Consider the following 144,179-nt stretch of genomic DNA (forward strand, 5'->3'; position numbering starts at 1 on the left):
ACCATAGGTTTCACACATGTTATAGTTAGCGGAAATTTTACTGATAAAAAACCAATGAAATTCCCCCGTTATAGTTAGTGCAGGCAACTATAACTCACGCGACCGCAATCTTCTGCTGATGACATATGTGTCTTTATGAAAAAAAAATATTTGTAATATATGTATAGCTAAAAATGTATGGAAGAAGACATGGGCAAATAAGTGTCTAAATACAGTATTAGCATCAGCAGAGGATTGCGGTCGCGTGAGTTATAGTTGCCTGCACTAACTATAACGGGGGAATTTCATTGGTTTTTTATCAGTAAAATTTCCGCTAACTATAACATGTGTGAAACCTATGGTTTTTTCAGTGAATATATATATATATATATATATATATATATATATATATATATAAAATAAAGAACAAACGTACCGATTCGGACATTAAAGCGGCACTCCACAAAGCTGGTGATTTTCAAATTTGTGATTTATTTCATTTTCTCAATTCACCATCCACGCATTTTGACTTTAAAATCAGCCTTGTTCACGATGACGCCATATCCCCTTTATATATCTTATAAGGGGGTTTGCAAAACAAAACAGTGGCAACAGACTACACAATTTCATTGACAGTGAAAAAGGACATTTTGACACAGAGCATCAGCTCCATCTTTGAATGTGCAAATTGGGCATACTTTAAACAACTGCCTTTTTATTTGTTTAAAGACAGCAACATCCAATATAAAAATCTTTGGATTAAAAATGTATTAACGCAAACACAAATGGATAAAATTAAAGGAAGAACATGATATTGATTCTTAATCATGGTTTCACTTATATTCAGGGTGCTTTCACATTAGAATATACAGCTCTCTAGTTCTAGGACACCCCCGCGCCGCACGGCCACCAGCTGCTGCGTGTGCCTCCCCGCCTTGTGCCTCGCTGCCCCGGCTCCGCCGCGTGACCACGCCCCCTGCCACCGAGCGGCGTGGTCTGTGCTAGCTTCCTGGCCTGTGTACCTGTCTCTGTTGTTGTCACTCGATTTGTATTGATTTGTATTGACTTGTAAGCTGTTCTGTTGAATTGTTTTATTCCCCCATTTGTGCCTGTTTTGCCTCCGTTTTTGCCGTCCCCGTCTCATCCCTCCCCGCTCCCCGCTTCCCGCCATCACCGCTAGCCCCGCCCCTTTCTTTGTGTACCCTCCCCGCTCCCGCCTCCCAGCTGCTCCGCCCCCCCGCGCACTTGGCCATATATGGCGACCGTGCGACGCAGGTGAGTGTGACCTAGTTCTAGGACACCCCCGCGCCGCACGGCCACCAGCTGCTGCGTGTGCCTCCCCGCCTTGTGCCTCGCTGCCCCGGCTCTGCCGCGTGACCACGCCCCCTGCCACCGAGCGGCGTGGTCTGTGCTAGCTTCCTGGCCTGTGTACCTGTCTCTGTTGTTGTCACTCGATTTGTATTGATTTGTATTGACTTGTAAGCTGTTCTGTTGAATTGTTTTATTCCCCCATTTGTGCCTGTTTTGCCTCCGTTTTTGCCGTCCCCGTCTCATCCCTCCCCGCTCCCCGCTTCCCGCCATCACCGCTAGCCCCGCCCCTTTCTTTGTGTACCCTCCCCGCTCCCGCCTCCCAGCTGCTCCGCCCCCCCCGCGCACTTGGCCATATATGGCGACCGTGCGACGCAGGTGAGTGTGACCTAGTTCTAGGACACCCCTGCGCCGCACGGCCACCAGCTGCTGCGTGTGCCTCCCCGCCTTGTGCCTCGCTGCCCCGGCTCCGCCGCGTGACCACGCCCCCTGCCACCGAGCGGCGTGGTCTGTGCTAGCTTCCTGGCCTGTGTACCTGTCTCTGTTGTTGTCACTCGATTTGTATTGATTTGTATTGACTTGTAAGCTGTTCTGTTGAATTGTTTTATTCCCCCATTTGTGCCTGTTTTGCCTCCGTTTTTGCCGTCCCCGTCTCATCCCTCCCCGCTCCCCGCTTCCCGCCATCACCGCTAGCCCCGCCCCTTTCTTTGTGTACCCTCCCCGCTCCCGCCTCCCAGCTGCTCCGCCCCCCCGCGCACTTCGCCATATATGGCGACCGTGCGAACGCGCAGCGGGTGCGCCGATTGTGCGCCGAAGGCGCGCCAAAGGTAAGCCCGTCTACGAGCGTCCGCGCCTGGATCGCGCCCAGTGCCAGGACCCCTGGCCCGCGGGGACCCCGACCGACCCGCCAGACGTACGACGCCGCCACCCTCAACGCTCTCAACACCGGCCGAACTCCGGGATGCCACCAAGCCACCCCGAGACGCACCCACGGACCCTTCAGCTGCCTCGCCTGCAAGTTCACCTGCATCCGGACCTGCCCCGCACCAGCACCCGCCAAGCCGAACACCAGCAGCAACCACCTCAAGTGCATCCTGCTCAACACCCGCTCCGTCCACAGACACGCCATCGAACTCTGGAACCTCCTAGACACCACAGCCCCTGACGTCGCCTTCCTCACGGAGACCTGGATGAACGCCTCCTCAGCGCCCGACATCGCCATCGCCATCCCAGAGGGCTACAAGATCACCCGGAGGGACCGCACCGCCAACCAGGTGGGAGGAGGCATCGCCATCATCCACAGGAACACCATCCGTGTCACGACCAGCACAGACAACACCCTAACCACCGCCGAACACCTGCATTTCCAGATCCACACCGACCCGATTACCACCCTCAGAGGCACCCTGATCTACCGACCCCCGGGGCCACGCACTCAATTCAGCGAGGACATCGCCGAATTCATCAGCCCGCATGCCCTCCCCTCCGCTGACTACATCCTCCTGGGGGACCTCAACTTCCACCTGGAGAACAACAACGACCGCAACACCAGCACCCTGCTCGACAACCTCGCCAACCTTTGACTCCAGCAACTGGTGAGCACCCCCACCCACCTCGCCGGACACACACTCGACGCCATCTTCTCATCCAGCAAAGACATCGCTTTCAACCACGCCACAGAACTCCACTGGACGGACCACAGCTGTGTCCACTTCACCTTCGAAAGGACGACGATCCACCACCACCAGCAACAGGTCGCCCGTAGAAGCTGGAACAAGATCACCGCCGACCAGCTCGCCGCCTCCCTGAGCCAGCACCCTCCGGCCAGCTCAGTGAACCCCAGCCAGGCCGCCGACAACCTCACGAAGTGGATCAGCAACTGCGCAGACGTACTCGCCCCTATGAGGACCCCGCCCAGCAGACCCGGCAGCAAGAAAGCCTCATGGTTTACCGACGAACTCAAGAGCTCCAAGAAGAACTGCCGAGCCCTCGAGAAAGTCTGGAGAAAGGAACCCACACCGGACAACATGACCACCCTCAAGCTCGCCACCCGGAAGCACCACCAACTGATCCACGCCACCAAGAAAACGGCCTTCAAGAACCGACTGGACAACAACGCACACAACTGCAAAGAACTCTTCAACATCGTGAAAGAGCTCTCCAACCCCAACGCCGGAAACAACGACATCACCCTATCGCAAGACCTCTGCAACTCCCTCGCCTCCTACTTCCACAACAAGATCACGCACATACACAACAGCTTCAGCACTCAACCGACCCACGCCACGACCACAGCAACGCCGCCCACCACCACCCTCCAAGCCTGGACTCCGATCAGCACCGAAGACACCATCCGCATGATGAACTCCGTCCACTCTGGATCTCCAACCGACCCCTGCCCTCACCACGTCTTCAACAAAGCCGACGCTGTCATCGCACCCCACCTGCGGGACATCATCAACACCTCCTTCGACACCGCCACCTTCCCCGAGAGCTGGAAGCACGCCGAACTCAGCGCTCTACTCAAGAAACCCACAGCAGACTCCACCGAACTCAAGAATTACCGCCCCATCTCGCTACTCCCGTTTCCAGCCAAAGTCATCGAGAAGACCGTCAACAAACAGCTGGCCGCCTTCCTCGAGACGAACGGATCCCTCGACCCCTCACAGTCCGGCTTCCGAGCCAACCACAGCACCGAGACCGCCCTCATCGCCGCCACCGACGACATCCGAGCCCTGATGGACAACGGAGAGACAGCGGCCCTCATCCTCCTAGACCTCTCCGCAGCTTTCGACACGGTCTGCCACCGCACCCTAGTGCAGCGCCTTGGCAACGTCAGAATCCAGGAGAAGGCACTGGAATGGATCGTCTCCTTCCTCGACGGAAGAACGCAGAGAGTCCGCCTACCACCGTACAAGTCAGAGGCAACCGAAGTCATCTGCGGCGTCCCTCAAGGATCCTCGCTGAGCCCTACCCTCTTCAACGTCTACATGTGCCCCCTCGCGGCCATCGCACGTCAACACAACCTCAACATAATCTCCTACGCCAACGACACCCAGCTGATCCTCTCCCTGACCAACGACCCCGCCGCCGCCAGAGCCAACCTGCACGAAGGGATGAAAGAGGTAGCCGAGTGGATGACAACCAGCCGCCTGAAACTGAACTCAGACAAGACGGAGGTCCTCATCCTGGGCTCCTCGCCCTCCGCCTGGGACGACTCCTGGTGGCCCCCCGCCCTGGGCACCGCACCCAAACCGATGAACCACGCACGCAACCTGGGCTTCATCCTGGACTCCTCCCTCTCCATGACCAGGCAAGTCAACGCCGTCTCCTCGTCATGCTTCAACATCCTGCGCATGCTTCGGAAGATCTTCTGGTGGATCCCCACGGAGACCAGGAAGACCGTCACCCAGGCCCTCGTCACCAGCCGACTGGACTACGGCAACGCCCTCTACACCGGAACCACCGCCAAGCTCCAGAAGAGACTCCAGCGGATCCAGAACACCTCAGCCAGACTCATCCTCGACGTCCCACGAAACAGCCACATCTCCGGACACCTGAGAGACCTGCACTGGCTCCCCGTCAACAAAAGAATCACCTTCCGGCTCCTCACCCACGCACACAAAGCCCTACACGATCAAGGCCCGAGCTACCTCAACAACCGCATCAACTTCTACGCTCCCAAACGCCACCTCCGATCAGCCAGCCACGCCGTCGCCGCCGTCCCACGCATCCGGAGAGCGACAACAGGAGGAAGGTCCTTCTCCTACCTGGCCGCCAAGACCTGGAACTCCCTCCCGGCCGACCTGCGCCTTACCCAAGACCACCTCTCTTTCAGGAAGAAGCTCAAGACCTGGCTGTTCGAGCAGTAACGGCACCCCCCCCCCCCCTAGCGCCTTGAGACCCTATGGGTAGGTAGTGCGCTCTATAAATGTCTTTGATTGATTGATTGATTGCTCTCTCTTATTCCTAAAGAAGTCCAAACCATTAAAAATCCATTTAAAAAGCAATATATTTTCCCATTAAGAATCCATCAGAGCTTCATAGCAAGCGGCAAGTGCCTGGATATATATTGGATTTCATTAAAAGTTTAAAGTGCTTAAGTGTCAGTTCCTATGGCCAGTGCCTCATTAGTAAAGTGCAAAACACTAGATTATTAAGTTCACTATCATCTACTGTCCTCTACCTAACCTGGAGGGACCTAGGTACTATCAAAACAAATGGTTTAGTGGAATTTGTCTTAAAGTGTCCCAGTGCTTCTATAAACAATAAATAAAATGCTAACTCATCTACAAACAAAGTGTTTAATCATAATTCATTCTTACAGGAACATTCTAACCTAAAAAAGTGTAAATTTATTTGTCAATATTAAACCCATTGGGTTTTTTACTATCCAATTCAAGTATAAAATGGGATTCTAGTCTCCTTAAATCCTTCTCCCTATCCCCCCCTCTTTTTTTCTTGGGGATTTGTGCTATACAGCTATATTTCAAAAACACAGGATTGCTTTTGTGACATATATATATTAACTACTGGTGTTCGCAAGTAGGTAGTTATAGTTAGGATATAGTTTCCATAGGAAAGTGCATTTTTTGATTTGGCAATACCTTTGGTGTTGTTCGACGAATCCTCGCAACATTTTCAAAACTAGTTTGATGCTCACTTCAGCTGCTGTATTGTAATTTTCGGGGTGATCCACCAAGTGGGGGCCAACAAAAATAAACATTTTCCCAAGATAATTTCCTTATGAAACTTTAGACAAGGCTACAGCACGAACTGCTGAACGGAATTATACCAAAGTTGGCAGAAAGGTAGCTGTTGGACGAGAATTCCAATTCTTTTGTGAATATGTGTAAATCTGTTCAGTAGTTGCAGAGTTATTTAAAGGTTTTTCAGATATACACCTGAGTATGCAGAGGAACTGCATCCCCATCCGAGATTTTGTCCTAAGATCTGATTGGATTCCAACATTTCAAACCAGGATGTGGTGGCAGCCATCTTGTGATTCGGTTGAACCGAGTCACAGAAAAAAGATTTAAAAAAAGAAAAGAGGGCAGGGCAGAAATACCCTAAACCCCTAGGACTCTTGGGGTTCTCACAAGGACCCCGCAGGGGCAAGAAAGCATGTTATGTTACATTTTCAGCTGTAGTCACGCTAAATATGCGAACCCTGCTGAAATGATTTTTTTTTTTTAAACCAATCTCGCTGTCCCGTGCGCCATTTCTAATTGGCACCTGGGTGAGCACCTCCTCCCAGGATACTTAAAGCCCCAGAGACTGCAAACTCCTCAGGGTATTTCTTATAATTTATGCGGGGGTTGCCCTCAAAGCAACTCCATGCCCTGGTGCCCACCACCTCCTTAGGAAAAATGTTTTAATAAAGAGGGGCCTGTGCAGACCATCACAGACCCAGGGACCGCCACCTCCCCAGGGCAAAACAGGAGATAAATGCGGGGCCCACGTGCCCCCCTGCAACCTTGGGGATCGCCACCTCCCTGGGGCTCAATATAATATTAATGTAGGGGGGCTCAACCCCCCGCAGCCCCAGGGACGGCCACCTGCCTGGGGCAAATGGGTAAAATTACAATTAGGCCATGGGCCCCCCGTAGCCCCGGGGACCACCACCTCCCTGGGGCTGTACGCTGTAATGTAGGGGTGCTGCAAGCCAACATGGCTCTGGGGACCGCCACCCCACAGGGCTGTCTCCAGCAATGCCCTGGGGTGCCCAGCCCTGGAACATTGCAGTTCTCAATGGCTTGGCGGGAGCAGTGCCATGGCAAACATTGCTTTGCTCTCAGACAGCAAGAGCATTAAAAATGCTCCCGCTTGCTGAAAGCAGAGCAGAATTCGTTTTGAACAGAGGGTGCTGCATGTTAGCAACTCCCTCTGTCTGAAAGAGATGCCAGCTCTCGCAGGACGCGGGCAAGGACCACGGGGGCTGTCTGGCTCCCCCGGAGTCCCCAACATGAAAAAACTGGGTGCCCTGGGTGGGACCAGAGCACCCATGGAAGGGAGGCCACGCCCCCCCCTTCCTTTATAACATTTTTTTTTAAAGAAAGGCCGGGCCCTGGGGGATTGGGTCCCAAGGGCCCAAATCGGCTTGAGGAGGGGAGCCATACTTCCCCCTCCCCATTCTAATAAATGCCTGGCCCCGGGTGATGGGGGCCAGAGGCCAAAATTAGCCCAGGAAAGGGAGGCTACTTACCCCTCCTGTTACCTCCAGTAAGTCCTACACAGCGGTATTGCTGTGAGGTCTTCAGAGGCCTTGCCCCCTTTCTCCAACACTCTGTAAATGCACCTCCTGGCACACTACTGGTTGGGGGAGGAAGTCCACTTTACACCAGAGTGACCTTGGGGGCCAAGAAGCCCTCGTGGTACCTCTTGTAAATCCTACAGAACTGGATGCCTGAGAGCTGGTTGGAGGCTCAGCCCCCTTTCTCCAGCACTCTGCAAACACGACTAGTACTTAGAAAAACATAGAAATTAACTGACAAAAACATAGGTTACACAGACATTATAGTTATGCTCAGATTTCACTCATTCGAAACCAGTGAAATTCAGTAGTTATAGTTAGCTGAGCTGATTATAACTCATGACCCCCACAATGCACTGCTTATGACCTCACATATTATATCACTCATGACATTGTCAGTAACATCACTGGTGACATCTAAAATGACATCACTGATGACATCATCCAAAGAATCACTGTTGAATACACTCACACCCCCATAGAACCTTTCATGCACCTACTCCCACTTCCCCACAACCATTCCCAAACCGATTCACGGACCCATACCAGTATCTACACATCCACTCTCTGATTCATAGATCTACACAAACATCCACTCATACACCCATACAGTCACTCACACACTGAGTCAGTCACCCATAGAGCTACTCACACACCTAGTCGCTCACCAATACAACCAATCACACAGCCACTTACTCACCCATACAGATACAAACACACCCACTACCTTACTCATACAGATACTAACATTTACTCACTCACCTATACAGTCACTGACACAAGCATACACACACCCATACAGCTACGCACACATTCACTGTCTCACCCATACAGTCACTCATATACCCCATCATTCACCTATACTGCCTTTCACATACCCAGTTACTCATCCATAAAACATTGACACACCCACTTACTCACCCACACATCCATACACACATTCACCCATACCGCCCCTCACACACATACTTACTAACCCATACACCCACTGACTCACCCACTCACTCATCCAAACAGGCAGTCACACACCCTCTCACCCACCCACACAAACACTCAGACAACCATACAGGTACTCAGACAACCACTCACCAATACAGCCACTCAGATACCCCCTACACACCCAGTCACTTAGACATCAACTGACATACTGATACAGACATTCACACAACCAGTCGCTCACTCATACATTCACTGAGACACCTAATCACTCACTTAAACAGTTAGTCACACACCCACTGAATCATCCATACATGTACTCATACAGCCTCTGATACACCAATACAACTTGGCATATATTTTAACACAAACTTTTTAAAAAACACTCACAGTCACTGAATGATGTCATCAGTGATGTCACTAACCATGTCATAAGTGATGTAAATTGTTAGGTCATAAGCAGTGCATTGCAGGGGTCGCAAGTTATCATTACCTCAGCTAACTATAACTGCTGAACTTCACTGGTTTTGTTTGAGTGAAATCTGAACCTATCAATAACTTCCTGTATCCTTTGCCTTTTTCAGTGAATTTCTAAGGTTTTTTAAATGCTAATTCATAAGTATAACATCTCTGCAGCCATTGTTTTTTTCTGTGAATATATATACACACAACATACATATATACATATTACCTAATGGTGGTCACAAGTAGGTAGCTATAGTTAGGATGCAGTTTCCATAGGAAGAACGTTTTTTGATTTGCCAATAACTTTGGCCTTGTTTGACAAATCTTCATGAAATGTTCAAAACTTTCAGGGCAGTCACTTCAGTTGCTCTCTTGAAGAATGATTTGTCAAGCAGGGGCCAAAAAAAGGGGGGTGGGTCCCGAAACTCTTTTTCTCCATGTTAATATCCATAGGAAAGTTTAGACACGGCTACAGTCCGAACTGCTGAATGGAATTACACCAGGTACTCTTGGTATAGAAACTACTCTTTTTGGTGTAAATCCGTTCAGTAGTTGCTGAGAAATGTAAAGATTTCTCAGATATACAACTGAGGCCACAGAGGATCCTCGACCTCTCTCGATCTCATGCCGGAGATCTGATGGGCTGCCAACACTTCAAACCAGGAAGTGCTGGCAGCCATCTTGTGACTCAGTTGTACTGAGTCACAAGCAAAATCGTAAAAAAAAGAAAAGGGGGCAGGGTAGAAACACTCTGACCCCCTAGGACTCTTAGGGGGCCCCATGGCGACCACTCAGGGCACCCAAAAAGTATTTTTTAAATGTTCTGCTGGAGTCATGTTGGATTTGCGACTCCAACCGAAAATGAAAGAAAAACAAAGCGCTGGCTCCCGTGCTTCATTTAATTTAGGCCCCCGGGTGGGCCAGGTTCTGGTGGTCAAATAAAACTAATGATCATGGCCCCCCAGCCCCAGGGACCACCACCTCCCCGGGGCTAAACACAAGGAACCCCTCTCTGGGGTTATATTTTAAAATAATAACTTATAGTGCGTAGGGGGCTCTAGCCCCCGCAGCCCGGGGACCACCACCTCTCTGGGGTTATATTTAAAAATAATACTTGGGGGGCTCGAGCCCCCCATGTAGCCCCGGGACCCGCCACCTCCCAGGGGCTATTGCTCTGAAATACGGGGCAAATGCTCACCCCCCCAGCCCCATGGACCATCACTTCCCTGGGGTTATATTTAAAAATAAGCCCCAGAGGTATCACGGAGTTAGCCAGGATAAGATCCATAGTGTATCCTGATTTGTGATTGGAGACCTTAATTAGATGTTCTAGTTTAGAAACCTTTCAAGGAACACAGAAACTGCTGTGTGGGCTTCTTGCTAAGGCAGTCCACATGGAGGTTACCAAATATTTGGCATGAAAAGGGGATAGTTAACCCAAGGTGTCAATCAGAAGCTGAACAAAGGCAGCTGAGGCATGGAGGTGCGATATATACACAACACACACACACACGCATGTCCCCCCTCACTCAGGGGATTATTACAATAGCATGGAGTCATATTTAAGAGTAGGCCTGGGGGAGAAATGCATGAAATTTCATGGTATGTGTTGGACTTGGCCTTTTTGCGGGGTCATCCCTAAACTTTTTGCCTTTGGTTTAAGGCCTCTGGGCACTTTAGCACTGCTGTCCAGTGTAAAATGTGTGTGCTCTCTGTGTTACATATGGTAAGAGTGCCCTGCCCTCCCATAGGAATCCACTGGGGATTCCCTGATAAGTGTTTCCAGTGATAATTCCTGATATGAGAGGAGCAGCGTGGTCAAGTTTAGTATATTTGGAATTGTAATATTAAATGCTGCACAATGGTGTGCACAGATTTATTATAACTATTTTAGAAATGCCACTTTTAGAAGTTGGCATTTGTGTGTGCTATGTGTCTGCCTGCCTGATGTGAATTGCATGTCTGGCTTTTAAGTGACAGGGGCTGGGAGGTGTGTGGCTCCAGGAGGGACAGGGTGAGTCAGCCCTAGGCTAAATAGGACATCTACATTTGGAGTGGTGGGAGGAGTAGTTCCCTGTCCCTGAATAGGATTGTGCCTGCCCTGTACAATGCTGGCTCCGCCCCCTGTGGTGTGTCTGATCACCGAGTCCCCACCTGAGAAAGGGGAAGAGGAGCCTGGTAAACAGAGTGCTCCAATTCTCAACGGAACCAGTTTTTGCTGGTTCCCCCAAGCCCTGTGCCAGGGCAGACAAAGGAATGCCTAATATAAATATAGGGGCTGTGACCCCATGGGTTTTGTGCTGTTTTTGGACTTGCTGGGGGCTTGCTGCTGCTTGGGGCCCAGGAGGAGCTGCCACATGGACTTGCCTCCCTGCTGGACGGCCCTGTGTGCTGGCCTCCCTGGGCCCAGCTATGCCCCATGGACCTAAGGACTTTTTGGACCTCTAGCGCCTCGTGAGCGGTGTAATTTACTTGCCCCAAGAAAGAAGAGAGTGTGGGCTGCACAGCGCTGAGCTGCCTGTCGTTTTAGAGGGAGTCCCCGTCATAGGGATTCCCCCGTGATGCCTCATGGAGCGGGTGCCCACCCCGCATTCTTTGCATACCGAGCGGGAGCCCACCCCGCTTTATGTTTATTTTAGCCACGGGTGCCCACCCCTAATTATGGTGCCTTGAAGATGGGTGCCTACCCCGCATTCATCCTTATTTGGAAACGGGAGCCTACCCCGTATTGCCGCAGCAGAAAAAAAAGGTGCTGCCGGCCGCCGCAGCGCAACCAGGAAGCCAGGTGAGCTGCCTGACTCTGGGTGGAGCTGCGGCCAGAAGAAGGAAGTCCCGCCCACTGCCGAAAGACACCCGGAGCCTTGCGGGCTTGTCAGACTGCCAGGAGCCCGCCTTGCAGAGTGAGGAGAGAGCCCCCAAGGAGTGGGGGCTCTCCTGATGCATGCCACATACACCCGCCTTGCGGAAGTGAGTAGAGAAGAGACTTCCCCCCAAGCAGAGAGCCCGGTGAGTGGGGATGGCTGGGGGAGCGAGATCGAGGCACAGTGCTAGTGCCTATTCTCCGAGTGGACACGCAAGTGAGTGGGCCAATCCAACATGGGCCACATTGCTTTCAGGGCTCCGTGGGGGTCCAGAGGGCGCAGGGGGTCCCGTGCCTCTTCTATTTTTGCTATTTTTACAGCTGTCCCGCCTGATAGAGGGCAGCTGCAAGGATTGGGCAGTTTTGTTTAGAGGGCCCCAGAGCAGGGCATCTTTGTTACTCACAACTTCACCGCCGTAGCAGGCAGCTGCGATGTTGGGCCACATATTTGTTGGAAGAGCCCTAGTGGGGGCCCAGAGAGCATTCTGAGGAATGCCAGTGCTGATTCATTTTCCTCAGTTGCGCCGCCGTAGCAGGCAACTGCAATGATTGGGCACATGTTGTTTTAGAAAGTCCCAGTGGGGACCCAGGGCACAGTGAGTGCCAGTGCCAACCTTTCTCTTTACAGCTGCACAGCAATTAGTGGCAGCTGCACCGTTTAGGCCAGGGCAATTGCGCTCTTTTGGATTCTGCTGCATTGGCAGCACTCCCTGACATTATGGACATTGGGCATTTGAGCCCTCTGAGAAGGCCAGTTTGCCAGGGCCACAGTGTGAGGTTGGTAGGGCGCCAGATCCTAATGTGATTGATGTGCTAACATGCTAGATGTGTTTTATGCACCATGATTTGTGCCTCTGATGTTTATGTTTGGGAGGTTATTCCCTAATCTGAGGTTTATTCGTGTGAGGTTATTCTCTACTGTGATTTATGCCTCTAATCTGTAATTTATGCTTATGAGGTTATTACATACTGTGGTTATGCTTGTGAGGTTATTGCATAACGTGTTTATGCTGGTGAGGATATTATTGTTTAATGTGTTTAGGCTTATGAGGTTGGCGCATAATGTATTTTATGTCTGATGTGATACTGATTGCATAATATGATTTATGTTGCAGGATATAATTCTGAGTACAGAGTTTTGCCAGTCATTACTGGCTGTGTTATACATTCATTATTGGTGCCTGTGATGGTTCTGACAGTGGCCCATGTGTATAAAATCCCCTGTAATGATGACCTAGTGCCAGTTGGCACAGTGCATATTGTGTGATTACTATTCTAATGTGTTTGTGATAATACAAAGGCTATTTTTATATATAACCTTGTGTGGAGTTCCTTATGTGCTGTGCTGTGCTGTGCCTGGTGTGTTGCTGCTGTGTGTGTGTTGCGCAAACGCTTTACACATTGCCTCTGGGATAAGCCTGACTGCTCGTGCCAAGCTACCAAGGGGGTGAGCAGGGGTTATCTTCAGCATGTAACTCCCTTGCCCTGACTAGAGTGGTGGTTTCTGCCTGGCTTAGGCTCAAGCCCTAGCCAACCAGAAATCCAATTTTCTAACAGTATGCTAGTTACGTTAAATTCTCAAAATTAAACAGTTATGCCATGTGACATGCTTATGCATCGTTATCCCTGGTGGAGCTTTGTGGAACGGCCCATTGGTGTATTGTAATGAAGCTTTACAGCTTACCTGCTTTCTATCACATCAACATATGTACCTTGACTTTAGACATTCAATATATTGGCTAGCAAAACCTGGTAATACTAACTGCCCTCATTAAGAGGAGGATGACAATCCTAGCCAATAAGTGTTAAAGTCCTGTTGTCCTCTCAGCCTTCCACCATCTTACGAGGTTGGTAGAATGCTATTGTATCACGTCCACCATGCATCGATGTAGGCACAGACAAAAAGAATGATGTAGCTGATGAGCAGCTGTTTCAGAAGTAGCAATACCAAGAAAGATCACCACGCAATGTATGTTACAGTTTGTCTTAAAAGGGGATTTCAAGTTACCGAATGATCAGGGAGAAAACTCCCAGCATGTCAGAGACACATGATATAGAGGCACTTGCTATCTAATTGAGGCAACTGTTCTGGGCCAGCATGGCATGGTGGGACTCGAGCCACACTTGATGATCTACCAAAAAAATGCAAATAAAATGCAGTGTGTGTGTGATATTTAGTATGTGACCTGTCTAGTGAATAATATATGCCAGCGGCTGCAGGTGGTCGGGACTGGCACTGTTTTTTGAGGATTAGGACATATTTTCATCATCAAATTTTGACCCACAGCAAGAGGCAGAAAGGAAACAGGATTGATTGATTGATTGAGGACGAGCATAATAGAAAACCAGTGATAACGGAAGAAAACAAATATTGACAATGTGCCTGTGGAAATGAGGCAAAGCGACAGCAAGTGTAAGGTGGTGGACGAAAGAGACATTGGGTGGAATCAAGAGTAGGCGCCTGGATATTCCAGAATCCCACCAGCAGCGCCAACCATAGGCTCTATGAAAATAGCTGGGCCACAGGCACAGATGTTTTTTTGCAAACAAGCGCAGAGCCTATTCGAGCACGTTCCCGACATCCTTTCCTGCAGCTGTAGAGTTTGAACATGTTGGACTAAAACTGAATATCAGTTTTTTAATTTCATGACAAATTGCAGATACAGGGATCACTGTGTGCATCTGTGACAGTCAGTTGGTTAACATATTCAATACAAATGTATTCCTCTGGAGAGAAAGATTAGAGTTATGCATAAATTAGTGCATTGAAGATCTCTCTGCAGCTTCATATCCCGAGAATTATATCTCACAGCTCATTATATCTTGTTATCCTTTGTTGTAGTGGGTCAAGTATAAGCAAGGCTCAAAGTCATCTTCAAAGGGATTCTAATGAATTACAAATGTGACTGTTCGCGAATAATTTAGTGCAGGCCGATACTACATATAGATTAATTTCGGATAATGTTTTTCGTTTCTAAGCCAGGGATTTTATTTCACGAAATATGAATTAGAAATCTTAACGAAATAAGCTTGAAATTGTCCACGATAATTTATTTGGGGCATTGTATGACTCATTTAACATTTACTGGTCACATAACCAACATTAATAAGGCACTTAATATCAAATTAGGTGTACTGTGCATAATTAAAAACTGCCTTTCAGAGGGACCGGAACCAGCAGGCCAAGGATTAATTGTTGTGCAGAAACGTGGTAATATTGAAGATAATGGCTTGAGTCACTCAGAGTGAAGAACGTAAATTAGTACCTTTAATTGTATTTAAAATGTTTTCGTTTGCCAGGAAGTGTATAGCTATTATAATGAACAGTGTCAATGTTCTACGTGTTCACACTATTTTTATGAAATGTAATAATTATTAACGCGTATCTCAAAAGACTCAGGGCCAATGTAAGTGGCAGGTGTATCGCAGCCGATAACATCCGACATAGAGGTATTCGGAATTATCGGATGGGTTAATTACCGCCTACTCTGATTTTTTGGGAAATACCATGTTGATATTGGTGTTTGTCCTTGTTAAAATGCTAGCAGGTTTGACCTGCCGAATTTTATCAAAGCAAAAAACACACAAATAACAAAAAATCTAACAAAGGGCATTTACAAGGTGTGATCAACATTGCACTGCATGTAACTGTGATCACTGAGCAAACAGGTGTTTGTGCAGAAATAGTAATTTCAGCGGCCACTTGTAATCAGGCGCTTTGAAAGAGTCACTGACATGCAGAATTTAGACGCACACAGACAATGCCTGTAGCTGTAATAATAGAAAAGTGCAGTACAAAATATTTTAAAATTGATGATAACACTGCTCCACATTTATGGGCATTGCTGTCTCACTGCCTAGCTCTAAATGTATCTGTCTACATCGGGGTTCTCCAAAGTTGGTCCTGGATGGCCGGGTCCATGCTAGATTTTCCCTTCAGTGCCCATGACGAGATAGTCTCGTCATGGAGCGCGGTTGCGCTGTGCCCATGACGAGACTATCTCGTCATGAACCCCGCCCGCTAATGTAACGGCCGGCACAGGGCGGGGAAAGGCCGGGGCACTGAAGGGGTTAAGATAACTACCTTTATATAAATGGAGATATGCTAAACATCTGCCTGGATCGGGCCCTCCAGGACTGATTTTGGAGAACCGTGGTCTACATTAACTGCTCACTCTCTGCAGCTCTGCCTTTCGGTTAAGCTCTCTCTATCTGATTCAGTGTGTTTCATGACTGTCTCTCGCATCATGTCTCACTTGCTGGCTCAGTTAGTGTCTCCCTCTCTGTAAAACGCTTCTTCCCCAGTATTTGCATTAATATTTTTATTTTTGAAAACACATAAATGATCCAGTGAGTACTCCTAACCCACTTCAATAAGGAGCATAGGCACATTCACTTTTCATATCTACACTAAATGACTTTTTTTGGTCATGATTTATGTGGGGACAAGAATGTCACCTGTATGCTATCACAGGTCTGTACCCCCTACCCTTAGAGATCCAAATCATGCATGCATGCTGATGTGTAGGACTTTCATGATGCTTCACACACTCAGAGTCCATTTCTGTGATTTAGAGTGGTGCACCAAGAGTGCTTTATAGTCGACATGGAATTACCATGTCCTCGGTCTTACCATGCGCTGACATTCAATTGTGTGCGTTGTATGTGTGTTGAATGCCTGCTAACAGGAACCCATATTGTTTGTGAGTGTGTGGCTGTGGAGATCAGTGGGATCCATTTTAGATACCCCTAGAAAAATTGAAGGATTGCTGAGATCCAGGCACCAAATCTTTGATAGCCATTCTCCCAAAGGTGAAATGGCATCACCTAAAGTCTGTGCATCTTGATGGATAGCTGTGAGTTTGTCTGTGGCCTGGCCTGATACGAAAGAAGGAGCAACTTTCCCTACTGGAAGAGGCTGCCCAAAGAGGGGTAGCCTAGCTGCTGTACCTAGAGTCCAGAATTATCGGGCTGAACCTGAATCGCTAATCAGTACCAACTGGTGCCTGGAAAGAGTTTTCTATCCTACCTATGAGTTTCCACAACAAGCTTAGTGAGCCACATTGTCCAACTACCCCAGTACATATGTGCCAGCGTGACTTTCATTTGCGAGAGGCCAGAAAACTGATGCTGACTCTGTCAGACCTGCACTGCTTTCACCCAGAACCACCATACTAAAGCAAAAAGGCCCAGAGTTGGAATAGGTGGGCTGCCAGGAACCATTATCTTCCATACTCTGATTACCAGTAACTGCATGCTTGTGAGTTCCATAAAATCGATCCAACAATCTTGTGGTTTAATTAAAGCTTTATTAAATTAAGGTAAATGGGGGGGAGGAGCCTAGCGCTTGACCAAGATGGCCGCGTGAGCTTAGAGCTCCCGAGACCCTTGCGCCCTCCGTCGACTATCCTGTCCCTAATCCTGATGGTATGCATGGCACCGTGTTGCTGAGTTGTCAGGGAGGCGATTGATGCTACCCACGGTTGGATCGCCCATCGGGAACCGGACCTATGACTGGCGAAAGATTGCGGCCTAATTCCCGGAGATGCCAGGGGCTAGAGTTGGCAGGATGCCCGACTCCTAGTTGATCAACAACGGCCTGGTGAGGTGTGAACTGTCGGACGGAGGCCCTCGCTCTTTCACTTTCGGTTTCGTCCCCTTTGTCTGCCCGGACACTGTAGTGCTCTGGGTGGCTTTATAACCCCGGGGACGCTCGGTGGGCTACTTTGGCAGCACAAGGCGGACCTGCTCACTCTTTATACCTCTCTCTGAGAGGGGACGGTCTTCACTGCATTGGACTGCCTGGAGTCCATTATGTCGGGCAAGGCAGAAGGAGATCGGCTGAAGACTAAGTCCACCAGGCGGGGAACGTATTCCCAAGTCAACAGTATGGACCGCTACGCCCTCCTGAAGACATCGCCGAGTGGATCGAGCCAGGCGCCGGATGCCCAGAAGGAGGACTCGCCTGGGACACCGGAGCTCTCCCTGCAGGATGTCATGGGCGCGCTTGATGGGATGCAGACCTCGATGGGGAGGCAATTCGAGGCCCTGGCGCATAAGGTGGACGCCATCCTGGTGGATGTCAACTTGATCCGCTCGGACCTGGGCAAGACAAACGAACGCGTTAAGGACCTGGACCACAGGACCACGGGCCTCACTGATGAGGTCGCGGATCTGCAGAACGAGGTCCGGAAGCTGAGGGCCAAGAGTGACCTCGCCGCCCGCCGGCTGGAGGACTTCGAGAGCCGGTCCAGGCGCAACAACGTGCGCGTCATCGGGGTCCCGGAGTCCTCGGATGAGGCTTCGGTGGACCTGCTTGTGGAAGATTTGGTCCTCAATCATCTGAAGCCTAAGGGCCTTGGAAAGTTTTTTGCGGTGGAAAGGGCCCATAGGGTGCCGGGCGGACGGCCCAAGGCGGGTGCCCCGCCGCGGCCGATTGTCGCCCGGCTCTTTCATTTTCGAGATCGGGACGCTATCCTGCAAGCTTCGAGGGTGACGGGCCCAGTTCCCTTCCAGAATGCGTCGGTGAATTTTTATCCGGACTTCACCCAGCAGGTGCAGAGACAGAGACAGAGCTTCCTGGGGGTGAAGCGAAGACTTCGGGAGCGGGACCTAAAGTATGCCATGCTTTTCCCCGCCAGACTACGGGTGGTGCATGAAGATCGGACATTCTTTTTTGACTCTCCTGTTATGGCCGACGAATGGCTGGACGCTTTGCCCCGGCGACGGACCGGGGACGACACAGCTGAGCATGGAGACAGTGGCCGGGATGGACAGGGCTGATATCTCAAAGCCGGCCTGACTTGATTTGACCATATTTGAAGATTTGAACAGAGTGCAGTAACTGTGGAGGGTTGCGGGAGGACGAGGGGTGCTCTTTTCCTCCCTTAGGGTACTTTTTGTAGATTTTTGTTTTTGTAGGGCGACAGGCACACTGCAAGTTGGGGGGGCTTTTTAAGCTGCAGCAGGGGTGCAGGGTGGGGGGAGTTATGGGGAGTTTGAGTTTGTTGTTGGGGGGTTTATTTCTGCAAGGCATGATGATTATCCTCAGGGCTGTTCCATGGTGGCGCCTCGGGTGTGGGGTGGGCCTCTTTCCGTTTGAGGATGGGGGGTAGAGGCCTAAGTGTTATAAGCTGGAATGTTAATGGTTTGGGGGATCGCATTAAGAGGGGGATTGTTTTGCAATTTCTGAAACGCTCAATGCCAGACGTTGTACTGCTGCAGGAGACGCATCTCATAGGCAATACGTGCTATGCCCTGAATAGGAAGGGGTATAAATTCATTGCACACTCGGGATTCTCTTCTGGGTCCAGGGGTGTGGGCATCCTCGTTAGAGCATCGCTGCCTTTTGAGGTGGACTCCACCATTGTTGACGATAGGGGGAGGTTTGTGGCGGTGGCGGGGCGGTGGGAAGGAAGGACTTTGGTTTTGGTTTCGGTTTATGTCCCGCCGGCCCTGCAGGCCGCCACATTTGCTGAATTGGGCAGGGCTTTGCTGACTCTCCCGGGGGGCATGCTGGTAGTGGGAGGGGATTTCAATGCTGTGGGTTCCGGACTGCTGGATAGATACCCGCCCAGGGACACAGGGGGGGCTCAGAAATGGCTTCCAGACCTCCTAGACACGTTTGGCCTGATAGACTGCTGGAGGCTCCGGCACCCCACACAGAGTCAATACACGTTTCACTCCGGTGCGCATGGTAGCCTCTCCAGGATTGACTACCTGCTCACTCTGGCCGCACATGCCTCGTTGATATCCGAGGCGAGGCACATGGCACGTGGTATCTCTGATCACTCGCCAGTGTGGATCCGGCTGGATCTCGGTCGGGAGGGAGGAGGGAGGGTGGCCCCCATTAACCCATGGTATTTCCGAGACCCCAAGATGCGCAGCGCCCTGGTAAAGAAGGTAGATAATTACTTTAAGGACAATCTGGGAACCGTGGACTCGGCGATCTCGCTGTGGGAAGCTTTTAAGACCGTGCTTCGGGGGGAGGCCCTCTCCCTGGTGGTGACTGCCAAGAATCGGAGGGATTGCGAAGTGCGGCAAGTGGAGGAGGAGATTGCGGCCCTTGAGGGGGATATGGAGGAGGAGGTCACAGAGTCCTCATTGCATGAGCTTTGCTTGAAGCAGGCGGAGTATAGGGACCTGGTGACGGACGCCGCCAAGACCCTCAGCAGGGAACAACAGGGCCGTCTGTATGATGTTGGAGATAAGGCAGGGAAACTCCTGGCGTGGCTGGACAGGAAGGAACGGGTCAATAGAGTGGTGCCAGAGTTGATTGGAGAGGGGGGAGAGGCGATTGTGGAACCTGAAGGGATTGTGGAGTGTTTCGCGGAGTATTTTCATAGGGTTTATTCCTCTGTGTCGGACAGGCCGCCCGAAGACTCGTCTGATCTCCTCCGTGATATCGAGTTGCCCTGCCTCTCTGACATAGATAGGGACGATTTGGATGGCGACATCACGGTTGACGAGGTGGCGGGGGCGATTCGCGCGTTGAATTCGGGTAAGGCCTCTGGACCGAACGGACTGCCGATCGATCTGTACAAACTGTTCCCGGATAGGGTCGCCCCTCACCTGCGCGCCATGTTTTTGGAGGCGCGGGGAGATGGGATCCTTCCGTTGGATCAGCGCCTGGCGTCGATCGTGGTCATACACAAAGAGGGTAAACCCCGAGATAGATGCGCCTCCTATCGGCCCATTTCACTCCTCAACGCCGAGCCGAAAATTCTGGCCAAACTCCTGCCTACCCGTCTGATTAGGGTACTTGGCGATCTGGTCCACCCGGATCAATCTGGCTTTATCCCGCACCGAAACACAGCATTGAACCTTAGGCGTCTTCATGGCGTCATCGCCAGGGCGGGCACACTGCGTGAACCGGCTGTCGTGGCATCTCTTGATGCCACGATGGCCTTTGACACGGTGGAGTGGGCATATTTATGGGCCGTGCTGGCCAAGTTTGGTTTCGGTCGCGGGTTTGTGAGTTGGGTCCGGTTGCTGTACGAGGGGCCACTAGCGAATGTTGTGGTGAATGGTCGGGCATCTACTCCGTTTCAGCTTGGTAGGGGTACTCGGCAGGGCTGCCCCCTGTCGCCTCTGTTGTTCGCCCTCGCCCTTGAACCGTTGGCTGCGTGGATACGTTGGCACCCGGATATACGGGGCCTTCGGTGGTCGCCTGATCACGAGGACCGTATTTCGCTTTATGCCGATGATATCCTGCTGTATCTTGCCTCACCAAAGAAGTCACTTATAGTGGTCTGTGACGTACTCGCATCGTTCGGTAGGAACTCGGGGCTGGTGATTAATTGGGGCAAATCGTACTTGTACGTTCTTAGTGGCGAGGTCCCACCGATCCCTAGAACATGTTCGATACAGGTTGCCCAACAAGGTTTTGTGTATTTGGGGATTTTTATATCCATGGATCCTGTTGTGCGCTACGAGAGGAACCTGCTCCCCCTCTGCTCCTGCACGTTTGAGGCGAGATGTTGAAGGTTGGCGGAGGCTGCCGCTCTCCCTTGTTGGGCGTGCGGCCCTGTTCAAAATGATGTCTCTTCCCCGCTTCCTCTACGCCCTCCAGAACACCTTGGACTGGGTACCGGCCAAATACTTTCGGGAGGTCGAAGGCCTCCAAAGGACGTTGCTGTGGGACGGGCGGCCGCGAATAGCTATTTCAAAGTTGACGCTCCCATGGTACGATGGGGGCATTGCGCTCCCAGACATCCGACGGTACTATTGGGCCACGCAGCTGAGCGCGATCAACCATGGGTTTTACGGCCCTGCCCTCAGCCCTGGGTATGCCATGGATAGGTGGCTGCTGCGCGGCGGCAACTACTACAGGGCATTGTATTCGCGGTCCCTAGACTCGTCCCTCACGGGGCCCACAGGTGTGGCGGTGCGCGTATGGAAGATGGCGACCGACTCGCTGGGCTGGAAGGATAGGCTAACCCTCGCTACCCCACTGTTTGAATCGGAAAGGTTGGGAAGACTCTGGCATACGAAGGGCTTTGATAAGTGGGATCTGATAGGTATATCCAAGGTGGGGGATGTGCTGCATAAGGGGAGGGTGAAGTCTTTCGAGGAGTTGCAGACTGAGTTTGAGCTAGGGCCTTCAGAGTATTTTAGGTATATCCAGCTGCGTCACGCCCTCCGATCAGTCCTCGTGGAGGGTGAGAAGGTGCCGGAGTCCTCTCCCCTTGAGGACCGAGTCCTTGATGGTCATATGCCCGAGAGCACGATTTCGCTCATATATAAGAAGTTGATAAACGTCCGGGCAGACTTGCTATTGGGGCTGAGAGAACAGTGGACCAGGGATGGCCTCGAGTTGGATAATGAGGACTGGCAGTCAGCGGTTTCTTCGCCTAAGGAGGTTGCGATCCCGTCGCGTCTGAGGCTGGTGCAGCTTAAAATACTGCACCGGGTGTATGTTACCGGGCCAAGGCTGGTCCACATGGGATACTCGGAGGATGGCCTGTGCAGAAGGGGATGTGGTATGGTGGGTACTTTCCTGCACATTATTTGGGAATGTAGTGTCATTGTGGAGTTCTGGAGGAGAGTCCATGCAGTTATGGGGGAGGTGACGGGCATTGTGGTACAGCCGGAGGCGCGGTGTTGCCTCCTGAACGTCTGGGGGCCCACTGATCTCGATGAGGCGCAGACCCAATGGGTGACTCTGGGTAACATGGTAGCTAAAAGGGATATCGCGCGATTGTGGGGCTCCTCGGGACCCCCTACACTGACCGCGTGGAAGGAGAACATGGATTGGAGCATGTTTAGGGAGAAGACGGTCTACTGCTCTAGAGGTCGCCCCCGGAAGTGGCATGCCATCTGGGGGCGGTGGAACCAATACAGGGGGGGAATATGTCTTGCCCCGGACCTGGAACCTCCCGAGGCACAGCTTTCCCCCTGACCTACCTTCCAGCACAATTTGGTTTTGGTAACCGTTCTGGGCCTCTGCTGTTCCCCTTCTTCCTCCGCACACAGTCTTATACTTAGTAGATGAGTGGGGTCCTGCCTCCCCTGGGGGCTTTCGCCATGGGATTTCAATGTTCTGCCTTGCTGGGGTTTGTTGGGTGTTTTTTCTGTGTTTATTTAAAATTGAACCTTTGCATTACTCATCGTACTGTATCGGGGACACATTACTGTATTTAACTTGCAATGCTGCCGAACCTTCGGGCTGTCGGCTGAATAGCTGTGTCCTGAATTTCGAAATAAAGGTTTTCAAAAAAAAAAAAAAAAAAAAAATTAAGGTAAATGTGTACAGAGTTTTCTTATAAAACATAAATTCCAAAACGACATAAATGTATAATGCCTTAAGAACACTACAAGTGAGAAGAAAAAAGAAAAATAATTCAAGTAAGAAGTAACAAATAACAAATGAAGTGGATCAAGTACAATAAGATATTAATTATGTACCTATTTCAAAGAATCTCATTTTATATTTTATAAGGTGTAAAGTGAAAAGAAAAAGAAAGGAAATAGAGAGGAGAAGAAAAGAAAAGGAAAAGGAAAAGAGAAGGAAAGAAGAGGCAGGAAATATACTCTATAGATTCTAGACCTAGATCATATAAGAAACATATCATATATTAACCATACAATATAAGAACATTGGTTGAGTCATAGTTACTATATAACGCAATAAACAGAGCAAATATAAACAATAAGAATGAACTCTATATTAGAAAATGATCATGGAGGCTGAAAAAAACATTGTGGAGTCCTTGGAGGCTTTATAATTTTTGTTTAAATAGTCAGTGAGAGGTGACCAAAACAAATCCTTCTTAATCATCAATAATGTGGAGTTAGCCAATGCAGTATCAAGTCTTTGATGAGAACAAAGAAGATTCCACCAACTAGTACTCCTAACATTACTAGAATTCTTCCAGTTAGATGTAATGACTCGAAATGCAAGGGCGATTAACAGATCCGCAAATGTACCTAGTTTAGGATTTACTAACCAAATGCGTGAGGAACTTCCCAAACAAATTTGTTCAATATCAAAAGGAGAGTCAATACAACAAATTGTGGATATAGTCCTACATACCTGATACCAAAAGTCTTTAATGGCTGAGCAGTGAAAAAACAAATATAAATATGTCCTGGGAAGGGAAATACAAGACCAACATGTGTTAGGAAGAGATGAGTTGTATTTATGTAAGGAAAATGGAGTACTATACAACATATTATAAAAATAATAAAGAGTTTGGGTAGTACTGGCATTACAAGAGGTGTGATGAGTCTTACTCCAAATAGATCCCCAGGTCTTTAAAGAAAAAGAGTGCTGAAGATCCATCTCCAACAAAAATTCAGTTTTTGGTTTTGTCCGTGAAGGAGTTATGTAATGCAGATATTTGTAAATATAGGATGCTTTGGGTGGAGAAGAAAGATTAATTGGTTCTGGAGGCAGGACGAGAGGGGAAGATTGTGTTTGCCGAAGCATGGAAAGAGATTGCTAAAGGGCAACCCGGAGAGATTCATACCGGGAAGTGTAAACAGAAGAAAGACCAAATTTAGTTTGAATCTCAGAGGAAGACAGTGGAGTCATCCCACACATTAACTGTTTGATCTGAATTATGCCCTTGTGTACCCATTGTTTCCAAAATATAGTACGATTAGATACTTTGAGAAGGTTATTATGCCAAATAGAAGATTCCAAACATTTCTGCAGTGGAGACATGGGTTGTATAAAAATACATGAAGAAACTATGATAGAGTAATTAATAGGAGGGGAGGAGAAGGCATGAGGGGTTTTCGAAAAATGTACAAGAGTGGAAAAGAAATTGTGATATAAGGGAGCCCTCCAATTTATGCCTTACACTTGTAGACAAGGAGTCATTGCTGCTCATAAAGACTTGCTTGGAACAAATGATGCATGGTATTGCTGAAAATTCAGAAAAATCATACTGCTCAATTCTTTGGGTTTACATAAAGAGGCTATGCAAATGCAAGCTTTTTCCCGCTCTGTAAGAAAACACCAAGCAATTTATTAAGTGCCTTAAACATTTTTAAAGGAAGTTTAATGGACAGATAAAAATTCATAACAGGTAGCATCATCATCTTTATGGTTGGCCAATCTACCCCAGCAGGACAGATATAAGGGAGACCATCTTTCCCTCATTTGAAGAATCTTATGTTGAAGATCTTCTAAATTAATCTGAACGGTTTTTGCCACAGAGGTGGAGTATTTAATTCACAAACATGTTATAAAGTGAGAGGTCCATTTAAACCCCGTATCAACAAACATATCTTTAAGACAATATTTATTGAGAGGGAGAACCTCAGACTTTGAAAAAGTTTAGTTTATATCCGGATAAAGCAGAATAGAATGATAAAAGATTTGAAAAAATAGGTATTGACGTTTGAGGATCTGATACAAAAAGGACCACATCATCCGCATAAGCTGTGAATTTGATTTCAGCATCTTTTGCATCTTTATTTAAAAAGAAGGGGACACAAAAAACATCCTTGCCTGGTTCCCCGTAAAACAGAAAAATAATGAGACTGAATACCATTGAGAAAGACGGATATCTTTCGTGAGGAATATAGTATAGCTATATATTTGAGAAAAGTGGAAATAAAGCCGTGCCACTCAAGAGCACGCTTTATAATTTGCCTGTGTATGCATTCAAAAGCCTTTTGGCATCTGATGTTATGGCAGCCATAGGTGTGGTTCTAACCGAAGAAACATGTAGAATATCCCCAAATAAACTAGAATTATGAGTCATGTGTCATCTATCTACCTTTTATGAATCCGTTTATTTCTAAACAGACCTTTTCAGAAATAAAAGGAGGAAGCCTAATGGCTAAGAGTTTAGCGAAAAGCTTACAATCTAAATTAATAAAAGAGATGGGTCTATAGTTTGCACAAGACGAAGGATCTTTATCTTTTTTTGAGAATCAAGCAAATCAGCTTCCAAAAAAGTGCCACAGGCTTGATTATGAGTTAAAAAGTATTGATATAAGGTAAGCAGATGTGGGAGCAATAAATGGGAGCAACAAGAATAAAAATCTACAGAGAAACCATCCGGTCCAGGAGCTTTCTCTTTGGGTAAATGAACAAGTGCGGATTGTGTTTCAGAAAGCGAAATGTACTCATCTAAACAGGAAAGATCCTGTGCCGGCTGCAATCGCGGTGGAAGGGAGTTAAAATAGTAGTCCAGTGCCGTCTCTGAAGGAAAAGGATCAGGTGGATATAGGGTTTTATAATAGTCTGTAAAGCATTTCAAAATTTCAGTATCTTTAAAATGAGGAATATTACTTTCGTCTATCATCTTAACTATTTTAGACTTCTGAGATTTAACTTTCAAATAGTTAGAAAGCAACTTACTATCTTTATTATACCCACCATAGAATTTATAGTTCATCTGTAACCAAATTCTGGAAGCTTCTTCCTTTGATTTTCTATTAAATTCAAATTTGCCTTGCATAAAACGCTGTAATGTAGCATCATTGTTGGTGTTGAAATATTCATGCTCCTATTGCTTAATGGAATTAAGAATCCGTAGAAGCCCTTTTCTTTTTCCCCAGATGAGACATAATAAATATGTCCTCTTGAGGATGCTTTGGAAGCATCCCAAATGGCATGGAATGGGAGATCAGAACTGTTATTATAATTAAAAAACTCCTTAAGAAAACACTCAAAACTCTGTACAAAAACCTTACCCTGCAGTAGACTATTATTAAAGAGCCATCTATTAGACCTAGAAGGATTAAACAATCTCCAAGCATCCACCAAGCCTCTGGAGTGAATAGAGGGTATAACAGTTTTCTAGCTCTTATTAGAGACATATTTAACATGAGACTTACTATCCAAAAAGGGATCCATAATTTAGTTAAAATCCCTGACAGCTATGAGATTTGTATCTGGACAAGAATGTATCACAAGCGACATTTGTTCCCAAAATTGTACATCAATACCAGTAGGACCATAAATGTTCAGATTTAAAACAGGTGCATGGTGAATAGTAGCATGCATGAGAACCCACCGACCTTCTGCATCTCTCTCTTCTTTCTATATTTTCAAAGGAAGAGATTTGTGTGCAAGTAGAACTCCATTTTTATAAGCAATAGCCCGAGAACAAAAACCTGACCCACCCACATTTTGCGCAGTGAATTAACATCTTTGTCAAGCAAATGAGTTTCTTGTAACAAAGCAATATTACATTTGAGATAGGATACATGAGTAATACCCCTCTTGATAGGGATACGTAGACCCTTAACATTCCAAAATATAATGCTAAGAATGTTTGCGATCCAAAATATAATCATTATATTCAATGAATTGATCTAAAAACATTGACCAGATATAACAACACAACCATGTCCAAAAAAGAATTGTAGTACAGAAACAACCATTTATATCTAATAAAAAATCATTGAATATAAAACAATAGATGATAAAAAAAGCTAAATGCAAAAAACAAAAAGAAGTCGAAATAGGAATAGGAATCCAGTAGAGGAAAAACCCCAAAGATAATATAGTAAGGGAAGAAAGAAAGAAAGAAAACAAAGTAAGTCCAATAGAGAGCGAAGAGTTGACAAAAAGCCAAGAGGCTTCAGTCAAAATAAACAAAGAACACATTTAGTGTAAAAAGAATAACATGGAGGGGCAGGGAAGCGCGAAAGGGAAGACAGACAGCAGGCTAAAGTCAGCCAAAAGCAAATGACAGAGACCACAAAGGAAATTATGAATAATACAGAGGAAATGGAACAGCAGTTAAAAACATGGAGTTAAGCCAGAAATAGACAAGAAGTACAAAAATAATAAATGTGCATGCCTATCAAATGAAATAACACTTATCAACAAATGAAGATGGACTATAAACAATAGGACTAGGAAGGGAAGCTCAGGGGAGATAACACATCGAGAAGGGGAATCTGGACCAGACAAGAGACATCTGTAAAAGGGAAAAACCACAAAGTTCGGTGGGCCAAGCAACCTAAAAGAAGTAATTAGGCAAAAACCACCAAGAATAACTAAGAATAAAGACGATAACATTAGTTCCCTAATTATTAAGAAATATTATATGCAGAAGAACTGAAAAGCAATAGAGAAATACAGGTTAAGGTTTTCCCGAAGTCCATCTCTTCACCCTTGTGGTGAAAAATACAGTACATCAAATCATCTGGACAGTCAAATGAGAAAGTCCTTTCTTACTTTGAAAAAACGTGGCTCCACAAGACCATATCTTGAATTCATGGAACGAAGAGCGGGACGAAAGGAAAGAAACTCCTTACGACGAGCGGCAGTTGTATGAACCTCATACTGAGAGAAAAAGGCCTACTGACCAGACCAAATTTGTTTTCTCTGCTTAGCCACAGACAAAACCATTAGCAGTTCAGTATATTTCAGAAAGAGAACAATTATTCCTCTAGTGCGACTAGCTGATGAAGGCCCCCCAGATTTAAGACTATGCGATGCGCACGTTGTAAATTAAGATTTCTACCCTCCTTAAGACCAACTATTATAGTAATATGCATCTTAAGAAAGTAAAGCATGTCAGAACCGTCTGACCCCTCAGGAATGCCATACATTCTGAGGTTATTATTTCTGTTACGATTTTCCAAGTCCTCCGTTTGGTGTTTAAGAAGAGATATCTCTTTAGACATAGCATCAATCTTGGTGGCCACATCCTGGACATCATTAATCCGTTGCTCTATTGCCGACACTCTGTACTCTAGACTTGGCCATTTCTCATCTAGGCGTTCAAGAGTAGCATTAGTGTCGATAACAAAGGGTTTCTAAAGCTTTATTTCCTCCATAAGGTCATCTAGAGTTAAAGGTAATGGAGGCTTTGTAGGAGAACTAGGATTGTTCTTTTGCCATTTTGTGGCAGTAGTGGAGTCTTTGCAGACAGAAGACATGTTCGTGGATGAAGTAGCAATCTTTTGACAAGATGAGGAGTAAGACTCCATAAGAAGAAAAAAAGTAAATACGTAAATAAAAAATCAGCCACCAAAGGCACAGGAGCTGCAAATGTCACAATTAGATTATAGCAGAAGAGAGTCTGTAGCCGAAGAGCACAAAAGGGAATCCAATAGCATGGTGTCAGTAGTGAAAGAAATGCAGAGATGAACTCTAATGCATCAGCAGCTGAGAACCACCAGGACAATCCTTGCTATAAAGCAACAAGAGGTCTGCTAAAAAATATACATGACTTATGAGAAGAATTTCACAGAAATGAAGCGACTGAAAAATGCCACTGAAAAATGCAGCATGGGCCAAGCTGCTGATAAATCCAGTGAGTCAGGCTGACTGCAAATGCTTGGAGGTAAAACTGGTAGTAAAAGCTGGTAAAAAAGCATGCACTGCCATAAAGTAAGGGTTAAACTGCCCTAAAATGCACTCCATGCATGCTTGCTAAATTATTTTAAAATCAAGCAGCAGCCTAGGAAAGAGCTGCTCGCTGCCGCGCACCACAATGGAGAAAATGGCGGCAGCGATTCCAGAGTCTGAGAGGACACGACGCGGGGGGAAATTACATTGAAAAAGGCTTAACAAGAAACAAAAAAAGGAAATACCTGTATCCCTCGTGTTCGCGCATTAAAGTCTCCACTTCATGTTAGGAGACAAAGCAGACTTCCACCCGAATATGTTTGGGTCTCTGTCAGAGCCCGGAGCATCACAATGCTGCAGCCATCTTGCAGGTAGATATGCCACGCCCCTTTCAACAGGTATCTTGAGCTGCCTGAATGTGAATACTGACTGTGTCACACTTTGTTAAAATTCCAGCAGGTTATTTAACCCATAGGAACTAAATCACCCTAAAGAACCTATATAATGAGACATATCTGAACTGCCCAAAAGGTCACAGAATGAGGAAAGCTGTTTGCTCCATTTTAGAGTAAGCTCACAACTGGACCAGATTTATGCCCAAATATTTCTGTGTGGTCAGAATCCTGTGGTGACCATCTTGGCAGCAAGTAACTGGTGAACATTTCACGTGTGTACTATTACATATTGGTGTGTGATTAAAGTATTTCTTGTTTTACAAGAAAAGTGTTCTGATGAGTAGTATTGTGCCTGTTGTTTGAATGTATGACACTTGTTAGACTTGGCATCTTTTGGTGTATTTCCCCCTGTCTTTTTGCTTTCTGGCCTCCTGTTTTCAATGGTATGTTGAACTTCGTTTTGCTGGTTTAGTGCCTCTGCACACCTTTTCACTGCTGTTCCATGTTAAAGTGCCAGTGATCTTACTGTAAATTGTGTTTATGGATATGTCTAGCATGTTTGGCTTATTTGAATTACTACTAAGGCCCTAGTATAGTGGGTCTGCAGCACTGATTGTGCCAACCACATAAGCAGCATTTCAAAGGTGTCTCAGACCTGTCACTGCAGTGTCTGCATGCAGTTTTTACTGCCATGTCGACCTGGCAAGTGCCTCCACTTGCCAGGCCCTAACCTTCCCTTTTCTTACATGAAAGGCACCCCTCCGGTAGGCCCAAGATACCCCCCCATGGGCAGGGTGCAGTGTACGTGGAAGATAGAAAATGTCCTGGTGTGTGTGATATGTCCTGAAGGTGAAATACTGCCAAATATGTTTTTCACTCTTGACACGCTATCTGTCCCATAGGCTAACATGGGAGTTGCTTTATAACATCTTACAAGCCTAACTTTCCATTGGGATAAGATAGGGAAATAGAGTTTGGTATGCCTGAACTGAGGATTTAAAAATACTTCTTTTAGTAAAGATGATTTTTATATTATGTGTTTGAAAATACTACTTTTAGAAAGTGGGTATTTTCTTGCCTACCCATTCTGTGTCCCTCTGATGGTTTGTGTATTGACTGTCTAGTTTTCGAGTGACAGGGGCTGGGGATGTGCATTCACTGTAGACAGCGACAAGAGGGGTTGAGTTGGGTCCTGCCTTTCCTGGGTGACTCATAGTTGGGCTGAATAGCACTGGTCTGTATTTAGAGTGGTGGGAGGAGTTTTCGCTAGTACCTGAATAGGCAGTGTCTCCTCTGCGGAATGCTGTCTCCACCGCCTGTATTGAAGCTCAGCTGGAGAGGGCAGAACTGGTTTGGACTGGGCTCAGAGACCCTTACCACAAAGAGAACAAAGAGTAAATGTGGTATGAATATTGGCACCCTGACCCTGGGACTTTAGAACTCTTTTGGATCAAGGAACCTACCATGAAGAAGAGCTGGAGAAGCTGTGAGGAGGAACTACCACTTTGCTGTGATTTGCTGTTTTGGCCTACAGTGGCTGCTTCTGTCCTGGGCAGAGAAAGGACGGGACTGAACTTTCTGCAGATTCTTTGTTTGAGTTTCTGCAAGGGCTTGAGGTAGAGCTTGCCCCAGTTCAAGAAGTCTCAAGAACAGCAAAGATTTCAAATTCATCTGCTGCCAGCACTGGGAACTGTGTGTTTTTTGCTGCAACATAAGAAAAAGCAACCCAATGCTGTCAACAACGCCCCTGCCAGCTCCATGTCCTGAAGGAACTGCAGAGGGCACAGCCACACTTCACACTGCAGCCCTGGTCTCACCGACGACAATGTCCGATGCCACCACCAAGCTGCTGCTTGCACCATGACCTGTGGGCACCACACTGTGCACCACCTCACTTCACACTGTCGCCCTGGTATCCCCGATGACAACGCTGCACCCCGATATCGGTGCTGCTGCTTGCACTATGGTTTGAGGGTACTGCTTGTAAGTTACACAACACATCGCCCCGTCCCACACTGCAGCCTTGGCCTACCAATGTCAGCACTATAGACTCCAGTTAGTCAGCCGACTATAGCGCTTTAGCAATGATGACGCCACTGCCTGCACTGTGACCTGAAGCCACCACATGCTGCACGGCTGCACTTAGCCCCGCAACCCCGATACCCACCGATGCAAGCGCTCCTGACTTCAACCTGCACCGACCTCCTGAACCGACGCCTGCCAACACCGGCTCTTTGGAGCTCACTGCAAGGTCCCCGAGGCCCTGCATTTCTAAAGGTACTGTTTTGCAGCTCTTCCCGACATTGTGGCTGACCCACAACACCGCGGTCAGCCAGAACTGTTTGGATCTGTTGATCATGACGCTGTGATAGTCGCGGATAGAGCTATTGAATTCAGGGAACTGTATTTTAAGTCTGGTTTGCTTATTGATATTTCTAAGAACTGTATGGTGGTTTTTTATCATTTTTAGTCTTGTTCGCAGAAATAAAAGTTTGGATATTTTTCTAAAACTGGTGTGGCTTCCTTTTGTAGTATTTTCACTGTATTATCATTGGTTATGTGCAAATGCTTTACACACTACCTCTGAGATAAGCCTGACTGCTCGTGCCATGCTACCAAGGGGGTGAGCAGAGGATATTTCAGTAGTGTATCCTCCTTACCCAAACTAGGAAGAAGGGTCCCTACTTGGACAGGGTAACAGCCTGCCAACTAGAGACCCTCATTTCTAACAAGACCTCCATTTTTGACCCCACAATACCTCTATGAGAGTTATTCATATGTTTGCCCTTGCTACCTTGTGAGTCAAGTGCAGAAAAGATGTACTTGTTGCAGTTTGCAGTGTAACAGTATGTCATGCTGATGCTTCTGTCTTGGGCAGAGAAAGGACTGGACTGAACTTTCTGCAACTTCTTTGTTCATGTTTCTCTAAGGGCTCAAGGTAGAGCTTGCCCCCTGCTGATGAAGTCTCAGGAACAGCAAAGACCTCAAGTGCATCTGCTGCCAGCACTGGAACTGTGTGTTTTGTGCTGCAACAGAAGAAAAAGTAATCCAATGTTGTGATCGATTCTGCAGCCGGCTCAGTGTCCTGAAGGCTTCGCAGAGGGCACCGCCGCACTTCGCACCGCAACCCTGGTCTCACCGACGATGCTGCCCGACACCACCACTGAGCCGCTGCTAGCACTGTGACCTGTAGGCACCACACTTTGCACCACCTCACTTCACACTGCCACCCTGGTATCCCCAACGGCAATGGTCCACGTCGACATAGATGCCCCTGCTTCCACCATGGTTTGAGGGCACGGCTTGTAAGTTACATGACGTACTGCCCCATCCCACACCACAGCCTTGGCCTACTGACACCAGCGCCATCGATTCCAGTTCGGCAGCCGACAACAATGACACCACCGCTGCCTGCGCCATGACCTTCTAGCACCGTAACGAGCACCGCCCCACTGCGCACCTCAGCCCTGCTCTCACCGATGCCACTAGATGACCGTCACCAAACTGTTGCCTGCACCGTGACCTGAGGGCACCATAAGCCACACCGCTGCACTTTGCATTGCTGAACTTCGCACCGCTGAACTTCGCACCACAGCACCGTAGCCTGCAGACGCCAGAACTTTGGACTTCAACTGCACAAAATTTGTTCTGCAAGGCTTGTGACTTCAAGGGCCCAATTACTCCTGCACTAATCTCCGGAACCGACGACTGCCGACACCGGCTCGTCACAGCTCACCGTGAGTTCCATTTCTTAAGGTACTGTTTTGTGGTGCCCTTCTGTAGTGTTTTAACTGTATTATTGTTAGTTATGAGCAAATGCTTTACACACTGCCTATGAGATAAGCCTGATTGCTCATGCCAAGCTACCAAGGTGGTGAGCAGGGGTTATTTCAGTAGTGTATCCCCCTTACCCAGACTAGGAAGAAGGGTCCCCACTTGGACAGGGTAACAACCTGCCAACTAGACACCCTCATTTCTAACAAGACCTAAATCTCTACCCCCACAATACCTCCATGAGAAGCTCTGGACTGTTTATTCTTGCTACCTTGAGAGTCAAATGCAGAAAGGATGTACTTATTGCCATTTGCAGTGTCATAGTATGTAATGCTGAGGATTTTGGTGGTAAAAGATCCAAACCACAGGGTTGTCCCACTAACCCTCCTTACCCAGTGGATTCATGAATTGCTTCTCATAGTTCATATAAATTCTATGTCACTCATTTGTAGGTCCCTGCTCCCTTTCTATGTGTATATTGGGTTGTGCTAATGACTCCCAATGAGACAAATTTTATCCCACAGTATAAGCAGGATGGCTATTTTGTGCAGTTCAGAATTGATGTGTCACAGTGGCACTCTTGAGATGTTCAGTCTTCCATTTTTTATTTAATCTCTTTATTTGCATTTTCAATTAAAAAGTATTTACACATAGTAAAGGATTCATTAATATTCATATTCATATTATGGTACAACAAACACATCTTTAGAAGTTGACATGTAGTAGATTGTGTTCACAAATTGCACAATGTGTTGTGGGCCATAGACCAGCATCTAATAAGAGGGAGTAAGAACAGGATAGGAGCCCAAACAGTATATATCACAGAGAAGTACCCAATTTTCCAGCACAATATAAGACAATAAAAGAAAAAAGAGAGAAACACCAACTCCTAAAGCTGTTTGGCTGGCTCTGCCCAGTGCAGCTTACAGGAACAAATGATGTGAGCTTATTGTTATAAAAGAATGACATGGTGCAGAAGTTGTAATTTGTACATGAGAGATGTAGTTATATGAGTGCCTTAGGGGGAACAAAGGACCAAGAGGAAGTTTATATACTTCTGCCCAGGGAAATGACAGGCCCACCCTTGAGCTTGTGAAACATGTGACTGTGAACAGTCAGGCCATCTTACGTATCAACTTAGTCAGTCATCTGGTTTTCCGAATTGGGTTCTACATCCGGGAGGGAGGTGGATTTAAGCAATCATAGAACTTTAGGACATAGGTGTCCCACATCGTGGCCACTCCACCCCCTCGCCACACCTTACACTCATGAGCCATGGCATCCGCTTCTACCAAAGAATATTTATGAGTCATATGTAACCAGTTTGTGATCATGGGAGGGTGAGGGGCCTTCCAATTCATGGTAATAAGGCACTGAAAGAGGGCCAAAGCAAGGTCAGCGAGCTTCAAATAATGGTTAGTACGTTTGGTGCATTGTGTAATCCCCAAGGAGTGGGTCCATTGGCAATTGAACTTTAATCATGGACAACACCTGTGTTAGTACACGAGTCCACACATGCATAATCAGGGGGCACTCCCAAACCATTTGTATAAATGTGGCATCCAATGGCCACATATTGGGCATGCAGGGGACACAGAGGGGAACATTTTGTGGAGGTGATGCTGTGTGAGGTAAGTTTGATGGACATAATTGAACTGAGTGAATTTTAGACAGGCGTTACGCAAAACTCACTTCATCCGCTCCATAGCTATAGACCACTGCTTGGAGGTCAATTCTGTCCCAAGAGAATCCTCCCACTTAAGTTTGACCTAGGTTAAGAGGTCCATGTGTCCCCCTGTAAAGCTGCATAGAGAACCGAAATCACCCGACGGCCTAGCCCTTGCATCAAAAAGCATTGTAATCTCAGGTGTAACGATGGCTCCATATGTTCTGGTGCCCATATGTGCTCAATTGCTAACATAAGTGCATTGTATCTTAGAAAGAGACCTGCATCAAGTTCATAAAGCTCTTGCAGGCCCTGGAAAGATAACGGAATCCCATCATTGTATTTGTCACTCAAATGAGTGATATCTGCTTCTCGCCATGGTGAGAGATCATGGACGACCAGGACAGATCTCAAAGCGGACATGCTTCAAAGGGGCAGTTGTGGCACATAAGGGGTCGGTGTGCACCGCAGCTATAGATATCGCTTCCCAACGAGTTTAGCAACTCAAGTGAGCAGACCCAGCTCCCCAGTTGGTCTTCCTGGCACAAACAGCCAGTCCAACACATTCACGTCCCTCAAGTCTGCTTGAACCCTATTACTTTCCATAGTTCCATTTCTGGCCAGCCAGCGCATAGGCCATTGCAGTTGGGGTGCCGCAAAATATAGTTCCATGTCTGGAACCCCAAGTTCCCCCATAAGCATGGGACGTTGGAGCTTGGCTAGCGGGACTCATTTCCCAGCATGTCCCCTGGGCAGTATCACTGGCGGAGTCGCAAAGAAATATTGGAGCCTCCGAAGAATTAGCATCTTTTCCACCACGGCCTTGCCTGTGAGTGAGAGGGGCAACCAAATCCAAAAATGCATGGACTGGCAAATCGAGGCCAAAGCATTACCATGATTGCCCTATAGGGTGTCTTTGTCATCGTGGCATACATTTACCCCCAGCGCGGGAAGGCACTCTTCTATGCGACCAGATTCAATACAGCGCAGAGGAAAAACACAAGACTTATCCCAGTTAACCTTAAGGCCTGTCACCTCCCCAAAAAGATCAAGGAATGTTAGTGATTGGGCATGATCCCTAAGGTACATCAACACTTCTTCAGTGTACAAAGACACCATGTGCCAAAATGGTCCCACCCTAACACCCCAAAGAGGATGCCGCATGGCAGCGAGTGGTTCCATGGTAAGCGCATAGAGCACCAGGGATAGGGAGCACCCATGACACATGAAGCAGGTAAGTCCAACTTAGCATGTCAAACGCTTTCTCAAAATCCAGGGAGACCGCCACTGGTAGGTCAGCCTCCCATTGATCGCATCTCTGATATGACACAACAGTGGGATGTTAAAGTGCGTCACCCTTTGCGGCACTAACCCAGGTTCCCCTTCACAGCAGAATCTTCACCCAGAGAATTACGACCCTGTGTGCAGTGATCTACAAGTGAGTCCTTTTTGTACGATATACCCATTGCCAGGCCACATATGGTCTGAATCCTGGTAATGGGTATATGATATTGTCCCACATATATCATGCATATATGTGCATCTGACACGTATGCAGTTGAAATGCACACACAGGCATCAATATATTTGGTATACTACTCCCCACCGCTGCAAGATCCTAGCCTCCACACCGCTGGCCCTGTGGTCAACTTGTAATAACGCAGTCTTTGTTTGCTAGCACCCTAGACTGCTGGTGGGAGCGGATGCGGTCTTACGGTGGTTAGAATGCCAATCTCTTAATAAGGCCCTAAGTCAGAACATAGAAATCTTCACCGCAACTTCATCTAGTGGCTCAACGATGATGACAGCTACTCCTTGGACACCGCCAGCTACCTTGTCTGTCTGAACTTTACCTTCCCAGGCCCAATCCACTCAGCGTATCCGAACCACACTCCATTATGGTCAGTCATACCTTTTGACTTTGACCCAGTCACACGCGTCTAGATGCCTGTGGTTGGTGCTTTGATCTTTTAGATGCTAATTTTTACTAACAAATTTAAAGATCCATCACTCCTGTTCTACTGATTGAATTTTTGTTGCTCTTGTGTCAAATTATTTACATTTTTCTCTATTTTTCTAAATTGTGTGGGATTTTTATTGTGTTGTGTTTTTACTTCATTACTCTTTGAATGCAGCATAAATACTTAACACAGTGGTTCTATGTTATGACTGCATTTTTGCCAAGCTACCAGAGAGTTAAGCACAGTTTCATTTACTGGCTTTGGCGGTTCACTTTGACAGAGATTGTGGTTGTTGCTTGAGTAGTATCTTCACCACCTTCCATCAAAAATCCAATTTCCTACACCCTGCCTCCTGTGAGACACCACTTTCTGCACCTTTCCTCTGCTGCAAAAAATGTATCAGTGCAGTCTTCATTAAAACGCTGTCAGTGTGCAGGTCAGCCCTCTCGGCCTCTGCTCCAAACCCCTGATGACAGGAGGAGGAGGGGCTAACAGGCAATCCTGCAACAGACTGCTGTTAAAATACAACACTCTGTAGCTGAATGTCTGGATTGTGCAGGTGATGGATGTAGTTCGACTACGGTCCTCTCACACAGGTACAATTCATTTTAGTTGGCAGAAATACAGCACACGCCTCAGGCAGCACAATATATCTTCTAAAATGTGACTGTTAGGGTGCACGTAGTTCATCAGTGAGGCTGATGACAAGTCACACAGCGCAGCAAGGGCAGGGTACATAGCTCTGCCCCAGCTTATTATAGAGCTATGCTTCCTGCTCTTTATGGCTCCTCATTGGGAATCATGGCATGCTGGTTTCAATGTCCCGTGCCAGATCCCTGCTCTTCTGTTGCCGTGGATCTTGCGAGTTGTCAACTACGGCAGATAAGTAAGTAAAAAATGTTGTTTCTTTGTGCATGTGTGTGTGCATGTGTTTGTGATGATTGACAGTGATTAAGATTGAGTGAGTGTGTGGATGTGTATGAGAGTGTCATTGGGAGTGAAAGTAAGTGGGAATTTTAGTTTGAGAGAGTGTATGAATAAATGCGACTGCAAGGGAGTGTGTGAAGGAGTGTGAGTATGGTGTAAAGAGAGATTGATTGTAGTGCTGAGAGTGCGTGGAATTGAGTTAGAGGTGTGGCTATTAATGGTGTAGCAGGTGAGGTTGCACCCAGGCCAGTCAGTGAGTGTGAAAGGGTGAGTGTGTGTGAGTGTTTGCAAGTCACAGTAAGAAGCAGTATGAGTATGTTTGTGTGTGAGTAACTGTGAGTGGGAGTGAGTATGAGTGAGAGAGTGGGCAATAGCAAAATGGACAGGGAGCGAGAGGGCCTTGGATACGGCAAGAGCATAGGGAGAGGAACGCAACCAGCCACAGTCTGGATGACCAACAGCTGCCTAAAACTCAATGCCAAGAAGACAGAAGTTCTCATCCTTGGAACCACCCCTTCAGCATGGGACAACACCTGGTGGCCTACAGCCCACAGAAGCCCCCTATCCCCTCAGACCATGCCAAACTCTTCCTCAGCATCCCCCAGTGCGAACACATCAGCCAACACCTGCGGAGACTCCACTGGCTCCCCGTGGAGAAGAGAATCACCTACAAAATCCTCACACATGCCTACAAATGCCTACACAACAATGGACCCAAGTACCTTAACGACGGAATAAACTTCCACGTACCCAAAAGAAACCTGCGCTCGTCCAACCTCGCACTGGCTGAAACCATGCGCATCCACAGAGCCAAAGCAGGCGAAAGATCGTTTGCTCACATCGCAGCCAAGACCTGGACATCAGATGCACCCCCTCCCTGAACACCTTCAGAAAGACTCTCAAGACCTGGATCTTCGGTTGACTGGAGCCGCGCACCCCCCGCCATCAGCGCCTTGAGACCCAGACGGGTGAGTAGTGCGCATATAATTCCCTGATTGATTGATTGATTGATAGTTGTGTCACTTAAGACCCCAGATGCTGACGGGGAGGAGGAGCCACTAGAAGAGCCCCCAGCAGTAATAGGTTAGAATGCAGACACCTGAATAAAACAACATTGCCCAGGGAGGGGGACAACAGAAACAGCATGATGTCGCCCTCATTGATCGAGGGATCCCGTACAGTTGCTTCAGTCCCAATGCGCAACTTAAACTGAAGTAGTAGGGTATTGCAAGCCAGAGATTTCTATGCAAGTGACATGCCTGGGGAGAGGAGAGGATGGGGGGACTGTTGCGGGTAGGGTGTTTCAATCAAGAATAAGGACACACACAGTAGATCCAGAATTAGACACTAATGGATGTACGTCCATGGGGTTGCTTAGAGTAGGGTGGGAGTTCTGAAAATTGCAGTGATTAATATTTCTCTTTACCTAATGTTGTATTATCTGTGGAACAAATTGGTCCATTACGATCCTGATAAATGAAGTATAAGATGTTATGATGTCATCCGGAACTCTATGTCAAACCTAATAAAGTTTTTTTTCAAAACAAAAATGAGCAAGAAAGTGGGTTACAGTGGGAAAGGGGGAATAGAATGATTGTGAGAGGGAGTGAGTATGAGTCATAGAGTGTCAGTGAGTAACAGTGTGTTTGTTTGTGTATTTATGTTTGTGAGTCTGCCACTCGCCATAGCATATTGGGGCTAGCATATTGGATATGGTTATTTCAAAAGTAAGTGCCCCCATGGCAAACTGCAGTCACTGACATACTGGAAGTAATTATTGGCAAGGCAAAAGCTGCCACTTGCATCCTGGGAGAAATTCCTGGAATTGGGGCACCCGTCGCAAAAATGCATTTGCTAGGACATTGAAGGTAATTCTTGCCGTAAGGGAGGGGAACCAAGGGAAAATGCAGACCCGGAAATTCTGGAAGTAATACTTGACACAGGGAACTCCTATGGCAAAATGGTCCCTTAGGATGCTGGCATACTGAAGGTAATTCCTTGTTTTAGGGATGGCAGTCATGGCATATTTGTGCTGGGAAGGAAGGTTGAGGAAAGCAAATCATGATAAAATGCTGCCTCTGAAATCATGGATGTAAGTTTTGACATACAAGACATCCATGGTACATGGGTGATAAATATAGCAAAATTCTGGTACTGGAATATTGAAAGTACAGTTTGTCATAAAGGTACCCATAATAAAATGCTAACATTGACACAAAGAAGGACATACCTAACATATGGGCAACTCTCAAGGACAATTTAGAACAAAATGGGGCAAAGTTTTGGCAATTATTATGCCCCAGCACTTTCTAAGATCACTAGCTGCCACTGATTGAAAAAATCCCATTAATCTCCAGCAATGGTGCCCAAGAGAAGTATAAGCTCACAGACAGTTAAACTATTTTGTGAATGTCCTGTCTTGGGATGCATCACTATGCACATTTGGTCTCTTTGTGCTTTGTGTGATTATATTTAAACGGCATTCAAGATATCAAATTTTAAAGGATCTATAATACATGGAATTCTGCAATCGCTATATAAATACCTGTCTCTAATTTCTTTATAATTGATACGATTCTGCAATCTCTGTATAAAAGCCTGTCTCTAATTTCTTTAGAATAAATGGGATTTTGCAATCCCTGTATAAAACTGTGTCTCTAATTTCTTTATAATAGGCGACTTATGATACACCCAGTCGCCTTTCATGGTCCAGTCAAAATGATGTATCTACTCAACTGTAATAACTTATTATAGTTGAGTTCTGAAAACACAATGCCTGCTGCCAGAGCCAGCAGGCGAGGGGAAGTCAGGTCAGGTCATGGAGTATAAATAAAGCAGCTGTTTAAAGAACAAAAACAAAACATGCCTTTTCTTTCTTCTGCTCAGTTTTTTAGCTGTACAGTGACAAGCATCAGAGAAATATTTATAACACTTACCTGTACCTGATAGCAACCGTATGTGTACATCAGGTAGACATTACACAGAGACAGCCCCTATCATTGGATATGAAGCAGTCACTCTGCGAAATCAGTATTCTGAGCAAAATGTGCAAAGTATTATAAAAGAGTAAACCAAACGCAAAGAGAAAAAAGGAAAGTAAAGACATTTCAAAAACCCACTCAGTCTAACGATGATACACCCAGTCGCCTTTCATGGTCCAGTCAAAATGATGTATCTGCTCAACTGTAATAACTTATTATAGTTGAGTTCTGAAAACACAATGCCTGCTGCCAGAGCCAGCAGGCGAGGGGAAGTCAGGTCAGGTCATGGAGTATAAATAAAGCAGCTGTTTAAAGAACAAAAACAAAACATGCCTTTTCTTTCTTCTGCTCAGCTTTTTAGCTGTACAGTGACAAGCATCAGAGAAATATTTATAACACTTACCTGTACCTCATAGCAACCGTATGTGTACATCAGGTAGACATTACACAGAGACAGCCCCTATCATTGGATATGAAGCAGTCACTCTGCGAAATCAGTATTCTGAGCAAAATGTGCAAAGTAATATAAAAGAGTAAACCAAACGCAAAGAGAAAAAAGGAAAGTAAAAACATTTCAGAAACCCACTCAGTCTAACGATTTTGTTTATCAGCAAGTCTATTCTGTTTGGAGAATCATATCTCAGTAGCAGGTGTCTCCAGCTCCCCACATTGACCCTGTACTCTCCACCTATTATTACCTGAATCTAAGTGGCGATGACAAATTTCTAAGGAGTGGTGAGCGGGGGTCATCTCAATTTCCATCAGGGGCATACTCTCACAATGTCGTGTGCCATGAGTGTTAAGATTCTCATCCAGGTTCATTGCTTTCTGCAACCTCAGCTACAAAATCAGCTAGGATTGCGTCCCATGCCTGAGGGAGCTCAGTTTTTCTCAGTCCCCTATATTTTCCCATGTGAAGAAGCATGCTCTCAAACCCCGCCCACTTCCATACATCTTGCTTCCATGTCTCAATGGAGGATGATTGTCTGCTTCTCCATCGCATGAACATTTGCCTTTTATCTATCAAACAGCTTTTTCATGTGTTTCATTTTACAATAGAAATTCTATTTTTATTCTTCATGTTTTCAAACATGCTCTACCTTTCAAATGAAGGAGTTACGCACCATGGATTTAAGTGGTTTGCAGGAAAGATGTTAGGTTGAACTTCTGTTATAAGGAATAAAGTATCACATGTGTGCATGATACGGAGATCCATAAGCTTATAAAGTAATACAGTACCCCATGTGTACATGATAGGGAGATCCATAAGCTTGTAAAGGAAGTCAGCCTTTGGCTTTGTTCTTCTATATTAGCAAACAAAGAGCAAACAACAGACCAGGGTCCAGCTCAACCAATTCACATGTACAGTAATTGAGGGGTGGTGCAAAACACTTCCTGCACCCGTCGTCCAAAGTTGCAATTCACAGACAAAGTTTTCAAGAAAAAGCGGAAGGTGCACTCGTAGCGAAGTCAGACATGTAAGCAGTAATTCCAAAAATATTTCTTTTATTCAATCAGTCTTTAAAACTGGCACACAGCCAACGTGTTTTGTTCTCAGTAGTGCCAAAAGGGAACTTCATCAGGGCTCTTGAATATCCAACCAATCATTTGCGATAGACAGATTTGTTTGGAGAAGTAAAAGCTCAAAGGGCACAATCCGCCTGAGACAAGGTGTATATAATAGAAGTCTCACACAAAAAGATATTTTATGTATATTGTAGAAGTGTCTCAAGCTTTGCCGGTTATCATGCCGTTCCAGTCTAACATGCCTTTGAGAATACATGCCAGGATCATTTGGCTAATAGGTGGTGACTTGAACCCTGCCCATTACCATTAAGGACTCCTTGAGACACTTCTACAATAATAAATAAAATATATTTTTGTGTGAGACCTCTATTATATACACCTTGTCTCAGGCAGATTGTGCCCTTTGAACTTTTACTTCTCCAAACAAATCTGTCTATCGCTACTGATTGGTTGGATATTCAAGAGCCCTGATGAAGTTCCCTTTTGGCACTACTGGGACCGAAACGCGTTGGCTGTGTGACAGTTTTAAAGACTGATTGAATAAAAGAAATATTTCTGAAATTACTCCTTACGTGTCTGACTTCGCTACGAGTGCACCTTCCGCATTTTCTTGAAAACCTTGTTCTTCTATATGGTTATGGAACTCCACAGTGACTTGCAATATTCTTATAATGTATGGCGGAAGTACTTTATGCAACACAAGATCCCTGGTCACTCCCGGGGGGGGAACTAGAGGCACGGAGTATTCAGGGTGAGCGGCCTCCATACTGATATGGGTACACAAAAGAAGCTACCCTGAGTGAAAGAAGACCGAAGTTAAAAGGTGTTAAGTGGAATGCCTGGCATCTCACAAAAAGTGTCCTCACACACCACCAGGTGTCATGCTTCATCATCGGCAGCCCTCGCTCTCTAAGAAACTCAAAGAAATCAACAATGACCATTCCCAGTACAAGGAATACCTCACACAATCTAAACTCACTAAACTCAAAAAAAGTGTCCAGAAATTCAGTCACAAAACAACCTATCCATATGTCACAGATGAGCATTACGATAAACCACAACTCCAAACTACTGGAAGGAGACAGCAGAGATTCAGACCGACCCCGCGGGACTGGACCTTCAGCTCTGGAGACGAAAGGAGTGGCAGTGACAGTAGTGGTGATGAAGGCAGGTGACTCCCACAGGCACAACACTTTCTGAACTATCAACAACAACCGATCCATCCACCTATGCACCCGTTCAGCTACTGGCAACAACCCTATTATCCATCTGGTTCCCATTCCAACAAGGTCCCCCGCCTTTTTTATACAGCGGCAGGGGAAACAAGCAAGACAACAATCCAGAGTACGTTGGGAGGACCAGACACACAACATAGTGGTCACACAGAGCAAGGGGAGAGACCAGGGACCGACCATGAGCAGAGACCCAGCAACATAGTAAACCTGAGTAGCCACACCCTCTCCCCAGAAGAAGACTCTGTCCTTTCCAAAGGGTTAGGATTTGTGCCTACACCTAGGAATTACCTTTTCGCCCTTCGCATAGAACTTGCCCAGTTCTTCAGGAAGATCAAATTGCAAAGCTTCTTTGGAGACTCAGAATCCTGTTCACAGGTAATACGAAATACAGGACTGAGAAAGAAATCCACTTTCTCCCCACCCATGCAATCCATCCCATGCCACGTGATGGCCTTTGAACAGGCAGTACTAAAAGAGATAGATCAAATAGACTGACTTTGTAATAAAGGATTTCAGAACCTTACAAAAGGGGAAAGAAGAGCACTTATTTATCTTAAAGAGAACACCAAACTTGTTATTAAACCAGCTGACAAGGGTGGGACTATTGTCATCATGGATAAAGAGATGTACCATACAGAATGCACCCGACTTATCTGATGAACACAGCTACGAGGTGTACGAAAGCGACCCAACACCAAGGCTCATTAGTAGAATCAAGAGCTTAGTGAACGAAGGCTGTCCTAATGACTGGATCACGAAACAAGAAGCGGAGTTCCTGGTGTGTGAAAACCCCCGCACTCCAAGGTTCTACACTCTCCCCAAGATTCATAAAAACAGAATGCTCCAGCCAGGAAGACCTATTGCGTCAGGCATAGGTTCAGTTCTTGAACCCCTGTCACAATTTTGTGACTGGTTCTAAGGCCAATTGTCCAAACATCTACCTCCTACCTGAGAGATACAAAGGAAGTCCTCTGCCTCCTCAGAGACCTGGAAATAAACCCCCTGAAGACCTGATTATCACAATGGATATTGAGGCACTGTATACCAGCATACCACAGAGACGCACCTTAAGTGTGGTAGAACAAATCCTACTTGATAGAGATTGGGATTATATGACCCCCAGATATTTAATCATGGAGTGTGCAGAATTAGCACTTACTGAGAACTTTTGCGAATATGGGTACACAATATACCACCAAATCAGGTGTAGTTTCATGGGAAGCACCTTTTCTCCCAGCATGGCGTGCCAATTCGAACCAGATCACATCTTCAATCGGAACAATCCCTTTAGAACCCAACTGAAACTTTGGCAACGGTACATCGACGACGTCATCATTATCTGGCACGGAACTCAAGAGGAAGCAGAGAATGTTGCCCTATGGCTCAGCAGCAGAGATGAACATTTAAAATGTATGCACTCAATCGGTAATGAGGAGGCGGTCTTTTTGGATCTGATTATTACCTTGTCTCCAGAAGGGATCACAACTAAGGTTCACAACACAAGTACTGACAGAAATAGTCTCCTTCTCTTTGAAAGTTTTCACCCAAAGTCCCTTCGACAAAACCTCCCTGTAGGTCAGTTCCTAAGGATCCGAAGGAACTGTTCCTCCATTGAAACTTATGACAAACAAGCGCAGACACTGGAAAATAAGCTGACAACCCGTCATTACCCCAAAAAAATGATCAAAAAAGCAAGAAAGAGTGCCAGGAAAAATAACCGAGAGGTACTTCTTGAAACCCAAAATAAAAAGGATAATGAAAGACTAGTATGTGTTACCACATACACCCTAATCTCAAATAAAGTACAGAGCATTATACAAAAACACTGACACGTCCTTAATGGAGCAACGGAAGATTGGCTGCCGCCACTTTTTGCGTTCAAGCGAAACACAAGCATACGAGATGAGCCAGTCCATGTGAAACCACCTTACAGATAAAATCAGAATCAAACCACGTTATGGGGCAATCCCAGAGCAGTAGGTCACTACCCTTGTGGTAGCTGTGTGGCATGCACTACACTAGCACAACCAAGGAGGTGGACATAAAAACCAACAGACCGTGGATACATAAGAACTTTAGCAATTGTAACAGTGAGAATGTCATCTATCTCATTACATGCCCCTGCAACTTGATGTATGTGGGCATGACAAATAGAAAGATTAAGATTCGTATTAACGAAGACAGGATCACCATTGGTGCAAAACGATGAACACAAAGCTGACGCGCCATTATCTGGAACACAACTACAGCGATGTTGATTTGAAATGGGTAGTTCTTGAGGTCATAAAGGGAACTAACCCAAATGCCCAGAGAATACTTCACACCAGAGAACAACGTTGGGTGTATCGACTTCGGTCATGGGACACTTGATTGAATGATGAAATCGTATGGCTCCACATTGAACAATGATGAAATGAGGGATACATGCACACAAGCACAGCTAACACTGACAATCATGAACGGTGCTCTGGTAAGCACCTCTCTAGCATTAGAGCACACGTGACCTTCCCCTCCAGCTCATATTCACCCTTACAATACCACATTCTGCTGCGTTAAAGCCCTAGGTTGTTTCAATTAAAACGACGTGTTCTTGCCCCTGACATGAGGCACAGTGCACTTTAAACCTTTAAAAGGTTTTTTACCCTTTTTTCGCATCCACTACAGGGCATGCAACGTAATCTGCACCCTTTAGAAATAGTCGCTACTCTGATCAAGCCTCGTTCTACTGTTTCCCACGCGGTACACAAACAGGGCGCATGGGAAAGAGGCACATGTCATGCTGAAAATAGTGACTACCCTAACAAGCCTCGCATTTTTGCTTCTCACGCGGCACACAGCCAACGCGAGAACAGTACTACAAAACCAACACGGGCGTACTAAAAAGACATGTTTTATGTGTTTTTTATACATGCTGAGCTTAAGCGGGCCAGGACAGATTAGCTCCCTGCATGACAGCTGAGCGCACACATGCGCCTCCATTTCGGCGCCTACACGCCTTCTCTTTAAACGCAGGTGCTTTCACTCTGACATGGAGGCCAGGCTGTCTCCTTTGGCCTCCAGCGGAACACCAGAGGACCTCAAGGTGTTCGGCATATGAGCAACAACCACTGCATTTCCTCTCTGACGCGACGGTCAGGAACATACCTGCCTCTATACAGAGAGATTTCCAGACACCGGAAACATTCTCCGGCCTTTGTAACTCCACATATGCTTACTATTTACCAATTAATTCGACTATTTAACCTGGATTCTCTCACCCATCATTCCACCATGGGGAAGAGGAGTGAACACAGCTAGGACTAAGGAGAGAGACTTACCTTGATGTAGTAAGCGTATGAGTGGTAGTATGAATGCATGCGTTTGTGAAATTAAAGCACCCCAACTGGGAGGCTTCTCTTTAGATCTGAAATTCCTTTTCCTTTTTCCTAGAGTGTGACTACAGGGGTCTCTACTTCATCCTCCTCCCAAGGGGTGCGTAGTAACCACCAATGAGGTAAGATCATGAGCTGGTCTCAAAACGGTGTAAATGACATACCATGTGTGTTTCACGTTTGCAGTGATACGTGTTTTGTTTCACACAATAGCCATTATATGTATACCATTGCATGTGCAGCAATTTACACTGCAGTCTTTAATTTCACTTTGACCGAATTCCTTTCAGGACTCCTCATCCTGATGGCAATCTCAATTTCTTTTTTAGAGGTTTCAAGAAACTTTCTTTGGTAGAGTGCGACACAGGTCCACCTACCCAGTGGCAAATTCATACCAAAGGTTTTGGTAAGATAGGCTTTAGGCCCAAAAACAGCACTGAATCAGCTCTGCTAGTGGTCACGGATAACATCAGGATGACCCTAGACAGGGGCCACTCTACGATACTGGTGCTGTTGGAACTATCTGCTACGTTCGACACGGTCTCACATCAGATATTGCCCAGGAGATTGAAGGAGATTGGATTAAGAAACTCTGCTTTTCAGTGGATGACGAGCTTTTTATCTGCTCGCTCCCAGACCGTCAACCTGGGCCCGTATCGCTCGGCAACTATGGAACTGTCCAAGGGAGTACCTCAGGGCTCATGCTTGAGCCCCACATTGTTTAATATCTAAGTTGCCCCCTTGGCCTATCTCCTGAGGACGCATGGGTTCACCCCCATATCCTATGCCGACGATATACAGCTGCTTTTTCCTTCTGTCAAACTTACTCCATCTGTACAGTCGGGCTTTTCTTCTGGTATGAGACCTATTTCACACTTGATGAAGAGTAATCTCCTCCAGTGTAATGTTGGGAAAACTGAGATTCTGCTCTTTGGAGAGGCCCCCTTATTATGGACTCCTTAATTGTGGCCAGCCGATCTGGGTGCTCCTCCTGCCCCTGAATCCATTGTTAAGAACTTAGGCATCCGTCTGGATCAAGCCCTTACTCTGAAGGAGCATGCTGCTCAGACAGCTGACTCCTGTTTCCATACATTGGGCCTACTCCGCCGAGTTTTTCCTTTGCTTCCCGATTCAACTCGGATGACTCTGACTCAGGCACTTATATTAAGCCATCTAGACTACTGCAATGGTCTGCTGATCTCCGCTAATGAGACCTCGCTCACCAGACTGCAGGTAGTCCAGAACATGGCGGCGCGATTGGTCCTCAACGCCCCCCAGGACTGCTTCCCGCCCTCTTCTCTTGCAGCTTCATTGGCTTCCAATATGCCAACGGGTAAAACTCAAAGTTTGCTGCACCATCCATAAGGCGTTATCCAATCTTGGTCCCACCTATCTCTCGGAGAAATTTACACCTTACCTACCTTCCAATTCTCAACGCTTGGGCTCCAAACATCTTCTTGAGGTTCCCCGAGTCAGGAAGGTAAGATTAGGGGGAAAGGCCCTCTCCCATCTAGGCCCCCACTGCTGGAACGAGCTCCCCCTGCACTTGAGACAATGCCCTGACCACCTACAATTTAGGAAGTTGCTCAAGACCACTCTTTTCTGTCTCTGATTCAGCTGTAGTAGCACTACACCCATGTTGCCCGTCCGAAGCGCAGAGATACCCCTTCAAGGGTCGATTTAGGCGCTATATAAATAAATAAGATAGGAGCCTATTTCTCTTTCGTCCTGATGAATGCCGCGGACCTTTCAGGCCATAAGGACAGAAACATGTCGACAACCTCCACCATTAGAATTAGGGTTTAATGGATATTTTGTATTGCCAAATAATGCATAACTTTGATTAGTATATTAATTAGGTTAAGTGATGAAAGCTATAAAGAAATTCTAATGTCCATCACAAACTTGGGGGCATATGTATGAAATTTCCAAACAGCAATTACCTATTTTTTGCAAACAGCAAATTGGTAATCGCAATGTAGAATGTTTGAAAGTATTTGATGTTGAAATAGTGATTCGGTATTCATTCGGATCGATATTTAAGTAACCGCAAATAGCGATTACCTAAACATCAAATCGGTTTTCAAAAAGCAATTGATGCTTTTGACTCTGTCTGATGATGTAGTGGAGGCAGCATTTTAGATAGATACATTGCTATGTTAGCATAAGCGCCTTAGATGTTAGAAATGCCATCTTGCCACTTTTGCTGCTTTTGCACACGACACTGCAGGTACATGTTATTATTTGAAAACTGCTTGCTTGCCTTTTCTTCACATGAGAACTGTCTGTTGTTCACATCCATAAACGTGCACTGGGACCTTGGTCTGAACATTGTGTGCAGAAACAGTCTGAGCCACCAAACAATGTATGTTTTTGAGTTTAGGTTGATCGGCCCACGCTCTAGCCATAACACGCACACAGCTGCAAATATCTGAAAGTCAAGAGCCTTTAATATTGCAGTTTGCATGCATTAGATACACATTCTGGAGAAGAACTTTTCCGGGTGCAGAGCAAAGCTGATCCTGTGATGTGATTCACCTAAGCTGATCTTTACGGTATGGGGTTCCCCATTCAAACCTAGAGACCTTCTATTAGTATAATAATACTAGCTCACTAGTGAAGGGAGGGTGGTTGTGTTCCACTGTCATTTGTAATATGATTTCTCCCTTCATTTTCTATGGTATTGTAACAATGCTGATGGTTTTAATTTTAATCATTTGTCTGCTTATGTTAGCCAAAGTACTGCATCTTAGGACACATAGTTTATACGGAGGACGAATGGGACACTGATTCGGGGACACTGATTGGGGTTCTGGGTACTGAGGTGAGTTTTTGGTACACCGCAATTCACTGAGGTCTTGGTTTCCTGCGCATAGTTCTGTGCATGAGCATAATCCCTGCAACATGGCGCACCTAACGTTTGGTCTTCTGATTTGAAACGCCTTAGTAGTGCTTATATTAGTCCACGACACCCTCACTCTTGTTTCCGGATAGTGGGAGTGACGGTTTTAACCTACCTGTTTGTACGATAGGTTCTTTCAAGCTTGTTAATTAAAAAGGTTTTTATAGTTGTGAACCCTTGTGCTACAGTAATAGCCGAACACTTCTGCGGCATCATTTGACGCAGTTTGGGGTGCCGGATGATGGGATGGCTGTTATTTTTGTGGTGAGTGCCAATGCATCATATCCCTACAAGTTGTTTCACTCTTGGGTGACTATGCCGGTGGTGAATGCAGATGATGATACGTTTCACTCCTATACTCCCACGCGGCTCTCAGCAAACTCTACGCCATATAGGACGCATGAAATTCCTATTTCAGCTTGGCAGCATCGCATTTGGTTTAATGGCTCCCTTCCCCATGCGGTTACACCGGTTAGAATGGGCCCTTTGTCAATTCCAGGGGCCACTTGGCCGGTGCTGGACGGATTTACACCTCATACTCGTTATTTGAATGTTGCGGTGGATGAGTTACGTGTCCTCCATACATCCCTGATTACTGTACATAGGGCTTTAGTGCAATACGTTTCGCGCAACGTGCAGGTGGGATCACATGCTGTTGCGGGACAGCCAGCTGGCCAGACAGGGGTTGTTATTAGTCCCGTCATGGTTAATTCGGTAATGGGCAAGCGCCCCCAGAATAAGGACGAATTGCCTTATTGGCTTGCTGAGAAATTTGACCAGCTGGAAGCACTATTTCCACACTCTACTCCTGTGGAGAAACACAGGATCCTCACCATTAGTTTGCAGAAAGACTTAGTCCCAGAGGTGTCCTCCCTGGGGCTATATTTTGAAATAATGCGTGGGGGGGCTCCAGCTCCCCATGCAGCCCGGGGGACTGCCACCTTCTTGAAGCTTAATTGTTGTTGGAGGGGGGCAGCCCCTCGTGGGGCCATAGATGGCCCTGGGAACCACCACCCCTCAGGGCCGGCTCTAGCACTGTCCCGAGTTGCCCAGCCCAGGACATTGCAGTTTGCTATAGCATAGCCATAGCAAACTCTGGTCCACTTCATGGAAGTGAGAACAGCAAACATGCTCTTGCTTCCATGAAGCGGAGCAGAATGCTTTTATACAGAGGGAGCTGCATGTTGGCAGCTCTCTTTGTCCAAAAGCAATGCCTGCTTCTGCAGGAGGCAAGCAGTCGGCAGGGACCGTTGGGGCCTTCAGGCTCCCCGTGGTTCCCAACGAGCTGGCCATGCCCCAGTGGATGGGGTCCCTGGGGCAATATTGGCCCAGAGAGTGGGGCCACGCAGGCCCCCTCACCATTTAAAAAAAAAACAAAGAAAACATGAAGGCCTGGCCCTGGGGGATGGGGTCCCCATGGCTGAAATCGGCCTTGGGCGACACTCAAGAGCCAAGGGGACTTCATCCCCCAACTAGTAGTGCACCCGGAGGCGTGTTTGCAGAGTGGTGGAGAAAGGGGGCGTGGCCACCAAAAACCTCTCAGCAAACCCACTATGTGGTACTTGCTAGAGGTAACAGGAGGGGTAGTTGACCTCAAGGACTCTCAATAGCCAAAGGGACTTCCCCCCTAGAAGTATTGTGCTAGGATGCGTGTTTGCAGACTGGTGGAGAAAGGGGGAATGGCCTCCTACAAATGTCTCAGCAATCCCACTGTGTGGGATGTACTAGAAATAACAGCAGGGGTAGTTGGGCCCCAAAGACAGTCTTGGGGGTCAACTATCCCTCCTGTTACCCCAGTAAGTCCAAAAAGCAGGATTGCTAAGAGGTGTTCAGATGCCACGCCCCCTTTCTCCACTGCTCCTGGTGCACTACTGATTGGGGAATGAAGTCAACTTTACTCCTGAGGGGCCTCGGGGTGAAGAAGCCCTCTGGGTACCTCTTATAAGTATAAAGAACAAAGGGAGAGCTAGGGACAACAAGGAAGGGTTGTGTCCGTATCCCCTGGAGTTAGATAAGTTTATTCAAAGGAGGACACGCCCAGTGTGGTATGGTACGGTCAAATGAAGCAAATGTTTGGGAACCCACCAAGTGGGTTAGAAGACCCCTCACACACCAACCTGGTTGGTGTCATGCTTCATCATCGGGGCCCCAACCGGGTGGCCGAGTGCCTCCCGGTTGTGCTGCGACGCCTGACTACAGCGGAGCTGGTGTGGTGCAGAAGTGTGATGTGGTGAAAGTTAAAAAATACCGCTGAGGATCCTTACCATAGAGAAATTTATTTTGGCGGCTCAGGGTATTGGTTAAAAGGCTATGTGGTGCAACTAAATGAAGAAGTAATTATCTATTAGTTGACTAAGTGATGGGTCTACATGTTTCAGCTCTCTAGTAAAAAATAGTGGGGAGCTTTCATCAGGACCAGTGAGGAGTGAGTGGCAAAAAGGTGTAGTGCCACGTGGTGAATAAAATTTAAAAAATAGGGTTACCTACACACTCGCTAAGGTGTGTGGAACGCGGTGTCAACACATTAGCGGACACTTGGCGCAAACCTGTGGAAGGAAAAACAAGACAGCACACAATACATATTTAACATTTGATGCACTGAGTGGCAGGCGACATACTGGTAGGTTTTATTGTGCCGTGAGATATCAAACCTGTCTTCAATGAGCGTACCATAAGTGACACACATACCTATAAGGTGTATCATGTTGCTATGCAGAGGAGCGGAGGCAAGACCATTAGTAGTGCTAGATGATGCGTATAAACGGTCTGTGGACTAAAGGTGCCAAGTGGTAAATGCCGCGGCACTATGTGGGCCTCTCTGTGAAGATCATACAAACAGCCGCCAAGTGATGATTGCGGAACCTCAGAATGAGGAATGTACAGAATATGTGGCCCAGGGTGCGCTGAAAGTGAGTGGCTGCATGGAGCCTCTGAGCGCTGTAGAAGATGACTGGGCACAGACTAAAAACAGACAGACACTGCGCAAAAAGTAACAAAGGAGAAAGTTAATTACACTATGGCTGAGTGGCTGCGCTGTGCAGGATGCGGGAGGGGGGCGCTTCTTACAAACGAACTGTAGGTAAAAGGAACAGGTTAAGAGAACGTAGATGGCAGGAATAAGCTCGTATCCTGCTGCAACAATTCTGAGACACCTTACTTGTTTACGAAGCTGCCATCGCCGTGCACCTACTATGGTCTCCCGTAGTCCCGGATGCTGCCGGACCCCGGGGAGGGAGGAGGTTAAGTAGGGAGGGGCGCCATTAAGTACGTGCATTTGTGCTCGCTAGCTTAGGCGTCATGGGCTGTAATGCGCATGCGTGAGGGGGAAGCGAGATGCTTCCGCGCATACGCGGATGTTACTGCTTGACAGTGCAACCATTGATGTGACGCGCATGCGTGTAAGGATGGCCCGGAGCGCAGATGGTGGGTAGTGGCGCTCGGGGAATTGAAGTATATAAGTGAAACTATGGTCGAAGCAGGTATGCTTGATAGAGCTGGGTATTGCCAGGTGATCCCGCAGAGGGAGTATATAGAGAGGAGGCACGACTATATACACTGTGCAGTGCCTGGGGGCCGCCCGGGGGGGGGGGCAGTGCATGAGCGCTGGGCAGCGAGGAAAACGGGGGCCAGATATCAATGCTAATGATTGGTGTCTGGGAAGATGAACCAGATAAGATGTAAGGTATGGCGAGGCCTATAGATAAAGGCTGGTGGCATCATCCCAAAGGGGTCAGGGCTTATTCAGGCTGTTCCGGGGGGCACGGGGGGCAGTGAATGAGCGCTGGGCAGCGGGGATAGCAGAGCCAGATATAAATGCTATTGATGGGTGTCTGAGAGGATGAACCCAGTATGGCGGAGCCTATAGATAAAGGCTGGTGGCATCGTCCCTAGGGAGTCAGGGCTTTCTCAGGCTGTTCCAAGGGATATTATCGTTCAAGCCGGTGATGTGGCTCGAAAGACGATAAATCCATCTTTGTTCCTGTTCTAGGAGGCGGGACTGGATATTGGGGATGTTGTTGTCCAAAGCCTCAATAATCACCCATCTCATGTCGTTAGTCGTGTGGCCTTTTTCCAGGAAGTGGTTTGTCATTCTGGTGGTGTTCTTCTTGCAGCGAATGGTGCTGCGGTGTTCACAGATGCGGGTTTTGACTTTGCGTGTGGTCATTCCTATGTAAGTTAGATCACATGGACATTTGATTCGGTATACAACATTCTCCGTGTTGCAGTTGGTGTGTTTACGTAACTCCCATGTTTTCCCAGGTTCCAAGTTGAGCTGCTTGGTTGTCTCTGTGATGTGGCATACACTGCAGTTGCCACAGGGGTAGTGCCCTTTGATATTGGGGAGGCCCCAAGCGTTAAGTACCGTGTGTGGAGGTCTGGTAGGTGCCAAAGGTCTAGTAGACACAATGGTGTCCCTGATGGATCTTGCCCTTTTGGTAGAAAGAAGGGGAGGGTCCCAATTCAGGTGGCCTGTACGGAGGATCTTCCAGTTCTTTTTAATGATCTGTGCCACTTTGTTGGACACTGTGTTATACGTGGTGACACATGTGAGTGGGGGAGGGGTGGGTTCCTTTGGGTACGTTGTGAGAAGACCCTCTCGGTTTTGATTTCTGGCCCTTTTGTTGGCGGTCTTTGTTATGTGCCTTGGGTAACCGCGTTCGTGCAGTTTAAGGCAGAGGTCTTGGGCTTGTGCTTTGTAGTCCTTGGGATCGCTACAGTTTCTGCGAAGTCGCAGAAATTGGCCATATGGGAGATTCTCCCGGAGGGCACGTGGGTGGAAGCTGGAAAAATGGAGGAGGGAGTTACGTGCGGTGGGTTTGAAGTGTGTTTTACTCATGAGACCCCCTGCCACTGCATATATGTCGAGATCCAGAAATGTGGTATGGTATCTGTCAAAGCTGTGTGTGAAGCGCAAGTTTTGGTCACACGTGTTTAACCAATCACAGAAGGAAATGAGGGTTTCGCTCGAACCTTCCCAGATAAGGAGAATGTCATCAATGTAGCGTTTGTAGAACTTGATGTGTGGATTGCGTGGCTGGTTGTTGTTGAGCAGATGTTTGGTCTCAAAGCTGAAAACATACAGGCCCGCTATGCTGGGAGCGAAAACGCTCCCCATTGATGTACCGTACTTCTGTAGGTAGAGCTTGCCCTCATATTCAAAGTAATTATCCTTGAGTGCGAGGGTAGCGCATTTCAGGACAAAAGAGGGGGGCGTATGGTATTGCCAATCTGCCTCATTGAGGGCCTGTTCAAGAACACGTAGGGTATCATCTTGGGGGAGGCTGGTGTACAGGCTCTCCACGTCCAGTGATACCAGGAAGGATTTTTCGGGGTCGTAGTGAATGTTGGCTAAGAGTCCCAGCAGATCTTTAGTGTCTTTAAGATACGTGCTTGTGGACTGGACCAAAGGTTGTAAAAAATGATCACAGAAGCGTGAGAGGGGTTCCAGAAGGGACCCAATGCCTGAAACAATCGGGCGACCTGGGGGGGGAAACTTGTTCTTGTGAATCTTGGGAACAGTATAGAAGTATGGTATTTTTCCTTTGGTGGTGGTCAGGAATTTTGCCTCACTTTTGGAGATGTGCCCGCTTTGTTCGGCTTCTCCTACAAGGGTCTCGATTTTCGCTTTTAGTGAAGAGCTGGGATCATGATCGAGCAGCTCGTAGTTCTTAATGTCGTTGAGTAGACGTAGGCACTCCTGCTGGTAATCCTTTTTATTGAGGATTACCGTGCCACCCCCTTTGTCAGCAGGTTTAATGATTATGTCAGGGTTACTCTTCAGTGTTTGTAAGGCCAGTCGTTCTTGTTTACTGGTGTTTTGAAATGTGTGGGGTTCTTCAAGGGCTTCTACTTCCTTGAACACCGCTTGCTCGTATACCAAGATTTCCGGGGGGATAGAGCTCGGCGGGGGCACAAAGGTAGACTTAACTCGGAGGGTGGTGTCCCCCTGGTCAATAGGGTCAGGAAGGATCGGTGTATTCTCGAAGAACGCCTTGAGTTTTAATTTGCGAAAAAATTCCGCTAGTTCGCAATGAAGTTTGAATTTGTCCAGCTTGGACGTAGGTGCGTAGCCTAGACCTTTCTCAAGGATGTCTTCCTCTGCGGATGTTAGAGTATGTTGGGAGAGGTTGGTGATAAGGCTTAGCGTGTGCTCGGGCCTGGTTGCTGGTCTCGGGTTTGGCTCCTCGTCTGTGCTCCCTGTGGAGGGTCGTCCTGCCAGTGGACTGTGTTCCCTCTGCGTCTCCTTCCGCGACCTCTTCGGCCTCTTCCTAAAAAAGGCTGTTGTTGATGTTGGTTCATGTAAGGAGGTGGTGGACCGAATGGTGGGTCCCAACCATAGCCAAATTGTGGGTGTATTGGGGGGTACACGGGTGGGTATAATACGTTGGGACCTCGGGGCCCCGGGGTCCACGGTTGTTGCCATCCCGTGGAACTCCCTCTGCCCTGTTGGCGTCGGCGATAACTGCTATTGCTAGAGTTGCTACTTCCGGATGAGTCTTCATCTGATGTTGTACCTGACATGTCCGCTCGACTGGGTGGTTGAAAGTCTTCAGCGGCATATGGGTAAGTTTTGGTGTAAGAGAATCTTTTGAGATCTTTTTGAAATTTGGTAATCTTGCTTTGGGTCAGCCCTTCTTTATATTCATTTATTTCTTTGTTCGTTTCCTCTAGTTTTTTCTTGAAGGAGGAGAGAGTGGCTTTGAAATGTGATTCTGTTGTTTGTATCTCTATGAGGAACGCATCAGAGAGGCGTTTAGATGTTTGGATGATAAGAATCATCCAGTCACGGGTGCATCTCCACGCTATTTGGGCCCAGTCCTTCCGAAAGGTGGGGTCCTCCAGAAAGATACGTGGGGCATTCGTGACTATCAGGCCTCTTGGCGCGGTGTTGTTTCTCAGATATTCAGTAAGGATTACCCCGTGTAGTATGGTTCTGATCCGGTTGCGCTTTTTCTCATTGAGATTGTCCCAATCGGCTGTTTGTGCGATCGAGGTAGCTAGGTTGAAATCAGCCAATAGTGGAGGATTGTCAAGGATGTTACTGACATCATCCAAAGTGAACCCTAGACCAGGGTTCTCAGCCATAGTGAAAAAAGGGGGGTGGGGGGGGGGGGGGAAAGGGGGGGGGGAAGGTGTTTTGCGCAGGTCAAGAGAAGATCTGCTCTCACAGCTGTGCGCTGCGAATGACTATAAAGAACAAAGGGAGAGCTAGGGACAACAAGGAAGGGTTGTGTCCGTATCCCCTGGAGTTAGATAAGTTTATTCAAAGGAGGACACGCCCAGTGTGGTATGGTACGGTCAAATGAAGCAAATGTTTGGGAACCCACCAAGTGGGTTAGAAGACCCCTCACACACCAACCTGGTTGGTGTCATGCTTCATCATCGGGGCCCCAACCGGGTGGCCGAGTGCCTCCCGGTTGTGCTGCGACGCCTGACTACAGCGGAGCTGGTGTGGTGCAGAAGTGTGATGTGGTGAAAGTTAAAAAATACCGCTGAGGATCCTTACCATAGAGAAATTTATTTTGGCGGCTCAGGGTATTGGTTAAAAGGCTATGTGGTGCAACTAAATGAAGAAGTAATTATCTATTAGTTGACTAAGTGATGGGTCTACATGTTTCAGCTCTCTAGTAAAAAATAGTGGGGAGCTTTCATCAGGACCAGTGAGGAGTGAGTGGCAAAAAGGTGTAGTGCCACGTGGTGAATAAAATTTAAAAAATAGGGTTACCTACACACTCGCTAAGGTGTGTGGAACGCGGTGTCAACACATTAGCGGACACTTGGCGCAAACCTGTGGAAGGAAAAACAAGACAGCACACAATACATATTTAACATTTGATGCACTGAGTGGCAGGCGACATACTGGTAGGTTTTATTGTGCCGTGAGATATCAAACCTGTCTTCAATGAGCGTACCATAAGTGACACACATACCTATAAGGTGTATCATGTTGCTATGCAGAGGAGCGGAGGCAAGACCATTAGTAGTGCTAGATGATGCGTATAAACGGTCTGTGGACTAAAGGTGCCAAGTGGTAAATGCCGCGGCACTATGTGGGCCTCTCTGTGAAGATCATACAAACAGCCGCCAAGTGATGATTGCGGAACCTCAGAATGAGGAATGTACAGAATATGTGGCCCAGGGTGCGCTGAAAGTGAGTGGCTGCATGGAGCCTCTGAGCGCTGTAGAAGATGACTGGGCACAGACTAAAAACAGACAGACACTGCGCAAAAAGTAACAAAGGAGAAAGTTAATTACACTATGGCTGAGTGGCTGCGCTGTGCAGGATGCGGGAGGGGGGCGCTTCTTACAAACGAACTGTAGGTAAAAGGAACAGGTTAAGAGAACGTAGATGGCAGGAATAAGCTCGTATCCTGCTGCAACAATTCTGAGACACCTTACTTGTTTACGAAGCTGCCATCGCCGTGCACCTACTATGGTCTCCCGTAGTCCCGGATGCTGCCGGACCCCGGGGAGGGAGGAGGTTAAGTAGGGAGGGGCGCCATTAAGTACGTGCATTTGTGCTCGCTAGCTTAGGCGTCATGGGCTGTAATGCGCATGCGTGAGGGGGAAGCGAGATGCTTCCGCGCATACGCGGATGTTACTGCTTGACAGTGCAACCATTGATGTGACGCGCATGCGTGTAAGGATGGCCCGGAGCGCAGATGGTGGGTAGTGGCGCTCGGGGAATTGAAGTATATAAGTGAAACTATGGTCGAAGCAGGTATGCTTGATAGAGCTGGGTATTGCCAGGTGATCCCGCAGAGGGAGTATATAGAGAGGAGGCACGACTATATACACTGTGCAGTGCCTGGGGGCCGCCCGGGGGGGGGGGCAGTGCATGAGCGCTGGGCAGCGAGGAAAAACGGGGGCCAGATATCAATGCTAATGATTGGTGTCTGGGAAGATGAACCAGATAAGATGTAAGGTATGGCGAGGCCTATAGATAAAGGCTGGTGGCATCATCCCAAAGGGGTCAGGGCTTATTCAGGCTGTTCCGGGGGGCACGGGGGGCAGTGAATGAGCGCTGGGCAGCGGGGATAGCAGAGCCAGATATAAATGCTATTGATGGGTGTCTGAGAGGATGAACCCAGTATGGCGGAGCCTATAGATAAAGGCTGGTGGCATCGTCCCTAGGGAGTCAGGGCTTTCTCAGGCTGTTCCAAGGGATATTATCGTTCAAGCCGGTGATGTGGCTCGAAAGACGATAAATCCATCTTTGTTCCTGTTCTAGGAGGCGGGACTGGATATTGGGGATGTTGTTGTCCAAAGCCTCAATAATCACCCATCTCATGTCGTTAGTCGTGTGGCCTTTTTCCAGGAAGTGGTTTGTCATTCTGGTGGTGTTCTTCTTGCAGCGAATGGTGCTGCGGTGTTCACAGATGCGGGTTTTGACTTTGCGTGTGGTCATTCCTATGTAAGTTAGATCACATGGACATTTGATTCGGTATACAACATTCTCCGTGTTGCAGTTGGTGTGTTTACGTAACTCCCATGTTTTCCCAGGTTCCAAGTTGAGCTGCTTGGTTGTCTCTGTGATGTGGCATACACTGCAGTTGCCACAGGGGTAGTGCCCTTTGATATTGGGGAGGCCCCAAGCGTTAAGTACCGTGTGTGGAGGTCTGGTAGGTGCCAAAGGTCTAGTAGACACAATGGTGTCCCTGATGGATCTTGCCCTTTTGGTAGAAAGAAGGGGAGGGTCCCAATTCAGGTGGCCTGTACGGAGGATCTTCCAGTTCTTTTTAATGATCTGTGCCACTTTGTTGGACACTGTGTTATACGTGGTGACACATGTGAGTGGGGGAGGGGTGGGTTCCTTTGGGTACGTTGTGAGAAGACCCTCTCGGTTTTGATTTCTGGCCCTTTTGTTGGCGGTCTTTGTTATGTGCCTTGGGTAACCGCGTTCGTGCAGTTTAAGGCAGAGGTCTTGGGCTTGTGCTTTGTAGTCCTTGGGATCGCTACAGTTTCTGCGAAGTCGCAGAAATTGGCCATATGGGAGATTCTCCCGGAGGGCACGTGGGTGGAAGCTGGAAAAATGGAGGAGGGAGTTACGTGCGGTGGGTTTGAAGTGTGTTTTACTCATGAGACCCCCTGCCACTGCATATATGTCGAGATCCAGAAATGTGGTATGGTATCTGTCAAAGCTGTGTGTGAAGCGCAAGTTTTGGTCACACGTGTTTAACCAATCACAGAAGGAAATGAGGGTTTCGCTCGAACCTTCCCAGATAAGGAGAATGTCATCAATGTAGCGTTTGTAGAACTTGATGTGTGGATTGCGTGGCTGGTTGTTGTTGAGCAGATGTTTGGTCTCAAAGCTGAAAACATACAGGCCCGCTATGCTGGGAGCGAAAACGCTCCCCATTGATGTACCGTGCTTCGCTACAGAAGTACGGTACATCAATGGGGAGCGTTTTCGCTCCCAGCATAGCGGGCCTGTATGTTTTCAGCTTTGAGACCAAACATCTGCTCAACAACAACCAGCCACGCAATCCACACATCAAGTTCTACAAACGCTACATTGATGACATTCTCCTTATCTGGGAAGGTTCGAGCGAAACCCTCATTTCCTTCTGTGATTGGTTAAACACGTGTGACCAAAACTTGCGCTTCACACACAGCTTTGACAGATACCATACCACATTTCTGGATCTCGACATATATGCAGTGGCAGGGGGTCTCATGAGTAAAACACACTTCAAACCCACCGCACGTAACTCCCTCCTCCATTTTTCCAGCTTCCACCCACGTGCCCTCCGGGAGAATCTCCCATATGGCCAATTTCTGCGACTTCGCAGAAACTGTAGCGATCCCAAGGACTACAAAGCACAAGCCCAAGACCTCTGCCTTAAACTGCACGAACGCGGTTACCCAAGGCACATAACAAAGACCGCCAACAAAAGGGCCAGAAATCAAAACCGAGAGGGTCTTCTCACAACGTACCCAAAGGAACCCACCCCTCCCCCACTCACATGTGTCACCACGTATAACACAGTGTCCAACAAAGTGGCACAGATCATTAAAAAGAACTGGAAGATCCTCCGTACAGGCCACCTGAATTGGGACCCTCCCCTTCTTTCTACCAAAAGGGCAAGATCCATCAGGGACACCATTGTGTCTACTAGACCTTTGGCACCTACCAGACCTCCACACACGGTACTTAACGCTTGGGGCCTCCCCAATATCAAAGGGCACTACCCCTGTGGCAACTGCAGTGTATGCCACATCACAGAGACAACCAAGCAGCTCAACTTGGAACCTGGGAAAACATGGGAGTTACGTAAACACACCAACTGCAACACGGAGAATGTTGTATACCGAATCAAATGTCCATGTGATCTAACTTACATAGGAATGACCACACGCAAAGTCAAAACCCGCATCTGTGAACACCGCAGCACCATTCGCTGCAAGAAGAACACCACCAGAATGACAAACCACTTCCTGGAAAAAGGCCACACGACTAACGACATGAGATGGGTGATTATTGAGGCTTTGGACAACAACATCCCCAATATCCAGTCCCGCCTCCTAGAACAGGAACAAAGATGGATTTATCGTCTTTCGAGCCACATCACCGGCTTGAACGATAATATCCCTTGGAACAGCCTGAGAAAGCCCTGACTCCCTAGGGACGATGCCACCAGCCTTTATCTATAGGCTCCGCCATACTGGGTTCATCCTCTCAGACACCCATCAATAGCATTTATATCTGGCTCTGCTATCCCCGCTGCCCAGCGCTCATTCACTGCCCCCCGTGCCCCCCGGAACAGCCTGAATAAGCCCTGACCCCTTTGGGATGATGCCACCAGCCTTTATCTATAGGCCTCGCCATACCTTACATCTTATCTGGTTCATCTTCCCAGACACCAATCATTAGCATTGATATCTGGCCCCCGTTTTCCTCGCTGCCCAGCGCTCATGCACTGCCCCCCCCCCCGGGCGGCCCCCAGGCACTGCACAGTGTATATAGTCGTGCCTCCTCTCTATATACTCCCTCTGCGGGATCACCTGGCAATACCCAGCTCTATCAAGCATACCTGCTTCGACCATAGTTTCACTTATATACTTCAATTCCCCGAGCGCCACTACCCACCATCTGCGCTCCGGGCCATCCTTACACGCATGCGCGTCACATCAATGGTTGCACTGTCAAGCAGTAACATCCGCGTATGCGCGGAAGCATCTCGCTTCCCCCTCACGCATGCGCATTACAGCCCATGACACCTAAGCTAGCGAGCACAAATGCACGTACTTAATGGCGCCCCTCCCTACTTAACCTCCTCCCTCCCCGGGGTCCGGCAGCATCCGGGACTACGGGAGACCATAGTAGGTGCACGGCGATGGCAGCTTCGTAAACAAGTAAGGTGTCTCAGAATTGTTGCAGCAGGATACGAGCTTATTCCTGCCATCTACGTTCTCTTAACCTGTTCCTTTTACCTACAGTTCGTTTGTAAGAAGCGCCCCCCTCCCGCATCCTGCACAGCGCAGCCACTCAGCCATAGTGTAATTAACTTTCTCCTTTGTTACTTTTTGCGCAGTGTCTGTCTGTTTTTAGTCTGTGCCCAGTCATCTTCTACAGCGCTCAGAGGCTCCATGCAGCCACTCACTTTCAGCGCACCCTGGGCCACATATTCTGTACATTCCTCATTCTGAGGTTCCGCAATCATCACTTGGCGGCTGTTTGTATGATCTTCACAGAGAGGCCCACATAGTGCCGCGGCATTTACCACTTGGCACCTTTAGTCCACAGACCGTTTATACGCATCATCTAGCACTACTAATGGTCTTGCCTCCGCTCCTCTGCATAGCAACATGATACACCTTATAGGTATGTGTGTCACTTATGGTACGCTCATTGAAGACAGGTTTGATATCTCACGGCACAATAAAACCTACCAGTATGTCGCCTGCCACTCAGTGCATCAAATGTTAAATATGTATTGTGTGCTGTCTTGTTTTTCCTTCCACAGGTTTGCGCCAAGTGTCCGCTAATGTGTTGACACCGCGTTCCACACACCTTAGCGAGTGTGTAGGTAACCCTATTTTTTAAATTTTATTCACCACGTGGCACTACACCTTTTTGCCACTCACTCCTCACTGGTCCTGATGAAAGCTCCCCACTATTTTTTACTAGAGAGCTGAAACATGTAGACCCATCACTTAGTCAACTAATAGATAATTACTTCTTCATTTAGTTGCACCACATAGCCTTTTAACCAATACCCTGAGCCGCCAAAATAAATTTCTCTATGGTAAGGATCCTCAGCGGTATTTTTTAACTTTCACCACATCACACTTCTGCACCACACCAGCTCCGCTGTAGTCAGGCGTCGCAGCACAACCGGGAGGCACTCGGCCACCCGGTTGGGGCCCCGATGATGAAGCATGACACCAACCAGGTTGGTGTGTGAGGGGTCTTCTAACCCACTTGGTGGGTTCCCAAACATTTGCTTCATTTGACCGTACCATACCACACTGGGCGTGTCCTCCTTTGAATAAACTTATCTAACTCCAGGGGATACGGACACAACCCTTCCTTGTTGTCCCTAGCTCTCCCTTTGTTCTTTATAGTCATTCGCAGCGCACAGCTGTGAGAGCAGATCTTCTCTTGACCTGCGCAAAACACCTCCCCCCCCCCCTTTCCCCCCCCCCCCCCCCCCCACCCCCCTTTTTTCACTATGGCTGAGAACCCTGGTCTAGGGTTCACTTTGGATGATGTCAGTAACATCCTTGACAATCCTCCACTATTGGCTGATTTCAACCTAGCTACCTCGATCGCACAAACAGCCGATTGGGACAATCTCAATGAGAAAAAGCGCAACCGGATCAGAACCATACTACACGGGGTAATCCTTACTGAATATCTGAGAAACAACACCGCGCCAAGAGGCCTGATAGTCACGAATGCCCCACGTATCTTTCTGGAGGACCCCACCTTTCGGAAGGACTGGGCCCAAATAGCGTGGAGATGCACCCGTGACTGGATGATTCTTATCATCCAAACATCTAAACGCCTCTCTGATGCGTTCCTCATAGAGATACAAACAACAGAATCACATTTCAAAGCCACTCTCTCCTCCTTCAAGAAAAAACTAGAGGAAACGAACAAAGAAATAAATGAATATAAAGAAGGGCTGACCCAAAGCAAGATTACCAAATTTCAAAAAGATCTCAAAAGATTCTCTTACACCAAAACTTACCCATATGCCGCTGAAGACTTTCAACCACCCAGTCGAGCGGACATGTCAGGTACAACATCAGATGAAGACTCATCCGGAAGTAGCAACTCTAGCAATAGCAGTTATCGCCGACGCCAACAGGGCAGAGGGGGTTCCACGGGATGGCAACAACCGTGGACCCCGGGGCCCCGAGGTCCCAACGTATTATACCCACCCGTGTACCCCCCAATACACCCACAATTTGGCTATGGTTGGAACCCACCATTCGGTCCACCACCTCCTTACATGAACCAACATCAACAACAGCCTTTTTTAGGAAGAGGCCGAAGAGGTCGCGGAAGGAGACGCAGAGGGAACACAGTCCACTGGCAGGACGACCCTCCACAGGGAGCACAGACGAGGAGCCAAACCCGAGACCAGCAACCAGGCCCGAGCACACGCTAAGCCTTATCACCAACCTCTCCCAACATACTCTAACATCCGCAGAGGAAGACATCCTTGAGAAAGGTCTAGGCTACGCACCTACGTCCAAGCTGGACAAATTCAAACTTCATTGCGAACTAGCGGAATTTTTTCGCAAATTAAAACTCAAGGCGTTCTTCGAGAATACACCGATCCTTCCTGACCCTATTGACCAGGGGGACACCACCCTCCGAGTTAAGTCTACCTTTGTGCCCCCGCCGAGCTCTATCCCCCCGGAAATCTTGGTATACGAGCAAGCGGTGTTCAAGGAAGTAGAAGCCCTTGAAGAACCCCACACATTTCAAAACACCAGTAAACAAGAACGACTGGCCTTACAAACACTGAAGAGTAACCCTGACATAATCATTAAACCTGCTGACAAAGGGGGTGGCACGGTAATCCTCAATAAAAAGGATTACCAGCAGGAGTGCCTACGTCTACTCAACGACATTAAGAACTACGAGCTGCTCGATCATGATCCCAGCTCTTCACTAAAAGCGAAAATCGAGACCCTTGTAGGAGAAGCCGAACAAAGCGGGCACATCTCCAAAAGTGAGGCAAAATTCCTGACCACCACCAAAGGAAAAATACCATACTTCTATACTGTTCCCAAGATTCACAAGAACAAGTTTCCCCCCCCAGGTCGCCCGATTGTTTCAGGCATTGGGTCCCTTCTGGAACCCCTCTCACGCTTCTGTGATCATTTTTTACAACCTTTGGTCCAGTCCACAAGCACGTATCTTAAAGACACTAAAGATCTGCTGGGACTCTTAGCCAACATTCACTACGACCCCGAAAAATCCTTCCTGGTATCACTGGACGTGGAGAGCCTGTACACCAGCCTCCCCCAAGATGATACCCTACGTGTTCTTGAACAGGCCCTCAATGAGGCAGATTGGCAATACCATACGCCCCCCTCTTTTGTCCTGAAATGCGCTACCCTCGCACTCAAGGATAATTACTTTGAATATGAGGGCAAGCTCTACCTACAGAAGTACGGTACATCAATGGGGAGCGTTTTCGCTCCCAGCATAGCGGGCCTGTATGTTTTCAGCTTTGAGACCAAACATCTGCTCAACAACAACCAGCCACGCAATCCACACATCAAGTTCTACAAACGCTACATTGATGACATTCTCCTTATCTGGGAAGGTTCGAGCGAAACCCTCATTTCCTTCTGTGATTGGTTAAACACGTGTGACCAAAACTTGCGCTTCACACACAGCTTTGACAGATACCATACCACATTTCTGGATCTCGACATATATGCAGTGGCAGGGGGTCTCATGAGTAAAACACACTTCAAACCCACCGCACGTAACTCCCTCCTCCATTTTTCCAGCTTCCACCCACGTGCCCTCCGGGAGAATCTCCCATATGGCCAATTTCTGCGACTTCGCAGAAACTGTAGCGATCCCAAGGACTACAAAGCACAAGCCCAAGACCTCTGCCTTAAACTGCACGAACGCGGTTACCCAAGGCACATAACAAAGACCGCCAACAAAAGGGCCAGAAATCAAAACCGAGAGGGTCTTCTCACAACGTACCCAAAGGAACCCACCCCTCCCCCACTCACATGTGTCACCACGTATAACACAGTGTCCAACAAAGTGGCACAGATCATTAAAAAGAACTGGAAGATCCTCCGTACAGGCCACCTGAATTGGGACCCTCCCCTTCTTTCTACCAAAAGGGCAAGATCCATCAGGGACACCATTGTGTCTACTAGACCTTTGGCACCTACCAGACCTCCACACACGGTACTTAACGCTTGGGGCCTCCCCAATATCAAAGGGCACTACCCCTGTGGCAACTGCAGTGTATGCCACATCACAGAGACAACCAAGCAGCTCAACTTGGAACCTGGGAAAACATGGGAGTTACGTAAACACACCAACTGCAACACGGAGAATGTTGTATACCGAATCAAATGTCCATGTGATCTAACTTACATAGGAATGACCACACGCAAAGTCAAAACCCGCATCTGTGAACACCGCAGCACCATTCGCTGCAAGAAGAACACCACCAGAATGACAAACCACTTCCTGGAAAAAGGCCACACGACTAACGACATGAGATGGGTGATTATTGAGGCTTTGGACAACAACATCCCCAATATCCAGTCCCGCCTCCTAGAACAGGAACAAAGATGGATTTATCGTCTTTCGAGCCACATCACCGGCTTGAACGATAATATCCCTTGGAACAGCCTGAGAAAGCCCTGACTCCCTAGGGACGATGCCACCAGCCTTTATCTATAGGCTCCGCCATACTGGGTTCATCCTCTCAGACACCCATCAATAGCATTTATATCTGGCTCTGCTATCCCCGCTGCCCAGCGCTCATTCACTGCCCCCCGTGCCCCCCGGAACAGCCTGAATAAGCCCTGACCCCTTTGGGATGATGCCACCAGCCTTTATCTATAGGCCTCGCCATACCTTACATCTTATCTGGTTCATCTTCCCAGACACCAATCATTAGCATTGATATCTGGCCCCCGTTTTCCTCGCTGCCCAGCGCTCATGCACTGCCCCCCCCCCCCCCGGGCGGCCCCCAGGCACTGCACAGTGTATATAGTCGTGCCTCCTCTCTATATACTCCCTCTGTGGGATCACCTGGCAATACCCAGCTCTATCAAGCATACCTGCTTCGACCATAGTTTCACTTATATACTTCAATTCCCCGAGCGCCACTACCCACCATCTGCGCTCCGGGCCATCCTTACACGCATGCGCGTCACATCAATGGTTGCACTGTCAAGCAGTAACATCCGCGTATGCGCGGAAGCATCTCGCTTCCCCCTCACGCATGCGCATTACAGCCCATGACGCCTAAGCTAGCGAGCACAAATGCACGTACTTAATGGCGCCCCTCCCTACTTAACCTCCTCCCTCCCCGGGGTCCGGCAGCATCCGGGACTACGGGAGACCATAGTAGGTGCACGGCGATGGCAGCTTCGTAAACAAGTAAGGTGTCTCAGAATTGTTGCAGCAGGATACGAGCTTATTCCTGCCATCTACGTTCTCTTAACCTGTTCCTTTTACCTACAGTTCGTTTGTAAGAAGCGCCCCCCTCCCGCATCCTGCACAGCGCAGCCACTCAGCCATAGTGTAATTAACTTTCTCCTTTGTTACTTTTTGCGCAGTGTCTGTCTGTTTTTAGTCTGTGCCCAGTCATCTTCTACAGCGCTCAGAGGCTCCATGCAGCCACTCACTTTCAGCGCACCCTGGGCCACATATTCTGTACATTCCTCATTCTGAGGTTCCGCAATCATCACTTGGCGGCTGTTTGTATGATCTTCACAGAGAGGCCCACATAGTGCCGCGGCATTTACCACTTGGCACCTTTAGTCCACAGACCGTTTATACGCATCATCTAGCACTACTAATGGTCTTGCCTCCGCTCCTCTGCATAGCAACATGATACACCTTATAGGTATGTGTGTCACTTATGGTACGCTCATTGAAGACAGGTTTGATATCTCACGGCACAATAAAACCTACCAGTATGTCGCCTGCCACTCAGTGCATCAAATGTTAAATATGTATTGTGTGCTGTCTTGTTTTTCCTTCCACAGGTTTGCGCCAAGTGTCCGCTAATGTGTTGACACCGCGTTCCACACACCTTAGCGAGTGTGTAGGTAACCCTATTTTTTAAATTTTATTCACCACGTGGCACTACACCTTTTTGCCACTCACTCCTCACTGGTCCTGATGAAAGCTCCCCACTATTTTTTACTAGAGAGCTGAAACATGTAGACCCATCACTTAGTCAACTAATAGATAATTACTTCTTCATTTAGTTGCACCACATAGCCTTTTAACCAATACCCTGAGCCGCCAAAATAAATTTCTCTATGGTAAGGATCCTCAGCGGTATTTTTTAACTTTCACCACATCACACTTCTGCACCACACCAGCTCCGCTGTAGTCAGGCGTCGCAGCACAACCGGGAGGCACTCGGCCACCCGGTTGGGGCCCCGATGATGAAGCATGACACCAACCAGGTTGGTGTGTGAGGGGTCTTCTAACCCACTTGGTGGGTTCCCAAACATTTGCTTCATTTGACCGTACCATACCACACTGGGCGTGTCCTCCTTTGAATAAACTTACCTCTTATAAGTCCCACATAGCGATTACTAAGAGCTGGTTGGAGGCCTTTGCCCCCTTCCGCTACCACTGTGCAAACGTGACTACTAGTTAAAAACCCATAGAAGTTCACTGAAGAAGAACAAAGGTTACAGGGATGTTATAGTTAGCAAATAGAATTTAAAAAACCTTAGAAATTCACTAGAAATGCAAAGGTTACAGGGATGTTATAGTTAGGGTCAGTTTTTACTCATACAAAACCAGAGAAATACAGTTGTGATAGTTAGCTGAGTTTACTATAACTTGCACCCCCACAATGTACTACTTATGACCTCACATATTACATCACTCATGACATGATCAGTGACATCACTGATGGCATCACTCATGACATATCAAATTACATCACTGATGACATCAGTGATGACATCATCCACAGCATCTCTGACGCATCCACTCACACCCCTATAGAATCTTTTATACACCCACTGCCACTCCCACACAACCATTCACAGAGCCATACTATTACTTACATACACATTCACTGATTCATACATCTATACACACATCCACTCGCTCACCCATGTGGCCACTCATACACCCACTCACTCATTAATACAGCTATTGACATATCCACTCACACCCATACAAATATTCACACACTGAGTGAGTCAACCATAGAATTACTCACACACCTAGACACTCACCCATACAGTCAATCAAACAGCCACTTCCTCACCCAAACAGTTACACACACATCCACTTACTTACTCATACAAATAGTAACATGTAGTACCTCACCTATACAGTCACTGACAGAAGCACGCAGTCATCCATATAGCCACTCTCTATTCACTCACACATGCATACAGTTACTCAAATACCCTGTCATCACCTATACTGCCTTTCACATACCCAGTTACGCACTCATACTGACATATGCACTCAGTCACCAACACAGCCATACACACACTTACCTACCCATACAGCTTCTCACACACACATTCAGTACCCCATACAGCTACTGACTCACCCACTCACTCACTCATTCATACAGGCAGTCACACACCTCCTCACCCACACATATAGACACCCAGACAACCACAAAGGTATTCAGACAACCAATCAAATCACCCATATAGCCATTCACGTACCGTCTAACACACTCATAAACCCGCTTGGACATCAACTGACAGATACACACATTTACATAACCAGTCACTCACCCATACATTCGCGTACCCACCGAGTCATCCATACAGACACTCATGCACCCACTGATTCACCAATCCAGCGTGGTATATATATTTAACATTCATAAACATTTTTAAAACACTCACAGTCACTGGATCAGTGATGTCATTTGAGATGCCATCAGTGATGTCACTGACCATGTCATGAGTGATCTAATATGTTAGGTCATAAGCAGTGCATTGTGGGTGCGCGAGTTATAGTTAACTCAGCTAACTATAACGGCTGAATTTCTCTAGTTTTGTATGAGTAAAATCTGAACCTAACTATAACGTCCCTGTAACCTTTGTTTTTTTAGTGAATACACATAGATAGATAGATAGATAGATAGATAGATAGATAGATAGATAGATAGATAGATAGATAGATAGATTTACATATATATATATATATATCTATATATATATATATATATATATATATATATAGATATATATATATATATATATATATATATATATATATATATATATATATATATATATATATACCAAATGAAGCGCTCAAGAAGCGAAGGGACCTCATACAGCGTGGATATTTTCTTTGTTTTACACGGCAGTCAGCAGATTCAAAACACATCCCATCAGCTTTGCACATCTCGCCATATGCTGTTTGAACTTTGTGAAAGACAGTATTTCGGCACCCACTATGAGGATGTTAATTGTTGAAACTATAATAACCATAATGCCTAGCAAGAACACGCCCACTGAGGCGGAACATTTAAAGTGAGTCACACCTGAGCCGCTGTTTTTCTTTGTATATTGCCAGTGACTAAGGGATTGCCCGAAACGCATATGGCAAGATGTGCAAAGCTGATGGGATGGGTTTTGAATATGCTGCCTGCCTAATAAAACAAGGAAAATATCCACGCTGTGTGTGGCCCCTTCGCTTCTTGAGCGCTTCGCTTGGAATATGTATGGCCTGCTCTGGCCAGGAAGGGGCCCCACTGCCTATTCAGCAGGTCCGTGCCTTTGGATTATTTGAGGCACTTGTGGAACACAATGGCCTTTTTGGTAGGGGTGGGCGGAATTTGCGAAATTAACTTTCGCAAACTATCGCGAAAATGCTGAAAATCTCCGCAAACACGCCGGAAATATCGCGAAGACGCAGAAGTTTTTTTCCCGCCTGTTCGCTGTATTTTTTGCGTGATCGCGGGTCGCCAACTTACCCATGCGGTTGCTCACGGGCGTGGCCATCTTGTTTTCACTTGTCCCGCCCTCTCGCGATGCTTACTTCCTGTTCCGGGTCGCGCAATGCATGTTCGCGCCCGTTCGCGGTCGATATTTTCTGTTCGCGACCGCTTTTACTTGATCGCGTTGCTTTTTGCTTGCTCGGGGAGAAAATAGCGCGCACGTGGTCGCAATGGGCGTGGCCATCTTGTTTTTCACTCTATTGCATGGTTCTGGGGCCTGATTTTCAATCCTCCCAAAATCTTTTCAATCCTTTGTTTATAGCCACTTTTTTTGGATCTTTATTACTTATTATTTCTCTAACTATTTTCCTGCTTCTATATTTTTGGTTTTTGTCTACTTTTTTTTTGTTTTTTAGCTACTTTTTCTCTTTCTATTGCCTGCTATTTATTTCCTTTACTCCTTATTTATTTTACCTTTTCTTTCCCGCCCCGACCCCAGAACCATGTCCAAGGGTAGGGCTGTTCGCCGGCGCAGCCAGAGCCGCGACCGCCTTCCCACAAGGGGTGCAGGCACGGGCCTTATTTGGGGAGGTGGAGTTGGCTGCACTAATTTTCTTTGTGCAGCGCTACCTCCCCTCAACCCTGGCAGCAGGTGGCAGGCCTGGGTCTGGGTACGGCCTCCGGGAGCATCGGTAGCGGTGGGGGAAGGTGCGCCGGGCAGTGTCGCGCATCTCTGGGGTCCGGCGCACCCAGGCACAGCTGACGCACCGGTGGTCCGACATCCTGGACCGTGAGCAGGACCTGCTGGACCTGCTAGGAGTGGAGGTCCCGGGGCTTGGTGAGTACATATTTAATTACTACAACTTTGTGTCTGTTCTTCTGCTCTGTGTTATATATTGCGAATATTTTTTTTCCTTCCAACCAGCTAGAATGTTGCTGCTTACAATACATTCCAGGTTAATAACGCTTAAAAGTCTTCTGTGATTATGGTGCTCTTCTGCGCTACTACTAATCTTACTTGTTTGCATCTTTGTGTTTGCGCTTGCTTAGCATGATTCTTTATGAGTTTATTTTAGAGAAATTAAGTTACGTAATGCTACAGTGACTCTAGTCCACTCCTTACTTTGTCCCGTCACTGATAGATAGGGGCGGATTGATGTTTAGGTACACTACTTTGTATGAGCTTCTAATTTGTTAGTGGTTTGCGTGATGCCCCCTTACTCAGTTACGTGACGTGCTGCTAGTACGGCAGTCTTTAGAACCTTTTCTAGTTTGTTCAATGAGTGGTGGTAGGCGTAGCAGTTACTTAGCAGTAGCAGATCAGCATCAATCAAACCAAAATTTGGTGTATACAAAAAATGTAGTCATGTTCATGTGTCCTCCATGATTTGACCATACACATTGTTGAGGAATACAGTGGAAATGCATACTTAATGTACAATTGGCATGCCTGGAATAGGTGGGCTAGGTTGGGTGGTACGTTGTACTTAGGCTTAGTTGTAACTTAGTTTTCTGGAATCAGAATGGAAGACTGGATTACTGTTGATAAATAGTAACTTAAGTAGTCGAACTGCGAATCCCCCGATATTACATGTTGACCAGATGAGATCGGTCAATGTAGTTATTGCAATTGTTGTTTACATAGTGTTTTTTGACCGTTGTTGAAAAATATTGTATTTGTTTGGCACCATCCATCAATGTTTGTCTCTTTCTTATATCTTTCCTGTTCATCAGCACCCAGGGGCAGACCGACAGGGACTGGGCAGTCGGCGGGACAGGAAGAACCCCACCAGGAGGACACCGCTGAGGGCTCCTCTGCTGGCCCCAGTAAGTCTTCGTGTTTTTAATAATATTTCTTATTCCATAACTTTTACTGCCCCATATTTTTATCGAACTATTGTTTGTTTCCAAATGCTATTTTTTTACCACCAATTATCCTTCGATCTGTACGGTTTCAAAAATCTCATCCCTGCCTCCGCTATGATGACTCTGAGTACTACTACTACTACATACTATCAGTCTGTCTGTACTGTAGTAGCTAGTCTTGCCCAGTTGGCCAGTGCCACTCTTTGTGAAAGGTTGTAATATAAAACTTATATTCACCAGTAGCTCGAGCCATTGAGTCCAATCCGTTGGGTCGTCGTCTTGTACTACTTTTACTCTTATTGATCTTGAGGCTTTGAAAATTCACAGCAACAACAGCCCTACCAGATTTATTACTATTTTGATGATACCCTATAGGACATACTACTGTTGTAGGGATCTTGCACATACATTTGCACCAGAAAATAGGATGTTGATGATGGTAGGTTGGACCTTCCTTGCACACCTCAATCAGAAATTCCGCACCCACAATTCCACTGCTTGACTATAGTACTGTCTTGTCATAACTATTAGGTCTCGGAACCCTCCCCCCAAGATACCCAACAAGTAGACAACCCAGAACATAACACACCCAACCTCTCAGTCGTGGAAGCAATTCACATGCACACCCTTACTTTAATTTGCTCACTCGTGTAAGTTAGTCCACACCAAATAGCACCAAGTCTATGTAAGTTCAAAATGTTTATTTCAATTTGAGAAGGTCTGTACACTGTGTTCTTAGCAGCACCAACCGGAAAATCAATAACATTAAAACAATATACATTGTTACACTTATACAGTTGGGAATTAAATCATGATAACTGAACAGTGGTGGAAGGCAGCACCACCATCCCATAGCAATTTAGTTTATAGAAATTTATAAAAGAAGATGTGAGTGAAGGGACCCCTCACCTTAGAAGAACCTAGTACTGGTAGTTGTTGCATCATTCAGAAGCTCTGGTTCGTAGAAGGGAATCTTGCGTCTGTAATGCGAAAAAAGAAATGGTGTGCGTTAGTATATTGCAACTTGCAAGCATTTCTCAGCCGTGCCAAAAAGTGTAGCATCTATGGATAAGCAATATGGACTAACAGTAACAGTAGTACACCAGTACTTCCTAAAAAAGTGGCTTGTTAATGTTTGTTGACCGCTTTTAAGCAGCGCGTAGACTAGACAGTAGCAGTGTGAGGCAGGTCATGTGGGCTCAAAGGTGTCTTAAGAAGCTGCAAGGTAAAGGTAACGTCACATGTGCAAAAATAAAAGCCACAAAGGTAAAATGGTAGCATGGCTAGGGCTAATTAAGCAAAGGCTACAATGATCATATATAACTATTAGTGTCTACTCTACTACTACCTGATTTGTACTAGTGATGTATGTTAGTATTAACTCATTTTTCAACCTTGCAACTGATCAATAGGGGAGAGGTGTATATGACGCCTAATAAATGTGTAATGTTTTCTAGGCGCACTACCGACCACCAGTGCCGGGGCCAGCGAACAAGGCGACGCGGAGGGCGAGGATGCGGCAGTTGCTGCCGATACCGACGATGGAGCGGTAGGGGGAGTGGCGGCACCAGTGGCAGGCGGTGGTAAGTTAGATTCATAATCCTTAACTATTGTTGAACTTGACAGCACACTCACTGCAAGGGTGTACTGTATGTATATGTATACTGTACAGTTGTGACTTAGGGCCCCATTAGGATGGTGGGCGTATTGCCCTCGCCGGGCCGGCTGGAATTCACTGCCGACACCGCAGGGGCAAACCTCCGCCATCCCTGTAGAAATTATTCAGACCCCCCACATGTCGACCAGGCGGAAAAGGGTTCATTATGCCGGTGGTGTCTCCCTGAACACACCGCCAGCCATATAATCTGCATTTTGGAATGCCTTTGCGTGGCGGCATTGCCGTCCGCCACGGAAAGGCATGCAGACATTGCAGAGTATGCTTGGGTGCCCCCATGGAGGGTACCTACCTATGCTATGGTACCCCCCCGCCTTTCCAAGCAAAACGTGACAGGCTCCGTGCGGGGCCCGTCATGTTGTACTTGGAAAAGCAGCACAACATGTATTTTTAGCATTGCTTTCGGCACCGCCAACCAGAATGTAAAAAAAACAGGATGCGCCAGCCACTGTGCCGGGCGCATCATTCTAATTAATTGTCCCCACGGGACCCCCACCCTTTTTAGCGTGAGGATGGCGGGCGGACAAAGTCCGCCCGCCATACGGTGTCGTAAGTAGTAAGTATGAGTTGTTGTGAACGTTTGAAGTGTGAACTATAAGACTAGAATCCCTTTAATTGGCATAGGAGCGGGAGTATTGAGTAACCAATGGCCTCATCTATCTAATTTCAACTCCGCTTTGAAAGTTTTATGGAGAAGAGAAGAGCACCTGGTGCACTGTTCAACTAAAAAGTGAAAGACGGGTGGAAGGAAGAAGGACGGGTGTGATTTAAAATGTTATGTACTACTGTGCTTTATAGTGCTACTTTACCATGCCACAATGTGTATAAATAATTAACTTGTCTTACTGCTTTTCTAAGAGTATATTTTACAATTGTCTTTTTTTCTTTTTGATACACAGCTACTCCTAAACTAAATCGAAGGGAGTTGGCCGCCAAGGCACGGTGCCGGAAGCTGGAGGCAATCCAGCGAGAATACCGGCGGCCGAGGAGGAGGAGGAGATTGCGGCTGCAATTGTGGAAGCCTCCTCCCGTGGCCCGGGCCCCAGCCACCACCCTCCAGCGGTATGGCGCCACCATCTGGCGGCTGCCCGCCGCCACCGTACCATCTCCGGTGCCCCCCCCCACTGTGGCTGCAACTGCCGCACCCTTAGACGCCGCTTCGCCCGTTTAGAGGGCGAGATGCGCCAGATGCGTGTCCTCCTCGAGTCCCGCCCCACCAGTTAGTCCCTGTCATCCTGTTCTGCCCCTTTTTTAATTCTTGTTCTTAACTCGTTTGGGCATTACAGACTTTTTTCTACTATGGACAGTGGTTGGGGTTAGGGAGGGGGGTGGGTCAGCTTTTGTGGGTTTAGTTTATTTTTGTTAGGGTAAATTAAATATATTTTTCTATGTTACATGCAATGTTGTTAATGTTTTGTAGGTGGGGTAACTATTTAACATCACACTGTTTCCTTGCTGGTGCATGGCCGCCCATAGCCTGTGTTTGATTTCAATAATTGGCTGACTGTATAAGACACAAACAGATAGATGAGAGACACACCTCACTCATTGACTGGTCCTTCTAGTACTTTCAGTCTGTCCTCAAGTCTATGCATTCTTTGTACTGGTGTGTGAAAACGAAATCATTGACATGTCCATTATTAATTCTGCCTCCCCCAAACTTGTCTCTTACCGGTGCTTGATATTTATTTCCAACTGTGTCACAGCACTGGCTGCATGGTGAAGATGGTTTCCTTTTTCATACATGCCATGATTGGGGTGGTGGTGGTGGTAGTATAGTAGTAGTAGTAGACACTGGCAGGGCGGCAGCATTTCCAAAAAAAGAAAAGGAGACAGTCAATCGCCTTTGAGAGACTGTTAGAGGAGTAGTTGAATGAAGTACAGTACAGAACTTACCGAGCAACAATAATATGCTCAAATATTTGACAAAAAAACTGAATGGTGGTTAGGAGGATAGCCTACTAGACAGAGTTACAAACTATAGTTGTGTCGAGTCACTTGACTATGCCTACAGTCTAACAGTTAGTGCTGTATATGAGGAATGACAACAAACAAATCCAATCAATGCCGGCAATTCATGCTGAGGTATATGTTCCTTTGTTAAAAAAAATAACCTCTGAAATATCCTACTCATGGGTGGCCAAGCAGAAGAAGATCATCGCTCTGCCTTGAAATTGAAGTAGTGTTGCTTTCACCACATCCGCCCCAGCAAGTGTGTGATTAAGTATTGGTGTACATTTAATTTAGTTACACCTCGACAATAAGTCACACAGCCCGGGGGAAGAGGGTTAGGGTTTGTTGAATGGATGGGAAGGGGGTTTTTGGGAAAGGTTTGACATAGAAAAACAGTATGCATACATAGACAAACAAACGACAATCATTGAAGACTACCATATCCATATGTTAAGGGAGAAAAAGGCAATGCATGCATGATGATGAGAGACCCGGATTACATACACTTCTAGTTCTTGTTCTGTTGTTCCGGCCTTAATACTTTAACACATAGCAAATAGAAATTTTAAATATTGGTAGGGAAGAAACGTAAACACTGAGCAAACCTAATGATGATAACAACTCCAAGAACACACTGTTGTAAAGATTGTATACAAGATATTAATCACATTATTTAAAAGAAGATAAAAGTGGATACTGTTACTGTCTTATCCTGGTCAAAAATGTGGACTGGATTTGCATCTCGGCATTCCTCTTGCTCCTCTCGTCCATCAATCTTGTGTGTGTCGCCTCGCCACTGCCCGGCTGGAAAAAAAAGGTGATGGATTGGTAAGGTAATTAATATGCATTGTAATGTTTTACAAAGTTTAGGGCAAGGCCCGGCCTGTAATTGTAGATGGAAAACCAAAGGGGATATTGAGAAAGAAAGTTAAAACAAATGCACAAGTGATGGTGTAGTGCAACAAGAACACTTTCCGAGGTGGCGTGTATGCATCATCTCTACTCTAGTCTGTTTCCAGCATTGACCTTCAACAGTAACAGGAGAGAGCAGGCCCACAGTGCTTAGCATTAGCACATCCTACGTTAACACTTTAGAGTCCTTTTTTTTTCTCTCAAAGAGTTGGACAAACGCAAAGCACATTATCCATTCCAAACATAGCATTTTACAGTTTAATTTAGTAAAATCAATGCACTTCAGTCATCCCACCGCTACACTCTATTCAACTTCTACACAGACATTTGGGTCTGCTGTGGTTGTTGTTGACGTGTTTACCTTTAGGCTTTTCCGTTTTATGCCACTCCTGAAACATCCTCCTAACTTCATCATCATCTCTGATACTTTTACTGACTGACTGTGAAGATCGGCCTGCAGTATAAGTAAAATTTTTATGACACAACAAGAGTAGAAATATAAATATTACTGACTTGAGTCATTCTTTATTGTGTACAGAAAGATAGATTACTACTAGTACACTTTAACATCACTTTGTGCACAACAAACAAACAACGCAAACACAAAGACCAATAGCTCAGAGTCAGGAGTCCAATGCATGCCATTAATTGTCATCATTCATTACCTGTTCCTTCTCATCTTAAATTAACGGGCCATCTCATTCGCCATCATCATGATGGACGGTGCTGTTGTGTCACAGTCATTTGCATTGCGCAGATTGAGTGAGTCCCCTTCCTGTATTGAATTAAAGCAATGTATCACCAAGATGCAGGAGAAGTACAAATTTCTTATTTGCAAGAAGGGGAAAATTGAATTCACCTTGAGTTAAGTTTAGTGTGTTCTGTAAAGTTGATTAGTGGCAGTGCACAATACATAAATTCATGTGCAACAAACACAACAAAATCTACATCATTCAGTCTGCGACTCTGCGGCCAATGCATGGCATCAATCATTACCTGTTCCTTCTCATCTTAAGTTAACGGGCCGTCTATTTCGCCATCATCATCATGGACGGTGCTGTTGTGTCACAGTCATACCCATTGCGCAGATTGAGTAAGTCCCCTTCCTGTGTTGAATTAAAAGCAATGTATCACCAAGATGCAGGAGAAGTACAAATTTCTTATTTGCAAGAAGTGGAAAATTAGTGTGTTCTGTAGGAAGTTGATTAGTGGCAGTGCACAATTACATAAATTCATGCGCAACAAACACAACAAAATCTACAACATTCAGTCTGCGACTCTGCTTCCAATGCATGGCATCAATCATTACCTGTTCCATCTTATTTTCAGTTAATGGCCAGTCTCTCTCGGCTCTGAAAGGAGGATAGCTATAGTAGTCATCTGATTCATGGTCCACTTGTTTTGGAAGGACGAGGAAAGTTTGAATTTGTTGTTACCATCATCCAATCATCATTCATGAGGGAAATGGAATTGAGCAGGAGATTCAGTATGATGGAGCGGAGGAGCTGGATTCGGAGGACTGTACTGTCAAATAGCAGACACCTGAAACTTGTATATTAAATTAGAAGAGTAGAAGACGGTGATAATGGATTTGTTGTGATTCACAAGTTTATAACCGGAACAACAGACACATAAACAAAGGGGGAAAAAGGGAGGAAGACAGTAAGTGCGAGCCTAATTGTCAGGGAAGTAAAGCTCTGGGGGTTCTTCCAGTAGTAGGTAATCATCTGACACAATAATTCCGTCACCTGAGCCGCTGTCCTCATCTTCCTCTGTCGATTCATGTATTGTGTAATTCGGTGGTATGAAGTGCTGATTCATTTTGATCATTGTTAACCTCTCCACGTTTTTTGGAGATAGACTGGTCCTTCTCAATGTTACAATGGAACCAGCAGCACTGAAAACACGTTCGGAAGAGACACTTGCGACAGGGCAAGCCAGATAGCTTATCGCCAGCCTGCTGAGCTGTGGCCATTCAGACCTTTTCCTATACCAATACTGCAATGGGTTTTGATCAACGTACACCTCTGTTGGGTCGTCCAGATAGGCCTGGACCATCCGCTCAATGTTCAGGGTTGCTGCTGGTAAGCTTTTGTGCTGTATTTTCTGTGCATCAGCACTGTGCTTACAAATGCCCATCTTTACATACCAATCCTGTAATGATTGTACTCGGCCTAATGATCCAGTTATTGTTTCTGTAGTCGATAGTGATGGTGAGTGTTGTGATTGTGACTCTGAGCCAACCGCACTGCCCTCAGCCGACGAAGTTGCACTTGATTCTGCATGGCCTGCTTCAGTATCAGTACTTGTTGTGGGTTGATGTGGCGGGCTTTTAATTAGCAGCCCTTCGTTTTCAAACTTAATGGCTGCTTCAGCTATACAACTTTTGTAGCGGGCAACATCATTGTCGGAAAAAGCAAGGAATGTCTTCACTAGTCCTAATTTTGCACGTGGATTCAGAATTGTGGCACAAATGTAATGTTCTTGTGACAAAATTGTATTTTGTATCCTTACATTTTCAGTTAAGCGCCTGGATAAGCTCTCCACCAAGTCATGGGCTTGCCTTCTGTCCTCTACACCTTTGTATGATTCAGACACATTATTCAGCTCATGCTCTAGCATTTGCAACAATGGGATAGCTTGGCCCATTGTACAGTCCTCCTTGCTGACTTCATGTGTGAAGACCTCAAAAGGAGACAGCATCTCAGTCAGGCATTTAATTAGGGTCCATTGCTCCCTCTCAAGGGTCATGCCTTTAACACTAGCATCCCTTGTTCTGTACCAGACATATTCATGGAGTGACCTGTGCTGTTCGCACAGACGATCAAGCATGTAATACATTGAGTTCCAACGTGTTGCCACCTCCTGGATGAGTGCCTTGACTGGCATCCTAAATTCACGTTGGATGATCCTCAGCTGCTTCCGAGCTTTAAAAGAATGGCTGAAATTAGTGCATATTCTTTGGCAGATGGCCAGTAAATTGCTGACTATGGGTTCTTTTTTCAGAAAGTCTTGCACTATAATGTTTATGCAGTGTGCCAAACACGGAACCCTGAAATAGGAACCAAGTTCCATGGCCTTAAGTACATTACTGCCATTGTCTGTGGCAACAAAACCAATACCAAGCCCTCTGGGCCGCAGCCATTCCAAAACCTTGGTGCGAAACTCTTCTAAAATGTTTTCAGCCGTATGAGATTTCTCCATGGCGAACATGGCTACAGTTGCATGTTTCCGAGTACCTTCAAAAATCGCAGCTGTGTCAACAACACCTCGTGCAGATAGTTTATCTCTAGCCCCCACAAAAGAGATCCAGTGTGCAGTGATGCACATGTAATCTGTGGCTTGGCAACTGCTCCACATGTCTGTTGTCAGGTGGATATTGTGCACAGCACTCTGCTGCAAACCTTGACCAACCAATTCCAGCACATCATGATGTAGTGCCGGAACAGCAATTCTTGCGAAATAGGACCGGCTGGGAACTTTCCATTTTGGGCAGATGGCAGACACAAATTCAAGGAAACCCACCCCTTCCACAAATGAAAAAGGAAGAAGGTCCAGCGCTAACATTTTAGCCAGCTTCGCATTGTACAATCGTGCCGTTGGGTGGTTGCGTTGGAACTGCCCCTCCAACCTAAACCTGCTCTCAATGGTAGGCTGGCTTACTTTCCTTAGTGGTGCTGTTTTCATTAACCCACTAAGGCTTAACGACACAGATTGTCTCATTGAGGTACTCGCCGGTCGCCTTGGTGTCTCACCCAGACTCTGAGTATGGCTCTTACTGCGGTGCCACTCTGATGTTACTGAGGAGGATGTGGGCGTTACCACTGCAGTGACTGCACTACTGGAGACAGGGCTAGAAATGCCTCCCTGTTCTTCACCTGCCACCACAATAATATCGCTCCCTGATTCCTGACCAACTTCAATGGGTTGAGTTTTTCTACTTTCTTTTAACTTAAGTAGGTGATCCTCCCACACGATAGTGTGGTGTATTTTTAGATGACTTGCTTGTCCTCCGGTACCATAGTTTGTACAAAGCTTACCACGCCGAACACCTTGCCGACAAATTGAGCATATAGCAACGTTCTCCTCCTTGGCGCTAACAGAAAAGAAGTCCCAAACTGGGGAGGAGAACTTTCTGGCACTGCTGGATGTGCCACTTTCAACACCAGATGAACTTGAGGGGGTGCTTGAAAATATGTGACCCTGTCTACCTACACTGTGACTTTTACTACCACTACCTACTGAGATGGTTGAGCTGGATGTAGGTCCCTGCCGGGCCTTGGAAAATATGGCAGCTGGAGGTAGTGGTGGTGTAACCTGTGTTGGTGAGATCCGTGCTACATCCCGCTCAGTAGCAGCCTTTCTGGATAGGGTGAGAATGTCGGTCTCCAATCCCTTTGGGGCGGGAGTAATGTGCGTGATGACTGGCTCGTCTTCATCAACATCATCACCCCCCTCTTCTACATCTACCTCCATAACTCTAAGTTTTTCTGGGACCTTCCTTTTCAGAAGCATTGTCTTGTGGCGTATATCACTCTCAGACCGAGCTGGTGGGACCCAAGTGTCATCATGATCATCAGAAGCGGGGCTTGAAAAAGAAGATGATGGACTAAGCCTCCTTTTCCTTGCTGGTGGTCTGGAAGACAATAGATCTTCTGAAACAGTGGTTTGACTTTGCTCCACTTTGTCTGCAGGAAGCTCGATTTCCTGAAATGCCCCTACGTCAGGAGCAACAACTACTATGGTGGGCTATTGCAGCGGCTGCTGCTGTTCTTGTTGCGGCGGCTGCTGCTGTTCTTGTTGCGGCGGCTGCTGCTGTTCTTGTTGCGGCGGCTGCTGCTGTTCTTGTTGCTGCGGCTGCTGCTGTTCTTGTTGCGGCGGCTGCTGCTGTTCTTGTTGCGGCGGCTTGACACTGATCTGCTGAGTTTGCGCCTGCGTTGAACTTGATTGTGTACTACTTTGCGGTAATGACATTTCTTCAACATCGCTGCTCGTTAGTAGACTGGCTACCTCTAAGACACTAAAGCCCTTGGGCCTAGGTTGGTGGGGTTGGACCGCTGTGCTGCTCCCAGCTTGGTTCCCGGACAACGCTTTGGTGCCAAAAAAAACATTGGCCGGCACACCACCAGTCGTGGTTAATGGCACTTCCTTTTTCTGTTCCTTCTTCTCACCGGCAACTTTCTTGGTACTGGACCTGGTACCTTTCTTTGGGGCCATCTTCTTCAGATGTCAGGCAGGATGCAGATGCACAACAAGTTCTGGTCACACGTGGACGTGATGCGCAGCAGGACTTCTGTCTGGCTGGCAGTACAACGGGTAGCCGGGTGATGCTGATGACACCTCCTACTCTGTCTTTTGTGCACCTAAAAGCAAATAAGACAGGAGAAGAACATCAGTGAAATGTTGCATTTGTTGTTGTGGTTCAGTTACTTAGTACTGTACTAGTGCAAACAAAAGATAGTCTAGCCATTTATGACTTTTTTTTTTAACTAGAGCTATGTTATACTACTAGTACTGTGTACAGCCACACACCACACTCTCAGGAAGGATAGGAAAGTTAATAATAAACAACAAAATAAAAATTTAATGGAAGTGGGGTGGACCATTGCATTATTTGAGCATCTCAGCATCCATGGAGCTGCTGCTGGCAAAGGGGGTGGATGGATGGAAGCAGTAAGCCAAAGAGCCAATAGGAAAACCATGCAGGCCTATGGCAAAAGCAAGACACTAATAACTCACAGTCCAAACACCAAAAAAGGCCACCACCCACATGGACACACACAAATCACAAACAAGCCGGGGGCCTGGGAAACACCAGGAGCTGACAAAAGGCCTATAAAAGCCAGGTAAAGGATGCCTGCTAAAGCACACTGTTCTGCCTTTTTAATGCAACAAAATGTAAATACGAACATTCACAGGCCCCAAAAAGCGCTGCAGGGTGCATGCATTGCACACCAACACACCAGTGACCAGACACATAAAAAAAGCATGTCTTTAAGACAACCAACATCAGAAAGGCCACCCCCAAAAAGCACACTTCCCCAACTCAATCCAATGCCATCCATGCCCTAAATGAAGTCTAAATTCAACAGACTACACAGAAAACAGTAGATTAATAAAGCTGTGGCTACCTGCTCTGGTCCTAGTGGATGAAAGCAGGCCTGTTGGCGGACAAGGCCAGGCAAGCTTGCAGGCCTAGGCTTCAAAATGGCCACCAGCCACATGGCCAGGCCCAACAACATCAGAAAGGCCACCCCCAAAAAGCACACTTCCCCAACTCAATCCAATGCCATCCATGCCCTAAATGAAGTCTAAATTCAACAGACCACACAGAAAACAGTAGATTAATAAAGCTGTGGCTACCTGCTCTGGTCCTAGTGGATGAAAGCAGGCCTGTTGGCGGACAAGGCCAGGCAAGCTTGCAGGCCTAGGCTTCAAAATGGCCACCAGCCACATGGCTAGGCCCAACAACATCAGAAATGCCACCCCCAAAAAGCACACTTACCCAACGCAATCCAATGCCATCCATGCCCTAAATGAAGTCTAAATTCAACAGACCACACAGAAAACAGTAGATTAATAAAGCTGTGGCTACCTGCTCTGGTCCTAGTGGATGAAAGCAGGCCTGTTGGCGGACAAGGCCAGGCAAGCTTGCAGGCCTAGGCTTCAAAATGGCCACCAGCCACATGGCCAGGCCCAACAACATCAGAAAGGCCACCCCCAAAAAGCACACTTCCCCAACGCAATCCAATGCCATCCATGCCCTAAATGAAGTCTAAATTCAACAGACCACACAGAAAACAGTAGATTAATAAAGCTGTGGCTACCTGCTCTGGTCCTAGTGGATGGAAGCAGGCCTGTTGGTGGACAAGGCCAGGCAAGCTTGCAGGCCTAGGCTTCAAAATGGCCACCAGCCACATGGCCAGGCCCAACAACATCAGAAAGGCCACCCCCAAAAAGCACACTTCCCCAACGCAATCCAATGCCATTCATGCCCTAAATGAAGTCTAAATTCAACAGACCACACAGAAAACAGTAGATTAATAAAGCTGTGGCTACCTGCTCTGGTCCTAGTGGATGAAAGCAGGCCTGTTGGCGGGCAAGGCCAGGCAAGCTTGCAGGCCTAGGCTTCAAAATGGCCACCAGCCACATGGCCAGGGCCAACAACATCAGAAAGGCCACCCCCAAAAAGCACACTTCCCCAACTCAATCCAATGCCATCCATGCCCTAAATGAAGTCTAAATTCAACAGACCACACAGAAAACAGTAGATTAATAAAGCTGTGGCTTTTTCTGCAATAACAAGCATGTTGCTGTCAGTTGTATCTCTTTGCTGTTCCATTCCGTGTTACATCATGGAATGTTAAGGGTTTAAACAATCCCATTAAAAGACAAAGGGTTTTATCGCATTTAGCGAGACTTAAATCTGATGTTGCCCTCCTTCAGGAGTCACACCTCTCTGATTCGGAGGCTTTGAAGCTTAAACGTTGTTGGGTGGGTCATGTGTTATGCTCCCCTACAGTTTCCAAGAAAAATGGTGTTGTGATTTTATTACATAAAAAGTTAAATGTTTCTTCAATTTCTCATGAATGTGATATTGATGGTAGGTGGGTTATTGTTACATTACTTATTGATAATATTCCTATCACTCTCTTTAATGTGTATGCCCCAACTGGAATTGATAAATATTTTTGGCCCTCTATTTCAACAAAGCTGTCCTCCCTCTCTGGAGATTATATTCTTCTTGGGGGGGACTGTAATCAAATTATCGATCCCTTCCTTGACCGTCATTCCAACGTTAAATTTGTCCCCTCTAGGATGCACTCTCAATTTGTTAACACCCTTCAAAATAATGCCCTGGTGGACATTTGGAGATTATGTAATCCTGATCTCAGAGAATATAGTTTTTACTCCCCTCCACATCAGTCGCAGTCCCGTATTGACCATATTTTCCTTAGTAAATCCTTATCCCAACACGCTATTCGTTCAGATATTGGTTCTATTCTAATCTCGGACCATGCCCCAATTCATGTGGACCTAGACCTACTTCCTTTTTCCCCCCACTCCGGCAGGTGGCGTTTCAATAATGCTTTGCTTACAGATTCGACTTTTTGTTCTAAATTTACTGCCTTCGCCACGGAATTTTTTCTTCTCAACCATACCCCTGACTCCTCTTTTGTTTCTGTTTGGGATTCTTTTAAAGCAGCCTCTAGGGGTTTTATTATTAATTTTGTGGCTAGTCGCAAGAAACTTCGAGAGGCCAAGTCTACAAGCATTTTAGCCAATATTAAGACTTTGGAGCTTGATTATCATGCTTCTAATTCTGAGGCTTCTCTTAAAAAACTTATTGATGCAAAAATCTCCTTCAATAGGTTTACAACTGATGCTGCCTCTAATCTTTTATTAAAATGTAATTCCAGATATTATGGAGGCAAAAACAAAATGGGGAAACTTTTGGCTAATTACTTAAAGATAAGGAAGGAGCGTTCAAAGATTGAGTCCATTAAGACTTTCTCTGGGATTTCGTGCTTCAAGGATAAAGATATTCTTTCTGAGTTTGTTAAATTTTATGACAATCTTTATACCCCCGAACACACTCCGGAAACTACGGATCTCCTTTCATATTTTCACTCAATTCCTCCCCCCTCGACCTCTCATGTGGATTTTACGGATCTGGATCGGGACATTACGCCCCTTGAAATTTCTCATGCAGTTTCTAAATTACGACATGGTAAATCCCCAGGCCCTGATGGATTCACTATTGAATTTTACAGTCATTTCGCCTCCCTACTCCTCCCTAAATTATTACTCTTATTCCAATCCTTCCTTGCGGCGGGATCTTCCAGTGGCTCCTTTCAACAGGCTTTAATCTGTCTAATTCCCAAGGAAGATAAGGTCCACTCGTTATGTAAAAACTACAGACCAATTTCTCTGGTTAATACAGATTACAAAATTTTGGCAAAATTATTGGCACTACGCATGGATCCCCTCTTACCCGACCTTATTGATCCTGAACAATCGGGTTTTGTCAAGGGCCGTCTCGCATCTGACAACTCCCGTGTTTTTCTTAATATTCTAAGCAAGGCTACCTGTTTGTCACTTCCCTTCGCGGCTATTTCTTTAGACGCGGAGAAGGCTTTTGACAGGATTGGTTGGGATTTTATGTTTCAGGCCTTACGCTGGATCGGCTTTCCCCCCAAATTCATATCTATCATTTCCTTACTCTATTCTAATCCCCAGGCCTCTATTTTTGTCAACGGAATGTCCTCGGATTACTTCTCATTACACAGGGGGGTACGACAAGGCTGTCCTCTATCCCCATTACTTTTTGTTCTAGCCCTGGAACCCTTTCTTACTAGAATTCGTATGGATAACAGTATTTCTGGGTTTAATTTTGGTTCACGTCAGGTCAAAATGTCGGTCTACGCTGATGATATTCTTCTTTACTGCCTTGATCCTATTTCCTCTATTCCCTCTTTCCTTCAACAAGTGTCCTCCTTCTCCGCGGTTTCTGGCTACCGTCTTAATGCTGATAAATGCAAGATTCTTCCCCTAAACCCTCTCTGTCAAAAACATCTCTTTTCCCAAACAGGTTTCTCTTGGCAGCCATCTAAGATCAAACATCTGGGTGTTTGGTTCGCCCCTCTCCTGTCTGACACACTCAAATTTAACTCCGATTATATCTTCAAGAAAATGGACACGGCTATTCAACGTTGGAACCCGCTCTTTCTGTCCTGGTGGGGTCGGCTTAATTCCATAAAAATGATGTTATCACCTCTTCTTCTATATACCATTTCCATGCTTCCAGTACATATTCCAGTTTCTTTCTTTAGACGGTTTGATTCCCTGTTGTTGAAATTCCTATGGAATGGTAAACGTTCCCGGATTGCTTTAGCTTCTCTACGCAAAGATAAGTCCCAATCTGGCGTACGTTTTCCGGATTTCAGAGAATACCATCGAGCTTTCTCTTTGAAGCAATCGATCCGATGGTTCTCTTCTGACCTTCCGTATTATCCACCCGTCTGGTTAAGTATGGAATCCTCTTTTCTTTCCCCTTTTACTTTTCGTGAGTATTTATCTTTCACATCTCCCTTGGTTCGCTTTCGCTCTCCTACTATCTCACATTCTCGCACTCTTCTTCTTCCTTATTTATCATCATCTTACCCGTCTCTTCTCTCCCTTCATGAGCAGCCTATATGGTATAACTCTCTCTTCAAAATACGTAATCGTACTATTTTTTGGAAGTCATGGTACTCTAAAGGACTGTGTTGGATCTCCCAACTAATTTCCCGAGACACTCCTCTCTCTTTTCAAGATCTTAAATCCTCTTTTTCACTGCCCTCCTCTGCTCGATCACAATACATTGCCCTACTTCCAGTCTTGACTTCATATCTTCATTCCTTGGCCCCATCTAACACTGTTCCTTTGGATCGCAAAGCTACCTCCTCATTATTGGAGACATCTCCATCGGCCTCTGCTATCTATAATTCTTTTCGATTCTCCACTAATAGATTAAAATCTAAAATTGAGACTGCATGGGAATTGGATCTTACCCAGGACTGGCCTTTGTCTTTCTGGGACAAAATGTGGACTAAACTTCATAAAACCTCTAGAGCTGCTAATACTACCCAAACTTTATACTTTATTTATACTAGATCTTTATGTACCCCACACATTTTATCTCGCTTTTCACCTGACACATCTCCTACTTGTTGGTCCTGTCCCTGTCCTGTTGCAGATCTCAAACATATGTTGTTTGAGTGCCCCCCTATCTCCAAATTTTGGCACCTGGTCTGGGCGCAAATACAAACGATATTTCATTTTCAAATTCCCTTCTCCCCTCTGCAAGTTTTTCTAGGTTCCCTATCACCAAGTCTCCCGCGATCGCCTCCCCACTATCTATTACTTGACCTCTTAATTGCTGTGGCTTTTCAAACCATTACCTCTAATTGGAAACAGGCTGCAAACGTCTCCTATCACTCTTGGTGGAATGCAGTTTGCTTCCACCATCGTTTAGATACCAATTTCGTATCTCCCATTTCCCTAGCAGTTAAGCGTGACCTGCTTTGGTCACCTGTGGTATCCTATCTCTCCTCCTTTGCCCCAACACATGCTTCTCCAGACCCTGACACTGTTGAAGTTCGTAAGCCGCCATGAGTTGGTTGATTCTTTTTTTTTTTCTGCTATAGTGTTACCCTTTGTTATGACATTGTTTCTATTGTATCATATGATATTTTCTTATATATAGGTGTGTTTGTATTTTTCATGCTTGTCATATTTACTTTTATTGAGAGTCCCCATTGTATTGCTTATTATATGTAATATTTACCATGATTGATTGTACCCCCCTCCCCCCTTTTCTTTTTACTTTAATAAACTCAAACTTAAAAAAAAAATAATAATAAAGCTGTGGCTACCTGCTCTGGTCCTAGTGGATGAAAGCAGGCCTGTTGGCGGACAAGGCCAGGCAAGCTTGCAGGCCTAGGCTTCAAAATGGCCACCAGCCACATGGCCAGGCCCAACAACATCAGAAAGGCCACCCCCAAAAAGCACACTTCCCCAACTCAATCCAATGCCATCCATGCCCTAAATGAAGTCTAAATTCAAAAGACCACACAGAAAACAGTAGATTAATAAAGCTGTGGCTACCTGCTCTGGTCCTAGTGGATGAAAGCAGGCCTGTTGCCGGACAAGGCCAGGCAAGCCTGCAGGCCTAGGCTTCAAAATGGCCACCAGCCACATGGCCAGGCCCAACAACAACCGAAAAGGCCACCCCCAAAAAGCACACTTCCCCAACTCAATCCAATGCCATCCATGCCCTAAATGAAGTCTAAATTCAACAGACCACACAGAAAACAGTAGATTAATAAAGCTGTGGCTACCTGCTCTGGTCCTAGTGGATGAAAGCAGGCCTGTTGGCGGACAAGGCCAGGCAAGCTTGCAGGCCTAGGCTTCAAAATGGCCACCAGCCACATGGCCAGGCCCAACAACATCAGAAAGGCCACCCCCAAAAAGCACCCTTCCCCAACTCAATCCTATGCTATCCATGCCCTAAATGTGCTTGGAATTGAAATACATTAAAAAAACTACAAAAGGAACAGTTGCTTCATCATGCACACACCCATGAGGCCATGCCCATGGCTAGCTCGGGCCTACTACTACTACCCACAAAATGTTTTTTAAAAAAAGGAATGATGATAATAATTATCAAAAATAAATTGTAGTTACAACAACTGCAATGCCCACAATCAAACAGACACAACAACCACTTTACTTGTAAAATATCCTATTCCAAAAATCCTCAAATCCAATTGCAATGATGCAGCAGACAAAAAGAGTGATCTTTCCAGCTCCAAATCCAAAGGCAGAATGAGCAGGAGATGGACAAAGCACTGGGAGGAGCCTGCTGGACAGGAAGGGGAAGTTGGAGATTCTGTGTCACTTCCTCCCTCTCTCCACCTTTTAAAAAAAGGACTCCTTGTACACAAAAGGACAGCCAAATGTCATTGTAAGGAGTTGTTTTAATCCAAAATCAGCATGTGCAGAAGGTTTCATGCTGCTAGAGATGATATTCCTCTCCAAATTGAAAATTTTCTCTTTGTCCCTGTCGCGTTGGATATGACGTGTTCGGGGTCTCTTTCTCCTGTTCGTGTTCGATTAGACGTGCCCGCGTCCTCACCTTCTCGCTCACGATGTAGAATGACGTGTTCGAGATCTCAATCTTCTCACACTCGCGCGGTGCAAGATCGCGAGAAGAAAGACGTGATCGCGCGATAAATGACGTGATCGCGCGACAAATGACGTTAATGCGTCCGCGAACTGTCCCGAGACAGCGCAAAATGGCTACCAACAATCCAACATCTCGTGGAGAACGCGACCGGGTCTGGAAAACTTGTCGGCGAACGCAGGGATTCAGGTAAGGCGATCGCGCGCACGCAAGAATGTATTTTTTTACAGCGCGAGCAAGAAACAAATTATCGCTAAGCTGCGGAATGCGGAAATTTTGACATTTTCGCGCTTTCCTCGGAACGCGAAAATGCCAAAATATCGCAATTTCCGCGAACAGAACGGAATTTTGGCCCAGGCCTACTTTTTGGGTAAAGGCAAAAGTTAAGCAGATTCTGACAATTCCTGTACAGCTGCAGTAAGAACTGTTGTTTGAACTTTGTGAAAGACGGTATTTCGACACCTACAATGAGGATGTTAATTGCTGAAACTATAATATACATAATGTCTAGCAAGCACATGCCCACTGAGGCGGAACATTTAAAGTGAGTCACACCTGAGCCGCTGTTTTTCTTTGTATATTGCCAGTGACCAAGGGATTGCCTGAAACGCGTATGGCGAGATGTGCTAAGCGCATGGGATGTGTTTTGAATCTGCTGCCTGCCTAATAAAACAAGGAAAATATCCACGCTGTGTGTGGCCCCTTCGCTTCTTGAGCGCTTCGTTTGGAACATATATATATATATTTATATGTATAGATATATATATATATACGTATATATATATATATATATATTACCTACTGGCTGTCGCCAGTAGGTAGATATAGTTAGGACCTATTTTCCATTGGAAATCCGCAACATTCTATTTGGAATAGCGTTGGCGCCGATTGACGAATCTTCGCGAAATTTCCCAAACTTTTGGCCAGCTCCGGTCCGCTCCTATCCTTAAAGTTTTGTGGTGATTCGTCAAGCGGGGACCGAGAAAAAAGCGGGATCCCAAAACGCGTTTTCCCTATGCAATTTCCCATAGGACCTGTTGACGCAGCTACAGCCCAACTGCTGAACGGAATTACACCACATTTGGCAAAGAGGTAGTTCAGACTCATGCCTTTTCCTTAAATGGTGTAAATCCGTTCAGTAGTTCCTGAGAAAATTAGGGTAAAAAAGTTATAGATATATCTATGGCCTCGGAGGATCTGCGCACCCTCCCCGCACCCAGCGCGCACCCTGCTGTGCACGAGCTGTATTCTAATTGGCTGTCAACACTCCAGATCAGGAAGTGTTGGCAGCCATCTTGTGCCTCGGTAGAACCGAGGCACAAGTAATCTATAAAACAAACGCGAAAAACGCGACAAGGGGGCAGGGTAGAAATACCCTGATCCCCTAGGCCTGCTCAGGGGGTCCCACAAGGACCCCCAGGGCCCAAAAAAGCTTTTTTTTTTAAAACAAATCGGCGAGATTCGTGCACCCAGCGCGAATTTCGGCCGAAATTTTTAAAAAACGAAGCGCGGGGCTCCCGCGCTTCTTTGGTAATTGGCCCCCAGGTCCCAATCCCCCCCACACTGCCCCGGGGACCGCCACCCCCTGGGGCTCAAAGATACTATCTGCGGGGGGCTCGCAGCCCTCCAGCCCCGGGGACCGCCACCCTCGGGGCTCGAAATTATTTGGGATGGGGCGCTCTCAGGCCCCCCCAGCCCCGGGGACCGCCACCACCCGGGGCAACTTGTCAGTGTGGGAGGGGGGCCACGCGGCACCCCTCCTGGAGCCTTGAATAGGCCCTCTGGACCACCACCCCCCAGGGCCAGCTCCTGCACTGTCCCGGGGTGCCCACCCCAGGACACTGTAGCTTGCAATGACAGGGCGGGAGCCTCGCGGCTCCCGCCTTGTCATTGCAAACTGCTTTACTTCATTGAAGCGAGAGCAGGTCAAGTAGGTCAGTCAAGCAAAGCTGATTGCTTTTCCACATGGGGAGCAGCATGTTAGCTGCTCCCCATGTGGGAAAGCAATGCCGGCTCCCACAGGATGCGGGGAGCCGGCTGTGACCCTGGGGGGATTGGGGACCCCCCCACAGCCCCCAACAGAGGCCAGGCCCCTGGGGATGGGGTCCCCTGGGGCCATATGTGGCCTGGGAGGAAGGCCAAACGGCCCCTATCCCCAATTAAAACATTTTTTTTTTTTTAAAAGAATGTCCGGCCCCAGGGGATGGGGTCCCCGGGGCCTTAAAGTGGCCTGAGGAGGGGGCTACGCAGCCCCCCTCCATAAACATTTTTTTTATAAAAAGGGACATGCCCCGGGGGATGGGGTCCCCAGGCAAATTATGGCCTCGAGAGGGGGGCCACGCGGCCCCTTCCCGATTTATTTTTTTTTATAAACAAAAATTGGGGGCAGGCCCTGCGGGATGGGGTCCCCAGGGACAAAAAAAATTAGAAAAAGAAGGGGGGCTACACAGCCCCCCTTCTAAAAAAAAAAGGAAAAAAAAAAAGACTGGAATCGGCCCGGAGGCCACGCCCCCTCCTTACACCACTCTGCAAACGCGCCCCCTGGCACGTCTGCAGAGGGGGAACTAATTCCCCGTGAATACTGGGGGTCCCTTGGGGCCAACTAGCCCACCAGGAACCTCCAGTATGCGCCAGGGGGCTGCGTTGCAGAGAGGTGTAATGAAGCCACACCCCTTTTTACACCTCTCTGTAACGCAGCTCCGTGGCGCTTACTGGAGGTACTTGGTGGCCTAGTTGGCCGCTAGGGGACCTCAGGATTCAAGGGGACTTAATCCCCCATCTTAAAACGCGCCACGGGGTCCGTTTGCACAGTGGTGAAGGTAGGGGGCGGGGCCTGAGGTGATACTGTGCAAACACGCCCTGTGGCGCGTTTTATGTTGGGGAATTCATTCCTCTTCAATTGAGAGGTCCCCTAGGGGCCAACTAGCCCACCAGGTACCTCCAGTAAGCGCCACGGAGCTGCGTTGCAGAGTGTTGTAAAAAGGGGCGTGGCCTCTGAACACCTCTCTGCAACGCAGCTCCCTGGCGCATACTGGAGATACCCGGTGGGCAAGTTGGACGCCAGGCGACCTCAGGATTCAAGGGAACTTAATCCCCGAACTTAAAACACGCCACGGGGAGCGTTTGCACAGTGGTGAAGGTAGGGGGTGGGGCCTGAGGTGATATGTGTGCAAACACGCCCTGTGGCGCATTTTAAGTTGGGGAATTAATTCCTCTTCAATCCAGAGGTCCCCTAGGGGCCAACTAGCCCACCAGGTACCTCCAGGAAGCGCCACGGAGCTGCGTTGCAGAGTGTTGTAAAAAGGGGCGAGGCCTCTGAACACCGCTCTGCAACGCAGCGCCCTGACGCATACTGGAGGTACCTGGTGGGCTAGTTGGCCCCCAGGGGACCGCAGGATTGAAGAGGAATTAATTCCCCAACTTAAAACTCGCCACAGGGCGTGTTTGCACACGTCACGTCAGGCCCCGCCCCCTTCCATTACCATTGTACAAATATTCCTCTAAAATCAGCCGAACTACGAATTCCGATTTACTCACCTGTTATGAGGAGATAACCCAGGGCTGCATCTTTTAGCACAGCACTGACCCTGAAAAATAATTCTAAGCGTACTTACCAGTAACTTGTATTTCCTTCCATAGGAATCCATTGTGTGGTTTTCAGCAGAAAGGTTTCTAATTGTCCATTTTTAAAACGTACAAATATTCCTCTAAAATCAGCCGAACTATGAATTCCGATTTACTCACCTGTTATCAGGAGAGAACCCAGGGCTGCATCTTTTAGCTCAGCGCTGACCCTGAAAAATAATTCTAAGCGTACTTACCAGTAACTTGTATTTCCTTCCATAGGAATCCATTGTGTGGTTTTCACCTGAAAAGTTTGTGTCGATTTTTGAAACTTACAAATATTCCTCTAAAATCAGCCAAACTACGAATTCCGATTTACTGACCTGTTATCAGGAGAGAACCCAGTGCTGCATCTTTTAGACCAGCAACGACCCTGAAAAGTAATTCTAAGCATACTTAACAGTAACTTGTATTTCCTTCCATAAGAATCCATTGTGTGCTTTTAAGTAGAAAAGTTTCTAAGTGTCTATTTTCACAAACTAAAAATATTCCTAAAAAATCATCTGTATGACTTAAACACATTCTTTCAACTGTTTACAGGAGATTCACCTGTGCTGGATCCAGGATCCACCACTGAGTAAGAAAAAGTAACGATAACACTACTTACCTGCTAGTGTTTTTTTACAAAAACATGCTCCCAAATTGGGAGTTTGTTATTGAAAAACACATAACTAATGTACTCTACAACAAGGGAGTTGTAAGGTGGGGCATTATTTGCTCTTTTTGTCCCTCACACAAGGGCTTTACCCCATGGTGAGAGACAGAAAAAGAGTGCCTTACACAGAAAAAGAGTGCCTTACACAGTCCATCCTATATTAGGCATGCAATGTAATGCTGGGTGTTTGTCTGTGACAGAGTACTCTGTTCACCAAACTCTAAATCTGCTACTCTGTTGTGGGTGTCTGTTTTATATCAGCATGTTCTCTCCAACCCCCTCCTTAAATTTCCATAAACCCCTCTCATTTAGTAGTAGGTATTCCCCATTTTTCTACACACTCCAATGGTTCCTCTCACATTTACCACCAAACATCACCTTACTATGGTGGAGAGGTCTGCACAGAAATGTGAGGAGACACTGGGGGGGAGGTCCCTGGCCTCAGATTTGTGAAATGCATTGTGTAGTATCTGAAAAGTACTACTGTAGTACTATTTTATATATTACAAATTGGAACTCGTAAATCGGGACCAATACATTTCAGCACAGGGGACAAGTCGCAAGCAGGCGCAGCCTATACAGGTAAGAGTGGTGGGGCGGGTAGGAGGAGTGGGGGTTGAGTACCATAGCCCCACATAACTGTGCAAACACTCACAGCTCAAGATGCATATATTTCCTCTAGCATAGGGAGATGGTGGCAATATCCAGAGAGAACAGTCAAAAGAATTGCAAATTAATTTAGACTCTCAAGATCAAAAGACATGTAGTCAATGGTAAACTTGGGTAGTACATTTGTTGGAAATTCAGCTAAAAATATTGCAATATTTTAACACGCTTGCCACACCTATGAATACGGATCCATCTAGATCCAATCTCTGCTGTAGGGTTGTGGTAGTAGAATATACTAGGACAATATTCCCGTAGGATGTACGAAAAACTGCACATTTTCAGAGGAGATCGATCAGGAGATCCACATTCGGTTTGGAACTCCATGTGCTGGGGCTATTCTACTACACTCTTGAAGGGGCACACACAGGACAAACCTGTGGCTGATGGCTAAACACATCTTCTAGAAAAATGGGGAACCACACATGTACCAGCACTTACTGATTGGAATCAGAAGCTTTGGGAGCAACTACTGACTCATACTGTGACATATTTCATTAACAATACTCTAGATCAATGCATGGCTACATGGCACTCTCTATCAAGCATATGGACTTAGAATTTAAATATTTGTTCTGTCCCAGGCCTTGATGTGTTCTTTGGCTAGCTAAATGAGCAAATGTGAGATCGCATACAGGGAAGGCATGCTCTCTGGTATGTAGCAATATGGCATCAAATTCATTATCTTACAGAGGATGTGTGAATTTTAAAATACAGAATCAAAGACTTCAAGTCTATCAGTCTGTTAGAGAAAGAAACCCAAGCTGTGGGTACACAGAAGGCTTGACCTGGACAAACCCCAACCTAGGGCTAGGTCGATGTTGCTTGTCAAGAGATGCTAAGTATGCTGAATTTGCTAACTTAACTATAACAACGAAATATGATTTTTCCTAGCAACATTTTCACTCAACTTTTAAATGCCATTTATAATCGTTTTATTCACATGGATTTGTTAGGAAGTACAGGCATGTATATTAGGAGATGAATCTTTTTTGAAACTTTGATAAAATCGCATTTGAAGAAACATGTGTTGGCTGGTGGTAATTGTACATGACTTTCACGAGCAAGATCTGTGTCTTTCTCTGGAACATCTTACCCATAAATCTGTGACTGATGGACTGATGGACTCAATAGCGTTTTATGTCCAACGGACTGATAACATGCTAAGGTGTGCTTCAGCATCACTTGTTCCAGACTCTAGAAGGGCCTGTCCAGACAAGCCCATGCGAAGATGTTTAGTGTCCCATGGAAGCAGTGCCATATTACTGAGGTGTCTGTATAGTGAAAGAGATTCCCCGGATAGTAGTTGTATTTGGTGGTATGTGAAGTTAAAAGGTTTTTTCTAGTGGGAACGTTTCATAATTTTTGTGAATACTAGGATTAGTACTTGTAATTTACAAACGTTCCTGTGTGATGGGTTACAGTTCAAAAGGGAATTTTGTGTTCTCTTTATGTTTTTTCAAGGGACACAAAAATTGCTAAAATTTCATGGACAATAGTTTTAAAAATTAACCAACAAGAGAACGGCACATTCGCTTTGAAGAATTTTTGGGTTACCCAGAAATATGTTGCCACTTTGTGGTGAAAAACTATGAGTGTATAGACATCGGAAAATTGTGAAACTTCAATTCATGCAAATAATTATACAAGACTAAGCTTGTGGAATAAAATCTTCACTCACCCTTATTTGCATGTCTCAGAGGACTGTAAGCTGTTTGTGGGATCTGTGAAAAGGTTACATCAATCACTCATTGGTGTTTTATGGGGACGAACTCCGGAACTTTAAGCATCATGCTCTGCAGGTCCACAGCAGGTTCAGAGGAAGTCATGGCAAACCTGGTAGAAGAAGGTCCCACTCCTCAAACTAGAATTTTCCCGACACCTATACAGTAAGAAACCGGATTAGAAAAGCATATTCTACAGTAGGACCTACTTGAGTTTGAGGAAGTGTGGTAAATATTTCATTACCGGTACTATTTTTTATGCGGTAAAGTCTAGTAAGAATAACTCAGTAAATATAAGAGGCAGAATCCGTGGTATTAGAGGTTCTAAAAGGCTTTATTCCTCTACAAAGGAATTACAATTCGAACTGCAGGCTTCAAATTCCATCACCATAGAGGTTCAGGAAGGAAGGCAATACATTATTGACAGGTAATCATTTTTATAAGAAATGCATTACAGTGGAACAGATGCAGGAGGCGTAACAGTTGATAAGATAGATAAAATATGCATACGTAACTAAAAAAGGCAGACATATAGGCGTAACTTAGAAAACGTCATTATACATGATGTCACAAGTGGGTGGATCCATAAGAGAATCCTGCAATGTCAGCAGAAATATTTGGCAGAGATGCGCGCGCAGCCGCATGACGTGTGATTGACGTGCAACTAGAGGGTGAAGGGGACTTGACATTTAGCTCTACATGTGGAGACAGAAGTCTGGGGGGTCATGTCAACCTAATCCCAAATCATATCTAATATCTTATGTTTAAAGAACTGTATTATCCAAAAGGAAAAGTCTCTCGGACAGAATCTATTCTATACTGACTGTTGGTGCGTGTACAAGCGTCTAAGTGTCTACATGAGATGCGAGGGGGCAGGAATCTTCCATGGTAACAGGGGCTATGAATTACTTGCATGAGGACAGTGAGGCCTGGCCCTTTGCACGGTAGCTGGAAGAATGTTTACCTAAACTACTAGACAGGAATGCATCGGATGAGGAGCGGAGCAGATAATCTTGAAGGTGAAATACAGTTTTTGGCAGGCAACAGGCTGGATCAGGCAGCGTTAGCCGCGCAGGGAGTAGGACAAAGTTCATGGATACAGATGCGGGCTCAGACTGGAGCTCTCAGAGGCAGAAGACAGAAAAAGGCTTGATGGCAGAATTCAGGGCCTACTCGCCTGAATCTGTAAAATGTGGAAAGTGAACCACATAAAGTCGGTGGCCTTTCATACTTAGGAATGGAATATCTGACCCTTCATGGCGGATCTGAAAGAGGACATGTTGACGGTGGACGCACATGTATTTGCGTCTTCAAAACTGGAACTGGAGGGAACATACATGTACTTATAGCATGCACATGGAGCCGTTGGGGTCTACGATAGGGGACATAACTGATCACAAAATTCATATTTCCTCAGAAGAAGATGTCCATTAAATATTTAGACATTACAAAAACATTTCAAATGAGTATGCCCAACCCTGGAAGCCCTACTACACCAGGCAGAGGCCCAACGAAGCATGAAGCACCTCGGGTATAGCATCTCTACTAAAAAGAAGACATGCATTACACTTAGCTGAGATAGTTCCTACAGTTCAATGTGATCTTGACAAAAAAAACATACTTGGTGAAACCAGCTCTGATGACCTGTTTTACGTTAAACCAGTTTACACAAATGTTCACCTTGAATGGCATACAGCAGGATGGTCAAACCAACATATTGAATGACCTTCTGGGAGAAATATAATAAACCGAGTTTGTTTTTCTCAAATTCTTTTTTTTCCTACATCTCCCGTACCTTCCTCTGTATTTTTCCATGGGGTTCTGCCCTGTTTACTCACATTTATACTCCTTTGTTCATTCTACCTAACTAATTTCCAAACCCATTCCATTTTCTTTTCCCAACACAATTTTTGTTGTATTTAAGGGTTTCTAGCCTGCAACCCCTCATGTCATCTAATTTAACATTCCTTCCCACTCCTCTACCCCACTACCCTCTACCCCCTTAATATCTTGGTGTATTGTACCTAACAAACCCCTAAAACGATTTCCCTCATTTTTGTTTTCTTTTTTGTACTTACCTTGTCTTCTTCTTTCCCTTTGTGTTGTGTGGCTGTATTTTTGTACTTGCCTCTTTACTTTTCCCTTCCAGGTCATGGTAGACAGAATACGCTATTTGCTGTTTTCTTTAACTTTTTTACCTCCCATGTTAAATAAGAAAAATGTATTTTTACAGGACTTGTAAGGGACAGCAACTATATTGGAAATTGGAAGATATTTTTATATACCTAGGCCCAGAATTCCAACTTGGGTTGGTATATTTTTAGAATACAAATCAGTGGATCATCAGTAGTAGTAGTATTTTCTCATTAGGACAGTTTCTGTAGTTGGGTCCCGAAAATTCCTTTCAATAAACTCCTTGGTGTGACTATAACAGAGAAGAAACATCTGCTACTTTTAGTGATCCCAGAGGGAGCAGAGAGAGTGAAATGAAAGAATACAAATGCCGACCTGCTGCAAATACTAGTGGTTGGCCGCATTTGATATCATTTAAATTACCCTCCAACATTTCCTCATAATAGGCATAATGTTAGACAGAAGAACAAGTTGCCTACCTTCAGTAATGCATTATCTGGTAGAGATGGGAAAACCTGCTTGCAATACATGTAGTATTCAAAGACCATAATGCTGTACTAACGGAAAAGAAAATATTTCTCCCATAACTTTCCAGCCATCTGGACTCAGAACTTGGTGGAACCACAGGGAGGACATTTGGGTCCACAGAGGCTGTAGCTACTTGCACAGCCAGACCTTTTGTGGTGTTATGTTTTTTTTCTTTTCCTTTTTTGTCCTCATTACACCATGGTTACTGCAATCCGGGCCAGTTCGGGGAACAAGACACCCTTGGTCCTTCTATGGTCCAAGCAGTTATAACCAGCAGCTTCCACGGCGCCCAACTGTCCTTCTTAGAAGAACATGGGGGAACCGGCATAACCTACTTACCACCCCAATCCATGGCTTGATGTAATCATTGGACTGAGTTTCCAAATTAGATTTCTAAGTTTGTTATCCTTTCAATTCAGCCGGTTCAAAAAGGCTCCCACACTTCAACCGGAGTATTTTTGTCTCTTTTTATATCGAATCTATATGTCCATTTAACCACATTCATCCAGGTTATTGCATTGGGAGGTTGGGAATCTAACCAATATTTACAAATTTCCCTTCTAGCCAGAAGGATTAAAAAAAACAATAACCCCCTCTATTTAAATCTTAGGGCCTGTTGAGTTACATAGTCCACTCCTGAGAGTACCAGCGTTCCTGTTAAGATTATATTTTCTCCTAGAATATCCCTTATATTATTTTCCACTGAGCTCCAGTAGTCCTTTAACCCTGGGCATGTAAAAAAGACATATAGGTAATTTGCCTTGAGATGGTTACACCTTTTAAATCTTGGCACCGGCTGTTGCACAAATTTTGATAATCTATGTGGTGTTCAATATAGCCTATCCATGACGAAGAAGTGGTGTCTTTTAAGATTCGCTGGAGTAACAATGTCGTATAGGAGTTTAACTGAGTCCGACCACAAAACCTTCATGCGTCCCTCCTGCAACACCCCTTTTCAGACCTCAGATGGATCTTGAGTTTTTTCCTCCTCCGCCTCTAAAAAATATCTGTACCGCTTTGCTTCTTCTTTAGCTTTCTTTGAGGGGTCCTGTATTAAAGTCTCAAATTCCCAATTACCTCCAACTTCTTGCCCTGTCATCATAGCCCATGAGGTGAGCTGTAGGTACTTGAATCTTGACAGCCTGCTACCTATCTTAATATATAGAACTTCCCATGGGACCATTATGCCTTCTGATGTTAAGTCAGCCCATATTTCGACTTCTGACTACTTTAGAGGTAAGCTCAAGGCATCCTTGGGACATTTCGGTGTCCCCGGGGAGTTCCATATTGGAGCGAACTCTGAAAAATAGCCAATCTTGAGGATTCGTCTCACTACCAGCCATAGGCTTAAAGCTGTTTTCAGCACTTTCAATCTTACTTTTTTTTTTATTTCTGAGCTCCGAATTTATAAAGAAATGCTCCACCAGCTTCTTTAGTCATCTCACTCAAGATTAAGCCCCATGTGGTACTCTCAGGTTCCCCCACCAGCATACAAAAGTTCTTCCATTGAACGGCCATACAATACAGTCTAATGTCTGGTAATGCCAGTCCCCCTTTTGTTAAGGATCTTCTAAGTTTTTTCCAAGACAACCGTACTCCCCGGGAAGCCCAAATAAATCTAGAAATCTTTCCTTGGATTTTCGAAATTTCTTCTTTTGGGAAGCTGAGTGGTAAACCGTTAAAAAGGTAAGTTAGTTTTGGTAGGACTGACATTTTAATCAAGTTGACCCTCCTATATATAGACAGTGGTAGATTTTTCCACCTGGCCAAATTCCTGTCTATTTCCTTCATAACACACTTTAGATTTACCCGGGGAATCTCGGCAATCTTCTCTACAATTGATATCCCTAAATATTTTATCTCCGGGAAACTCTGCCACCCCATCTGTCCATATTCCAACACATTACTTCCGTTTTTTCTAGGTTGACAAGGTACCCTGAAAGTAGGCCAAATTCGGCAGTCAGATGTTCTAAATCTTGCCAATGTTTGTGTTGGGTCCGAGGTATATACTACAAGATCATCTGCGTATAATGCTATTTTACTGTGGGTCGGGAGTTGGTGTATGGGAATGATCTTATCATCTAACCTTAATTTGTGTGCAAGTGGTTCCATATATATATATATCAAAAAGAGGGGGGGGCAGGGGGCAGCCCTGTCGCGTCCCCCTCCTAATTTCGAATCCTCTTGTTAATACCCCATTCAGCAGAATTTTCACCGTCGGTTGCTCGTATAGTTATTGTACTGCACGGATAAAGTTAGAGCTAAATCCCATTATATCTAAAACAGCCCACAAAAATGACCAGCTAACCCGATTAAAAGCTTTGGCGGCGTCTATTGTGATCACCGCCAAAGGAATTGATCTATCGACCGCTAAATGTATGGTTCCTATTAATGTGAGTGTTAGGTCTTGTATCTCTCTCTTTGGGACTAAACCTTTCTGGTCAAGGTGTATCAATTGTGGTGCCTCCTTAGCTATTATCCTCGCCAATATACCAATATATTTTGTTAGATCCACATTTTATAAGGATATAGGTCGATATGAGTCTGGATTTTTCGGGTCCTTAGCAGGTTTTAAAATTAACATGATAACAGCCTCATTCCAAGAATTTGGAATTTTCTCCCCTTCCTTATATATAGCATTAAGAAGAGACATCAATTCTGGAATTATCTCTTCTGATAGTAACTTGTAAACCTCAGCCGGAACTGAATCAGGGCCTGCCGCCTTACCATTCTTCATATGCTTTATTTGTTCTCTTATTTCTACCCCAGAGAACGGGGAATTCAACCTGTCCCTCCCTTCTGCTGTTAAGACTGGGAGACCGATATTACTCAGCCAGCTCTTTAAAGCCTCTGCATCAGGTCTTTCTGACTCCGAATAGAGTTCTGCGAAGAGTGTTATCATTCTTTCCTGAATTAACTCCTCATTATTAGACACATCCCCCTCAGGAGTTATGACCATCTCTCTAATATGATTTCTTTCCCTATCTGCCCTCGCCTTCCAGGCTAAAAGAGCCCCTGCTTTTTCCCCATATTCAAAATGTTGCTTACAGCTTGCTTCCCACCTTTCCCTGCTCTTAGTATCCAATTTCATCCTATAGCACAATCTAGCTTCATCTAGCTTTTTTACTGTCTCATCATCAGAATATACATCTTGCTGCAATATCCTTTCCAGAATCTCTATCTCCTCCTCCAATTTTTGAAATACCCCTCTGAGATAGGCCTTATAGGTGTCCCATACAGTGCTTATTGGTGCTGAGTTGGCATTAATAATGAAGAATTCTACCGTTTTTTCCTGCAGAGAGGTGGCAACTCTTGGGTCTAATAAAATTGCTCTCTTCAGGGTCCATCTGCACATTTCCTTACAGTAATCCCCCCCAGGGTGATACTAACCATACCATGGAACGATATATGACATGGGGATATATGAATATCCTTTATTTTCCCTGCCCATTCTCCATCCACCAATATGTAATCTAACCGGGAAAAAGAGTGGTACTTCTTACTATGGAAAGTGTAGGCTCTTTTACCCTTCCTTAAATGTCTCCAGGCATCGACCATTCCTAACTCTGTGAGCATATGTTTTAAAGCCTGTCTTGTTTTTGCTGCTTGGGCCTGTGCCCCCCTCATGCTCTTTGATCTGTCCGCTTTCGGATCTAATAATGTATTGAAATCTCCTCCTATAACTATGGGGAGTGATTTCTCTACCAACCTCATATGCAGATCCCCTAGATATTGGGGGTCATCCGTGTTTGGGCTGTAGAAACCAACACATATAAACACTATACCTGAGCATTTAAGCGTTACCATCACCCACCTCCCTGAATCATCCGTACTAGAGGCCTTCAGCTCCACCCCTGATCCTTTCCTAACTATTATAGCAACACCTTTTGTATAGTCAAGTTGGTTGGATGATGCACAGCTTTCTATCCAATTATATTTAGAGAACACCCCTCTACTCTCATCTGCTGTTATATGAGTTTCCTGTATAATACATACTTGAGCTTTTGAAGCATCTAAGTGTTCCACTACCCTCCTTTGTCTTTTTTTTCGATCTTAATCCATTCACATTCCATGTTATAATTTTTATTTCATTGTCACCTCCTACCATTATTCCTTGTGACGGTTCCCCTTGTACCTAGGGATTTTTGGTTTCTCAGCATCCAATTGGGCCCATATAAACTATATGTTATCTCAGATCTGTCTAATGAGGACTTATTTTTTGTTTTCTCCCACTGCTCCGCACCCCGTGCAACCTTGCACCCCCCCCCCCCTCCCGGGAACACTCCCCATACTTCCAGGCATAGAGCCCTACATTCGAACCATCGGATGAAGGTGTTCAGTCCAAAAAAAAAAAGTGAAAATGTTGTGCCTCCCCATACCCGCCCCCCACACAGAATTTAAGTATTGATTATGTACCTCTCATATTAGGTGTATTTTATGTGCAAAGATAGTGGAAAATCTGGCCTCATCCCCAATTTATTTATTTTTAATTATATTCTTTATTCCCTTTCATGGTATTTTGTACGTGTCTAAATTTTCAAACAAAGAACCTTTCAGGATTGACAGGCTTATCGTTTCCGTGTCTCTCCTCCCCTAATAGTGTTTATTAATCTGTCTGCTTCCTCGACTGATCGTACATTGCTCATTTGGTTATTCCACATTACCCTAAACGTGGCAGGGAATTTTAGTTGAGCTTTGGCCCCCAGCTTATTCAGTTCACCCATTTTATTTCCCAGCCCCCACTGTTTCTGGGCGGTTGCATGGCATATATCTGATCTGATGGTGAACTGGGTATCTCGAACTACATAGGGGCCATTTTTTAATGCAGATGACAGAATGGCCTTTGTTACCGAGTAGGAGAGAAAATTGATGAGAATCTTCCTTGGCTAAAGACACTGGGGATTCCTCTTAAAGGGGTCTCTGTGGACCCTTTGTATTTCTCTATTCAGGTCTATGTCGAGTCTATCCTTCAGGACTGTCTCCGACAGTAATTTTAACATGAATTCTTTAAGATTCGAACCCTCCTCTGCCTCCAAAATATTTAGGATCCTCAAATTGTTCCTCCGGGAATGAGTTTCTAAACTCTCAAGGTCATCCCTGAGACTCTCATTCTCTTTTGTCAAAGTCTCTACTCCGTTGGTATTCTTAAGAATATTACTCTTCAAGGAGCCGACTTCGTCTTCGAGATTACCTGTTCGAATGGCCACATCATCCAGCTTTTGAGCGAGCGCTGAACATGATGCCTGTATATCCACCTGATTAGCCTCAGACACCTCAAACCGGCCTCTCAGCTCCTTTTTCATCTCCATTGGAATGGTAGCTAATGTGGCCCCTGGGTTTTCTGGCTGTGACAACTGCGGCTCTACTGTGCCCACTACCGTTGATAACATTGAAGACCCTGGGGCTGCTTGTAGCAAGACATCTCTAACTCTGCTTGCCTGCTCTTCTCCCCCAGACTCCTTCCCCTGTAAAGCATCAAACCCATTCTGTATTATAATATGGAAGCGTGGCATGATGATACCCCCATCTTGAAGTTCTTCATTTCCTTGTGCCTCTCCAACCTTCAAGGATTCACCAGGATTAACCACATCCACCACGTCCTCCCCACTCTGTCCATTGTGTCCATTGTCCCCAGACGCCATTTCTTGTGACAATACCTTATAGTAGGCTTTTAAGGAGGGGGTTATCTTAGCTAAGAGGGGCGGGATCTTTTTACTTCTGCCCCTCGGGCTCTTCCCCTGATTCTTCTTTGCTTTCCCCACTTTTATGGATTTTACGGGGGGTTTACCGACTGATAAATGTCCTTCAGTAAAAGAGAAACTTTGACTTACCCCTTAAAGGCTATCCACAGCTCCTGGGGCACAGGTACGGAGAGTGTACCTTGTGATTCGATCTGGGCTAGCAGCCAGAGGCTCCCCCTGCTTCTTACCTTCAGGTGGGAGCAAGATCTCCTTCTCCATGGAGGGCGGGACTCCTCTTACCCAGTCCCCCTTCCTACTCTGCCCGCAATTCTGGAGGAAATCGCCTCGCCTGATCCTTAGGGAGTCTATCCTCTGATAGTAGAGGTATGGAACGAGCGCCGCATTCAGGCTTGTGCATCCTCCACCGCGTTGTGCGTGCGCTGCTCTCAGCCGCCGTACTGCTGCTGCAGCCTCCCACCACATCGTCTCCAACGCACCCAATCCAGCCCGTCTCGGTGAACTCGGAAGCTCTGCCATGGAGGCTGCCTCTCAGTGTAAGTTTTCTTATTCCTTTCTCTTGAGGCTCCAAAGCATGAATTCTCCCCACATCAAAGCGCAGGTATCTGAATTGAGGGCGGTGGGGGGGGCCTGGGAATGGCACAAAATCAATCTACACCCGCATCTTCCTTCTGGCGGTCCGCGACCGTTTACCTCGCGGCTGCCATGTTCCCCCCCAGGGGGGGGTTATGTTTTAAGAGATAATCAGGATCTCTAGCCGGCGGGCTGATGCCTAAGGGATATAGCCCTGTCTACAGGCATTCCTGTTACTGGTCTTGTCTAAACCCATAACAATCTGTTGTGTAGAGACTCATTATCAGGAAGTAAGGGTTCAACTCCCTTCTAATTGGTGAAGAACATCCACCAATGGGTCTGTGAATAATCTAAGGCAACAGCTGCCCTTTTTAATACCACTGCAAAAACAACAGTTGAGGGACAGAATGCAGAACAATGTCATACATTCACCTCAGTACAGAGATCTGGGCCTAAATCCATCGTTTCTTTGCTCACCATGCCATTCCAGTTTGAACCCAGCCATATGCAAATCAGTCTTGAACCTGGGAACAGTCCAGCCCGAACAGCCAAGCCAGGACCTCCCTGGACTGGAAACCATCATCCTAGGACCGGTTTCGGGGTTTCACCCCTCTTCAGTCAGGATAGCTTGATTCCAGTGGCATGGAGAGCACGGGACCCACGTCTGGGCATACCCGTCCCACTCAGTGTGACAAATGCAAAAACATGGTTGTTTCTGGTCCAGGGAGGAACTGGCCTGGCATTTCAGTCTGGGCTGTTCCCAAGGGGCACAGGGTCAAGACTGATTTGCATATGGCTGGGTTCAAACTGGGGTGGCGTAGTGGGCAAAAGAACGATGGATTTAACCCAGATCTTGAACCTGGGGGAGAATGTTTGCATTGTCTGCATTCCGTTCATCATTTGTTTGCTGTAACACTTTTTTATACGGCAGCATAAGAAGAACTCATCTCTGTTGCCATACCAGGTGGAGAAAGTAAATCCAAAACTGGGGAGGACTGAGGTCCACTAGCATCTCCCAGGTCAGTCAGCCAATTTTTCTCCAAGGGAAACTGGACAGAATTGCCCAAAGGGTTTTGACACCCTATGTTCTCCCCTTCACCTGCCAAACTGTGCATTCCTGAAGAGCAGAAATAGACTCTATAGGGGCAGATGGAGAGTTGCCTAAAGCGGACGGCTCCATCGGTGCTGCATCTGACTATGTCCGGTGCGGCGATGTGTTGACGTCGGGAGAATAAATTGGTGTGGCATTGATTGGTGCTGCTGACTTCATCGGCTGACCCAAATCTGACGCCGAAGGTGAAGACCCCGAATGGCGGTGCACAGGCACTTTCTCGAATCCGATAACGAATTTAGAGGGCCCGACAGGCACCGAGGGCTAACCTGCCGGTGAGGATTCAGTCGGGCACCTCCCACCTCCTTGGGCCTAGAAAGCGCGCCAGAGGGGAATTGAGGCCCAAAGACTTTATGTAGAGAAATATATTATTCTATCGTCTGTCACCCGGCTCCAAGATATTTAGGGAGGCGTGGGATGGACTCCTGAGAATGCTCCGCAACTGAAGGTTGGGAGTCGGCATCGGAAACACACTTACGTTTCGACCATTTGCGCTTCGGAGCCTCCCTCGATGGAGGTGACCCTCACCCTGTGGTATCCTAGCTACGGTGCATGCACCCAGTGCCATAGTTACTGGGTGATGCCACGGAGCAGGTTTCTAGAATAGAAGGACAGTAACAGTAAGAGGAGAGCTGCCCAAGTTGTTAGTTGTACTATCTGCTTGCTCTCTAATAAAGGAGTTTACTTAAGTAAACCTGTACCTCTCATCATTACAATTTGGCGACGAGCGATGACCAAGAAAGCAGAGAAAGGACCCATGCAGATCCTACCTTAAAGGAGTCTTCATTTAATTACTGAACTTGGAAAATTGATTGCAACTTGGATTTATTTGAAATTGCACTATTTATCAAAATACGGCGGACGCGCTGCGCAAGTGAAGTCGACTTGTCTTCAAATTGAAACTGACTTGTCTTAGAAGGGAAACACGGCAATGAACTCTCCCACATTCAAATTGTGAGTAAATTGATTTGATTGTATGAGAGAGGGGACCGTTTGCAGAGCTTGATTGATACACGCTTCGCAGGTAAGATCGTCCCCTCCTGTGTTGACCCTGCATGGATGCGAGTGTTGGAAATTGAGAAGCGGCATTGTACGGTACCTTAACGGCATCTTATTATAACAGTTGTCAGCCGCATTGTTCGAGTGGCTGGGAATTTCCACCGGCCGCATGTTTCGAGCGGCAGTGCACGCAACTTGGAGCGAGGCAATCAGGCATAGCGTGCTGTGATCCCCATTCTTTCCACACTCTCGAGAGGAGGATACGAGTATGACGCCACACGCTGCAGCAATCATACGTCATCAGGTCACGCTACGTGACCTTACAGCAGCCATCTTGAATGTTGTCAGTTGCTATGCAACTGGTTCTGTGGAAATGAAGCTGCATCGGAATGACAACTGATCTGTTTTTTTTTGTTGACATTTACCTACTCTAAGAAGATTAATTACATCTCGTTTCAAATTTTATTGCATTTCACTGAATTTCAAGACTCTTCTCTTCGCATTTTAAGGTATTCTTTTCATTTTTTAAAAAAGGGTTGTTTCTTCATTTGTTGATAATCGGATATCTTAAATACTATTAAATTTCAACGGTGATGTGCACACCAAGTTTTAATTGATCCCCAATTTTTTGTTTTTGCATTGTTGACCAAATTTTGTGCACAAACTAATTTTCATTCAGTCCATTATATATACTTTCTTTGGTTATTAATAAACTATCTTACAATGGCTTCACAAAGTGGATTAAATCCTCCTGTACCATTTGTACTGTGCCCTGGTGAACCATTAATCAAATGGTCAGACTGGAAGGACTACTTCTTGAACTATGTTGCTGCTCTTGAAGAAGAATGTGATGATGAATTCACCCAATCAAGAAAAAAGAAAATGCTCCTTCATAGTTTAAGCCCTGAAGGCAACAGAGTTTACAACCAGATGGAAAAAAAAGCAAGAACTTCCGATGGTAACGTGTTTCTTGATCTTCTGGAAGATCTGGATTCACATTACCACCCACCTGTGTGTGTAGGTATCAGCAGGTATGAATTTTTCCAAAGGAAGCAAGGCAAATCGGAGTCTGTAGAGGACTATGTTGCTTCTTTAAAAAAATTAGCTATTAATTGTGAATTAAGCATTCTTCATGATAGTTTCATTAGGGATCAATTGGTTATGCATTGTAACAATTCATCCATTCAAGAGAAATTGTGGACATGTGGAGACGCTCCTCTAAATGAAATCTTTGCTATAGTGAGAAAAGCCGAGATGTCTAAGAGGTGCGCAAAGGTAGCCCTGAAAGGCAATGAGGATGGATTAACTGTTGGTAAGGTCTCTAGCAACACAAAAAGAAATGAGAAACGTTCTTCAGTCGATACAACTAAAAAATGTAATATTGTCAACAAACCTAAAGGGGATAAAGTCTCATGTTGCTACAGATGTAGGTATAATGGGCATTATGCCAATGACACCAAATGTCCAGTATTAAAATCTAAATGCATATATTGTGGAAAAATAGGACATTATACAAAGGCTTGTAGGATAAGATTAAATAAGAATAAAAAAGTAGTTGGATGTATTAATGATAATAATACGGAGGGAAATAATAATTCTGATTCTTCCAGTGAGGAAGAAATTTTGTGCATTATTGATGACTACCAGTCAGATGATTTTGTATCAAATGTTAATGGAAAATCAAAAAGAAACATACTTGTGATATAAAAATTGGTGGTGTACTAATACATATAGTCCCAGATTCAGGATCCCCATGCACAATTATTCAGCAAGGAATATGGAATGAATTGTTCGCAAACATTTTAAATAAGGAATTACAACCCACTGATATTCATCCTGTCACGTTTACTGGTGAAAGGATTCCCATGGTTGGATTTGTGGAGGAGATATTTGAATTCAAAGGAAGGAAAGCTTTGGGGAAGCTTTATGTGGCACAAGTAGGACCCTCTGTTCTAGGATGGGTAGACCAGGGTGCACTTGGTATTGTACTCAATCCAAAAAATGACGACCAGGTAATGATCTTAGATGAATGCGACAAGCAGATTATGGATCACATTGTTGAGCAGTTTCCTACTGTTTTTTCAGGGGAAGTGGGAAAACTAGTTGGCTTTTCACACCAGATTGTGATAAAGGACAACGCTCGTCCTGTTAGTCATAAGGCAAGGAATATACCTATTAGTGAAAGAGATGGAGTCATGGCTGATTTGGATGCATTGGAGAAGAAAGGCGTGATTGAACCGATAGAGAGTGCAGAATGGCTTGCCCCATTCGTCATCGCACGAAAATCGGATGGCCGTTTGCGTCTATGTGTGGATTTGAGGGATTTAAATAAAAATATTTTAATAGATAAATTTCCCTTACCAAGAATAGACAAACTCTTGGCCAAAACAAAAGGTATTAAATGGTTTTCAACAATAGACTTAACGTCTGCTTACCACCAGATACCTCTACATGAGTCTAGCAAGAATTTAACTGCTTTTATCACACCCTTTGGCTGCTATCCCTTTGTCAGAATGCCTTTTGGCTTGTCTTCGGCAGCCGCAGTTTTCCAAAGGTTGATGCATAGGTTGTTTAAAGATCAAAGAGGTGTCACATATTTTCAAAACGACATCTTGATTATGGGTAGGAACAAGGAAGAGTACGATGATAGACTAACTAAAGTATTAAATATTCTTGCTAATAAAGGCCTGACAGCAGAACTTAAGAAATGTATTTTTGGTATGAAATCTGTGACGTATTTAGGGTATGAAGTTGGGGGTGATGGAATTTCTCCCAAGAAGAAATTGATAAATGAAATTGAGAACGCCCCCATTCCCAAATCAAAGGATGACTTAAGGTCTTTCCTTGGCCTTGCGGAGTCTTACTCCAAATTTGTACAAAACTTTGCAAGCAAAACATACAATTTGAGACAACTACTCAAAGTCAAACAGGGTTTTCATTGGAATGACGAACTTCAAAGGGACTTTGATCAAATAAGACATGACTTGGTGTCTGCCTTTCCGTTGCAAGCGTTTGACAATATGGCCCACAGTGTCATCACCACTGATGCCAGTGGGAAAGGACTTGGTGCAGTTCTTTCTAAAACTAGTGGTGATGGGACTGAAAGGACAATTGGTTTTGCATCTCGTTCTCTAACCTCTTCCGAAGAGAAGTTCTCTGTAATAGAGAGGGAGATGATGGCCACTGTCTGGAAAATGTAGGCAGTTCATTTGGGGTACTAGATTTACCTTACGTACTGATCATAAGCCCCTACTCAAAGTATCAACTCCTGATGGCATACTCAAAGCCACCCCCAAGTTAGCCAGGATGAGTCTCAAACTTTTAGAATTTACTTATGATGTTGAATACTTACCGGGAAGAGAAACCAAGTTGCGGACTACCTCAGTAGATCCCCTTTACCAATACAGGACAATTTTTATACTGATTGTAATGATTTTAATGTTGCTTGTGTTCAAGAACTTGGGAAAGGCATTATACAGGCCATTTCAAAAGATGAGTGGGACAAAGAATGTGAGAATGACAAAACCTTATGTGATGTTGCCAGACATGTTGTCAAGGGAGATTTAAGAAGCTTTTGGGAAATTAAAGATGAATTAAGCATTGATGATTGTAACCATTTATGTAGAGGCGGAAGAGTAGTCGTACCCACTAATTTACGCTCCGGAATATTAGACATTAATCATGAGGGACATCTAGGAATAATTAAATTAAAGAGCAGGATGAAAATGATTTACTGGTGGCCGGGGTTAGACAGAGATATTGAGAGATTTGTTCAGCAATGTTCCACTTGTGCAAATGCTGCCAAGGCTCAACGAGTATTTAAACCTTCCCTAGGTAGTAGACATATTCCAGACCACCCATTGGAGGATTTGAGCATATACTGGCTTGGACCCATTGAAGATGATCAGGATTATAAGAAATATATCTTAGTTGTCATAGACAATTATTCCAAATGGCCAGAAATTGAGATTACAAACAAGTGTGACTCTAAGGAGGTTGTAACATTTTTAGAAAAATTATTTCTACGAGAAGGAATTCCCAAATACATTCTTAGTGATAATGGGCCACAGTTCATTTCCAATTTTTTTTTACAGTTCTTGAAAAGAAATGGCATTAGTGAAAAGAAGACCCCAGTTTACCACCCAGCGGGGAATGGAATAGTTGAGAGGTTTAATAGAGTGATCATGGGGAGCATACAAGCGTCTTTCAGCGCAAAGAAGAAATGGGAGAAATAACTGCTTAGCACCATTTGGGCGTACAGAATTACTCCTACTTGCACTAGTTTCATTCCATTTCGAATTTTAAGGGGAAGAGAACCTTTCACGAAGGATAATGTTGTGTGGAATAACAAAAAAGTGTGTGGAAAATGGTCTCCTGCTATAGTTTGCTCAAGATTACACAGAATACAGGAATCGTACATTGACAATTTTGACAAAGAAAATGCACCAAGGAAGCGGATCTTCTGATTGGTGATTGGGTGAAAATAAAGTTAGGCACTAAAGTAAAAAAAGGAAAGAGTAAATACTCTGCACCGTTACAAGTGTTAGAGACTTATTCCAAGTCTGCGAAATTAAGTGACAACAAGGTTTGGCACCATAATAGAATTGCGAAATGCAAAGGAAATTACAGTATTACAAACAAAGAAGCTAAGGAAGCTTCACCTATGGATTGGATGTGGGATGAAGTTATTGATTTAGGGAAAGAATCCTCCTCTCATTCACGCACCACAAACGCAGCCGCAAGGGGGGCACTATGTACAGAACAACCTTCTTGCAGCAGTTCCAGAGTAACACGTGCTGGCAGATTGGTGAAAGTACCTACAAAATATACTATAAATATTTACTTACTTTACTCATGGAAGTCGTATGTCTGACTCCACTACCCCCACCCTGCCCCTGCCTGCCCTGCCCCACCACCCCGCAGCACTCCCACTACGAGCCGCCACCGCCGCAGTCCCTCAGACAGTCACGCCACCAGAGGTTTCATAGGATGCTCTCTCAACGCCTTCGGCCGAAGACGCTGACAGGAACCACTTTCCTCCGAGTTATGGTGGGTTCCCAGCCATCACAAGCAGATGGTATGGAGATCTGTGATTGACATCAGTCTAAGACAAGATCCACAGGGTTTAAACCCTGAAGGCATCGTAAATGCACACTGTTTCTCTCACACAATGTGGGGATGGGCCGCAAACGGCTCCCCTAACTGTTCTGGATCCACGATGCAAGTGCAGAAAAGAAGGAACTGAAGTCAGAGTGTCGGCAAGGGGGTTATATAAACTCTGTCAACAACACATGATGACAAGTCTCACAGCGCCTTCTTTCGACGAGTGGACGTGCTGCAGAAAAATTTCCGGATTCAGTCTTGCTCCTGGGGGAGGATTCTAATGTAAAAAATTTAAAAAATATGCAGCTAGATGACTCTATCAGATATAGAGCTATTTATTATGTTTGTGGTAACTCCTAGACTGTGAACTATCATATTCTTTTATGTAGATTACCAGAGAGAAATTGCTTTTGATTGATTGGCCATGAGAAAAGAGTCCCACTGAACCACTGAACCATTTTTTTTCTTTACATTTTCTACCCTGGTTCTGTTATTGGGCTTGAGTTTAGGTCCTACGAATTTTTATAAAAACTCAAATTATAGGTAGTAGAATTTTTTGGTCAATTTCAGTTTTTGTTCAATGATTTTGCCATTTTATAAGTCTCACATTTGTGGATTACAAGCAACAGAACCAGCATTACTGGTATCATTGTAATTAACTTATAAGCCTCCACCGTGCGCTCAGTCCTGCCACTCCCACTCTCCCAGTCCTTGCCACAGAGTTTTGGAGGGGGGACCGACTTCAAAACATTTTGCTTTGGGGTGCACAAAACAAAAACGTTTGAAGACCTCTGTAATGTGTGCAGCATGCAAACTCCACAAAAATTTCTACATAATATTCATCTGAGCGTTTTTTTGTACTCTATACATGATTGTCAGCTGACATTTTTTTTAAAGAGTTTTAAAGGGCTCCCTAATCATCTTTGACCTCACTGATCCGTAGAAAAAGTTTTTTTTTTATTTGGCCCATTGCATTCATGAGCATTTCTAACCATGTCACTAAAAATGACGGGTATGGAATTATGAAGGAGTGACGTCTGGTGGTCTTAGTAGTTGATTGACAGAAGTCGGCTTTAAGCGCAAACATGGGTGGTACCCCACAGTTACTAAACATGAGGGTTTGTAATAAGATAGAATATTTGTGGGTAGAGATTCCCTCTCTGCAGAACTGTTGCATTCTCTGACGCAGAGGGTCTTCAGGTCCTTTCTGAATTGCAGGAGGATTGGTATGTGTGTGTGTATATGTATGTGTGTGCGTATGTACGTGTGTGTGTATGTATATATGTATTTATGTATATGAGCAAGTTGGAAACATCTGAAGCTAAGTGGGGCAGAAAAACAGTGTAGTGACTGCATTTTCAGCACCAGGGAGCTGACATTATGCAAGGTGATGGCTTTCTGGCAGCGACAGTTAATTTACTATGACTGTGATCAAGTTAGCTTTTGTTACTAATTTAGATTCATCAGACACGATATACCAATTAAGGCAGTGATGTGTGCTAGTGTAATAATGAAACAGGTAAAATCCCTTCTACAACTCCAGAAACCCCTGAACTTTCACAGCACAGACAAGGAATACCAATGTAAAATTCTCCCTTCTGTTTTAAAGCTTACATTAGTGACATTGTGCACAATTTGCATTCATACAAGAACATGCTCTAAATTAATATGCATATAATAATATAAATACAATTTTACCTGCTATCTCTTGTAGGAAACCTGCTCGGATTCGAACTTAGCAAGTGAAAATCATAATTAGCATAATTATTAATGTACTGCATAGACCGCATAGTTTTATTCGAATAAAACGTGATAAGTACGACAATCACGCAACTGAAACACCTCCAAACAATGAAAGGATTAATTGCAGAGACACTCACAACACTGAGCAAAGTGCAAATACTTACAAATTAGAACAAGGCATACATCTGTTTGTACGCCATTAATTCAATTCAATTTAGAAACCTGATTCTATTGGGCTATAAGTTTAGGAAGTGCTGTAGTGAACAGTAAATAGCCAAAGCCAAAGATGGCGACACTAGCACTTTCTAGTATACCCCAGATAATGCCATCTTAGCTTATCACTCATCTACATACTTTTATGTGGATGGTCCTTTTACATTACGAATGGAATAAAGGAGTATATGTAATCACATTACAGGCCCATACCATCAACACAATTCTAAGTGCATACCTTTAACGGCAGAATGTGCCTGGATTTGCCCAATTTTCTTCAACAGATTGTAGGGAAATTTGCAACCAGTATTTTTGCAGACAGTAACATTTTTAAGAAATAACTTGTTTAGCAATAGGTCTGTTCATAAAATTCCAACCCCAAATTCCAAATCGTAGTGAGTTGCAATCCGACTTACCTCATAAATATAAAAGAGGTAGGTCTCAAATTGTGATCCCGTATGATTGGATGTCATCAAAGGAATGATGGCCTGTTTGGGTCAGCAAACCACCAGGTCTGTGATGTATTTTAAATAAAGCTTTTTTTAACTGCAGCCTTAAAAGAAACAGGCCTGTGCTTTAAAAAGAAAATTCCTTTTTTTTTAAATCAGTTTTAAAGTTGGCAGTGGTCCCCTAGACCACTTCCACTCTTCAACAAATTTTTTTACATTTCCAAAAAGAAAGTTGTCTCAAGAGGACGTCTACCTTTTGTGAATGCATTACCACCTCCTTCTAGTTGTCAGTAAATGTTCAATATTTTGCCACCGTACTTCAGTCACAAAACATTGATGCATAACATATCAATTTAGTATTTGGAAAGAGACCTGCAACATGCCCCTTCCATATACCAAATCAGTATCCATTCCAAATCCATTTTAGGAACCCGAAAAATATTTCTGGCTCCTAAAATGAAAAATTCAGTAACTATTCTTAGATGTCCCTCAAGCACCTGCAGATTCACTTTTGTTTTTCAACATCTAGTTGATTTCCTGTACCAGCCTCATCATGTACCTTGGTTGTATCTTCAATGATGGTACATAAATTCTGATGAACATCATAAAATTGCACAGATCACTCAAGAGTGGCTTGCCCCGCTCAGGGTTACCAATGTGTATGTTTCTTGATGTTTGCTATAGCACAATAATATCAATTTGCAATCACTTTGCAGCTTAGACATGGCCAGAATGAAGACTGGCAGGAGAACACTTTCATCCTAGACCATGTGAGGCATCCAGTCACTACGCAGGATTCTGGGGAGATCTCATCCAGGACAAGAAGTTGAGAAGCCTTCTTCAGTGGAGCAGAGTCTTGCCTGGTGGAAGAGTTGAGTCATAAATGTGGTCCTTCCCCTTTTCCAGGAGGAACCTTCTGCCAACAAGGTGGTAATCCTTCTGGCTACACCATTCAACGCTGCCCAGTCTGTCCCTCATGAACCTGGAGTTTTCTCATAGCACATCAAAGACAATGATAATATTTCCTTAGTGAGTCTACCATGCTATTCATGGTAGTTCTGGACATTAAAATACATGAAGACCAATCTATATCCTGGTGCATGGGACTACCAGGTGGCAGGGCCTATGGTCTATGCAACCCTAGTTGAGTACCATACACCCTATTTGGCTGGTGGGCATCTCTGTGGTTTGTTTAGAGACAGCGCTTCAGTGGCTCCCTTTCCAGCATAGGGGTTTTGGTAAACAGGAGACATGTTAAAAGCAACCATTCTGCAAACTGTTTTCTATTTTCTACTTCAAATTCAGGACTTTGTAAGGATCAAATGGCCCCGATGAGGAGGGATATTTCTCCCAGTGCTTGAGGGCCCTTCTTAATTTTCCCTGCCTGTATCTGCTTTGACAAAGGCAGAGAACAAAATGACGTTTGCCCCACCCTCAATAGAGTGGAAAGAACGTCATTGTGAAATGGAGACCCCATGGCAAATAGCACATTACCCCAACTCTAAATTTTGTGGAGAACCATGTATTTAGCATGGCAGAAGCACCAGCTATTTATGATGGTTCTCCCTCTGCACCAAACTATAAATTATGCCCATGGTTGGAAACCCATCTCTAAATAGGATTAGATTTCCATTGCCTTGGACCTGGCAATTTTCTGGTGGCTTGAAGTGGTTCCTGACAGCAGAGTTAAATGAGGCTCTGCTGCAGAAAACACATCTAAATGAGGTGGGGAACCTAGGTATGGGCAGTCAGGAATTCTGGCAGCCTTTGCCGCATAAAGTATTATGCCATTCTCTAAATTATGTCTTTTGTTATCCTGAAGAGTCCATCTGCCTCAAACCTGCCCTAATACTTTTTGAGACACCAGGGTTGCCAGTGCCCAGGGCTATGCTCAGAAGCCCGCAGCCAGTGACCCTGAATGTGGGCATGCCGAATACCAAAGGCTGCATAGTCTTCACTCCACCTCATAACAAAAAGAGTAAAGTGGTGGGGAATTTTTGCGCAGAGAAGTGGTAATCGTGATTAAAGTAGATATCCCGCTTAAAGCTACTGCTCCAAGGTTAACCATACAACGACCACCTAACGTCGTAATGTGTGGGCATTGCTCACCTCGTGAAATTTGAAAAAAGGTAAACCGAGCAAACAGCTCATATGTCAAAGCATCAAATAGTCGTGGACCTCCTGTATTCAGTTCAAGGATATGTAGCTGCTACTTATTACTTTATACTCAAGAGATTGAAGCTTTGGACTTTCGACTTACTATGCAGACAGAAGTAACCAGCATTACTAATTTAGGATTATAGAAGATTGCCTTTAACCTCCTTTTCGATCTTGATTCTTTAGTGTTTTGCCCTGAAGAAGTCCTGGGCTGACAGCCTTGTGGACGAAACACGTGTTGGCTTGGCTTGAAGGTATTAGCTTAAAGAAAATGTACAGGAACAAGAAAAATATCTGACAAGATTGAATTAAAAGAAGAAAAAACAAACACAGAACTGATACTTGGACTTTATTTGATGCTTTGACATATGAGCTGTTTGCTCGGTTTACCTTTTTTCAAATTTCACTCCACCTCATGCCTCTTTTATTCACTAGCAGGTTCTTACTTTCTCCCTTTGAGACAGTTTTTCTGTCTTTCCCTTCCTCTATTTTTCTGTTTTGCGTGCTTTTTCCTCGCTTGGTCTTGTAAACGTCCGATGCTGTAAAATAGTACTAGTTCCCAAAAATTAGTGCCGGTGGCCCCCACCAGCAAACATTGGCTCAAATCAGGCAATGCAGAACACTGCTCTATATCCATGCATGCCTTGGTGGTTGAAAATCTCAGCACTAAGAATTAAATATAGATAGTAGTCAGCCCTTATCTATGTTGTTAAGACCCCTAAAACAAATTATTCAAGTCTTCTGATTTATACCTGAGATTTCAACTGCTACAACCATCAGCATCTTGTGAAACAGTTAATTCAATAGCACGTCTGTCTTCGTAATTATTCAATGAACACACCCAGTGAAAGAAAGTGAAAGGCAGGTTTTTACGAGTACTAAGGTATTGTAAACAGGGGAATGGCTATCTATAGAGCAGCAGGTGCAGTGGCTCTGTGCCCTACAGAACCTAATTATGTCTGTCTTTTACTACCAAACAACAGGTTTGGGGGAATTATTCTTGCTTGCATGAGGGCAGTGGCGCCCTTGCTACCCCACCGATTGTAAAGTGCTGTCCCAACAACTTACTCTCTGCTTTGTTTGTTTTTCCAGTCAGCTTTACTTCAAATCCCGTTTTTAGCCAACCATACATTTCTGGGTAAAGCCCCCAAATTATACGTCAGTGAAGACTGTCATTGACGCATTCTACTTCTCCATTCATAGTGTCTATCAAAAAGAATGTGGCACACTAGCGTTCTCTTTCTAATCCACCCAGTTCTCTGTAATGGTATCCTCAGGTTGAGTGACCGTGTTATTATCGCACCTTTCTAGGCTCAACCATCTGATGCTCATCACAACATTGGCAATACTCTCATTAAAGTAAATGTGCGTGTACAAGTCCTATTAAAACATTTAAGATAACTGTAACATCCCGCAATAAAACGTTCGCAAAGCGAAAGAATTTCTGAATTTCGGGTTTATTCGTTCGTAGAAGGAGTAGATCCCATCCATCTCCACCTGCTCCTTCCCAGGGCAACGGCCAATCTTCCACCCTCAACATCCCAGCTCCCCAGTGACACAGACAACATTCCCATGCCATCTATGTCATGTACAATTCCATGTTCTTTGGTGGTGGCCCCTGTGCCCTGATGAAATTGCCACAAAGTCAACGGCAATGAAACATGTCGGCCATTCAGGTTCAAATAGTCTAACCAGTTTCAAGTAGTGTCTCAAAGTTGAAGGCTGCGATGCTTTAAAACCAAACTGGATAGCAGTGTTCATGTTGAGATCTTCTCCTTGCCTGCCGATCTTCGCAAGAGAAGGGAATGCCGGAATTTCAGGTTTATTCGTTTTTAGAAGAAGATGCCATCCATCTCCAACTGCTCCTTCCCAGGGCAACTGTCAATCGTCCACCCTCAACATTCCAGCTTCCCAGTGACATACACAACATTCCCATGACATCTGTGTCATGTAGAATTCCATCACATAAACAGTTGCCCAGCTACTCCTGGAGCAGAGTTTTCTGTTGAAAATTTATCGAGTTTTGAGCTCCAGTTTTGTTTATATGTTATGATTAAAATTACTGATTTATAATTACTAATTATTAGTTTTGTTAAAAGTTCTGACTAACCAACATTACTAATGAGAAGAAACAACTACACGTGGGATGCATATATGTTGCTTAATAATAATGTGCAATTTTATTAAATGAGTGTCGTAAAAGTGCTATTTGTTTCGTGTCTATGCTTTTAAAATAACGTGTGCTAATGCTTCATTGCGTTGCAGAAGGCTAGATAATAACATACACATAAGGGTATTAGTGGGGATTAACACTGTTTAATCATTATGATGTGGTAACGTTGTTTTGTGTTTCTTTTAATTAAGATGGTCCGTTTTGGCCTAAAACAAGATGGCTGCCATTTACAGCCTGCACTCGAGTGATTGAATTTTGATGAGAGGCCCTGCTGAACATGGTTGAAAGTCACCTGACCACAGCCTCTGCCTGAATTTAAAAAATTTCCGTGAGGGCAGCAGCTCTGGGAATGAATCTAATTGTCCTTGGAGAGGGATAAAGCCACAATGAACAATGATCAGTCTGCGGTGGCTCTGCTATGATACCAAGGAAGAGCATTCACGAAAGTAACATTTGCAAACTCGAGTTTCCTTCTTCCGTGTTTTTATTTTTGTGATTTTTCCTGAGCGGAGGTTTTCTAAATGTAACCAAGTGACATCCTTTCCTGCTTGCTCTGCTCAGCGGCTCAACGGATATTCAAAGTTTGTTTGTAACTTTTATTTGTCATTTTTGCTATAAATATGTTAGACTAGAGAGGGTCCATGTTCATTGCGTGCATCGTGTTCGTTGCGCTCATTCCTTGTGGTCATCGCGTTTGGACTTCTTCTTGAACCTATGCTGAGGACGGCAGTTCGAGAGACTTTACCGAGAGACCTGTCCTGACCCTTTTAGCTAGAATAGGTAACTATGAGAATAATGATCTTGCTATTGATTGACATTCATTTAAACTAATTTAGATAAATAAGCATTTGTTTGAATTCCAGTGTCGGGTGGTTATTTCTTTGTCATTTATTGAGTTTTCAAATGTATTTCCTATGTTTAAAATCATGACTCAGGACAATGTCATTATGGTCACATTGACCTCATTGTAGATGCAGATTGGTTTAGGTTATCTCTCTTATATTCAGTGTGGATAGAGTAATAGTATGAATTTTAGTGTGACGGGCCCTAGCGTATGATGAGTGTATGTGTGTGTGACTGTAGGTTTACTCTGTCCGTGGAAGTAGGGAGAATTTATATGCGCCGATCTGCAGCGGTTTCCTGGTAGCAGAGGATGGTTGGTGGAATGTGAAAAACTGGGTGCATGCGAGTCATACTCTGAGAGTTCCAAATCCAAAGGATGGGACTGGTAAAGAGTATTTTGAAGAGTCAGATTCGAGTGATGATGAGGAAACTGAGCCAGTAAGAAGGAGAAAGAATCCTGAAAGAGCTGAAGGAGAAAGAGAGTCAGGTGATTCTTTCTTTCCAAGGGAGGCTTCAGGAGAAACATTGAGAGTTTCAGAGGAGAGATCAGATTCTGTAAGAGTGCCTGAAGTTCCAACAAGCAGTGGGGAAGACAGAAGAGAAAAGAGCAATTCCACAGAGACTACTCCTGAATCAGATGAAGAGGTTGAAATCCCACTTGAGATTACACCTGAAGAAGCAGGGTCAGAAAAAGATAGAGAGGGACAGATTGCGGAAGACCCCCGAGGAGGTGTAGGGAACATTCCTGATAAGCTAGGTGAAGGGACAAGTAGACAGCAAGAAGATTGCGTGTCGGAGACCCGAGGAGGGACAGAAATAGGGAAGTCTCAATCGGTGGTGGGAAAGACTGTGGAGCAAAAGAAAACTGCTGAAGGACAAGAGGCAAATGAAACAGAATCAGATGAGAGTGAAAATGAGAAATCAGAGGGTCGAGTTCTGAGAAAGAGAACTTGGATTGGAGAGAGAAATAATAAAGAAGTGAGACCAAAGAGGATTGTAAGAGGAGATCTTTGGTCTAACAGAATAAAGAGACTGAGATACAGACTGACACGAGTAAATTCATCAAAAGCTGAACAGGTGAACGAGGTGTCGAGTCAGAATCAAGCAAAAGGTGAGAAACAAAAGATCACAAAAGAACCAGAGGAAATTAAGAGAATCAGAAAACCTAACCAGAAGTATAGGTCACCGGAATGGACGTATGTGGCACTGTCTGAAGGTGAAGAGGCAGAGAGTCAAGGAAATCCAAAGGGGACCGTACGAGAAGTGGTTGAGGAGAAAACTGTTGGAATCCTGAAAGTTATTCTGACTGACATTGGAGAAGAGTCGGATGCACAGGATGTTGTTGAAGATTTGATACAATTTGATGTTGCTGAAGAAGAAGTGAAAAGTGATGAAAATCCAAACTGAGTGAACTGAAGGAGTCACTTGGAGAGAAGTGAAAAGAGAAAATCTGAAATTAGCTGTTTAAAATAATCTAGTGGTTTAGTATTTCAGTAGTGGAGTAGAAGAGGCTAAGTCAAAAGACACTGCCAAAGTAGTAAAATGGCTAACACAGAAAATAATCAAAGTAGATGTGCCTTTTTGAAAAGATGGTGTAGAATGTGCTGCTGCTGTACTGGATTATTAATGCTATTATGGGGTGTACTAGCTTTACTAGTTATTTTTAGAGTTACAATAGACACTTTTGGAATACATACTGAGAATGTGACTAATGTAGAGAAAAGTTCACAAAAAGTAGTTCCAACTAGAAGTAGTAACATTTACATACATAAAGATAGGTCAATTAATGATTTTTCTAGCAATGTTTTTTCAAAGTTGTTGTACGAATACGTAAAGACAATGGAAGTTAGGGATTGCTACGTATGCATGCAATTACCTGCATCCGTTTCTGAAGGTGTTACTTATCACCATGTACCAGCTACGTATGGAATTTCGTGTAGTGTGCTAAGTAGTGTTTTTTATTTGTTAGGGAAAATAGATTATGAGATGTCTAACAAAGATAATATTTTTGGGCAATTGCCTATGAATAAAAAGCTGAATCCAGCTAAAGAAGCTAACATTTTTGGTGAGATTTTTATTTAGAAAGAAGAATTAACATTAGATTACATTTTTAGAAACAATTTAACTTGCAGTTTGAAAGAAGAGGAGAAGGCTTTCCTAAACATGGTAGAGGAAAGGAGAGTGAGCATGCATGAAAAGGCAGGGAAATATAAAGTGAGTGAGACAATTTGGGATATTGAGATGGGAAAAGAATTGAAGAATGGAGCTAGTCCAACTTTAGCTTTAGATGCACCACAGAAGGGTAAACTATGCATTACCAGAAAGAAATCCCAATATGATAGGTATTTTGTTGGGACTAGTGAGTGTCATGATACATACTTCATTGCAACAGAATGGGGTTTTAAAGGTGGAGAAGATCCAGTTTTCCCAGGAGTGTATTATGTTTGTGGGAACAAGGCTTATTACAAGTTGCCTGACCATTGGTATGGCACGTGTTATGTGGGCCTGGTTTTTCCAAAGATTTTTCATATAGATAGTATAGAAGATGTAGAACACATTAATTTACTAACACGTTTTAAGAGAGAAACTTGGTCAGAAATAGTAGGTGGTATTTTTGGAGCTTTAATTCCAGCAGTGGGAATTTCTTTAAATGCATATGGAATTCGGAAACTGTCAACAGTGGTGGATCGCTTATCGACAAGTACCGCTGGAGGGTTTCTTTTGGTGAATACGGAGATGATTGCCGTACGTGCCATGTCTATGCAAAATCGACTTGCCCTTGATATTCTATTGGCCAAGGAGGGTGGAGTTTGCGGAATGCTAAAAGTTCAACATTGTTGCACTTACATTCCTGACGAAAGCAAAGATCTAAAGGTCTATATCAAAAATATTACTGATTTGCATGAAGAATTAGTACCACTGGAAGCTGAAAGTATCTGGACTAAAATAGCTAATAAGATAGTTGTTATTAAGAATTTTATTGCTAAGATAGGTAGTACCTTTATTGGTAAAATATTATTTCCATTGACATGTGTAATTGTTGCTTTATTGATACTAAGATTGGGGTGTTTGTGTTGTAAAAACAGAGGAGGGAAAAAGAGAATAATTAGAGGAAATACTGACAAGAAACAAAAGAGGTCAAAGAGAGATCCGCAAGAAATAGAACTAGAAGAATTGAGGGAGAGTGTTTATTTGGAGTCAAAGAGGGATGATGTGAGGGAGTCTGGTATTTAATGTTGTGTTATAAAAGACATTTTCAATTTCTCCTAAAATTGGGACAACATTTTTTTTTTGGGTTGGTTTTTGTGGTGATAAGATATCACCAAAGGGGGGATTGCTGGAGCAGAGTTTTCTGTTGAAAATTTATCGAGTTTTGAGCTCCAGTTTTGTTTATATGTTATGATTAAAATTACTGATTTATCATTACTAATTATTAGTTTTGTTAAAAGTTCTGACTAACCAACATTACTAATGAGAAGAAACAACTACACGTGGTATGCATATATGTTGCTTAATAATAATGTGCAATTTTATTAAATGAGTGTCGTAAAAGTGCTATTTGTTTTGTGTCTATGCTTTTAAAATAACGTGTGCTAATGCTTTATTGCGTTGCAGAAGGCTAGATAATTACATACACATAAGGGTATTAGTGGGGATTAACACTGTTTAATCATTATGATGTGGTAACGTTGTTTTGTGTTTCTTTTAATTAAGATGGTCCGTTTTGGCCTAAAACAAGATGGCTGCCATTTACAGCCTGCACTCGAGTGATTGAATTTTGATGAGAGGCCCTGCTGAACATGGTTGAAAGTCACCTGACCACAGCCTCTGCCTGAATTTAAAAAATTTCCGTGAGGACAGCAGCTCTGGGAATGAATCCAATTGTCCTTGGAGAGGGATAAAGCCACAATGAACAATGATCAGTCTGCGGTGGCTCTGCTATGATACCAAGGAAGAGCATTCACGAAAGTAACATTTGCAAACTCGAGTTTCCTTCTTCCGTGTTTTTATTTTTGTGATTTTTCCTGAGCGGAGGTTTTCTAAATGTAACCAAGTGACATCCTTTCCTGCTTGCTCTGCTCAGCGGCTCAACGGATATTCAAAGTTTGTTTGTAACTTTTATTTGTCATTTTTGCTATAAATATGTTAGTCTAGAGAGGGTCCGTGTTCATTGCGTGCATCGTGTTCGTTGCGCTCATTCCTTGTGGTCATCGCGTTTGGACTTCTTCTTGAACCTATGCTGAGGACGGCAGTTCGAGAGACTTTACCCAGAGACCTGTCCTGACCCTTTTAGCTAGAATAGATAACTATGAGAATAATGATCTTGCTATTGATTGACTTTCATTTAAACTAATTTAGATAAATAAGCATTTGTTTGAATTCCAGTGTCGGGTGGTTATTTCTTTGTCATTTATTGAGTTTTCAAATGTATTTCCTATGTTTAAAATCATGACTCAGGACAATGTCATTATGGTCACATTGACCTCATTGTAGATGCAGATTGGTTTAGGTTATCTCTCTTATATTCAGTGTGGATAGAGTAATAGTATGAATTTTAGTGTGATGGGCCCTAGCGTATGATGAGTGTATGTGTGTGTGACTGTAGGTTTACTCTGTCCGTGGAAGTAGGGAGAATTTATATGCGCCGATCTGCAGCACTACCACAATAACATAACATAAGATGCTTTACTAAAATAACTCTAGGTTTTAAATTCGATGTGATTGGCAGCAAAGCTCTGCTTTTCAAATTGTAATAGTTACCCAAATATAATTGCTTACAAAATACCCACCATGTAATTGAAGAATTTCATTCGACTATGGTGTTTTTAAATTTATTTTGTGGACAAACCTTTGCGAAGTTTCTAGTTTTCGCCTTTTCTGAGGTTTGCAAAGTTTTAACAGCTTACCACCACCTTCATTCAAGCAAAAAAAAATCTGCTTTGCGAGATATTCCTCACAGTGCAGCAAGATAATTTTTACTCTGATTGAACCCATGCAAACTGTAAAACATTGCTGAATTGTATATATTTTTTTTTTGGGAAAACCTTTCGAAGCACAATGGCAAATGTCCGCAGAATATTTCTCTGCAGGTATTCATCGCTCACTGTATCACTGGAACCAAGCTATGCCCAGCTGATGAGCCCATAACTAGGGCAAAACTGGTCTTGGGTTTCTTATGTTCTGGTTCAGGGAGGACCTGGCTTGGCAGTTTGGGTTGGACTGTTCCTATGAGGATCAGGGTCAAGACTGATTTGCCTATGGCTGGGTCCAACTGAGGTGGCATAGTGAGCAAAAGAACGATGGGTTGGAGTCCTACCCTGAGCTGTTTCCAGTAGTTAGACTTATTGCAGGCAGCTTCCCATCATTGTGTGTTTCATCCATTGTACAGAGGCATTGCACAGCAGAACAGTGTGGCCTTCATTACGATATCCCCAATAATCATGTGAGTGGAAAAGTTTCTGCTCAATTGGTATAATGAGAAATGTAGTAAATTACATCATTAGCATGTTGCATGTATACATTTTCCCAATGCAACCTGATGCAAGGTGTCTGAGAAACATTCTGGAAAATATGTGAAAATTGGTGCGGGAAAACCGATTCCTGTAGCAATTTCTCAGTCCTCAGGGTATAATACACGTAACAGTGCAGTAATACTGCAACTCAGAGTTACCACCCCCTCAGAAGCAGAAATTCTAGGTGTGCTATTAACATATCTGGATTACTAAAAGACCAAGTAATGAGGGCCTAAATCTTGAGTCTAAAAATCAAAACAAAAAAAACAAAAAAACGGGCACTATAAATTTACTCAGTTTCTGGAATTAGCAAAGATTTGCTTTGTTACACCTGGAAACCAGAAACAGATTTCCAGGTTTACTTGCCTAAAATGTTAGCAGATTCTATTTTTCTATGAGCAAGTATACATGTGCAGGGCCGTCAGGGCCAGCCGCACCTGTTGCTGGGTTTGGGGGGCTATATATAGAAATAACGTGTGGGTTTAAAAGCACCTGCTGCAGAGTTTTTTTATGCCCAACAGTTTTCAGGCAACAATAAACATGTCAAGCTAACTCTGGTGATTAATGTTCCTGCTGGAGAGAGAGAGAGTTGTGTCTAGTTTCAGTTTTTACTCATAAAATAGTGCAGAGGGTTAAAATGCCTGTTGTAAAGAACGTGTACAAAACAATGCAGATCACAGAACTGTATTTTATGTGGTTAGCTCAGTGGGTTACTGCTATTGATCCTTTTGTTACATGCAGTTCATAAGTTGCAATCCTAATATAGCACAGTGACCTGTGAATTGTCATCAAAGAGCTGCATTCAAACTACATGGCATAGGTTAGAAATGTATTATTCCGCCAGTCTTTCATTGTCCTGATGTTGCTAAAAATGGTTTGTTTGGGCAGAAATATATTCTTATTACTAAAGCCAACCCCAACTACTGTGATATATTTTACATTTTGAGTTTGTGCTTTTCCTAATCAAGTACTCTTAAAATATATTGCCTACTAGTATGGATGACATGTAACTCATACACCTTGTAATCTCACTGCCTTATGTAACATTTCCTACAGACTGATTTACACATATATGACTCATTGTCTCTGTATAATGTGTGTGAGATGTAAAGTGCTCTTACATTGTACACTGGTATGAGTAGCACTATAAAACAATTGAAATGTATGTGAGAGTGAGGTGATGGAGAGATGAGGGGCACTGTTAGAGGGTGATAGGGAGGGAATTAGTGGAGTTGTCGCACCGGGGGCGACCAGTTTCAAAGATGGCCCTGTACATGTGTATATTCACTGACGAGAAAATGTACTGAGCAAGAGCAAATGCACTAGCTAAATCTGTTTTCTTTTTTCATCAGCAGGAAATGTTTTTCCGATGAAGAAACCCTTTCCCTACACTTCCTGTTCCCTTCCCACAGTGGAAAAAATAATCCTTCCTGGAATACATTTCCAACCCTTTCAAGGGCTGGCCTTGGTGAGGGTGTAGTTTGTCAATATCCACACATGTGTAAATGTGTTAGTGTGCACAAACTATATTCCAATCCCCAGATATATCCAGCACTCAGTATGCAGCCCTCTGTGTTTTCTCGCAGTAGACATACTCAAGTTTGTAGGTATGTGGGAGTACATTCAGTGGTGGCTGGTGGAATTTGAAACTGGTGCGGCGTATGCAGAACCTCATTGACAGATTTCTAATTCTATCCTCGACTGGGCTCCCCGATGATTTTAAGATCAAGCATTGGTTTTTTGTGTATTGATCAGCTGCTCTCCCTTTTGTTATTGAGTAAATCATGATCCTCAAGACATTTGTCTATAATAAATTAACCTCATAAACCATTCACATACCAGGCGATGGAGAGAGAGTGAGCCTTTAACACCAGCCGTGGTCGGTAGTAGGAGTTCCTGCAGGGCGGTGACGTCGGGAGGGGGAGGGGCAGGGTAGGGGGTAGTAAACTATGGATTACGGAGGTTTACAGGTAAGTAAGCATATAAATTAATAAAACGAATTTTGTCGCGTGCACTGCATCGCATTTGGGGATGCAGTGCACGCAACGAAATTTGTTTTATTAATTTATATGTTTACTTACCTGTAAACCTCCGTGATCCATAGTTTACTACCCCCCACCCTGACCCTCCCCCTCCCGACGTCACCGCCCTGCAGGAACTCCTACTACCGACCGCGGCTGTTTAACACTGAGCGTTTGAGTTGTGTTCTAAACATAACAGAGGCCATCTTAAAACTCAGTTACTCAGATTGAACAGGATTGAACAGCATTGCACAACGTGTGCTGGCTTCCCCTTTACATCAGGTAAAAGAAAAAAAACACGACGAAAGTGAAATGGGAAATACATCTGGGATAAAGAAGTCAAGTCTCGCGCTCACAAAGACTCCTCTGTCCCAAGTTATTGGGCAAGTGCGACACTTTTTCAGTTCTACACAAACACCGTCAGCAATATTTATTTTACAATGCATATAATTCTCCGATTCGCTGCATTTCCCGGTCGCGGCACTTAATATTCGCGGGGGTGGGGGGGAAGAAATCGGAGGGGGGTGTCACGCGGGTGTTGCAGGGGAGGGGGGGATGTAAAAAGAAAATGAAAAGTTAACTTACCTGACCGGGTCTGCCTCTGCTGCTCGGCCGGTCCCGCGCCATCCCTGCTGCTTCCGAACGCAGGAACTTGCATGCTGCTCCCTCCCCTCCTGTAAAGCCAATCACAACGCTGCAATAGCAGCGTTGTGATTGGCGCTGAGTCCGGGGCAGCGCCCAGCGGGGCACCAGTAGGGACGCCATTTTCTCTATGTAGGCTGCATGCAGCCTACATAGAGAAAATGTAGAGAACGCATGACTGCTTTGGTCGGCCCCCAGGACCGACCAAGCAGTCTGGGCACTTAGAGTGGTGCAAGCCACTCCTACCTGGCCCGCCCACACGCCCGCCCCCAAACAGGCATACCCTCCCGCGGGAGTCCCGCCTCCCCCGAACCAGGCATACCCCTGACGTCTGCTTTCTCGCAGCGCGAGAAGCAGGAAATAAAATGGTATTTTAAATACCATTTTATTTTCTTCTTCTGGCGCTGCGAGAAAGCAGTAGGGCGCCGCCCCAACGCCCTAATGGAGCGGCCGCCACTGAGTACATTAAGTCCATAAACAATGAAGCAGCCCTCTGGGACACACGTATCCACCACACAAGCACCAAACTATATTAACACAAGGTTCCACCGACAAGACCTGTACAAAATGAGCAATCTGCAAAGAAGCAATTAACTGAAAGGATGTGTCAAAAATCGCACTGCAATGATATGGCGAAGGTCAATGGAAAAAATCAACACAGGCAATAATATAAAACAGAGAAAGAATTCTTGGCATTACCTTATGCATCATTTTCCAGCTGGAGTCCTATTCATTTATTGATCCAGCATTGCCTTTGAATCGTGAATGCATTATTTACCTTTAAATGAATGATCACTCCTGCAAAAAAAGAAGTAATTATCAAACAGACAAAATTCACTTTTAAAACAAGAGTCAAGTGCTACATAAAAAGAGTACAGGGCTGTAGGAGAATATCTGTCCAGTTATCTTACCTTTGAAAGAAACGGTGAAGGGTTTTGAACAGCATTTTACTACAGATGTTAATCTATGATATTTTGCGAATCGAGGGATTAGGATGAGAAGTCCCAAAAGTCAAAGTGTGTGTCATAGTAGTGGCCAGAGAGAATAACACACTAGGGAATCGAGCTGTGTCAGGACATAATACATTCCAGTGAATAGGACAATATCCCTTTAAATGCCATCTAAAGATCAGACCTGTCATTCATCTTGTTATTTTTACTCTCCACAGAGTCAGAGTTTTGCTATTTCCTCGTATTTTAGATTTTCGGTAATAGTTTTCAGGTAATGTTGAGGTACTTTAGAGGGAACGGATAAGATGAAATATTATTGTAACTAAAGAATTTAAACAATGAATTGTGGCTATAAAAGCACTTACGTTGTGTGCACTTCTAAAAGCAAATATTCAATATGTAGATCAGTGTGGAAAATAAGTAATACTTAATAGCAATATGTTTTGTATGTGTAACATATCTATGAAACAGACACTGGCAAAGCCAATAGGACTTTGTTCTATAAGTGTGAACTATTGCCTTTACCAATGCTTTTTTTCTAACTTCACACATAGCTGGCAGTCTTGGAATGGGTTTTCTATTGAAGAAAACTCAAAGAGGCCACCAATCGGCACACGTGCATTGCAGCACCTGCGCACGTGTGAGTAATGACATGTTCAAGCATCATGACACAGGCAGCCATTTTTAATTTACAGTTCTATCATGGCGGACAGCCATGTTTTAACAGCAAATTAAAATGTTAAAATTATCATCATTCAGACCTGCATGTATAGCGTGTGCCTAAAGTTCAACCCCACCAAGACAGAATTCCTGTTATTGGTCAAGAACAACAATAACAAAATAATGCAAACCTGGCTCAATGGATGGACCTTGAAGGCTTTAAACCCAAACTTTCAACCAATGCTAAGTCACCTGTTTTTTTATCCACTAATATCATACTGAACCTCAATTAATACTTTGACAAGAAAATAATAACTTTTAGCTCTCTTTACTGGAGAAAGAGCATCTATCCATCATGCACCCATACCTGTATGGTTTCCAGTGCTTAATTTGCAAAACAATGAGTGCTGAGGCACAACGTTTTAGTTCAAAAACCTGTGGTGGGCACTACAGAAGGTCTGTGTACTGAATACAATGGTTGCATTCCCTTGATTCCAACTCATACCTCTTTAATTTTCCACCATACACTCTCTTGACATTTCTATTTCATTCCAGATATTTCCTTTTGTCACTGTTTTCAGTCTTTCTCTGCCTTTTTCTTTCCTTGTTGTGGACATTTCTTACTAATATGGAAATTCATTGCTCAGGATATTAACTATTTTTGTGCTCAATATATGTGTAGGCTTTTGTCTGCATAGATAGTTATGGTGGATGGCCATTACTCATCTCCTTTGAGCAGTCTGATATAACTACTACTACTATACGTAACTCTGCGCAAAAATCCTTCCCATCCATCCTTCTTTTGTAAAGCTAGAAAGTGTGCCAGCATCTATTTGCACAACTGCACTCAAGGGGAGTACCCACAATGTGTCACAGGTGCAAATATTGAACTCTACCCCAATGCAATAAAAAAAGATCAGTGCAAACTTCATATTGAGATTGGAATGCCATTGGTGAATTTTGTATCGCAACATCCAAAACTACCAAGAGATCTTGTGGTTAGGTCTTGTATGGTTGTATTTTTTCACTGAAAGAACAGATTAATAGCATTGCACTTATCTGTAGAGTTTGGGATAAGAGATCCAGGAAGCAAGTTGATGCAGAGTTTGATCGTCTTAAAGAGTGTTCTGTTTCAGGTGTTCATATAGTAATTTGCTTTGCCAGCTGTAATGAGATGACAGCAGGTTACACATGAGGTCATCGGAGTTCTGTTTTCCTCGTACTTTTCTCCTGTCTGCTGATGCTGGAGATTTCATTTAGAAGGGTGTTGACATCGGAAGTGGGGCTGGCAGGGCGAGAGGTGAGTGCAAGCCTTAGGTTGGCAATGGGGAAGTCTTTGAAGGATTTAAAGGTTTGGTGAACTCTTTGGGGTTGACCTTGATTTGTTGGTTGTATGATGAGCAGAGAGATAGGAATGTTGAGTTGTTCATTCCTGTTATGACGTATGGGTGGTTGACACTGGTTTGTTTTGATGGTGAGAAGAAAAGGTCTAGGATGTGGGCTGTGGAGTGTGTTGGTTGAATAGTGAGCTAAACCATGTTGAGTGTCTGTAAGGTGGAGGAGGGTTTCTTGTTTTTTCTAGCTTGCTTTGTCTGGGAGTTTAAAGGCAACAAGGAGGGTGGTGTGAGCACATCAGATGGATGACATGGTGAGGATTTCAGTGAATTCATCGGTAAAGGTCATGTTCTGCCTTGGAGATCTACAGATGAGATTGAAGGTGGTGGATTATGTCGGAGAGAGTGGGAAGCAGCAAAGAAGGAGCTCTATGAAGTTGTGACTCACATGTTGCATAGGATACAGGACCAGGTTGACTTACGGCTGACAGTAAGGCATCCTCTCTTCTGTGCATCTTTCACATGATGGATGCTGTCACCTGTGGAAACAGGGACGTCAAGGATGTGGTTCAACCATGGTTCTATGATTTCTCTTAATTGAATTATGTTTCTTGATTTTTGCATGGTTCAATTGTAAGGTTTACTGAGCAATAAAAATAATTTGAAGAATATGTCTAAGATGCTTTTTAAAAACGTTTCATTGGGGCGATCCTGGTCCCTGTATGTGCACCATCACAGTCGGCCTTAACTTTTGACTTTGTCCCAGTTAAGGGCCAGCTTGTTTAAAGAGACTTAAAGCAACTGACAAAAGTACATTTTTAACAGTGAAGTAGATCCACTTTTTCTCAACTTTCCTACCCCTGCAAATTGGAGAAGGTAATTTTCAAAGACACACACCATGCAGTTTCTAATTCTTTCTATCTCAACTATAATCACACCCTTACCTATGATTATTCAAGAAAAGGTTTTCCAGCCAGTGAAATTTCAGGAAGCAAGGTGCCAATCAGGGAACAAACAATGAGAAAAATAGTTGTGAAGCGGAAATATTAAATAGCACTAACACATTTTACACATGTTCACCTATTTGCAAACTGCTAATTTTATTTTTTTTGTATATTTGCAAATAACTTTCTGCCCTGTCTAAAAATGTCCAACTAAAGCATTTGAATGAATGTCTAAAATGCATATCTGGTGGCCATCTTGGAGAGTTTTTTTATTTAAAAAAAAAGCGAATCCATTCCATGATTGCCGCCACACATACGCATAGGTAGGCAGCCATCTAGGAATGGTTTTAAATCCATATAAAACAGTGATCTGTAGCAGTGAGACCATGAGAGGTGGTGGGGGCAGGGTGGGGCACACACGCACTGATGGGATAATTTATTAAGAATGTGTTTGGTCTAAAAGAGCGAGAAGGAGCAGGAAGAGAAATACAGAGGAAAAGAAAAGAAGCCATGAATGCACTGCACAGCTAGCTTCTGACAGTAGCAGCGGAAGTCCATAACTCATCCAATCAAAACATGGTAAGACCGAAAGGCTTATTAGGTGGGAGAAACACATGTATGCTGAGGAAAGACACTGAGTCAGGAGTAGGGAACTGAGTTGGAAAAGAAAGATACAGAACCATGAGCAGGGGCTGGACACAAATCCAAATTTAAATCAATATTAGATGTGCTGGAGCAGAGTTTTCTTTTAGAAAATTCTGGGGCTTTTGAAGCTCTGGCATGTCTATGCGTTTTATTAATTTATTAATAATTAACAATTAATTATTTGTCTTGTGCAAGTGTGTTTTACTAATCAACCCGTTTGTCCTAACACAAGAGGAAGTTACATGAGGGTTAGCTTATTTGTGCTGTTCTTGTATTTACAATAACGTGCAAAGTTTTCATGTTTAAATGTTGCTGTGTGCTATTTATTTTGAGCACAAAACGCTGTCTGAATTAATGCTTTTTATGTCGCAAAAGCTAGATAAATGCATACACATAAGGGTATTAGTGGGGTTAACACTGTTTAATCATTATGCTGTAGTAACGTTGTTTTTATTTCTTTTAATTGAGATGGTCTATTGTGGCCTATGGAGGCCTAATCCATGATGGCTAATTTTGAGAGCCTGGCCTCGAGTGAATATGTGAAAGACGTGACGAGAGAGACCCCTGCTGGAAAAAGGTCGAAGACAACTGACCATGGTCCTTCTATGAAATTTTCCATGAGGACGGCAGCAGCTTTGGGTGTTCTCCAAGAAAAGTGAAAATGTCCTTGGCAATCTTGAAAGACAAAGGAGCCTTAGAGGGAAACTCTGAACTGTGGCTCGATGGCCGAGGAGAAACCGGATTAAATGTGTTACATGTTTTATTTTCTTGGTTCCTGTTCCGTAGTTCACGTCTTGTGACTTTTCCTGAGCGGAGATTTCCAGATGTAGCAATGTTACATTTCTTCCTTCTCGTTCTGCTCAGTGATACAGTTTATTCAGTCAACTTTATGTGTGTTTCTATTGTATTTTTCACTATAAAAACTGTTAGTTTAGGGAGGGCTCTCCCCACTCTTTTGGCCACCTTCACGCGTTGCTGAGGATTGATGCTGAGGACTCTGTCTTGACAGACTTTACCGAGAGACTGGTCCTGACCCATTCTGACACTTAGTTAGAATAGGTAACTATGAGAAATTATTTATTCTGATTTACTTTGACTAATTTTAGATAAAGCAATATAACTTTAAAACATGGTGTTGAATATTCTTTCTTGTCAATTATTGAGTATATTTTGATTATTGTTGTATAGATTGTATAGAGTATGATTAAGGATAACCATTATAATTAGGTCCTATCGTCCTAGATATAGATGCAGGGTTTTTCTTCCCACAGGTCTTATGCTGGTAGAGTATTTGAGCGTATGTAAGTGAAATGGGCCCTAGCGTATGATGAATGTATGTGCGTGTAACTGTGAAATTACTCTATCCGTGGTAGTGGGTTTATTTTAGGTACCCTGATCTCTATCAATTTCTCTTTTCTTTTCTTTTCTTTTTTCTCCACTGCTACTCGAAACTTCAGGCTCTGTAACAGAACTTGATTTTCCCTCTGATACTCGCAGTGAATCTCTTGAAGCTCTCTCTGCTTCTTTTCTCACTGATTCCGTATCTTCAGGATCTTCACCATCACTGGAATCTGACTCTTCATAATACTCTTCACCAGTTCCCTCTCTCGGGCTTGGAACTCTCAGAGTATGACTTGCATGTACCCAGTGCTTCACTCCAGCACACTTTACTGCAGTCGTTGTAGTCAGAATGACTTGTCTCGGCCTTCCCCACCTTGGAATCAAGCAATTTCTTCTTCTGTGCACCTTAATCCTCACCCAGTCACCTGGACTCAGATCATGGGCTTGCTTCTTCTCAAGTGTGGTAGCTTCTTCTCCAATCTGGTGAAACACAGAATGAACTGCGTCAGCCAGGCCTTTACAGTAATCCAAAATCATGTCATCAGTTATTGCCACCAATTTATTCACAGGCACGAATGCATGGCGCATAGCACGTCCCATGATTATCTCGTGCGGACTCAAACCAGTAGTTCTATCTGGAGTAGATCTCATTGTCATCAGAACTAAAGGCAAAACATCTGGCCATTTTATGCCAGTGGCTAAGCACATCTTTCCAATTCTATTCTTGATCGTGCCATTAATCTGCTCAACCACACCAGAAGCCTCTGGTCGGTATGCACAATGTAACTTCTGCTGTATTTTCAATGCTTCACAAATCAAACCAATGAGTTCATTTTGAAAGTGTCTACCTCTGTCAGACTCAACTGTAACTGGAAACCCGTACCTAGGAATCAATTCCCTCAACAGTAATTTTGCCACTGTTAATCCATCATTTCTTCTAGTCGGGTAAGCTTCCACCCACCTTGAAAACAAACAGACTACCACTAGAACATACCTCAGTCTATTCACTTGGGGCATTTCAATGAAATCAATCTGCATTCTTGTAAAAGGACCTCCTTCTCTGCCAATTGTCCCTAGACTCACCACTGTCTTTTTCCCTGTGTTGAATTGCTGACAAATCAAACACCTTTGACAGATGCTCTCCGCAATTGTCCTAAACTTTGCATTGTACCAGGTTTGTTTAAAGGACCTTACCATCGCGTCCCTCCCCAGATGTCCCTGGCCATGATACATCCTTGCCATTGACGACAAAATTGAGTTTGGCATTACTGGTCTGCCATCTCTGTAGACCCAAACATGGTCTGCTTCTCTTGGAGCACATCCTGCCTTAACCCAATCTTGTTTCTCTTCTTCTCCTGCCTCATCTTGTAACTGCTGTACTTCATCCCACGTTTCTAGGACATTAGTAAACATCACAGAAAGAAAAGACATTTCTTCCATCCTATCCCTGTTAATCGATTGGTTTGTTTTAGCGCAATACTGCGCCACATCGTTGGCATACCTGTTACCAACAGTGATAAAATCATCCCCTGAACCATGTGCAGCACATTTTACAACCGCTAACTCTTTATGCAGCTGTATCGCCTCAAGCAATTTTCCAATCAACTCAGCATTCTTTATCGGAGTTCCACCCGATGTCAAGAAACCTCTTTGTAGCCACAGTTGGCCAAAGTCATGCACCACTCCAAATCCATACTGACTATCTGTCAACACGGTTGTTCTCAAGTCTTTCCCAATCTCACAAGCTTTTGTCAATGCCACTAGTTCAGCAACTTGCGCAGATTTCACTCCTTTCAATGGTGATGCTTCCATAACCTCTGAAACTTTGCACACTGCATATGCTGCACATAGCACTCCATTATCATTTCTCAGGCATGATCCATCCACAAACAACACATGGTCATTCTCAGGTAAGGGAAGATCCCTTATGTCTGGTCTCGGTTTTGTACAGTACTCAAGCACATCCAAACAATCTTGATCATCTTCCATCTTTATACCCACATTTTCAATATCCGGCAAGAGTGTCGCTGGATTCACATTCACACATCTCTCAAGAGTCACATTTGATGCTCCCAGAATCACTTTTTCGTACTTAGTCAGCCGACTATGTGACATATGCTGAGTTCTGCTTCTTGTCAAAAGAATTGCCACATTGTGAGGTACGAATACCCTTACAGGATACCCCATTATGATCCCCTCACTCTGTTCCAGGCTTCTGCATGTCGCAGCTACAGCTTTCAGACAACCTGGTAACCCCACGGCTACAGTGTCAAGTGTCGATGAGAAGTATGCAATAGGCCTTCTCAATTGCCCATGTTTCTGGATTAACACTGAAAGTGCACATCCATTTCTCTCACTGCAGTTCAATTCAAATTCTTTTTCGTAGTCAGGCATACCCAAAGCTGGGGCCTCACACATTTTAGTTTTGAGCTCTTCAAATGCTGCCAATTGTTCTGCATCCAGATCCAACGGATCTGTCATTTCACTTTTTGTCAATTTAATCAATGGCTTTGCTATCAGGGAAAAATTAATTATCCACTGACGACAATAACCCACCATACCCAGGAACATTCTCACTTCTCTCTGGGTTTTCGGAGCTTTCATTTCTCTGATTATTCTGATCCTGTCAGTAGTCACTTTTCTCAGACCTTTTTCAATATTATGTCCAAGATAATGCACCTCTTTCTTGCAAAATTGCAATTTGGCTGGAGATACCTTTAACCCTCCATCTGCCAGATGATTCAGTAAAGCTATGGTATCCACTTCACACAAGTAGGTCATCAATATATTGTACTAACACTGAGCTCTCAGGCATGATCAGACTTTCCAACGATTTTTTCAATAACTGATTGAATATCGAAGGACTCTCCGTATACCCCTGTGGGATACGACACCATGCTAAAATACGCTGGCCAAACCTAAATGCAAAAATCGGCTGGCTGTCATGATGCAATGGAATTGAAAAGAACGCATGACACAAATCAATCACTGTATACCACTCAGCATCATGTGGAATTTGATACAAAATCACTGATGGATTTGGCACAATGGGACAACATGCCACCACAATTTGATTAACTTTTCTCAGGTCTTGCACAATCCTGAACTTGCCATTGGGCTTTTTCAGTCCCATTATCGGTGAATTACACGGACTACTCAATAGTTCTCTTAGGACTCCTTGCTGAATCATTTTCTCAATTATAGGAGTTATCCCTTCGATTATTTCTGGTGTCATTTTGTACTAAGGAATGTTAGGATATGTAATTCCCTCTTTCACTGCAATTTTCACTGGATCTACATTATTCATCAATCCCACATCCTCTCCTGTAAAATCCCAAACTGCTCTTTTCACTGTGTCTCTCAGCACTTGAGGCAAATCCTCCGGATTGAACACTGGAAATGCACCAATTAACTCATTTTCTCTATTTTCTAGAGTCATTCGGTAGAAAACATCATCATCTGGTGTCTCAAAAGCTATTCCATCTGGTGTACAAAAAATTGTGCAATTCATTTTACACAATAAGTCCCTACCTAGCAGGTTCACTGGACTCGTGTCACAGACAATAAATCTATGCATGTCTGAAAATTTCCCTATCTGTACTCTTACTGGTTCAGTAAGACGTGTTCTGATTTGTGTATTGGCTACACCAACTACTTGGATTGCTTCATCCGAGAGAGGAAGATTTCTAACATCTGTTGACCTGACAGTTGATCTTGTTGCACCTGTGTCTACCAAAAAAGTAACACCCTCCTCATTTATTTTCCCATCCACAAATGGTCCTGCCTGGTCTATTTCTAGAGTTGCACCAAGTATGCACTCTTCTTCCTCTCCTCGGCACCGTCAATAATCACCCTCAGACTCACTCCCTTCACTTTTTAACAAGTACTGCTGTACTTTGTTAGTACGTCTCGGTTTGTTTACCTGCTCATCATTGAAGAATCCTGAGTCCTGATTGTACTTTTGTACCCCTCTATTCTGCGGTAAGGGCGGTTTTGGCTCTTGACTCTGCTGTCTCACAACTTTCTGCTGTTGTTGCTGCTGGTTATTCCCATCATTCTGCACCTGTTGATTTAAGGATTTACCCTCATTTAATGGTGGATTAGGACATTCAGATCTCCAATGTCCCAGCTGGCCACAGTTGTGACAAGGGAACTTCTTTTTGGCTTCCTCAAGACTTCCCCTTCCTTTTCCTGCAAATCTCGGTCTATTTCCTCCATTATTTCCTGGATTATTTGCCTGTTCCACCAACTGTGCTTCCTGTCTTTCCGCAACTTTCACTTGTGCCCACATCGCTTTCTCTTTCAGCTTTCTTTGAATGCTTATGGAATCCGGAAACTGTCCACAGTGGTTGATCGCTTATCGACAAATACCGCAGGAGGGTTTCTTTTGGTGAATACGGAATTAAGTGCCGTACGTGCCATGTCTATGCAAAATCGACTTGCCCTTGATATTCTTTTGGCCAAGGAGGGTGGAGTTTGTGGAATTTTGAAAGTTCAACATTGTTGCACTTACATTCCTGACGAAAGTAAAGACTTGAAGGTCTATATCAAAAATATTACTGATTTGCATGAAGAATTAGTACCACTTGAAACTGGGAGTTTATGGACTAAACTAGCTAATAAGATGATAGCTGTTAAGGATTTTATTGCAAAAATAGGTAGTACTATAATAGGTAGAGTATTGTTTCCTTTGTCTTGTATAATTGTTGCTTTACTGATATTAAGATTGGTGTGTGTGTGTTGTAAAAACAGGAGAGGGAAAGAGAAATTGAAAAATGAAAAGAAAAATAAGAATTCGAAAATTTCGAAAAGAGAACCAGAAGAGATTGAACTAGAAGAATTGAGGGAGAGTGTTTATTTAGAGACAAAGAGAGATGATGAAAGAGTGACTGGTGTTTAATGTTGTCTAAAGGGAAGAGACATTTCTGATTTCCTAAAAATGGGACTAAATTTTCACTAATTTTTTTTTGGTTTATTTGGTGATAAAATCACCAAAGGGGGGATTGCTGGAGCAGAGTTTTCTTTTAGAAAATTCTGGGGCTTTTGAAGCTCTGGCATGTCTATGCGTTTTATTAATTTATTAATAATTAACAATTAATTATTTGTCTTGTGCAAGTGTGTTTTACTAATCAACCCGTTTGTCCTAACACAAGAGGAAGTTACATGAGGGTTAGCTTATTTGTGCTGTTCTTGTATTTACAATAACGTGCAAAGTTTTCATGTTTAAATGTTGCTGTGTGCTATTTATTTTGAGCACAAAACGCTGTCTGAATTAATGCTTTTTATGTCGCAAAAGCTAGATAAATGCATACACATAAGGGTATTAGTGGGGTTAACACTGTTTAATCATTATGCTGTAGTAACGTTGTTTTTATTTCTTTTAATTGAGATGGTCTATTGTGGCCTATGGAGGCCTAATCCATGATGGCTAATTTTGAGAGCCTGGCCTCGAGTGAATATGTGAAAGACGTGACGAGAGAGACCCCTGCTGGAAAAAGGTCGAAGACAACTGACCATGGTCCTTCTATGAAATTTTCCATGAGGACGGCAGCAGCTTTGGGTGTTCTCCAAGAAAAGTGAAAATGTCCTTGGCAATCTTGAAAGACAAAGGAGCCTTAGAGGGAAACTCTGAACTGTGGCTCGATGGCCGAGGAGAAACCGGATTAAATGTGTTACATGTTTTATTTTCTTGGTTCCTGTTCCGTAGTTCACGTCTTGTGACTTTTCCTGAGCGGAGATTTCCAGATGTAGCAATGTTACATTTCTTCCTTCTCGTTCTGCTCAGTGATACAGTTTATTCAGTCAACTTTATGTGTGTTTCTATTGTATTTTTCACTATAAAAACTGTTAGTTTAGGGAGGGCTCTCCCCACTCTTTTGGCCACCTTCACGCGTTGCTGAGGATTGATGCTGAGGACTCTGTCTTGACAGACTTTACCGAGAGACTGGTCCTGACCCGTTCTGACACTTAGTTAGAATAGGTAACTATGAGAAATGATTTATTCTGATTTACTTTGACTAATTTTAGATAAAGCAATATAACTTTAAAACATGGTGTTGAATATTCTTTCTTGTCAATTATTGAGTATATTTTGATTATTGTTGTATAGATTGTATAGAGTATGATTAAGGATAACCATTATAATTAGGTCCTATCGTCCTAGATATAGATGCAGGGTTTTTCTTCCCACAGGTCTTATGCTGGTAGAGTATTTGAGCGTATGTTAGTGAAATGGGCCCTAGCGTATGATGAATGTATGTGCGTGTAACTGTGAAATTACTCTATCCGTGGTAGTGGGTTTATTTTAGGTACCCTGATCTGATGCAATAAGCCTGTTTGTCAGCAGACAGCTAAACCCGTCTAAAAATAGAACTAAAAGTTTTGACTGACTGTAGACAGTATCAATTTTGCTGCTCACACCGTAACATGCCCAGTTAACCGAAGGTGTCCTGGTGCTGGCTACTATCTATCTAAATTACAGAGTATGTATTGGCCTATGTGGAAAACAGCCAGGTTTTCAGCCCCTTCCTAAATGTCAGCAGCTCCGTGGTGTTCATGAGGTGAAAAGGAAGCTCGTTCCATGCCCGAGCGGCGCAAGTGACAACCACCCCAGGTAGCTTTTTCAGCTAGAGGTATAACCACTCCTTTATCTTCAGTGGAACGAAGAGCTCTTCTGGGGATGTACCATTGGAAGCGCAGTTGCAAGTATTCTGGGCCTGTTCCGTGAAGGGCTTTGGAAACACTACACAGGGATTTGAAATGAACCCGTTGTTTCACTGGGAGCCAATGTAGCCTTTTTATTTCTTTTTTAACAGAAACAAATTTTGGTGTCCCAGTCAGCAGTCTGCCTGCTGCATTTAGTTATAGTTAAAGCTTTATTATGTGTTTCCTTAGAATATTAAGGTAAAGACTATTACAATAGTCCACACGCGATAGGATTAGAGATGATATCACGATCCTTTGACTGTTTGCTAGTAGGAATGATTTTATTTTTATTTTCCTTGTCTTAAAAATTCTATGTGAGTAATGCACTTTTCTGCCCCTCACCACATACCTACACAGTAAGAATATGATGGGAAATAGTAAAAACTAGGAAAGGGGAATGGGAACAGAGAGAAAACAGAGTTACTGGAGATATCTTATCACCTTCTGAAAAATTACTCAGCTGGGCACTGCCATCTGTAGGTAAGGATGGATTACTAGAGGCAAATGGATTTGTTTGCTAATTTATAACTTTCAACATGATATCTATCATAACAGTACACATGCTATACCTTAAGAGAATCTCTGTATAACCCTCTCTTTGTGTTCTGGAACTGAAGCTGATGTCTCTGAAACCGAAGTATAACAAGACTCAGTATACTTAAATGTTTAGCTACTCTACTGCTCTATAGAAACGGTAACTAATTTTAGTTATTTACAAGCGTACTATCTGGAGATGATAGCGCTCGTTCCTATCTGTATGTGAATCAGTTAGATAATGAAAAAGAATTAACATTCTGTGGTGTATATATATATATATATATATATATATATATATATATATATATATTATCTACTGGCGGTCGCCAGTAGATAGTTATATTGAGGAAAAGTAGGTCGCACACCGCTCGTCACACCAGCAAGTTGCCCCAAAGGACTGTGGGAAATGTAGTGGCGACGGCGGGTACGCCTATGCCACAAAAAGTAAATAGAACAGTATGTGTATGCGTTAGCCATCCCTGGACACGTGTTTCGAGGTAGTTGCCTCTCGTCAGCAGGGAGCAGGACAGTGTAAAGGGGTGCCGCGTGGACTGCCAAATGTAATTAAAAGCAGGTCAAGTACCTCTCCTGGCGCGCAGGTGCAGACTCAAGGCTCGTCAGCCCGTTGGCTTAAGGAAGCCGTTTAAATTGAGGAAAAGTAGGTCGCACACCGCTCGTCACACCAGCAAGTTGCCCCAAAGGACTGTGGGAAATGTAGTGGCGACGGCGGGTACGCCTATGCCACAAAAAGTAAATAGAACAGTATGTGTATGCGTTAGCCATCCCTGGACACGTGTTTCGAGGTAGTTGCCTCTCGTCAGCAGGGAGCAGGACAGTGTAAAGGGGTGCCGCGTGGACTGCCAAATGTAATTAAAAGCAGGTCAAGTACCTCTCCTGGCGCGCAGGTGCAGACTCAAGGCTCGTCAGCCCGTTGGCTTAAGGAAGCCGTTTAAATTGAGGAAAAGTAGGTCGCACACCGCTCGTCACACCAGCAAGTTGCCCCAAAGGACTGTGGGAAATGTAGTGGCGACGGCGGGTACGCCTATGCCACAAAAAGTAAATAGAACAGTATGTGTATGCGTTAGCCATCCCTGGACACGTGTTTCGAGGTAGTTGCCTCTCGTCAGCAGGGAGCAGGACAGTGTAAAGGGGTGCCACGTGGACTGCCAAATGTAATTAAAAGCAGGTCAAGTACCTCTCCTGGCGCGCAGGTGCAGACTCAAGGCTCGTCAGCCCGTTGGCTTAAGGAAGCCGTTTAAATTGAGGAAAAGTAGGTCGCACACCGCTCGTCACACCAGCAAGTTGCCCCAAAGGACTGTGGGAAATGTAGTGGCGACGGCGGGTACGCCTATGCCACAAAAAGTAAATAGAACAGTATGTGTATGCGTTAGCCATCCCTGGACACGTGTTTCGAGGTAGTTGCCTCTCGTCAGCAGGGAGCAGGACAGTGTAAAGGGGTGCCGCGTGGACTGCCAAATGTAATTAAAAGCAGGTCAAGTACCTCTCCTGGCGCGCAGGTGCAGACTCAAGGCTCGTCAGCCCGTTGGCTTAAGGAAGCCGTTTAAATTGAGGAAAAGTAGGTCGCACACCGCTCGTCACACCAGCAAGTTGCCCCAAAGGACTGTGGGAAATGTAGTGGCGACGGCGGGTACGCCTATGCCACAAAAAGTAAATAGAACAGTATGTGTATGCGTTAGCCATCCCTGGACACGTGTTTCGAGGTAGTTGCCTCTCGTCAGCAGGGAGCAGGACAGTGTAAAGGGGTGCCGCGTGGACTGCCAAATGTAATTAAAAGCAGGTCAAGTACGAGCAGAGTGCGACCAACTTTTGAATCAAGTAGATAGTTATAGTTAGGACCGTGTTTCCATAGGAAATCTGCAACATTCTATTTGGAATAACTTTGGCGCCGGTTGACGAATCCTCGCGAAATTTTCAAAATAGGTGGGGCGCTCCGCTCCGCTCCTACCCTGAAAGTCTCGGGGGGATTCGTCAAGCGGGGGCTGAGAAAAAAGGGGGGTCCCAAAACGCATTTTCCCCATGCAATTTTCCATAGGGACCTTTAGTCCAAGGTACAGCCCGAACGGCTGAACAGAATTACTTGAAATGTGGCAGAGAGGTAGTCCTCAGGTCAGGGATGTGCCTTTTGCAGGTCTGGTGTCAATCTGTTCAGTAGTTCCTGAGAAAATCAAAAGTAAAATCATATATATATGTGGGCGGAGCCTAACCACACATCTCATCCTGAGATCTGATTGGCTGTCAGCACTTCATCCAAGAAGTGTTGGCAGCCATCTTGGGACCAATATACATGATAGCACCTCATTAAAAAGCATTGCAGTTAATAGAAGGTTTTAAGACTTTAGTTACATTATAAATCATTTGTTGATGGTACCATACTCATTTTAGGAATTTTGGTATGTTCTAAGGTGATTTCACCATGTGAAA

This window comes from Triturus cristatus, chromosome 5_1, assembly GCF_964204655.1.
Source record: "Triturus cristatus chromosome 5_1, aTriCri1.1, whole genome shotgun sequence".
NCBI classification, from domain to species: Eukaryota; Metazoa; Chordata; class Amphibia; order Caudata; family Salamandridae; genus Triturus; species Triturus cristatus.